The sequence below is a fragment of the Cygnus atratus genome, chromosome 2, assembly GCF_013377495.2.
Source record: "Cygnus atratus isolate AKBS03 ecotype Queensland, Australia chromosome 2, CAtr_DNAZoo_HiC_assembly, whole genome shotgun sequence".
NCBI lineage: Eukaryota > Metazoa > Chordata > Aves > Anseriformes > Anatidae > Cygnus > Cygnus atratus.
In genome coordinates this window covers 104,146,676-104,290,854 of record NC_066363.1, presented here as the reverse complement: position 1 = coordinate 104,290,854, position 144,179 = coordinate 104,146,676, and positions in this window count along the sequence as shown.

The following is a 144,179-nucleotide window of genomic DNA, read 5'->3' as shown; positions in this document are numbered from 1 at the left end:
CTTGCAGGGATCTCTAAAGAGGACATCCTGACCAATGTAAGACCAAATTTTTTATGCATCAATCAAAGGATAAAAGTTCCTTTTCTATTACATAAGTGTCTGAGCAATTAGACAACAGGATTTTCTATTCAGCTTGTCTTTGCCTCTTCAAGATAGATGCTGCAATTGCAAGTGGAAGCATATTGGAAGTACAGAGGCTTTTTATTTTTTATATTATTGTTGTTGTTATTATTATTATTATTATTATTATTATTATTTTCTCCTGCAGAAAGACTGAAACATGTCATTACTTTACTGGGAAAGACCAAAGTATGTCAATGCCTTCCTGAAACCACTGGTGACAGTCAGGACAGAAGTGTTTCTTTCCATCTATTACATTGTCGAAGACTGTCATCAAATATGTGGTCCTGGTTAGCAGATAGCTATAGAGGGGAAAATGAAGCCCACATGTTCATGAAAGCAAGGTGCACAGGGCAAAGATTTTTCTGCATGTCCATTGTTTATGCGCCTAGCCTTCAAGTAAGCAGCATTCATGTTCTCTTCTTGGGCTTCAACAGTTATTTAGCACTTCTCATACTTAAATGCCTCAGGTCTTTATCACATAGATCATGCAACATTTTAAACCAGAGCAAGAGACAATCTGAATAAGGACTTCCATGTGGATTATAATTGCTCTTAAATATGCTATTGAGTACTGAGGCGTTTGGACTCAGTTGAAGTAAACAACAGAATATCACCATGGAAATTACCACCTAAGATACAGTAGGTTCTGAGTCAGTATCTTTGTTTATAAATTTAATCTATTACTCATCATAACAAAAGACGTGAAGGGATAGTTTGCAGTAGAGAAATATAGTCCCTGAGAAAAGAAAAATAAGACGAGCTATGTCCAAATAATATGCCTATCAATGTCATTTGCATAAGCAAGATATCTTGCCCAGAAGCACCCCGTATCCAGAACTCATTCAAAGTAAGTTACACTAGTAAAAACTTGGAAATAATCATAGGGATCATATAATAAAAGAGAAAATTAAAGCTTCCAGGTTTCTCTGTGTAGAGAAAACTTTTTTTTTCTTTTTTTTTTCTTTTTTTTTTCCTAGTCACTCATAAGTGGAATCCTCAAAGGAGCCTCAACCTGAAGACAGAAAGGCTGCTCTTAACTTTTTGCAAAAACAAGTTTTATTTGTTAAAGCACAAGCCTTCTCATTTACAGTTTAATCATTCATGAGAAGCCTTGAAGAGTAAATCTTGCAGTTATTGACAAGTAGCATCCTCAGACCTCTGGAGGCTTTTAATTAGATGTCTGCTTTTGTGAAAGATGATCAGGTTTCCCAAGGACTGCTTTAGAACAGTCTCCTGGTTTTGGTAACCTTTAATATTTGTTAACCTGGGAATAAATCAGGAAAGTATTCTCTCAGAAAATTGTTTTTAAATATGAAAAGTCAACCTTGATTTTTCTTATACTTTCAAGAATTCTAATACTTTTCACCTTAAGTGTCAGCTCATATTTTTTCTAACTTTTAGAACCAGCAAATCATAGAATAATTTATTTTGGAAGAGACCTCTGGAGATCATCTGGTCCAATTTCCTGCTCAAAACAGATCTAATTATAGTAGGTTGCTCAGGAACATGTCAGGTTTTGAATATCTCATAATGAAAATACCCTAGGCCTTTGTTCCAGTGGCTGACCATCCTCATTGTGAGAAAAGTTTCCTTCTACATAATCAGAATTTTCCCTCTTTCAGTTTGTGTTTGTTGCCTCTTATACAGTCCCTGTGGACTTCCAAGGAGTCTCTGTTTTCTCTACAGTACCTGAAAACAACTGTAAGGACCCTGAATTTTCTAATAAGCTTTAATTGCCATAAAGACCTCACCTAGAATGTCCACTCATAATCCCAATTTGTGTATTTACAGCCATCAGGAAGTTTTCCAACTTTTTATCACTTCTCAAAGATGACAGAAATTTACAGTGACACCAGCCACCTCCCTCAGCAACCTTGGAGGCAGCCTGTTTGGTCCTGTGGACATGTGTATGTCCAGCTTCCTCAGGTAGTTCCTCCTCTATATTCTTTCAGCATGGGTCCTGTTTCAGTCTCCTAGACAGTCATAAAGCACAGGGACCTGAGATGTCTGAGGGCAGACCATACCAGGAAAAACTGAGACAAAGAAAACATTGAGAACCCAGCCCTTTCCATGTCCTTTGTAATCAGACACCCTATCCCTCTGATCAGTGGGCTCAGTTTTCCTTGGACTTCTTTTTGCTGCCAAAGAACTTACAGCCGCATTTCTTTGCTTTCCTTCACATCTCTCCTAACTTCAGATTTTCCTGAGTTTTGGCTTTCCTACCTCCATCTGTGCGCATTCAAGCATTGTCACTAAATTCTTCCCTGCTTCCACCTTCTGCACGTCTTTTTCCATCTAAGTTCTGTCAGTAGTTTCTGGCTCATCCAATCTGGATTGTGCTGTACCTGCTTGACTCTCTGCACATCAGAATGTACAGGTTTTTATCAGTTTACCTTTGAAGATCAATCAACTCTCCGAGGCTTCTTTGCCCTTCATGCACCAGGGTGCAATGTAAAAATATCCATTTGATTCTAATGAAAATGTATAGAGAGTTTTTTGTTATTCATAACAGTTTTAGGAATAAAGTAACACATACAATGCTTCCTATGCTGCTAATTTACAAAGCCTCCTGATGTTTATAGGGATTGAAAAATTTGTGGTGTTGTTAATTCCATATTCAAAGTATCAGTTCCATACAGACCAAGAAAGCCTTATCTAACATTCAGCTCAGAGGCAGTCTTTCCACTGATTCTAAAAGCCTGTAGTCAATGAACCTTGGACAGAGAGTGATGATTTTCTTTTGCTGAAAAATTCAAGGTTTAGAATGTTCTTGGGGTATTTTTGTTTTGTGTTGTGAAGAAAACAAAGACTTTGGATTATTCTGCAAACAAAATCTTTTTTATATAATAGAGCACATTCTGCTTGGGAACAGACCACTCACTGAGTCCATGTAGGTATGCTTGTATGCTTTTTTTTTTTTTTCTTCTTCTCTGAGTCAGGGTTAATTATCTTAGTCTCGTAACATGTTGTGTTTTGGATGTGTGACTAAAACAATGTTGATAACATATCAACATTTTAGTCATTGCTGAGCAGTGCTTACACAGTGTCAAGGCCTTTTCTGTTTCCTCACACTACCCCACCAACAAGGAGGCTGGGGGTGCACAAGAAGCTGGGAGGGGACACAGCCATGACAGCTGATCTAAACTGACCAAAAGGATATTTCATACCATATGACATGGTGAACAGCAATAAAAGCTTACAAGAACTCTGCTCTATTTCTCACTAATGCAGGTATGCTATATTTTGATTGAGTGAAGTTCTGGCTGGCATTTAAGAGTTACCTAAACTGATAGTATTTAGCAAATGTCTAATGAAAGGAAAAGAAAGGGAAAGTCTACATTTCTTGTTTCTTTTTTTATTTCTTTAATTCTACTGAAAATATTGTGTTATGAATACGGGACTGAAATACATTTTTACATTGATTAAATCAAGAGTTTTCTTCCCTGCTAGCAACTATTCATGAGCCATATCTACCTCTGAAAATTTCAAATGGATTTTTTTGAAAAAATATTTGAGAAAAAAAATTTTTAATAAGTGAGAAAAAATTGTGAGAGAAAAGTGAAAAATATTGTGGCAGAAACTGACGGAAAAATGCTTCCAAAAAAGTTGGTCCAAGCCCACCCTTCTTTTACAGCCAGAATAGTTATTTATTTTAAATAAATGGCTAACATGCAAGGACCAGGGCCTTAGTTAATCTCAGAGCAATTTGATTTAAAGGAGTTTCAGTCATTATTAATCTATAGTGCTTTCAAACTTAGAAGTGAAAGTTGTTTCCTAGGTCAGTGAAGTGTCCAAAATTCAGTTTGAGAAAGACCAGAGAACAGAAAAAATGAAACCTCTATCTACATGTTTTTAGGGTATGCTGATTCTTAGACATCTGGATTTTTTATACATGATGTTAAAAATTTGTTTCATAAAATTTAATTGAAAATTAGAAACATTTAAAGTCAAGGGAAACAATAAATGCCTTTACTATTAAAATCTATTGAAAGACACCTGTATTCAAAATGTGAAAGTGCAGTAGTTCCCATTCTCTCATAGCGGAAAAAATCATAACAAATTATAGAGATGAGAACTGCTCTTCAAAAGCACCAAAATACATTAGAAGCCTTGCATATAGAAACTTATTATGAAAAAATGCCTTACATTTCCCTCTTAGAGTAAGGCTGCCAGAGTAACCATCCAGGAGAAATAGGGAAGAGAGAAATGCTTTTCCTGTGCTTACAGTATATGGTCTTCACTTGATTTATTTTGAACAAGCAAAAATACTAAACTAGAATATTCCATTAATGCACATGTAAACACATTTGCTCTATTGGAAATATATATGTATTTTGAACTAGAAATCTTTCAGCGAACTGTTTCATACCCTGCCTGCATATGAAACCAAGTGCAAACCCTCACATTTTTAATTTTATCATCTTCTCACATTTTCCTCAGGGTATGTCAGCTAATTATATGATGCTACATTTGAAAGATACTTCTTTGAGCATATGTCCCCTTTTAAGATAAGAGATAATAAAGATTTGTCTGTTTACAATAGAACTATGAAAACTGGTCTAAAATTTCTGATTGCTCTGATTCATTGTAGTGTTGGGTGTTATTTTCTGTAGTGTCAGAGGAAGAGCTCAACAGCAAATTATTATGCTTCCTTTGATTTTATCAGCTGCTATGGAAATGGAAACAGTCAGCTCACTCTTTGAAGGTGTTTCTTTTACAACAACTGCAGCTACAACCACAACTGCAATTACAGCAATGCTGCAGAACACAGCTCAGAGAAGAACATCAAGGACTCCACTGAAAAGAGAAGATACTGGCAGGGGCATCAGTTGCATCACAAACTGCCATGTAACTGAAGAATAACAGGAGGATAAAGGGAACACACAGCTCTAAAGCTGGGATTAAAAACATGAGCACGAACTAAAAAAAAAATAAAACCTGACCCCCTAGACATAACTAGATGTGATGACATGTACATATGCCAACCAAGAACAGAAAATGAAAGGGAAATTTCTTTCATTGAGGAATACTTTTGAAAAAGAACTGTTCAAAATGTATTGATGAATAGCCCTGTCTACCACCCCCCAAGATCTGAATATAACTTTGTTGTTATAGAAGTATTCATTAACAAAATCCTACATAGCTTTGTTTAAATATTTAGATATGGTGTATACCCAGGCATTGCAGTTCCTCTTTACAATTCAGCCATTCCTCATTCCAAGCAAAAAGATATGTTAAAAAGAGAAAAAACCCCGCATCAAAACATTTATTTATTTATTTATTTATTTATTTATATTGCCTAGCTTCCTAATTTTTCCTCAGTTAGTTTTTCTTTAAAGTCACTGAACTGCAAGCCTTCCAGGGCAGAGACTGGAGAACATCATGATTACAAAATGCTAAAATGTCTAGGTGTATTCATTGGATCTTTAAACTCTTGCAAAAGAAATTTCTTTTCCACGCAATAGATACATATTTAATATTTAATAACAGAGAAAAGAAATTTCCAGTCATAGTTTTTTGTTTTGTTTTGTTTTTGTTTTTGAATTTCTCAGCCTATTGGTAATAGAAGTAAGTATTGATCATGAAAGCATATGATTTCTTCTTACTCCTTCTTCTCAAGAGAGAAAAAAAAGAGGACTTATTCATCTTATTTAAGAGAAAAGAAAATTAAGCCCAAATGTTAGGTGAAGTCTGTATGTTGTTGTCTCACCTAGCTAGAAGTCAGGGGGAAAAAGTACAGCAGACAGCAGAAACTTTATGAAATTAATATTTTCTTTGTTGACTGCAGTACTTGTGTTTACTTGGGTACAAACTACAGTCTTCATTTTTACTGTAACTAAAGATAACTGTCAGCTATGAGTCCAAAGGCTCCAATATTTTGAAGATCAGGTTGCTCATTGACAGAATTGTGAAGTTTTTGCAAAACAAAATGCTTTTTTTTCCCCACTCTCCATCTTCAAAGAGTTCACATAACATGTATTATATTTCATGCATGTGCTGTAAGGGTAGATGCAACAACTTTCAAATGACAGACGACCCTCAATAGTGGTTTTAAAAAATATTCATAGTTTTCTCCATATATCATCAAATGTACTTCAGGCTCCCAAACTTCTTTATTTCTGTTTTAAACCCTATCTCAAGAAGAAACTCTATGGTTCTGTTTTAGGTTGTTGGATGAGTATTTATTTTACATATGAAGAACACTGAAGTCTAACTTCATTGGCACTCATGGAGAGCTGATGCTTTAAAAATTGGGAGTAGAAAAGAATTACAGGTTAGGTGGATTTGCACATGCTAGTTGGTCATCCTAAGCCCCCTTCATTCTGTTGACTTTCCTGTTAAATGTTCTGTGATTTGTGGAAGATTGACAGCTGTTGGAGTCTAAACTCTTCCTAGAGATTGGCTGTTATTACCAACAAGAGATGACAACTTCCCAGTACTTAGAGAATTAATTCCATGTCTTTATTTTCTAAAGGAAAGTGTCCTGCCATATGTCAGTTTCTTCTCCTTCAGGACTTGAAGTTTCATTATTTTGATGTTTTTCCATTACATCGTCTTTAATAAAACCAAACCAACCCAAACAACTGCCTCATCCTGAATCTACTACCAAACAACTTAATGCTGCTTTTCCTAACTATTGGTAAGCATCAAGAGGATGTCAGTTTCAAGCTCTACTCAGAAAATTACCCTTCTAAGGTCTATGAAAAACAAGTACACGATGATCTTTATTCATTTTATCCTTTTATTTCTAGTTTGCCTATTATTTTGAAAGTCAGTTGCAAACCAGTCTGATGTTCCGCTCTCAATATTTAATATCCCTGTAGACAGCAATATCTAAGAATATCTTCAGTATGGGTGCATGTGGCAATCTTGACTTCCCTCCAAAACAAATCCTCATTTAAACAACAACAACAACAAAATGCTGATTTCCTGAAAAACACACTGAAAAAAATAACCAAAGTGATAAGATGACCTGGAATGCACTGAACTGGGGTTCATGATGCATTCATAAGAGCAGCTTGAACTTTCAAACCTTTTGATGTTTGCTCAGGAGAAGTAACTCAAACCACACATTTAAAAAAGTTGCAAATAACTTATTACCCAAGGGGATGTATTTGTTAGCTTCTGAGGGCAGGGCTTCAGGGAATAATTAAATATCCAAAAATTAAAAAAAAAGGGAGGAAAAAAAAAACAAAGAAAAAAAACACCATGAAAACTGTTCCCAGGGCTGAAAGTCTTGCAGATAGGTGATGAAGGCAGAGAATATTAACTACTTATACTCTCATGGTCAGGGAGGAAAGACCATTTGTTTTAGTGAACTAATTTTTAAAATTCTTATTGTCTACAGATCTGAGGCATGTGTACAAGCATGTATGTCCAAATAACAGGTAGCTTGGCAGTCTGAAAACTTCACATAGCACCAGAAGGCTGAAATGCATTACTGTGGGCAAGAAATTTGGAATCCAGCTTCTCAAACCTCAGTTGTCAAGATATGACAGAGAAGCTTACCCTAATTCCTACAGGTGCAGCTAGCTCCAGCCCTTATCTGTGTGCTTCAATGAAGGAATTTAACAGAATCCAGCTCCACCCTGATTCCAGTGTGCTGTGGCTCTATGTGGCCTCACTTCATATTAAATGGAGAGATCGTGTTGCAGGTTTATTACATTTGTTATATTCACAGGTAAGTCATTGAGACTGCTTGATATGCATAGCTTCCTTTTGCTGATGAGAAGCTAATGTTTTTTACTCCTTTTTATGTACTCTTCTGTATGTACTCCTTTGTTGTTTTTAACTTTAATCTCCATTCAAAATTGAAGAAAAAAATCATTGCAAACCTGATCCTAAAAATATGGAATTACTGAGGTTGAAAGAGTCCAATATGCAGGAGTATTTGAATATTTAAGTGTCTTCTTGGTCAGGTACAAATGAAAAAGAAAGAATATATAAAGTCAATTTTAAAGTATTTCCATGCTGTTAACAAGAATTATACAATAATTTTGTTATACCCATACTGAATATTAATGCAGTGAAACTGCTTAGCTTGTACAACATTAAAAAATCAAAACAAACAAACAAACAAACAACCAGGAATGTCAGGGAAGCACTGAAGATATGGGGTGAGAACTGCATGGGTGCTTGGAGAGAGAGAGAATTTAATGGAAAACTTTTTAAGAGAAAAAAGAAATCATTGAAGTTGTGGAGCTATCTAAAGAAAGAATTTAGTTTAGTAGGACATGTAAGAATGAAAAAAGTTGAATACAGAACTTCATTCATTCAAGTCTGTAGGACATTGTCTCTAGACTTCAACACAGGCTGAATCAGGACTGCAAAGGCCTGTATGAATAGGAGAGTGGTGAAACTTAGACTCTGAGTAGATTTATTGTATTATTATTTGAAACAAAATGTGAGCTGCCCTTCCTAGGCAAATATTTAGACATTTCCATTTCCCTAGAAGCCTATTATTATAATATTTTCTTGCTCCATAAAGAAAGTATTTGAACTCAAAAATATGAATGCTGCTGTAAAATAATGAGAAAGCTAACCAATTTCAAACTGAGAAAGTGTTAACTATGAAGAATTCTGTAGACCCTTATATATTCCAGCACTTTTATGTGTGTGGTAATTCTATCAGAAGTACATCATATCATTATTTCAGATACTTGATATATTTTCATTTAAATTACTTATTTGGAAATGAAAGCAAGCCAGATGGGCTATTGTAGAGTATAGTTAGGTTAAAAACCACTCACTTGACAGCATATTTTTTACAATAGGCTGTAGTACCTGGACATGAATGGTCTAGCTGAAGCATCTAGGAAGAGTATAAAATAACTTGCTAATGCTTCTTGGTTGATGCTGGAACATCTTTTATTGGGTTTTTGAAGAAAAGGGGAATATCCAGGGTAAAGGAAGAGGGTATTCAAGAGCTCAAAAGAAAAAGATCTTTTTGAAGAAACTGAATTTAGGATAATGAATAATTCATCATAATTATTCATGACCTTGTGTCTACAGCTTTGGCTTTTGTGTGTGAATGCATGGAAATATTGAAAGTGTCACTTAGACTGAGGTGCTTTCAAGACTGCCTGAGGATGCTGACTCCCCTCTTCTACTGACATCATCTTTAGTTGCTTTAGCAGATGATTTATCACCAAAATAACTTTTCAGTAGATCTGGGGGATGGTTTGAGGAGAAAAAGAAGTACACATTTAAAATACATTGCACACTCACACAATGACAAATCAAATTCCTGCAAGCATGTGTGTCCATTTCTTCAGGTCTTTAGGTGGAAACAAGAATGATATTCAGCTTTCCTTCAAGCAGAGTCAGGAGCTTAGCAATCTTGGTGCCTGTCCTGGTTTCATCTGAGTAGAGTTAATTTTCTTCGTAGTGCCAGGTATGTGCCATATTTTGGATTTAGGAGGAAAATAATGCTGATAACACACAGATGACTTAGTTGTTGCTGACCAGTGCTTGCACTAAGTAAAGGACTTTTCAGCTCCTCACACTGCCCTGACAGCAAGGAGGCTGGGGGTGCACAAGAAGCTTGGAGGGGACAGAACGAGGACAGCTGACCCAAACTGGCCAAAGGGATATTCCACACCATGTGGCATCATGTGGAACAATAAAACTGGGAGGCTTGGCTGGGGGGAAAACTGCTGCTCAGGGAGTGGCTGGGCATCGGTTGGTGGGTGGTTAGCAATTGCACTGTGCATCACTTGTTTTACACATATATATAATATATTTATAATTATTATCGTTATTATTTTTTCCACTTCTGTTTCCATCCTATTAAACTCTCTTTAGCACAATCCATTAGTTTTTACTTTTTTTCCTTTTGATTCTCTCCTCCATCCCACTCGGGTGGAGGGAGCAAATGAACGACTGTGTGGTGCTTAGCTGCCTGCCAGGTTAAACCACATCAGTGCCATTTTTGGAAGCAAGTTTTGTGGTCAGTAGCCTGAAAAAGTGATACTGGATTGCAGGACAGCTCTATTTTTGTTTCCAAATTAAAAGAAAAATAGCTATCATTGCGCTATTTTAAGAATAAAAAAGTTGAATCCATGAACTTTGGAAAAAAAGAACTTGAAACTGAAGCTACCAAATTGCATTAGAACAAGAGGAATTTTACAATTTCCTATGGAACTTGAGTTCTGGATCTCAGGCAGTCCACTTTTCTGTTAGTGATGTCTGTGCTGTTCTGAGGATGTAAATAGGCTCACTTTTAAAGAAGGCAGATGTTTTGTTTTATTGTTTTTCTTCAGTAGGTCTAGGCAGTATCATTTACCTACTATTTCAAGTACAGGTCAGTGCAGAAGAGCAGTTGGCTTTTTTTTTTTTTTTTTTTTCTCCTGGAAGTGGACAGAAAGAGTAACACCTTGCACTGAAACTAAGTAATGTTTTTTATTCATGTTCGATACAGTCAACCTCTACACAGTTGAATCTGGAAAGAAATAGATGCCACAGGGATTTCTTCTGCCACCACCAATCTTTTCACCACTGGAGAAACATCCCCTCTGGAGATGCTCACTGCAGCAGGGGCGGGTGGCCTGCCCACCTGTCTGCTGCCCTTCCACCACTGAGGATCTGTCCCACCATGAACACCACTCGGAAAAAAAACAAAAAAAATCAAAAACAAAAAAGCCATGTCTAAGAACAAAGTATCAGCATTACCTTGTAATGATTTTGCACTTTATTTCTTGCTCATGTCTCTGGCCTGTAGAAACCTGAATGTTGCTGTTCAAGCAGTGTTCTGAAAAAAACAGGATTGTAAATCTGTGATTCTACAGATGCCTGCACTTTGGCAAAGCGTAAGGGACACTGATGTCAGCACATATGTCTATGTGGTGCTTATTGAAGGCCATAGTCTGAGACTTTGATCATAGTTCTTTTTTTTTTTTTTTTTTTTTTTAAGCTGCACAGCTGTTAAACCTGCACGTAATTCTGCAGAATTATACTAGTGGTTGGACTTTAAAAAGAGATGGAAAAATCAAAAATACGTTTGCAAGATTTTTTTAACTCCCTTCTCCCAGCACCTATGTTTCTGTCATGAAACACAATAAATGAATGGAAATGCATAGTAAAAAATAAATAGAAATGCATAGTAACAGAGATGCATTTTACTAGCAGGAACTGCAGATGAACTTATGTTCATTTTTCTTATACCTTTTTTCCTTTTTTTCATATTTGATGATACATTTATTCTGTATTTTCTGTAGTCTGATCACAAAGGGATGAAGAGCACTTAGGTGCTAGAACACAAATTTTACCTCCACCAGATAAACTTCAGCTATCTTTCCGGTGTTTTCATATCACCGTTAAAATGTTGCATTTCATTTTACTGGAGATGCTATTACCTATGCGTTTGAACTGCCTTCTATTATACCTGGGAAAACAGAATGTTTTCTCTGGACATCTTCATCTATGATTTTTAAAAATCTCTTCTGCTCAGGCCTCCTCAGACTGTACAGGATTCAGTGTAAGTTATGCAGGGTAGTCTCAGAAAAACAGGACAAAGGCAGAAATTACCACTAGGGGCACTTCTAAGTAAGGTGAAATGAACATCAGTTTCTAAAGAAATTCCCTACTGCAAGAGGCATGAAAATGATAATGAATATACTCATGAAAACAATAAGAAAGACAGAAATTGAGAACTGGAAAACAAAATATCTGAGAAGGTAGCAGCATCATAGCTTTACTTTTCCTTCAGCTGCATGTCCCATTCCACCTCACCAAGGAAGTGCAGTGAGTAAAGTACCAGTAGTACCAGTGAGAAAAGCAAACAGTTATTTCTGAGAAAAATAACTGTAGTCAGGCATGTGGTTATGAGAAGTGCCCTGAGCAGAGCAATGGAAGCTAGCACCACCGAGCTCTTGCATGGGGAAGACATCATATAATTCTTCCCCTGATCTCACCAGAAAGTGCTTTAAAACTTGCTACTGCTGCTAGAGGGCTGTCCTGGATTCTCCAAGGCTAGAAGCAATGCCACTCCCAACCTTGGTGTTTTCCTGAGCAGACCGCAGCAGGTCTTCTTGGGACAGTGGTGATCTTCAGCTTAAGTAATGCTTTCACTTGGTGGTGGGAGCCCACCAGACTGTTTTCACTTGTAGCTAATAATTGTACATACTGTCTTCATTTTGGAAATTGGAAAAGTTTCACACTGTCTTATAAAATATGCTTTCTCTGTGCACCTTCCAATCTGAATTATGGGGGAATGAGTCAGGCAGGTGTGCGGCAGCCTGCTGCGCTCCTGCATACTTCCTCCCACCCCAGGAATTGCTTCACTTCCTATAAACATTTTGAAGTTATTGTTTCTGACATCCAATGATAAAATATTTATTTTCAGTAGAAAAGCTCAGAAGTGTTTCTGCAGAACTCCTGCACTAGTAACTACCTCACTGCAGCAATACATTTCTTGAGCTGAACTCAGTCACCAAATATTGACCATCCTTATGTTCTCTTGGCCCTAGTTCCAGCTGGATTAATATTTCCTTATTTTATTGATGCATCTTGAAGACATAGGTGAGGTGTGCAGTCAACCAGTAAATTAAAATAAACAATGACTGGGACAGAAAACAGCTGTATTTGTTTGTTTATCTGATAAGAGACAAACTTTTTCTCCCCAACATAAGCTTTCTTTTAAAAAATGATGCTGCTGGCTTGCTGAATTTCTTGCCATTTTTTATTTCTATTTTCTGTTGGTAATTATTCCCCAGCTTATTGCTATTTCCAACAGCCTTAATTTCCATCAAGAATTCCTTCTAATCAAACAATTTCAAGATAAACATAGAGTGACCATATTTTATTTTATTATTATTTTTTTTCTGCTAGCCTGACATAAAAAATAAAGGCTGAAACACTGATAGACCAAAACCTCTTCAAAGAGAATAAGACATCAAGCCAGAAGGGCTTCCAAGAAAGCAGATACATAACTATGATTCTTGATAAAAACGTGAAGGAAAAAATCCTTAATAGAAAGGTAGAAACATTGATCCATTGCCTCCTTTCAGTGCTACTGTCCAAAATGAAGCAAAGATCCCATTTTTTACTATGTTATATAAGTGTTAAAATGAGGGGGCTGAAAAAATAAGTGGGCTGCATTGGACTGATCAGTGCGATGAGGTACAACATGCAGGCAGGGAGGGAGGCCACCCTGAACTGGAGGCATGGAACAGTAGTTTCCATGTCTTTTTCTACTTTATATGACAGCTCTGTAACAGAGCACAGTGGTCTTACGCCACTGGAAACGAACTAACCAAAGCTGTTAGTCATCAAAAAATCTGAAAGCGAAAGAAATGAAACAAAATTTCAGGTAAAATATAGTGCTTAAGACAGCAAAGCAACATGGATGAGATATCTGCAAAGCATTTGCAGAGGCATCCAAATAGGATATATACTTCATAGGGGAATAGATCAAAGGAAAATTCAGGACTCAGGAGGTCTCCACTCCAACCTCCTGCTCACAGCAGGGCCAGCTCTGAGGCCAGACCTGGTTGCTCAGGGCTTTGTCTAGTTAGGTCTTGAAAACTGCCACAGATAGGGATTACACAATCTTCCCAGACAACACGTGACAATGAATGTCTGTCCTCATGATGAAAAAGGTTTTCCTGATGTCCAGTCTGAACCTCACTTGTTTCAATTTATGCCGGCTGTCTCTCATCCTCCTACCATGCACTACTGTAAAGGGCCTGGCTCCAACAGTAAACCTCCTCATAGGTGCTAGGTGGAGGGGTTACTTTTGGGTCCTCCTGAAGCTGATCCTTCTGAAGGCTGAAGAAGTCCCTGAAAAAAAAAAATGCTCCCTCCCTGAAAAAACCAATGCTCGAGCCTCTCTGCCCCAATTACATCTTGGTAGTCCTTTGCTGTACTTATTCCAGTTTGCTGAAGTCTTTCTTATATTGCAGGGTGGGGCAAAACTGCATATAAAATAAAAATACAATCCAATGAGTGCTGAGTCGGTGGGGATAAGCCCTTCCATGAGATCTGCTGGCCATGCTCCTGTTCATGCAGCTGAGGGTGCTGTTGGCCACCTTTGCTGTGAAGATGCATGGCTGGCTTAGGCTCAGCTTGCTGCTCACTGGGGCCTTTCCCAGAGGTCTGTCCTTGGCCAGCAGGTCTGCCTCCAGTCTCTTTGCAGAGACTCCTCCATCCTGGGGCGGCACTTGGCACTTCTCCTTGGTCAATTTCACATGGTCGCTGTTGGTTCATTCCTCCTGCCTGCCTAGGTGTCTCTGAGTGGCAGCTCTGCCACTGAACATGTTTGACTGCTCCCCCTGCACCTCGCTGCCATTTGGTGCCATCAACAGTGTTGATGACAGTGTGCTCCATTACCTTCTCCATGTCCTTAACAAAGATGTTAAACAGGAGAGGTCCCAGAGCAGACACCTGTGGTACTCCACTTATTACTGAGCACTACCAATTAACCTCTACTCTCTGAAACCAATTATCCAGCCAGTTTTTTACCCACCTGGTAAAACCACCACCCATCCAGACCATAATGTCCCAATCTGTATGCAAGACAGTTATGGGAGACAGTGTTAGAGCCATGCTAAAAGGCAAAGTAAAAGGCATTCACTGCTCTTCCCCTCATCTACAATTCCAGTCATTTCCTCAGAGGAAGTGATCAGCTTGGAAAAGTAAGATTTGCCCTTGTCAACCTCTGTTCTCTATTCCCAGTCACCCTCTTTTCTTTCACATGCACAAGATGTGCTACAGGAGGATTCATTCCACAATTTTGCCAAGGAACAAAGAGAGACTGAACAGCCTGTAGTTCCCTTGACTGATGGTGTCTTTTTTTTTTTTTTATGATGGTCACAATGAATTTCCAATAACTTTCCTTTCTCTAGCAGTCAGAGACTATACTATAACTATACTTAAACAACACTTAAAGAGTAACGAGGTCATTAGAGTAACGAGGCCATTCAACAAAATATTTAGGGCTAAGCTAGATTGTTTTTTTTTTAAACTGGTTCATCTTGGTCTTAGAACATACTCTAGAATATAAAGTAAAAACCAAAAATGAAAACAAAAAATCTGTAGCATCAAGCTTTAATCACTTCTAAGCACAATCCATTTTCCTCTTCAGTAGCACCTACTCTGATGTATGCCACAACTTACATTTCACTCATTTTTTTTATCTGTTAATTTCCTTGCCAACCAGTCATTTGCTAGCTCATTCATCTTCCTGTTTTGAAAACATCATTTCTATTCATCAAGTTGCTCAGCTTAATATAATCAAGTATAGCTATAATTGGAATGAACACTGTTTATAACCAGGGAGGAGGAAATTACCATAAACTGTCAGCCAGATGAATCTGAACAGAATCATGTGAAGGTTGGATGCAGTGAAACTCTTGCCACTGTTATGAAAAACTTCTGTTCAGAATCTGCTGTCCATCACAGGGCTGAGGAAAGTTTCTTTGTATTTGTTTCCTAAGAGGATTCTGGTAGCTTCACTTTTGACCATAATACTATTTCTTATTACTGATTCCTTCTCTCTTTCTTTCTTAACAAGTACAATTTAGTGCTTGTTAAAAACAGTTTAGAACTTGATAAGTACAGTACTTATACAGAATAAGAACTTACATATGTAGTGCTGGATGTTTATTGAAGCTGTTTTGCATTGTTGTGTTGTGGCAGCATTGGAAGCCTGAACTGAGCCAAGTGCTCCATTGGGGACATATGTTTAAATGATGAATCCTGCTTCATAGAACTTCCTATCTTCTATTATATTCTATAGGTAATGCAACTTACAGTATTCCTCAGTAAGCTATAAAAAAACAATACTGTAAACAGGTAAATAAGATTTTAATAGCATCTCATCTCATGAACATTATTGTCATTTCTGCTTTCTTGTAAAAAGCATGTGAATAAAATGAAGTACCTAATTTCTTGTAAAAATAACTGTACTTTTTGAAAAATATGAAAAATTAAAATATAATTTGAATCGAATATGTAACATCAGAGTAATTGAACTGAGTAATTTGAATTGAATATGTAACATCAGGTCTTTTAATGGCAAATGAGGACGTGGCACATATATGGATACAAGAATTTATTTTTAACTTAAATGAAATATTAGCAATCTAATCAAAGGGCAACAAATAGCTGTTATCAGTCCATCAGTATGAATAAATGCAAAAAATCCACTTCATTATTAATATCCTTAGAACGGTTGTGCAGGAAAGTTTACTATAATCTCTCCCTTTCCTCTGGTGTGAATGGTCACCCTTCTTGTGTGCTTCCAGAATGGGAGAACGACAGTTCCTGTCCCTTCAGAAGGAATGGGGAAGGTTTACAACAAGTTGTCAGTATCTGAGATCTTTGCAAGGAGGAATATGATGTTCATGCCAGTGTTTCTTCCTCCCCAGTCTTGGGTCTGCTTGGGGCTATTTCTGTATGTTTTTTTCTCACAGACTAGCTCCCCTCAAGGGCTGCTGTTTGTCACCCACTGGCTCCCCTCTCAGTTGGGCCAATGCTGTGCTGGGGAACAGAGGATGACGTTAAACAAGAGCGCTCACAGGCACTGCTCCTCTCAGCTGCTGCTAAACCCAGCTGAGCCTGAACGAACCCTGCACTGCCAGCACACTACATGGTCTGCAGCTTGTTACTAGAGAAGGTAAAAATCATGTTTACTTGGTTTCATACAGACACAAAAATCCTCTGTTTAGTTTTCATAATTCAGAACAGATAAACATGAGTTGAGATGATACTAATTTTTTTCATAAGACCATAAACGATATTATCATAATATACATATTATTATTATTATTATTTTCCCCACAAAGAACCCCTGAACTAATGTCTGTAACTTTTGTTATTTTCAAGAAGAAACCTTTCGCCTAAAGATGATTTGCAGGTACGCCTTCTGTCTTTAGATACTATTTAAGCACTTAGCTCTATATTTTTCAGTTAAGCATGATGACTAATACAAAATTAGTGGACAGGTAGTGTGCAGTTTTCGAGGCTGGGCAAGAGAAAATACAACCAAGAGTTGTATTTTCTCTCACATCATTAAATCAGTGAATTCCTGTTCTCAGAAATCCAAATATGTTTTAATGTTCCCAGAAAATTGTCAGAAGGAAGAGTACAATAACTAGCAAGTGAATTTTATAGTTTTAATGAACTATTATGAGGGTATCTCTTTATGTTAGAGAAAAACAATTTATTTTTTTATTTTTTATTTTTTTTTCCTTGGGGCTGTACTAGCCAGGTATTTCATTTACTATGGCTGAAGAAGTTTCTGGTTCTTCACACATCTCGTCTCAATGCGTTGTTTGCTCCCTTGGAGAGCTTGCCATTCATGCAGATGAACATACGGACAGAAGTTCTTGTTCTCTGCTTCTTCACATTCACCAGTATTCCCTCTGTATATGAAATAAACAAGCTTTACAAAAGAGAGTCAGTTGTGGAGAGAATATTTTCAGCATGTAATGTGCCACAGTAATTTTGACAGCTTCTGTGCATTCTTCCCATGAAGGAAGCTAGTAAGTGAGGTTTATGTTATAATGACAGTGACTGCCCCCTGCTGCTCTAGAGATGGCGAAAATCATTCAAAATTCCCTACAGAAAGGTTGGTAATATTTTAGACGAACGCAAAAAAAGTCAGAAAGTTCAGGTATAGGCAGAGGGAGATAAAGTCATTTATTAGAGTGTTCTTTGCTTCCTTAAATCACTGGAAATCATAGAATCATAGAAGGGCTTGGGTTAGAAGGCACCTTAAAATTCACCTAGTTCCAACCTCCTGCCATGGGCAGGGATGCCACCCACTAGATCAGGTTGCCCAGGGCCTCATCCAACCTGGCCTTGAACACTTCCAGGGATGTGGAATCCACAACCTCTCTGGGCAATCTGTTCCAGTGCCTCACCCACCCTCTGAGTAAAGGATTTCCTACTAACATCTAATGTAGTCTCCCCTCTTTCATTTTGAAACTGTTCCCCGTTCTCCTATTGCTACCTGCCTGTGTAAAAAGCCTCCCTCCATCTTTTTTATAAGCCTTCTTTAGGTACTGAAAGGCTGCAAAGAGGTTTCCCTGAAGCTTTCTGTTCTCAAGGCTGAACACCCCCCAGCTCTCTCAGCCTTTCTTCATAGGAGAGGTGCTCCAGCCCCTTGATCATCTTTGTGTCCCTCCTCTGGACCTGCTCTAACAGGTCCACATCTTTCTTGTGCTGGGGGTCCCAGACCTGGATGCAGTACTCCAGGTGGGGCCTCACTAAGGCAGAGTAGAGGGGGACAGTCACCTCCCTTGACATCTTGTTCATGCCTCTTGATGCAGCCCAGGATGCAGTTGGCCTTCTGGGCTGCAAGTGCACACTGCCAGCTCATGTCAAGCTTTTCATCCACCAGAACCCCCAAGTCCTTCTCCACAGGGCTGCTCTCATTGAGTTCTTCTCTCAGTTTGTACTCAGGTTTGGGATTGCCCTGACAAAGTTGCAGCACCTTGTACTTGTCCTTGTTGAAACTCATTAGGTTCTCATGGGGCCACTTCTCCAGTTTGTCCAGGTCCCTTTGAATGACATTCCTTCCTTCTATTGTAACAACCACACCACTCAGCTTGGTGTCGTCTGCAAACTTGCTGAGGGTGCTTGGTCCCAAGATGAACCCCTGAGGGACACCACTCATCACCAAACTCCACCTGGACACAGAGCCATTGACAGCAACTCTCTCGCTGTGGCCGTTCAGCCAATTCCTGACCCACTGAATAGTCCACCCTTCAAATCCATCTCTTTCCAGTTTAGAGATCAGGATGCCATGTGGGACCATGTCAAAGGCCTCGAAGAAGTCCAAGTAGATGACATCAGTTGGTCTTCCCTTGTTGACTGATGCAGTCACTCCATCATAGAAAGCCACCAAATTGGTCGGGCACGATTCACTTGGTGAAGCCATGCTGGTTGTCTTGGATTACCTCCTTGTCTTGCATGCGCCTTGACATTGCTTCCAGGAGGACCTCTTCCATGATCTTGCCAGGCACAGAGGTGAGGCTCACTGGTCTCTTGTTCCCTGGGTCTTCCTTACCCTTTTTAAAAATTGGAGTGATGTTTCCCTTTTTCCGGTCACCAGGGACTTCACCTGACTGCCAGGACTTTTCAATGGATGGAGAGAGGCTTGGCAACTGCATCAGCCAGTTCCCTCAGGACCCTGGGATGCATGTGTGGAGAATGCTCAGGCTTGTTAATGTCACTGATGAGCACCAGCCTTGGGCAAATGGGAACTGAGGAGCTTTCTCCTGCTTATTGCAAATAAACTTCGTGGATGGAGGTCTGCAAGCTTGGTTTGAGAGGCTGCCAAAGGAGGCAGTCCTGTGGTGGTGAAACAGCCCTGTTTTGGAGTCAGAAAAGAATCTTGAAGGCCATGGTGCCCAGAGTGAAATCTTCTGCTTGATTGTTTGTAAAATGAATATTAAAGATAACACTGCTGAATATGATAATGAGCTTAATGAAGTACATGCTAAACATATATGACTACAGTACCCAACTCTTCATCCTAATCATGCTAAACGTCAGCCCGGGGAAGGGTGTGTGTGGGGGGTGTAGGGTGGGTAACATATATAGGGTTAGGATATAAAAGGGGAGCTAGTGTTAGGACTTAGTGTTAGGAAAAAAGTGTTAGTGTTAGAAAAAAAAAAAAAAAAAAGAAAGGAAGAGTTGGGGCAGAAAGAAGAGATTGGGAACCTAGAAGAGGCAGTCAACAGGCTGTGCTCCTTTCTCCTCCACCAAAGCAGGGACACCTTCTTGGTAAGCTCTGCACCTTCAACTTTGGTGAGGAATACCTGGGACAGCATTTTGTTAGCACTATTATCATATATTAGCACTATTGCTTTAAGTGTATTTATCAACTGCAATTCTGACTCTGTTATATGTGTCATCTTATTAAATATTTTCAACTTTGTGAAACTGTCTCAGTAAAAGTCCTTAGCAGGGCCCAAAACAGGCAAACATTGGCCTACAAATATATACAACTTTGCAAAACTGTCTCAGTGAATGTCCTTTGCAGGGCTCTGAAACAGGCAAATGTTGGATTCTGATAAGTCCCCTTTAACGTGACAGCATGTCATCGGGCCCCATAGACTTGTAGCTGTTCAGTTTCATCAGGTGGTCTCGAACCTGCTCTTTGCTTACAGTGGGAGAGACTTTGTTCTCTCAGCCCCTTCCTAGAGGTTCAGGGACTCGAGAGACATGTTAAGCCTGACTGCTGACTGGCAGTAAACTGAGGTAAAGAAATTGTTGAGTACCTCAGCCTTCTCCATGTCTGTTGTTACCAGTTCACGCTTCTCATCCCTCAGAGGGGTACACTCTCCTTGGCCTTTCTTTTCTAAGCAATGTACCTATATGTTGGCCATCTAACTCATAGGCTTTAGCCATTCTTGGGAATATTTCCAGTAATTCCACTCACCAACATGATCAGTTGTGGTAAGATCAAACAACTTTGCTTGTTATTCTTTGCAATCCTTGCCAAGCTCTCTTCCATCTGTGCCTTGGCTTTCCTGATCCCATCCCTGCACATCCTGACAGCATCCCTGTACTCTTCCCAGGCCACATGTCCCTTCTTCTAATGCCTGTGCTCTTTCTTCTTGCACCTCAGTTTGACTAGCAGGTTCTTGCTCAGCCGTGTTGGTTTCCTGCCTTCCCTGCTTGATTTCTTACATATGGGGATGGAGAGTTCTCACCCTCCAAGATAAGTGTTGTTAAAAGGTTTCCAGCTCTTTTCAGCTCCTTTTTGCCTAAGAACAGTGTCCCAAGGGATCTCATCCACTAGGTCTTTAAACAGCAGGAAATTCTCTCTTGTAAAATTCAGGGCTCTGACTTTGCTCTTTGCCAGGCCCATACTCCTTGAGATAACAATCTCAACCAGAGTGTGGTTGCTGTAACCCAGACTGCCTCCAATCTTCACCTTTTTAATGAACTCGTCTGCTTTGGTGAGCATGAGGTCCAGTAATGCTTCTCCTCTGGTTGGTTTGTCTAATACCTGGACCAGGAATTTATCCTTGATGCACTCCAGGAGTCTCTTGGATTGCTTATAGCCTGCTGTGTAGCTTTCCCAGCAGACATCCAGGTGGTTGAAATGCCCCATCCAGACGAGAGCCTGCAAGTGTGATGCTTCTTGCAGCTAAAGCAGGAAGGCCTTGATCAGATGGCCTGTATTAGTCCCCAACCACAAGGTGTCCCTTATTGGTCTGGTCCTTAATTTTTAACCACAAATTCCCAGCCTGTTCATGTCTGTTTTTCAGAGGCAGTTCTTCACAATCTAACCATATCTTAACATAGAGTGCAACATCCCCACCCCTCCTTCCCTGTCTGTCTCTTCTGAAAAGCTTGTAGCCCTCAACTGCAGTGTTCCAGTTGTGATTCATCCCACTGCATTTCTGTGATAACAATTACGTCATAGTTTTCTAATTACACCATGTTTTCTAGTTCCTCCTGCTTGTTTCCCATGCTGCATGCATATGTGTAGAGGTACTTCAGCTGGGCTATCGGCCACATCACCTTTTTAGAGGAGCTCTCTCTCTAATTCCTTTGGGACAATTTACGGGTAATTTTCTGTTGCTTCTTAAAGTGTTGATGTTCTCTTGTTCTTCTCTGTCACTCAGAGGTACATCCACTTCCCCTGCTGAATCTAGCTCAAAGCCCTGCTAATAAGTCCAGCCAGCTTACTGCCCAGAACAATCTTGCCCAACCTGCTCAGGCGTGCCCCATCTGGTGCCAAATAGCCTGGTCTCTCAAAGGTGCGTCCCAGACTGTAGAACTCCAAACCCTGAGCCTGGCACCAGTCATGCAACCAATCATTCACCTGATCCACTCGTCTCCTTTTTTTTTGGGTCTCAGTCTTCAACTGTGACGATAAAGAACAATACCTGCACTCCTGATCCCTTCAACATCTTTCTGAGGGACATAAAGTTCTTTGCGATATTTCAGTCTCCTCATTGCAGCCTCATTTGACTCTACATGAAAGAGTAGGAATGCGTGGTAGTCCTCACATTCCTGACTTTACCAGCCTTGGTAACCTCTTCATGATATTGTGAATGTGGGCCCCAGCAGGCAGCAATCCTCTCTAGAGAAACTGTCCAGATGGCAACTGGGTGCTTCAGTGCTTTCAGCAAGGAATCTCCAATGCCTTTTTTCATGGCACTGGTTCTAATGCATGTGGTAGGCTGGTCCAATTTTGCATGGTAGTCCTTTGCTGGGTCTTGACTATTGCTCACACACTCTTTCCAGCTCTAGAGCGTCGTATCTGTTGCGTAAGGGTACTTCAGGAGCAAGGTGGCTACTCCTCCTTTTGCTCCAAGCAGAGAAAAGGGTCCAGCCTCCCTTGCCTTGACAGTCAGTCAAGCCTGTCAACTCAGGGCTGGAAGTTAGCTTACCTTCTCCTTGCAAGGACTTAAGGCAGGGCTGTTGCTCAGACTGTGTCAGCACACAGTACCATGCATCGATCTCTCACTGGAATTCCTGGATACTTCTTTGCCTGGTGAGCTCCCCTTGCAACATGGCAACTTGCTTGAAAAGTTTGTCCAATGGGACACACGTGCACCCATGCCTTCAGGCCTTAGGGGGCCTTCCAGATTCTGGAGTTCCCTGCAACTGAGGGTCTGGGCAGCGCTTTTGGTCCTCGGGAGATCTCTTTGGGTGTGTCTGCATGGGGAGGTTGTATCCCCTCTGAGCTTCAGCCTCAGCCCAGCTGTGGGTGGACACCATTTTTATTTCATTAGGAGGCTGCTTCCTGTTGCTCCCAGAATAGAAGAAAGTGGCCTGCCTTCCACCCTCCTTTATGAACTGCTGCACAAACTGCCACACCAGGCCCTGGCTGGTGCGCCAAGGCTTCTTTGCTCACCCTGATCACCAGGCTCCTGGTCATTTGTGCTCCCCACGGGCTGCCTTCGTGTATGTCGGGGTGGCTGCCACTGCTCCTGGCCATGCCCAAGCCTCCTCAGCTGCTCTTGTAAGGGCTGCCAGATCTTTGGCAGCTCTCTCCCCTCCCTGGGGTTGCCTTGATGCACGAACCATTCTGAACACCGTGATCTCCTGCTCTGCTGTGGAACATGCCTGCACTGGAGCTGATTATGTTGGTGACTGGAATCAATGGAAATACTCCTAAGAATGGCTAAGGCCTATGAGTTAGACGGTTAGATGGCCAACATTTTCCTAAGTAACTCTATTTTTTTTTTTGCTTGTAGGTATCCATATCCAAATCCTTGATCTAGACTGAAAGCGTAAAACCTCTCACACGACTCCTTTCTTTTAGTAATGACAAAACTATATCTCCAGTCCCAAATAAAGCAAGATAAGCAGCCCTACCATTTTTTGAGTTTGATCACTGCCCCTAGAAGCATTGAAGTCCTCTACTTTGGACAGTGATTCAGGCCTCCTAGGCATGTAGAATGGTCAGAAATGGCCACAGCATATGTACAACATCTCAGTCAGAAATGCGAAGTAAATTCAGCATATCAAATAAACGTCTGGTAGTCACAGAATGGTCTATTATGTATTGAAAAAAATAGTTAAATACAAACATTTAAAATACAATTGGGTTTATCAAAAGCCCTTTCTGAAACTCCCCAAACCTGCACAGCATGATGAAATTAAATCTGTTTCAACAAACACAAGGTCTGTGCAAGGGATCCTTTCTTGCTAGTATTTTGTTAGCAGTAATATTCATAATGCAAATTCGTCTCTGTCACTGTTGAGACTGCAGTTACAGCTTATGCTCAATGTGTAGCAGGGATTACAATAATATGAAAAGACTTGAAAGAACATGCTGAGAAGAACTTTAAAAAATGTTAAAGTAAACTAGAATAAGCAAAAATACTAGTGTTAGGCTCATAGTGGTTTTTATATCTTTTTCCTCATATCCCCAGCTTTCTCTCAAGGGCTGCTCTTTGTCACCTGCTGACTCCCTGTTTCAGACAGACATTTTACCTACATGGCATTCATAAGGCTTAAGCTGAAACAGGTGGGGCAACAGTCACCTCAGCAGTAGACAAATATATAAAAATTCTCAGGCTCTGAGAAAGAGATCCTCTGAGACTCTCTGAGATCCTGCTCTGTCAGGTCTATGCAAAGCCATGGCCTTTTACTTGTATTTGCTATGTCACAGTTTTTATGCTCAGTAAACACCATTGCCTTCTTAGGAAAGGAAAAATATGCAGCTAAAATAGAATGGGTTCAAAACTAAATTATCTGAAATTTGACAGTGCCTCTCTGTTAGCTACTGAATGGGTAGGGGCCAGTTGGTCTAGAGATGAGAAATAGTGTTGAGCTTATTTCAGTTCTGGTGTTTAGATGAAACAGAAGAAATATATTTGGTATTTTCTTGGTTGCTGTAGAAAAGATATCCAATGGAATTTCCTTGAGAGTGAGGAAGTGCAATATACAAGCTTACCAAATTCCTTGTCCTTGTTTTAATCACAAACAGCGGACATTAAGAGGTTAGTATAATTCCAGAATGAGTCAAAACTTAGACAACAAACATAAAGTGCTAGAAGAAAATTTACCTTATGACAAGGCACAGCTGAAGACAAAATGATAGGAAAAAAGAAGCATTATATTCTATATTTTATGAAAGGTCAAATGCTACAGAATTTCAGGAAAAAACAATTATACAAACAGATCTCATCTTAGGCTTCTCACTAAGCAAAATTTACTGCACTGTATTGTACAGCTTGTAGGAAGCAGTTTATCCAATGGAGACATGAGAGAAAATGCAACTGTCAGTCATGAGAAGAACATTTTCTGATTAATATATTTCAGTTCACATCCTAATATTTGTACAACTCCAGAGTATACCAAACAGTGCTATAAAATCAGGATTTCTGTGGAAAGCAAAATTTTTTCATAGATACCAAGTAAAAAACAGCTTCCACATACAGGAAATTTATTTCAGTTGTTTGTAACAGCTGTTCTTTTGTTTTCCTCTAAAGGTACTGCACAGTGCCAGAGGATGCAGATAAGTCAGACGTCGCGTAGTAATTTCTGTATGTAAATATGCGCTGTTTATATCTCTATCAGGGTTGTTAGAAGTCAGAGTTCACAACAGGTCTCAGGAAAGTAAGTTTTTAATGTTACTGAAATGCAATGAGTTTGGAGCCCTTAATTCTCATACGCACCTGAGCTGACAGTTTTTAGTCTCCTATGGAGAGAAGCAGATACTGCACTCGGCCAACTGTATATGTCTTCAAATCTTTTTTTGGCAGTTTAATCTCCTCTCGCTGTACAAGCTGTATTAAAAATTCCTTAAGATTTTCCTCATGGCTTCAATATCTTCTTGCTGCCAAGGCTTTTCACTTCTTGGTCTTTTCTACACTCTCACCTTCATTTTTCTCTTGTTTCACAGCTAACCTTTAGGCTGCTCCCAAGTGACTAAGCTCTAAGGCAGTATCTTCCCCCTCACTAATGATAACCTCATGCTTCCTGTTATGCCTGTGAGAATGACACAATTCATCAAGCAGCTTCACACTTCTGAAATCACTGATGGTTTGCTGCTTATCTACTTCAAATAGAGACATGCCTCTACCATGTGACCTTCTCATCTCTGGCTTGGTTTGAAGATCTTCATTTCTGTCCTGTGCCTCGAGGCATAGGTAAGACACAGAGGCTGGGATTCAGGAGCCTCCACATGGGTGTCTGATGCCATTTGTGATTCCATGTCTACCAACTTCCACCATAAGATAGCTGTGATCTCATGTGGTGCTGTGTTGTATCTCCAGTCAGATATCTTGAACACAAGAAAGTATATTAAATGGTGCTAAGTACTAATATATCAGCACCTGGATCATTCCTGCAGCTAGGGAACTTTTCTAGCCATATAATAAAAATGTTCTTTGATTCATACTTAGCTCTGTGGCAGGTGGAGGCAAAATGGTACTCTTGATTACACGAGAACTGGACCAGTGCTTCCTGACTTGAAACAATGTTGGTATGAAAAAAGCCCAGCACTGTCTATCTATAACCTTTGATAGAATAGATTAGATTATCTGAATCCTTAAGAGGTGTCTTCCTCTGTATCTCAAGGGTCTCTTTGGGTAATGAGTCACAATTCAAAGAGTCTCATGAAAATGTTAAACCCTGCATTTTTACTCTCTGAGGTTTCTTATTAAGTGTGCCAAAATCTGTTCTCATTCTGTTAGATGAGATCCTATATATATCCTGTAGGATCCTGTATGTCTCGTATACAGAATACACCCTGCCATGAGGAGGCAGAGGTGACTGCTGCTTTAAAATTGAAGCGCGTTATCCCTGTGTAGGTGCTGCTGGATGTTTTTCAAGAATGGGACCCACAGTCATTTGCCTCCTACCAGTGAGCCAAATTTGCTTTTTTTTTTTTTCTTCACAGTTTTTCAGGCTGAGGTTCGTAAACCTTCTTGGATTGCTTTGCTCAAGAATAGCTGTTAGACACGGACAACACAGATTACAGTATTTGTGTTGGATTCAGTAGGTCTATGCCACCAGAAGCATGCATACTCTTGTTAGTATTCTCAATGCTGTTTGTTTTCAGGCACTTACTAATATATACAATGTCTCCAAACACATCTCAAATTCTGTGTTTTTTTTTTTTTTAATTTTTATTCATAATTATTTTATTATTATTTTATTAGATAACGGTCATTCACCACCCTTCAGTTTAATTTATATGATGCAGTAGGTAGGCCTGCTGTGAAATCTAGGTATCCAGCTCTTCTAAGCTATAGCTCATACACATTATACAGCCAAAATCCAATTCTTCTAGGTCAGATTCGTCCACAAGGTACATTCTTTCCTCTGAAAGTCCATATTTTCCCTTCTCTTACCATAAGTATTTTTAAATGACACACCTACTGCATGCCATGAATGTCCTCAAGCAGGAACGCCATGTCTAAGGAATTTTCCCTGTCTCAGAGCCTTTTTTTTGTTTTGTTCATCATCTACCTCCTTTACGTTTCTTTATGGACCTTGGATTACCTGTTTTGATTTCCTCTAGGTCTTCCTAGGATCTTGTAATCCCTGTGCTGGTTGATGTAAGCCTGCCTGTTACAACATTTTTTTTTTTTAATATTTTTTTTGACAAGCTTTAAATAGAACTTTCCTTATAGAATATGTATTTTTTTGCCCCCCTTACAGAATATGTATTTTTTTTTCACATTGATGAAAATCAATAAGCAGTTCTGACACAAAAGGTTTGTGCAGGCAGTCTGAGAAGGGCACAGGATATACTCATCAGTATGAAGACAATACGGATGTTACAAAAATTACTGACCATATTGACCAACTACTGGACTTGCATTAATTCTGCAATTTATCCTGCTACAAACAAATCATTATAAAATAGGAACGTGATAACATGTATGCTGTTTACTGTTCAAAATATAGCCCTGGAAACATCTAATTGATAATCTAGGTTGTCTTCAGCAGAATAATTCATACTGGAAAAGCTGTGGATGTGCTTAATTGTATCTGACACCAGGCTTTAGCTGCTTTTCTTAGAATTACAAAGAAAGACAAGATCACGCCCTCTGCTTTTTGAATTACTATTTTTTTTAATTACTATTTTTTGAATTATTATTTTTGAATTACTGGTTACTAGTGGTATCTAATTGCTGATGTGTTCACAACCAGCAAAACTAACTGAAAATATAATATAAGCACAGTTATGACATAAGCCAGCAATGTGACCTTGCTGCAAAGGTCAGTTGTACTGTTGGCTGTTGGCTGTTGGCCATAGTGCTGCTAGGAGGTAAAAAGAGGTGATCCTTCCCCTTGATTTAGCACTGGTGAGGCCACACCTGGAGTGCTGTGTCCAGTTTTTGGCTCCCTGGTATGAGAGTGACACGGACTGGAGAATGGCCAATGAAAGACTTCAAAGATGATGATGGGACTGGAGCATCTCTCCCACGAGAAAAGTCTGAGAGAGTTGGGATTGTTTAGCTTGGAAAACAGGAGGCTCACGGGGAATCTCAAATATGTCTATAAATACCCCAAGGGAGGATGCAAAGAGTACAGTGCCAGGCTCTTTTCAGTGGTGCCCAGTGCCAGGACAAGAAGCAAAGGGCACAAACTTGAAACACGGGTTGTTTGCTCTGAACATTAGGAAACGCTTATTTACAGTATGGGTGGCAGAGCACTGGCACAGGTCTTTCCCCTTGGAGATATTGAAAAGTCATTTGGACATAGTCTTGGGCAACCTGCTGTAGGTGACCCTGCTCAAGCAAGGAAGTTACACACGATGACCTTCACAGTTCCTTCCAACCTCAACCATTCTGTGATTCTTTGATTCTGTTATTTTCACTATGAGCGTATTGATCAAATTTAGTTCAGATTTATTTGCTATAATTTCACATAATTGCAATGAACTTGAACGCTGAACATTTCTTTATAAAAGGTGAATAGTTTCTTCAGATTTAAATGTACCACGCTGCTGTTTTACGATTTTCAAAGAAATTTATAGCTTGCTTCTTAATCAATATGAAAATATAGCAAAAGAGAAAAAAAAATGTTAAGAAAGATGACCCCTCTTCCGTATATTTTTAAGTGGCTGATAACTTATTCCACTCTTTCACATATTCTTTTCAGCATGTTTGGACATTATTCTGCTTCATATTGATTTTTTTTTTGTATCTTTTATTTAGAAGTTGTCTTTACAAAGTTGTAACAATACTACTCTTTTCTATATGTTACGATTTTCTTACCTTACTGATCTTTTAAAATGTATTCTACATGCTTGGCTGACCATTTTTCTAAGCAATCACAGAAAATGGGAAGATTGTTGGATAAAAGGAAACTCAGAGTTCGGACAGGTTTTCATGAAGACCTAAAGCACTGAAATCTAGAACCTTTATTTTTCCCCAATGTCAATACGAAATTTGTAATATAGTTTTTTTAAAAGACCTTCTCAAGAAAAACAGATTTTCTTTAATTATTCCTTCTCCTAGAAAAAGGACTGCTCGTGAAAGATAGATTATCAATTGAACATTAATCTAGTATCTAAGCAAGCACTGATCTAGAGAACTTTGTTTTAATCCAATTTAATTTTGCACTTTTATTTAGATTCATTGCCAGCCATTAATTTACCTAGTATATATTTACATCCTTCAGATCTGAACTCTTTCTAAAGTACTTCAGATCAAATTGGTAAGCCAGATTCATGTGCTACTTCCCATCAAATTGAGAAAATAATAGACAACATGAAGGAAAGCTTTTATCCATTGTACTGAATGTGCCTGTCTTTCCTTTTCATTTCTAGATGTGTATCCGCTGAATTCAGTGAGAACACTGAATTTGGTGTATGTGCTCTTGATTTAAATTGGTGTGAAGGAAGGAGGCAATTTAAAGAAGTGCAAAAAAAAAACAACAACAAAAAAACAAAGCAATACATGTCATTCATAAGGAGCTGAAGGTTTCATTCTCTGCTTTGAATACTAGATATAGAATTTGTGTTTAAAAAAAAAAAAAAGCTTGCTTCATGAAGATCTCAAAGATGCTAAGATTTATCACTTTCTACTTTCCTAAACGTTAGTGCTCTCACTTCTGTTTGATATTCTGTCTTCTTTGAGAGGACTGCAGTTATTAAAATAGAAAAGACAATCAAGTTCAGTTCTAGAGTCTAGTTTCTGAAGTCAAATGAATTGCATAGATTTACCCCAGTCAAGTCTCTAGCCTGTGCTAATTTCCTAGACTGGTATTAAGATAGTTTGGTATTTTCAAGCAGACTTTAAAATGTGACTAGTTCTCCATACTAAAAAAATTAAAACTGCATTTAAAATAATCAGTCTGACTCATTTGACTCATGTCTTTTTAAATGACACTACTATATACCTCCAAATGGACACATTATGAAACATTTATTTGATGGGACTTGTAGTATGAATTTCATTCTTCCAAAGCCCTATCTTCGTTTTTTTATGAACTTTTAAAATGTTTTAAGTCAGAACAAGAAAATACTTTTAAAATCAACATTTTGGTTTGGCAGTCATCGGTGTGTACATGGTTTAGAGCTTGAAATTCAGAAGGGATAGTCTTTTTCCCCTCCCGTGGTAATCCATCTGCATTTTCCTGAGCTCTCACAAATGCCAGTAAGTATACTAGTAAATTAAAATGCCCAGAAAAGTTTCTGGGTATTCCAGCATGATCCGTTGAACATATTCTGGGTATTCCAGCATATACCATTGAACAGTGACAATGTTCTATGCTGCACTCGTGGCCTATACCATCTACTCCCAAAGGAATTGCGAACACAGGCAATTGAAAAGTGGGATTGTAATTAGATCACTTTTTAAGCAGTGTAATATTTTTACTGTGACCATATTTGTTTATCAGTTTAAGACACAACTAAAGTGAATTACATTGAAAATACACACTTAATATATGCTGATGTTTATATATTTTAAACCCTCGTTGAATCATTTAAAGGCATATGTACCAGGCATAACCAGAGGAAGAGGAGAAAAAACATTGTAAAATGGAGAATGCATAGACTATCATTATTTTATTAAGTTTATATCAAAACTGACTGCCGTTTTAAACTAAACATATTGGTAAATAATCCATTCATGGTACAGTCTTTATCTAACTAGTCTCACAATCTCTTTCACTCCTAGTTAGTATGAGAATTACTACTGTCTATAGATCAGCCTAGTTATCCATGCACTTTCGGATTTTACTTGACAGTAGAAGATAGGCTTTTCAAGGACACTTTGCATCTCACAGTGATAGAATATAAGAATACAGAATATTAGACTGAAGTCAGACATCTGGAGCAGGTAGATCCATTTCTTTGCTATTGAAGGTAACCTTTTATTTTTTGTGACCTATGTAGCACCGTCTTAAAGCTTGTTAGGTACTTTCATCCTCACTATGCCTTCTGGAAGGCTACTCAGCTCAGAAGTGGCAGCCCTGTATAAATACAATGATACAATGACAGGTTACTTACCCAGTACCCTGAGCTGGTGGAAGGGGATGGGGAGCAGGATGTGGCCCTCACTATAAACGAGGAAATGGTTGGCGACCTGCTACAGCACTTGGATGTATGCAAATTGATGGGGCCGGATGGGATCCACCCGAGGGTACTGAGAGAACTGGCGGAGGAGCTGGCCAAGCCTCTTTCCATCATTTATTGGCAGTCCTGGCTATCAGGAGAGGTCCCAGTCGACTGGCGGCTAGCAAATGTGACGCCCATCTACAAGAAGGGCCAGAGGGTAGACCCGCGGAACTATAGGCCTGTTAGTTTGACCTCAGTGCCAGGGAAGCTCATGGAGCAGATTATCTTGAGCGTCATCACGCGGCACTTACAGGGCAACCAGGCGATCAGGCCCAGTCAGCATGGGTTTATGAAAGGCAGGTCCTACTTGACGAACCTGATCTCCTTCTATGACAAAGTGACATGCTTAGTGGATGAGGGAAAGGCTGTGGATGTGGTCTACCTTGACTTCAGTAAGGCTTTTGACACTGTTTCCCACAACATTCTCCTCAAGAAACTGGCTGCTCATGGCTTGGACTGCCGTACGCTTCGTTGGGTTAAAAACTGGCTGGATAGCCGGGCCCAAAGAGTTGTGGTGAATGGAGTCAAATCCAGTTGGAGGCCAGTCACTAGTGGAGTCCCCCAGGGCTCAGTACTGGGGCCAGTCCTCTTTAATATCTTTATCGATGATCTGGATGAGGGGATTGAGTGCACCCTCAGTAAGTTTGCAGATGACACCATGTTAGGTGCGTGTGTCGATCTGCTCGAGGGTAGGAAGGCTCTGCAGGAGGATCTGGATAGGCTGGAGCGATGGGCTGAGGCCAACTCTATGAAGTTCAACAAGGCCAAGCGCCAGGTCCTGCACCTGGGGCGCAACAACCTCAAGCAGAGCTACAGGCTGGGAGATGAGTGGTTGGAAAGCTGCCTGGCAGAGAAGGACCTGGGAGTACTGGTTGATAGTCGGCTGAATATGAGCCAGCAGTGTGCTCAGGTGGCCAAGAAGGCCAACAGCATCCTGGCTTGTATAAGAAGCAGCGTGGCCAGCAGGTCAAGGGAAGTGATTGTCGCCCTGTACTCGGCTCTGGTGAGGCCGCACCTTGAGTACTGTGTTCAGTTTTGGGCCCCTCGCTACAAGAAGGACATGGACGTGCTCGAGCGAGTCCAGAGAAGGGTGACAAGGCTGGTGAGGGGTCTGGAGAACAAGTCTTATGAGGAGCGGCTGAGGGAGCTGGGATTGTTTAGCCTGGAGAAGAGGAGGCTCAGGGGCAACCTTATTGCTCTCTACAGGTACCTTAAAGGAGGCTGTGGCGAGGTGGGGGTTGGTCTATTCTCCCACGTGCCTGGTGACAGGATGAGGGGGAATGGGCTAAAGTTGTGCCAGGGGAGGTTTAGGTTGGATATTAGGAAGAACTTCTTTACCGAAAGGGTTGTTAGGCATTGGAATGGGCTGCCCAGGGAAGTAGTTGACTCACCATCCCTGGAGGTCTTTAAGAGAGGTTTAGATGCAGTCCTTAGTGATATGGTTTAGTGGAGGACTTGTTAGTGTTAGGTCAGAGGTTGGACTAGGTGATCTTGGAGGTCTCTTCCAACCTAGACGATTCTGTGATTCTGCGATTCTGTTTATACTGTCTTGCTCCTATAATAGAATTATCCGTAGTGTAAACAAGTCTCTTTCTCTTTGGTAAATTCTTTTTGCTAGTTGGAAAAAGCTTCTCATAATCTCCAACCATTTAGGTTTCCTCTTAATTCTCTTTATCTGATGATTTGGTTTTGTTTATCAGAAATGAAAATATGAAATGAATATGAACATATTTTTGTCATTTCCCCCTGAAAATTTTATATTCATTAAGATACCTTAGTATAATACTATCCATGTAGGTTTTTTAATAGGTAATATGCCCATTTTCTATCTAACTCAATGGCAGATTCTACTGTAGGGGTCTTTCCCCAACCTAACACATTTCACTCCTTGTTATGAAGTCCTCCAAGAGACAAGCTGTTTTTCCAGTTTTATAACTGTGTGATGTAGTCTTCCTGTAGAATTTATGCAGAGATGCGACAGGTATGACAACAGAATTTGTCATTCAAACGTTTCACAAATATCTGTTACGTCACAACTTTTCAACCGCCAGAAATTGCAGATAACACATATGACCTTATGGTGTCCTCTATTGTCCTTGCAAACCTTTAGTTTTCATTTTCTTGTTGCTATTGTGTATTAAAATTCTTAGCCTGTGCCAAAATCTGGTATCAGCCTATTCTAATTCAGGTGACATTTCCTGTCTAAATTTAATTGCACACACAGACAAAGAGTAAATTAAGGGAAGCACAGGGATGCTGGCAAGGTAGAAAATCATTACTTTCCCTGAAGCTAGCCTAGCTTCAGTGTCAGTGGGATCAAATGGAAGCTGTATAATTTCAATTGTATGTACCCATGATCTCTTTCAAATGTCAGTTTTTAGTCAAAATTTTGGAAGAGAATAAAAAAATAATGTTTGTTTTGGAAAGGAAGAGAAAAATAAAAGACTACATTTGCTTAATTTAATGGAAATATTGCTCATCAATCCAAAGAACAAGACATTAGCAAGTGAAGAAGAAAAGTTAAGCAACAGAAAATATTATGAATTCTAAAAAAAAAAAAAAATGTATTGTAAAGAATTGTATTATCTGAGTATTCTGAGTATAGACTCTATATTAGTGATTTTTATCCACATGAGAATTCTGCTGGATCTATATGGTACCATGAATTTATTTTAAAGCAGTTTTAACTTAAATCATGCTATTGATTTAATTTTAAATCCTCATAATATTCATTTTGACCCCCTTTTGACACAGATTAAATCTGTGCTTCTGGTGAATATATGCTGTGTTCTCCTTGTGTATCACAGCTGTACAGAACTTAAATTCAAAAGCAAATTTTATATTTAATGTTATTTCAATCATGAAACTCTGAACAGAATTAAGCTTAAAAACTCTTTTTTCCCCTTTTGGTATTGTTTTAAATATATAGTGTTTATGTATCAGTGAGTGAATGCTGTCTTACAAAACATGATTGCTTTTGGGGATTTTATTGTCTTTGAAAGACTTTTAATCATTTTTTTTTTATTTTTTTATTTTTTTTAAATTAAGGCTGAAATGCATTGATTCAGGATGATGCTCTAGTGTAGGAACTGTATTATGGATAGCTTGTTCTCAACCATCATTTCTAGTACAGGCTTGTACATTAGGCTATATTCCACTGTGAAGTATTTTGGCCAATGACTGTTGTCTCTACAGAGATATATTCTGACATGCAAAGTTGACAAAAAGAGAAGTTGATTGAAAAGTACCTGAACTATATTTATGGTATCAATGGAACAATATTTCCCAATGACAATATTTTGGGTTTTGGGTAATTAGCCATGGAATAATTTAACTTTTATTTGAAAGGAGAGCCTATTGCCTGGGCAATTCTGGCTGATAATTTTCATTGCCCACAGACAAGGTTAATTTGGGCTACACTGAAGCCCATTCACAGAATCACAGAATAGTTGAGGTTGGAAGGGATCTCTGGAGATCATCATCTTGTCTAACACCCATGCCAAGCAGGGTCACCTAGTGTACTTTGCACATCACATCCAGGCGGGTTTTGAATATCACCAAAGAAGGAGACTCCATAGCCTCTCTGGGCAACCAGTTCCAGTGCTCTGTCACCCTTACAGTAAAGAAATGTTGTCTCATATTCAGCTGGAACTTCCTGTGTTTCAGTTTGTGCCTGTTGCCTCTTGTTGCTGGGCACCACTGAAAAAAGTCTGGCCCCATCCTCTTGACACCCTCCCTTCAGGTATTTGTACACATTGATAAGATGCCTTCTCAGTCTTCTCTTCCCCAAGCTAAACAGGCCCATCTCTCTCCACCTCTCCTCATATGAGAGATGCTCCAGTCTTCATAGCTCTCCTCTGGACTTGCTCCTGTAGCTCCATGTCCCTCTTGTATGGGTAGCCCGGAACCAAACCCAGTACTCCAGGTGTGGCCTCACCAGGGCTGAGTAGAGGGGGAGGATCATCTCCTTTGACCTGCTGGCAACACTCTTCTGAACGCACCCCAGGATACCATTGGCCTTCTTGGCCACCAGGGCATATTGCTGGCTCATGGTCAGCCTGCTGTCCACCAGGACTCCCAGGCTCTTCTCTGCAGCGTTGCTTTCCAGCAGGTCAGCTCCCAATCTGTACATTCCTCTTCCTTAAGCCCTTCCTTTGTATCAGAATTCCTTCTATTAACCCAAATATTTACCTTCTCCTCTTGACTTTTATTTCTTACCCATTCAGATTTTCACAACTTCCATGTAACTTGATTGGGTTTATAAAATGATTTACATAGAGGCTTCCAATTCAGTTCCCCCATCCTTTAAATTTCCATGGATGTCTTCCTTACCTTTTTTAGTCATTTATACTTATATGCAAAAAATTATTGTGCTCTCCCTTATCAGTCATCCTTGGGCTGTGTTTATATTTCTCATCATAGCTAACATCTTTACCTCTGATTTTGATCAAGGAGAGCACCAAACAGCTCAATTAGCTACTGTACACCCAGCAGTAAATGTTAAAAAATATCCAAATAAACCAAATCAGTCTAATAATTTGTTCTGATTGCCATACTCGTGTTTTGCTTGTTTCTTTCATTTGTGAAAATGTCTTCCTAAAATGGAGTATGAAATGGAATATGAGGCAGCCTGCTCTAAGATATGACACTATTCTACTTCAAATATTTTCTCTCCATGACTAGATCGAAATGTGTTTCATCTTTGCAGTATGCTTCTCTTGGTTCTATTGATCTTCTGTACTCTGTCCATTCATAAGTAATTTAAAACTCTCCGTCCTCTAATGTTAAATGTCATTCACCCTGTGCTCATCTCTCTGCACTCTCATACACTCTGAAGTGAAAGAATGACTCATGGGTATGTTCTTGACAGGTTTCAAGTGAGCAGGGACAACTTGAAGTGTCAGCAAGACATCTGAATGGGAGCTGAAGGACCTACAAGAGGCTCAGGTGCCAAAGTCCCTCTTCCTGGGACTCTGTACTTCAAAGGCTTCTTCCCTTTCCTCTCTGTTGAGCCTTCAGCTTCTCACTTCTGCTGCACTGCTGAAATGCTTCAGTCCTTCCAAAGGTCACCAAGATCTCCCATCACAGAACTCCACTCCTCTCAAACTTTTTCTCCTCCACTATCACTAATGTTCTTTTCGTCATACTTCTGAGATACACCTCTCTGCCCCAATTTGCCAGCATCACTATGTGAATTTAACCTACCAACAAGAATGCGAGTGCTTTTGTCTTCCAATGAATGCTTGAAAGAAGGGTTAGGCAAACCAGGACTGTAAAGCTCTATAACTCTTAGAGAGGCCATGTTGGGCAAAAGAGTTGTCTTTCTTATTTATAAATGTTGCCTTATGTTTATAGGATTTTTAAGTTCAACTTTTCAATGTAATAGGAAATGTTTAGGCATTTCATTAAAATCAATGACTGCTTTTATATTTCATGGTTCGGTCTAAGTTAGTTCCTTGCCCTTCCATGCAGCAGATAACTAACTGTAGTGGAAGAGGACAGAACAGAGGTGTATTGCAGGTATTGAAAAAAGTCCTGTAAGTGTATTTTTAGGCATAAAACAGTGCTTTTAATTCAGGTGTTTCCCTGTGCAGCATGTTTCACCAAAGAACACACAAGATTTTATATGCAAATCAGCTTTCAAACAAACAAACAAACAAATACAAAAACACAAAACAGTGGGAAATGTTAATATACTGGCACTACTAAAAAGTGACATTAATCCCTTCAGAAAATTAACTTCATTTTGTTATTTACACAAAATTCAAGCATAACCTGCTGATAATTTGTGAGGTGAATAGTGTTCCACCTCATATATATATATATATATTTAAAGCGAATATTTCAGTAGGTAAGAAGATTTTCAATATGATTAAGGATACATCATCTTCAGGTGATGTTCAGACTAATTCTAAAAGAACTAAACATACAGAAAACCTGGCTGCACAGCTATTCCACAGAATTCTTTCAAATATTCAAAGATTAAATCTTTCAGGATTGATAAACATATAAGTGGTGCTCTTACACCAGGAAATCACATTGATCATCCCATGTAGACAGAATGCCAAGATTACAGCTGTTTTTTAAACCCTTATCACAAGCAGAAAGACATACTGAAACAGTGGAAAACATGTGGCCAAAGTTGTTACCCCCTTTTAGACTGAAAAAATTTCTTTCACTGATAAAATGAAGTAAAGCAATAGAAATTCTGGGTTTCCAGTGCAAATGCATTAAAATAGATAAATAAATAAATAAATAAAGGTAAAAAGTGGATCGGCTTTGTCAGATGTTTCCAAGATAAGGTTTAAATTGAGTTGCATTCTGCTGAACCATGAAGTAGACATGAATTTTCAGGAATTTGTTTAGAAACTACAGTATAACACTAAGATTTTATTTGTAGTAGATGAAATATCACACAAATGCAATATAAAATTAATTACTCAAGACTTGCCTCCTTTTAGTTCTTAAACTCTCTTTCTTTTATTTTTTTTGGTAGTAGTGCATTCATTTTCATTTTATTCTGTGAACTTTTCATTCCCTTTTCTCTGCCCAAGATATCATTTCTCATAAATTTACTAAAGCCCACAGAGAGTTGGCTTTATAATAGTTAATATATACATATATTTTAAGGTACAGAATTATCACAGTTTGAATAAGTTTGGCTAATTGCAAGATCTTGTCATTTTAACTTCAAATTCCCAAACTGATTTATTTTCAAAAAATATAGATCAAAGGTATGCATAACCCAGTCATAATAGTATTTCCTATAATAATAAAAATGAAAGCAAGAAAAAGAATTATGTAGAATATTACTAGCATTACTCAACGGCTTAAAATTGAGCTGATACTTGGAAGGAACTTTAAGTAAAGAATTGTTCTCGATTGCAAATTGTTTCTCTAGACTCCAAGAGTGAACTGTTCATTGTTAAATGAACAATTTAAGCCATAAAAATTAGTAGATACCAACAATGAGGAAAGAAAAAAAAAAGATTTAAAGAAGTCTATAGAAATCGAGATAAAAATACATAGATGTGTTAAATTAAAATTTTGCTTAAAATAAATGAAAATTTAGACATGCAATTAAATAATTACAGAAAAAGATACCAGCTAAACACTAAAATCCAACACAGAACAAATAATGACATATCTCAACAGTTGGTAGAAACATGAGTAAAGCTCTTTAGTTGTTGGTGTAACTCTAATTTCTGCCATCTCAGGTTCTTCCTTGTTTGTACTGAAACATGCTGAAAACTTTTCCTATATACGTAGTATTGTTTTTCTTTTTTTTTTTTTTCTCCCTTCATAGAAGATTTTATTATAGGCATAGGCTTTGTTAATTTCAGAGAGTAATTTTGAATTATAATGGTGTGACAACGGACTATTTCAAAATATAAATAATTTCACTACAATCTCTGTTGAGTGCAGGCAAAATATACATTTATAGTTCACTTCTGCCCTCTTGTGGAAATAAATATAAGCAGACGGGCAATGTAAAATCCAAATCATGAACTTGCTAGTTAAAACTCAATTCTGAAACCTCCGTTCATCAGTTAAAAAGCAGTATTTCTGGAGCTGGATCCTATTCATCATCATCATCATCATCAACAACAACAACAAAAAAAGGAGTTACTGTCCTATATTAACAGTTTTGCTCCTGGTGCGTTATTAAAAGTTACTGTCTTTAAGCAATCTCCCATGGCACTTTCCACTGTAATACTTAACTCTCCAGACTGTCAAGGAATACTTCAACTCTGTAACATAAAGCATATTTTAAGAGGGATTATATATATCACCACCAACAGATCTTTGAAAAATGAGTTCTGCAGCTGCAATGATGTTTTCAGCAGCTCAAGCAAGGGTCTACAAATGAAGCTAAGAAAATCAGATGCAAAGTTCTCAGAAAAGCCAGGTAACAAATCAAAAAAAATGAGATAACACAATTAAATATAGCCATATATCTAAACATGTCACCTTTGTATTGTATACCTGTGGCAAGGCACATTCTGAAAATGTCACAACATTTTTCAGACTTCCTTTACAACATTACTTACTTTTTCAGGAGTATGAAGGAATATTTAAAATCTTAGGTTATGAAAATATTGATCTTGCTCATGCTTGCTCTTGCTTTCTTGCTCATACACCCCCTCCTGGTAATGTGCCAAGGTCTTTGTAATTAGGATAGAGCTGCATATCTAGGTCTCAGTCTATTGTGCCTTTTCACATCACATTGAATGCAATAGAGAGCCTGAAAGTTGTCTCTTCTATTAGCCGTCTAGGGAGATGGCTAACAAAAGGTGATGTGCTTTGCTGAATGTCTCTACTCTTTATCTATGTAAGTTTGGACATTGCACATTAAGATGCCACCATACACCTAAGTTTTCTTGTGATTCCTCTTTTCAGAGGGTGTACTCTTAATTTCTGGAACTGCTACTCTGACAAAGATATATGAGATATGGTATGGAATATCCCCTTGGTTGGTTTAGGTTATCTGCCCTGATGATGTCCCCTCTTGACCTCTTGCCCACCCTCAACCTACTGACTCTGGGGGGAGTTGGAGAGAGTCTTGATGTTCTGCCAGCACTGCTCAGCAATAGACAAAACATCGGTGTGATACCAATGCTGTTCTAGCTACAAGTGCAGAGTACAGCACTATATGAGCTTCTGAAGGGAATGTTAACTACATTCCAGCCAGACCCAGCACAGGTCCACGTACTGGTCTTTCCTAAAACCTCGTATAGTTTTCTTGGTAATTTATTCACATTGTTCAAAGAAACTGGGTAGAGGAGGGTTTGTGTTTACTTAAGTCCCATCCTCAGCCTTCAAGATAGGGCTTAATGGTACATGAACTTTGGGATACCCTTTGGCATGGGATGAATTTATTGTCACTTAGTTTCTATTTTCCATTACTCATCAAAAGAGGTAATGGAGGATCAGAGGTTTGGTACTGGGATTTCATGTATCTTCCCTAGCTCCCAGAGTCATCTCCCCTGGAAGTAACATTACGAAGAGGATTTTGGCGCTTATACCAGGTCCCATTTAAATACATTAACTCTGCTAGGAACACGCTCTGCTTCTGTAGCTGCAGAGTACAGCAAAGGACTTTGCTTGTTGCCCCAGGGGTCTAAAGTTCTGGTAGTCAGACCTGCACATATATCACTGCATCAGGTTCAGTCTAGAAGAGGAATTAATGGGCAACAGAAATGGAAATGCATGCCACTATTTTAGATAGACAGACTACCCGTAGACTGAAATTGGCCTAATATTACACCATTTGAAAGTCAAAGAGACTGTCCTTTGTTGAGGTTTAGGTTTGCTGCTGTTCAAAGTAATAAACGTTTTTGCTTTGAAAATCAGTTCCTCTATGCTGCAGCTTTATGTTATGTCTTCTGTTAATAAAAGAAATTTTTCAGTAACTGATTCTGATTACAAGTACCCCACTGTCATTCATTATTTTTTATTTATGTAAATGTTCAGAAAATATTTGTTTTTCAGGGAAAAATTAATGCAACTACTTTGAGAACAGACAATTTTTTTGATGAAAGATTAATTGGGAGTGCTTGAGAAGAATGAACTAAAGTACAAAAAACCTGCCTTGTGAAAACAGCTGATAAAGCTCTATCTAAATATACTTAAGAGAAGGATAAAGCCAGCTTGGCCACTGTCCCCAGGTATGTATATGGGAACAGATTTTATTTGGCAGGTGGCTATTTAATGTTGTAATGAAATTCTATAGAGAGAAGCTGAAAATAGAGTTAAGGGATATTCAGTTTAGAATAGATTTCTAACAGATAAAGCAACAGAAGTTAACATTTTATCTCAGGACACTGTGGATTGTAACATCTAATCTTCCCCAGATGAATCTGACCAGGTGTTTCCATAACACTAATTGAGAATTAGTGGAAATCTAAGACTTCTGCAGAGAATTTTATGCTTTCTCATTGCTTTTGTATACCTTCTCAGTTAGTGTCCTCCAGGAATATTAGGAAACGAAATACTTTGCTCTGCCTGGTAATCCCCTTTATGCAGCATTAATTTTTATTTCAGATTGCTATGTTACTAATACTTAAACACAAAGGTATTACTGTGATGGTGGACTGACTGTGTTGGATGTCATTGGATGCAGAATTTTCACTGACTATGGCCACATCTCCAGGCCAAATTACCATTACCCGTTTTTGCAATGACCAGTGAATACTGGGAGTGCTCACTGTGGCCTGTTCTTTCCTATACTTAAGGATAAATAATTATGTTTCTTCCCTCTGGTAGCTCTTACTGAGAGCCACAGCTCTCATTCTTACACAAAGGGCAATTTTCTCCTTATAAATGATAGCATAGATTTTATAATTTGCTGATAAGGACTAGCAAGACCAATGAAAACAGCATTTGATGTAGTTTCTAGAATGTCAAGGCTCAAGATTATTATATGATATTTGATGAAATCTGTAAGAAGTAGGATGCCCTCTTCATACTCACTGAACAGTAGTATACCACTGGAGACTTAGAAGTCATGAACTTTGTAAACTTAATCATCCTGTAGCAATTTATTAGGAGGTACCATATGAAGTTATTGCAGTACAAGTATAACTACTACATCAGCCTATTTTGATCACTGTGTTAAATATATATATATATATATGTAATACTTAGGTTTAAAACGACCATATGTCCTCCAAGAACTAAGAGTTATCATTTCTTTCTGAAACTGAATGAAGGAGAGGAGACATTTTCACATATTACCAGACTTCGATTTATCCATGATAGCCTCTGACTGTACCACTGGGCATAGCAGTGATGACCTCAAAAAGGTGTTTCTTGTGATCTTTGGAGATATATGCAGTCATCTTCCAGGCTGGATGAAACTTAGTATTTTTGGATGGGCGATGCGGAACTGAAAATAAAGAACATTTCTGGTAAAGCAGAAAGAGAAAACCAACCAACAAACAAAAAACAATTTCATCCCTTATCCTTATTTTGTAACCAAATATTGATGGATGAACATGTATGTATGTAATATTCTGAACAATGATTTTATCAACAGATGAAGAATATCTGAGGAAATCTCTTATTACAGTGATGCTGTGACTATTCTCAAACAGTCAAAATATAAATCACCACTTGATGTCACCATTGGTCTGTACCTGTGCAAGAAATCTTTCTGAACATCACAAAGAAATTAAAAGTTCAATTGAAATATTAAGAGAGTTGTCTCAAAATAATTCCTTTTGAAGTTAAGTAATCACCCTCTATTTGTTGGTTCTATTCTAATACTGGAAGAGCAGGTTCATTGAATTTGAAGCACCATCAAGACCCTATAAGTAGTCATTTGAAAGGGTGCTTTGTATGCATAAAATTGCTCTTTTTTAATGAGTAAATTTACAGTAACCAACTGAGTAAATCTGGTCATTACAGTCTGACATAAATATTAATAACATTAAATTGCAAAATGAGTATTAAAGGAAAAGACAAGCAAAAGAGAGTGCCTCTGGAAACAAGAAACTAAGACCTATAGGGTTAATAATCATACAAGTAAGTTATTTGTAACATCTCCAGAAAATGTTGGGATTCTCTTTCTCAATTTAGACACAAAGAAAAATATCATCTTTTCAGATATCCAGGGCTTCTAACAAGGATGATGAGGCTTATTTAGGGTAAGTTAATTCTGATCAACCCTTCATTTGGTTAGGAGTTTGAAAAGGAATTCAGTACCTCAGGGTGTGGTGTAATTTTTATGGAACTTCACCTTTTATAAAACCTTCCTTGCCATTATAAAGCTAGTTTTTGTCAGTAGCTGCCAAACTGTGAAACTAGAATTATGTCTAAACTATGTGGAACATATGAACTGCGAAATCCTTAATCTGGACAACATTCTAGGGAATGAGGAAACCATTGTGTACAAACAACCAAGTATCACTCAGAGGGGTTGAGCTTTCCAGCAGCTTGAAAACCCAGCATGCAATCTACAGCTCTCCTTGTGCATGAGTTTTACCAGTTCTTTACATATATATGCTTATGAATTCTCTTATTGATAATTTTCATGAACTTCTACACTGGTTAATTATTTTAACTATAATCTACGAATAGTGTCAGGTACCAAGCATTAGTTGAACCATGTGTTCTGTTAATATAATACATTTTTATTACTGTATTGGGATGGTTAGCAGGCTTCACTTTCTCCTCTATACAGTACTGAACATGGCTTGTATGGACCTCTTGATATACTAGACTTCCCTCCAGTCCATCTTCTATCTCCTCATTTGTCACAGTCTCTTGCTTCCCATTTCTTCATTTGTACAGTTGCAGTCACCACACTGATATTTTTTCTGATGATCTAGATAGCAATGACTTTGCTCACACACCAGAAAAATATTTTCCAAACAATTCTAGCACTGCGTGCCTGCTAAATATGAGAAATTTGCTCAGAAGTAGCAGGAAATTGGAAGCACCCAGGAATTACCAGTATTTGTCCTTTTGCAATGTTGAACAAATAAGCTAATTCTGCCTAATTTGAAAGTCCTTTCAACATAGTAGTTTCAAAATTTCAGGTCAGAGTTTCTCACTTGGCTCTCATTTCAGTAAAGAGAGGCTAAACAATTAAAATGGACAAGGAGCAGTGAGAATAAATTTAATGAGAAGGCAAAAATAGAAAAAAATAAGTGCAGAGTAAAAGCAAATTCAGAGACAATTTGAAAATAGATTTCATAGAAAAATTAAAGATACAGTATAATACATACAAATATCATACAATACATGGGACATACATAAACTATCCAACTGGGAAAAAAGTTATGTTTTTTTAATCCCAAGTTAAAATACCATTTGTCTGTACATGGGCCTGTCTTTAATAAAAGAAATACATGATACTTCCGAAACAAAGAAAAAAGAACCACTATTTTCGTTATATAATCTAATATAACTTATGCATTAAAATAATATTATTACTGTGCTCTAAGTAGCTTTATGAACTCAGAAAAAAAAAAAGACATGTTTGAAACCCATCAAACTCCATACCTTTACATATTTTCTTTTTCCTCCATTTTTACCATTTGGCATTATGGTGCAGCATAGCAGAACAAGCCCAGTAATTTACATATATAAATCTGGAGTTTGGAGAGCAGTACCACAGAGGTGTTATATGCTCACTTTTTTAACGTTAATATCCTTTCACTATATAAAAGAAATATATACATGGATAAAAATGTATATTTTTATAATTTAGGATTACTTGCCTTTAGTGTATGACTCCTTTCTTTCCTTCTTTCCTTCCTTCTTTCTTTCTTTCTTTCTTTCTTTTTCTTTTTCTTTCATTCTTTCTTTTCATTCTTTCGTTCTTTCTTTCCTTTTTTTCTTTTCCTTCCTTCCTTCCTTCCTTCCTTCCTTCCTTCCTTCCTTCCTTCCGCCCTGCCCCTCCCTCTCCCTCTCCCTCTCCCTCTCCCTCTCCCTCTCCCTCTCCCTCTCCCTCTCCCTTTCCCTTTCCCTTTCCCTTTCCTTTTTTCTCTTTTTCCTTTTTTTTTAGTTTTCTTTTTCTTTCTTTTTCTTTTTCTTTTTCTTTTTTTCTTTTTCTTTCTTTTTCTTTTCTTTTTCTTTTTCTTTTTCTTTTTCTTTTTCTTTTTCTTTTTCTTTTTCTTTTTCTTTTTCTTTTTCTTTTTCTTTTTTTTTTCTTTTTCTTTTTCTTTTTCTTTTTCTTTTTCTTTCTTTTTCTTTTTCTTTTTCTATTTTTCTTTCTTTTTCTTTTTCTTTTTTTTTCTTTTTTCTTTTTCTTTTTCTTTTTCTTTTTCTTTTTCTTTTTCTTTTTCTTTTTCTTTTTCTTTTTCTTTTTCTTTTTCTTTTTCTTTTTCTTTTTCTTTTTCTTTTTCTTTTTCTTTTTCTTTTTTTTTTCTTTTTCTTTTTCTTTTTCTTTTTCTTTTTCTTTTTCTTTTTCTTTTTCTTTTTCTTTTTCTTTTTCTTTTTCTTTCTTTTTTCTTTTTCTTTTTCTTTTTTTCTTTTTCTTTTTCTTTTTCTTCTTCTTTCTTTTTCTTTTCTTTTCTTTTTTTCTTTTTCTTTTTCTTTTTTTCTTTTTCTTTTTCTTTTTCTTTTTCTTTTTCTTTTTCTTTTTCTTTTTCTTTTTCTTTTTCTTTTTCTTTTCTTTTCCTTTTCCTTTTCCTTTTCCTTTTCCTTTTCCTTTTCCTTTTCCTTTTCCTTTTCCTTTTAGAGGGGTCAGCCAGACAGAAATGTATGCCTTTTTGTCTGTGCAACAACATTGCAGAGTGGAGAATCTGAACATTTATGACTCTTGAGGAAAATAATTCTTCAACAGTGAATAGGAAGCATGAAGAACAATATGAGCTTTGAACTAGGATTTTCCATCATTGTCTGCTTCAGTAAATATGTCATTTTGAATTAGAGACTGAGATGAGCATCCTCAGGAACAGGTGCTTTTCACTGGGGATGAATCCTGTGCCTCAGGGCAGGTTCCAAAGGGTTTATGCCCCAAGTGTTGGGAGCACATAGCTCTAAAACTGTCACCCCAAAAATCATACACATTATGAATGCAATACCACTCTATTTGCACTCTGAGTTGGCTGAAAGGTGCATAATGCCCTTCAGGTCCTCCAAGGCCACACAGATATTAACTCACCTAATATAACAATAGGTAGACAGAAGAGGAGGTAGGGAAATAGTTTACTTCTTTCAGTGTCCTATTACAATACAAAGATATATATGTGGTAGATTTTATTTACCACAGATGCTTCCAAATGGATTCAATATTTTCCACTTTCACAGATCTCCTTGAATTTAGTTCCTACTACAGGGCAAGGTACTCAACCATAACAGAATCATTATCATAGGGATGGACAGCCATTCAGATTATCCTTTTTCTAGCTGTTATCATTGTATTCATTTCCAAATGAAAATTCTGATGGAACCATTAAAATGAAGAGTGAAACCAAATGAATTGCACTACTTATTCTGTTAATATTTACATGAATCTCACAGAGAACCTGTTTTGACATGGTAAATATTTATCTGCTTTCTGTGAAGAGTCAAACCCCCAAAATTTTATTCAATAAATGTTTTGGAAAAGCCAGTGTTAGTTCCTAGATAGGAAAGATAAACTGTTTTCTGGATGATTTCAAAATTTTGAAATCTAATCTCATTCTAGCAGAGAACATAGAATGACCCAGCTCTTCTGTGTGAACCTTCCACTCACAGCAGACCTGTATGTATTCTTGGAAAGAAATCAAACCACAGAAATGTTTGAATTTGTCCTTGTGAGGGACCGCCAAGACAGCAGTAAGTTACAGAACACTAAGGATATGCACACAGCAAGCGAAAGGCAGAAAGTCCATGTGCCTAAATGCTATCTGTGTCTCTTGAGAAGAAGTAAGTGATGGGATAACCCTGGCAAATCTCAGGCCATGTGCCAGCATGAGTGGAATGACTATGTTATGTGATATACCTTGTTCTTCATGGCCCTATTGATTAATACATGCTACAAGAGTAGTGCTGGTTACTGGAAATATAGATCATTTTGTGAAATGCCAAGTCAAGCAGGTAGAGCATAAAAGTTGCAGATTGCTGCTATAGGCTCAGATCATTTCTTGAAATCCCAAGACAAACAAATGATATGTTGGCTGCAGGCTTGACTGACACAGCGCATCTTACTATGTATTTAATAACAGAATTGGATTGGCAACTAATCTGACATAAAATGAAAATGCCAGAGGGCAGGAATTTCAAAAGAATTCTAGATTCTACTCCCTAGTGAGAAAAACTATAAAATTTTATTCTGAACAAAGCCTATGAATGAATACACAAAGAAACAAATCCACTATTGTCAGTCCATCCCTTTGTTCTTACAAAATATTCTTAGTTCTTCTGGACATATTAGAAAGATCCATACAAGATGGTTATTAACAGCAACCACAATTACCTTGTTCAGAACATTTTACCAGCCCTGTGTGAACACCTTTAATGTGTATAGGTATGAGAAAGGATATTTGACAGAAGTTGGCTGAAAGCAAGAAAAGACATGATTACCATACAGCTGCCAGTAAGAACACTAATGATAAGTGAAAATGAAAAACTCAGCTTCTGTGGAACCTTGCAACAAGACATTTTCCATATAGTTCAAAACACAAGTGAAGGCTTTAAATGTTCTGGATAGACTTGATCAATAAATCCAGCCTAAAAAGAATCTGATATCTGATAGTCACGTAGTCTGTCAGGAACGCCAACAGCAAAATGAAAAAAAACATTGATTTGTTTGTCACCAGGCTTTGCCAGCTAGAAAAATTTTCTGAGCCTTAGATGCACACAGATGACATTATAAAGGCACCAAATAAATGAAACGTGCATTTCAGCTGGGGACAATTTCTGTGAACAAGAAACGTCAGAGAATACTCCATGTACAACATGGGACACAATGCCATTTGTCTTTTTGTTTCTATTAAAAATCCATTAGAAAATAAGAGGAATAAGACGATGTAAATCATTTGTGGCTGGATACAGGTCTTTCTGAAGTGATGAAAATATTTTCACTGATTTTAAGAAGGGTTACATTCAGCCTTTAATAGAGATTTTAATTACTGACAAAGACTTCTGTCTTATCAGAATCCCTTTAGCTGTACCTTTACATGAGCATCCCCAAGTGAACATAGCGAGTATCAAAGCAATTTTTCTATTAGGTGGAGACAGTTTTTACTGTGCTAACTCTTCATTAGAAAGGACTCTGTGGGTTATAGAATCATTGAATCATTAAAGTTGGAAAAGATCTCCAATACCATCTGGTCCAAAAATACTCCTAACGCAAATATCACCCACTAAACCATGTCCCTAAGCACCACGTCCAAACTTTGCTTAAACACCCCCAGGGACGGTGACTCCACCACTTCCCTGGGCAACACATTCCAGTGCCTGACTACTCTTTCTGAGAAGAAATGTCTCCTAATTTCCAAATTGAACCTCCCCTGGCAAAACTTGAGGACATTCCTTCTAGTCCTATAGCTAGTTCTCTGTGAGAAGAAGCTGACCCCCAGCTCCCCACACCTTCCTTTCAAGTAGCTGTAGACAGCAATAAGGTCTCCCCTGAGCCTCCTCTTCTCCAGATTAAACAACCCCAGTTCCCACAGCCACTCCTCATAACACTCGTGTTCCAGGCCCTTCACCAGCCTTGTAGCCCTTCTCTGGACATGCTCAAGGGCCTCGATGTCCTTCTTGTAGGGAGGGGCCCAAAACTGAACACAGTACTCGAGGTACAACCTCACCAGAGCAGAGTACGCTCAACATTTTAAAGAAAACAGTGAATCGTTATTAGAGGTTGTTGTTCATTTAGATCTCAAATTCTGTATTTACAATGCTTTAAGTAGTTTTACATTAACCTATGATAATTTTTCTTTCTCTGTCATGATATTGCCAAATTTACATTCTTCATAAAGGAGCACTTTATGAGCAATAGTTCTGCATCTAGGATAATCTGAAAGCATGGTTTCCTAACACGTGGCACTTTCTTTATGAGTTCAGTCAGTCACAACCATACAATGTGTTTATCCATTCAGGTCAAAGCCAATAAACCTTATTTGCAGAAAAATTTCAGAGGCGCGTCTGAGATGTCACTGGTTCCCTTCTGAAATTCATCCACACATTTAATGTTATGTGATCTTGGCCTTGAATCTAATCTCTGCAAAGCAACCTATCAGCAGTATTATTAGTAATGTAGTAATCACATAAGTGTTCTGGGAAAGTGTTGTTCCTGACTACTCATTAGCAAGGATAGTCTTTTTGGTAGCAGAAATGAAAGGGAATAGTGTTAGAGGCATGAATATGACAACTGATGAAGAAAAGGACTCTGATATTGGCTATTATAGAATGGTTTGTGTTGGAAGGGACCTTAAAGGTCACTAATTCCAACCCCATTTCCATGGGCAGGGACACCTTCCATCAGACCAGGTTGCCCAAAGCCCCATCCTACCTAGTCTTAAACACTTCCAAGGATGGCGCATCCACAACTGACCTGGGCAACCAATTCCAGTGCCTCACCACTCTCACAGTAAACAATATTTTCCTAATATCTAATCTAAAGCTACCTTTTCGTTTTTAGTTTAATACCATTACCCCTTGTCCTATCACTACACCCCTTTACAAAGAGTCCCTCTCCAGCTTTCCTGTAGGCCCCCTTTAGATACTTGAAGGCAGCTATAAGGTCTCTCTGGAGCCTTCTCTTCTCCAGGCTGAACAACCCCAACTCCATCAGCCTGACTTCATAGGAGAGGTGATCCAGCCCTTTTATTATCTTTGTGGCCCTTCTCTGGACTCATTCTAATAGGTTCATGTCCTTCTTGTGCTGTGGGCCCCAGAGCTGAATGCAGTACTCCAGGTAGGTTCTCACAACTGCAGAGTAGAGGGGGAGAATCACCTCCCTTGACATTCTAGCCACACTTCTTTTGATGCAGCCCAGGATACAGTTGGCTTCCTGGGCTGCAAGCACACATTGCTGGCTCATATCAAGCTTCTTGTCAACCAATACCCCCAGGTCCTTCTCCTCAGAGCTGCTCTCAACCCATTCTCTGCATGGCCTGTATTTGTGCTGTATTTGTGCTTGTGTCCCAGATGCAGGACCTTGCACTTAGCCTTGTTGAACTTCATTAGGTTTGCACAGGCCCACTTCTCAAGCCTGTCAAGATCTCTCTGGATGGCATCTTTTCCCTCCTGTATGTTGACCACACAATGCAGCTTGGTGTCATTGGACAAACTTGCTGAGGGTGCACTCAATCCCACTGTCCATGTCACTGACAAAGATGTTAAACAGAGCTGGTCCCAATACCAACCCTGAGGAACACCTCTTGTTACTCATCTCCACGTGAAAATTGAGCCATTGACCACAACACTTTGAGTGTGACCATCCAGCCAATTCCTTAACATCCAAATGGTGCATCCATCCAATCCATGTCTTTCCAATTTAGAGACAAGGATATCATGGTGGACAATGTCAAATGCTTTGCACAAATACAGGTAGACAATCTCAGGTGCTCTTTCCTTACTTGTAGGGGAATGTATGTTAATGCTGTAACCCTGTTGTAGAGGGCCACCAGACTTGTCAGGCACGGTTTTCCCTTAGTGAAGCCATGTTGGCTCTTACCAATCACCTTCTTATCTTCTCTGTGCCTTAGCATAGTTTCCAGAAGGATCTGCGCTACGATCTTGCCAGGCACAGAGGTGAGACTGACTGGCCTGTAGTGCCCTGGGTCTTCCTTTTTTTCTCTTTTAAAAATGGGGGTTAAGTTTCCCCTCTTCCAGTCAGTGGGAACTTTACGGGACCGCCACGACTTCTCAGATATGATGGATGGTGGTTTAGCAACTACATCCACCATTTTCCTCAGGCCTGTGGATGTATCTCATCAGGTCCCATGGACTTGTGCACCTTTAGGTTCCTTAGATGGTCTTGAACCTGATCTCTTACAGTGGGGAGTTCATCATTCTCACAGCCCCTGTCTTTGCCTTCTGGGGCCTGGGCTATGTGGCTGTAGCTCTTGTTGGTGAAGACTGAGGCAAAAAAGTCATTGAGTACCTCAGCCTTTTCCATATCCCAGGTAACCAGGTCTCCCATTTCCTCCCAGAGAGGGCTCACAGTTTCCCTAGTCTTCCTTTTATATACCTACAGAAGCCTTTCTTGTTGCCCTTGATGTCCCTGGACAAATTTAATTCTAACAGGGCTTTGGGTTCCCTAATCTGAACCCTGGCTGCTCAGACAGTGTCTCTGTATCCCTCCCAGGCTATCTGTCCTTGCTTCCACCCTCTGTAGGCCTTATTTTTCTGCTTGAGTTTGGCCAGGAGCTACTTGTTCATCCATGCATGCTTCCTGGTGTTTTTGCCCAACCTCCTCTTTGTTGGGATGCATTACTCCTGAGTTTGGAGGAGGTGACCCCTGAATATTAACCAGCTTTCTTGGACCCCTCTTCTTTCAAGGGCTTTGTCCCTTGATAATCTACCAAACAGTTCCCTGAAGAGGGCAAAGTCTGCTCTCTTGAAGTCCAAGGTAGAGAGCTTGCTGTGCTCCTTCCTCACTGCCCTCTGGATCCTAAACTTCATGATTTCATGATAACTGCAGCCAATGGTGCCCTCGAGTTTCACATTCTCCACCAGTCCCTCGTTGTTGGTGAGAACGAGGTCCAGCACAGAACCTCTCTTCATTGGCTCCTCCATCACTTGGAGAAGGATGTTACCATCAATGCATTCCTGGAACCTCCTGGATTGCCTATGCCCTTCCGTGCTGTCCCTCCAACAGATATTGGGGACATTGAAGACCCCAACAGTCTTGTGAACGTGATGCTGCTTCTCTCTGTCCTGATCTGCTTGGTCTTCTTGATCAAGTGGCCTGTAGCAGACCTCCACTATAATGTCACCTGTCCTGCCTTCCCTTTAATCCTGACTCATCATCTCTCTGTCAGCTCCTCATCCATCCCCAGGCAGAGCTCTATGCAATCCAGCTGCTCATTGATAAGGACAATGTGAAGGAACATCTCTTTCATGGGAATGGCAATAGTTCTGGGTATTCCTGTTGCTCTTGATGACCTCTAGCTCTTCCCAGTAGGTCTTTCATTTAGCTTTTGCTTAGGCATGAACTATGTAGGAATAAAATATATTTTCCTTTGGATTAGACTGCTGTAAGTGTTAGTGGAAGAAAAATGCACAAGAGAGAGGATGTGAGTTTTCTGTCCCTTACAAATAGCAAGTCTTCAGGAGCGGAATCATTTAATGTTTTGAACATCAAAGGGTAAGGATATTGCAACTGATGACAGGAAAATAAATAGCGTTGTGAATAAGAGCAGAGTCTGTAGGAGCACTTATGGTTAAGGAGCTCAGCTTATAACTGTCATAAGTTATAAGCTGCTAATGAACAAGAAGATCAGTCTGCCCTATTGTGTAGCAAGGTACATGGTAGGAAAGATATCCTGCATCTCTGTCCTTTTACTCTTTTTTTTTTCTTTTTTCTTTTATTAACTTCAGAAAAAATATCCCAGAGGATAAATATGCTTAAAAATTAATTACTGTTTTATAAGTAAATACAGAAAACCCTTTTCTAAGTTAAATATTAGCTTTAAAGCATCATGAAACAGACAATGTGGATTGTGGATTTCCCTCCTGATTCATTATATCCAGCTACTTTTTAAGTATTGTAGTATAGTGCTTCTCTCTCTGAATCTTAATAGTGTTTGATTACAATTCTTAACAGTTCTACTTTATGGAAGTGCTTTTGTAGAGGTTGATTTTTATCAACAGCAGTAGAAACTAGTGTATCTGCTAAACTGAACTTCTGAGTAAAATAGACTGAGACCTAAAGACAGAATATTTCTATCACTTCCATGCTCCCTGTCAAGCAAGAGCACTATCTTTGATGTCAGCTAAAAGACTTCACAACACACGCAATAATCTTCAGTGTCCCTGGATTAACCATTTCAGTCATTAATTACCTTTCAAGGTAATATTCCTCCTATCCCTAATTTCAGGCCTAATATCAGCTTTGCACATTTGAAACTCCTTTCTTCTCGGTTTGCAAGATACTTTCTATCATATCAGTTCCTTGTGTTGACTTTTGCAGGCCCTGATCAAGTCATCTCTAATCTTCCTGTTATAGCTGAGGTGATCGGCTCTGGGGCAGATGTGTTCTGCAGTGGAGCAGGGGATCGCTGCGTGCAGGGGGTTTCCTGCATCGCGGCCACTTGAGGCAGCTGAGGGAGCCACCAGGACCCAGCAGCCCTCACTAGGGCAGCTGAGGAGGCTTGGGCAGAGCCAGGAGTATCTGTTCCCCCTCCTTCATGTACAAAGGCAGCCCCTGGGGAGTGTGAGTGACCAGGAGCATGGTGAATAGGGCAGGCAAACAGGGTGTGGCACGTCAGTCAGGGAGTGGAGCCGCAGTTTGTGCAGCAGTGCACACAGGGAGGGAGCTGAAGGTTGGCCACCTTGATCAGGGAGCGATGGTATTCACCTGGCACAAGGCCATGGCCTCTCAGAGCTCAGCACCCACCACAGCCGATGTAGCCTCTCAGACAGAGCTCCGGGAAAACACCCTGCCACCCAGGTGTCAGGCTGCTGGGTGCGTCGGCACTCGTATGCCACTACAAGATGGCAGTACAGAGCACAGCTGTAGGAGGTGTGCCCAGGGTGAAGAACTGCTTTGCCTAGTGGCGGAGCTTCGGGAGGTGGTGGGCAGTCTGAAGAGTATCAAGGAAACAGAGAAGGAGATTGACTGGTGAGGTAGTGCTCTACCACCCATGAGACAGGCTTCTCAGCCACCCACTACACAAGAAACCAAGGTTCCCCTACCCCCTTGCCACTAGGCAGAGGGAGGGGACCTAAGAGACAGGGGGGAGTGCAAGTGGGTTCCTGCTTGGTGCAGCAGATGAACTCCCCTGCTGCCCACCTCACCTTCCCAGGTGCCCCTACACAGGAATGAGTCTCTGGAACTGGACTGGCAGGCAAACGACGATGTGGACAAAGGTCCATCCACACTGGGGGAGTTGCCCAGGGCAAGTCAGCCTATGCCCCGCATCACAACAATCTCCACCAAGAAAAAAAGAAGGGTTATTGTCATAGGGGACTCCCTTCTGAAAGGAATGGAGGGCCCTATTTGCTGTCCAGGCCCAACCCATAGTGAAGTCTGCTGTCTCCCTGGGGCCAGGGTAAGAGATGTTACTTGGAAAGTCAGTCTCCTGGTACTGTTTATTACCCTTTATTGGTTTTTCATGTTGGCAGTAATGAGGTAGCAAAGAGAAGTCCAAGAGTGATCAAAAGGGACTATACAGCTTTGGGGTGATTGGTTGAAGGATCAGGTGCACAAGTAGTGTTTTCCTCCATCCTTCCAGTAGTGGAGATCAATACTGAAAGGAACAGGCAGATCCAGCAGATCAATACATGGATCTGAAGCTGGTACCACCAAGGTAATTTTGGGTTTCTTGATCATGGGAAGTTTTATATGACACCAGGCCTACTGGCTCTTGATGGGAAGTACCTTTCTCAGAGGGAGAAAAGGGATTTTGCCCAGGAATTAGCAGGGCTGATTGATAGGGCTTTAAACTAGGTTTGAAAGGTGAAAGGGACAAAACCGGGCCTGCCAGCGATAAGCTGTGGGACTGCGTGCCAAGAATTGAGGGACTGTATGTTAGTAAGACCCTTCAGTCCACCCCATGACGGGCTGGGTTCAGCGAAGCACATCTGAAATGTTTCTATACAAACACATGCAGCATGAGAAACAAACAAGAGGATATAGCAGCTTTGGCCTAGTCCCAGAGGTACAACATCACTGGCATAATCAAAACCTGGTGGGAAAAGGCCTGTGACTGGTGAATTATGATGGATGGCTACGGGCTCTTGAGAAGGGATAGGCAGGGCAGGCAAGGCAAGGGGCTGGCGCTCTATGTAACGGAGGCACTGGACTGTACAGAGCTTGCAGTTGCTAACAACATGGTTGAGAGCCTCTGGATAAGGATTAAGGGACAAGCAAATAAAGGGGATATCATTGTGGGAGTATTCTATAGACCACCCTGCCAGGATGATGACACTGATGAACTATTCTTTAAGGAACTGAGAGAGACTTCTAGATCAGCTGCCCTTGTCCTTATGGAGAATTTCAACCTGCCAGATGTCAACTGGGAATATCACATAGCTGATACAAACAGGTCCAGGAGATTCCTGAAACACCTTGATGATAACTTCCTGGTACAGGTACTAAGAGAGCCGACAAGGAAAGGTGCACTTATGGAATTGTTGCTTGTAAACAGGGAAGGTCCTGTGGGTGAAATGGTGATAGGTGGCTGCCTTGGCCATAGTGACCATGAGGTAGTTGAATTCAAAATCTTTGGTGATAGGAGGAAAACTGTGTCCTGGTTTCAGCTAGGATAGAGTTAATTTTCCTCCTAGTAGCTGACAGGGTGCTATGTTTTGGATTAGGATGAGAAGAGTGTTGATAACATGCTGATGTTTTAATTGTTGCAGAGCAGTGCTTACACCAAGCCAAGGACTTTTCGGCTTCTTGCTCTGTCCTGCCAGCAGTCAGGCTAGGGGTGCAGCAGGAGCTGGGAGGGGACAGACCCAGGACAGCTGACCCAAACTGGCCAAAGGGGTATTCCATACCATCTGACGTCATGCTGAACAATATATATAGGGGTGGCTAGCCAGGGTGGGGGGACTGGCTGCTTGGGGATAGACTGGGCATCGATCAGCGGATGGTGAGCAATTGCATTTTGCGTCACTTGTTTTGGAGACATTATTATTAGTAGTACTATTATCATTATTATTATTATTATTATTTTCTTTTATTTTCTGTCCTAATAAGCTGTCTCTATCTCAACCCACAGGCTTCATTTTCCTGATTCTCTCCCCTATCCCAGAGAGGGAGGGGGGAGGGTGAGTGAATGGCTGTGTGGTGCTTAGCTGCTGGCCAGTTTTAAACCACAAAAAACTGCCACCAGAACTTCAACCAACCCTGGATTTGGGGAGAGCAGACTTCAGACTGCTCAGAGAACTAGTTAGTGAGGTTTCCCTGGGGAAATGCTTTTAAAGACACTGGAGTCCATCAGTGCTGGTCGTTTTTTAAGTATGACCTCTTAAGAGCGCAGGAAGAGGCAATTCCAAAATGTCAGAAGTCAAGCATGGGGGGGGGATGGGGAGGGCAGGGCAGAAGAATGGCCTGGATAAGCAGGGATCTTCTTCAAGAGATTAGTTGAAAAAAGAAAATCTATGGTCGCTGGAAGCAAGGTGTGGCAACATGGGAGGACTACAGGGACGCTGCTTCCCTTTGTAAAGAAAGAAAATTCATGCAGCCAAGGCTCAATTAGAGTTGAAGCTGGCCAGTAGTGTGGGGGATAATAAAAGGATTTTTAAAAGTATGTTAACAGGAAAAGAAGGACCAGAGCAAACATTGGTTTGATACTTGATGAAGATGGTCACCTAACAAACAGGGACATAGAAAAAGCAGAGATGTTAAACGAATTTTTCATTTTCATCTTCAACACCAGTGACGGGTTCTGGGACCCCAGCTGCCCTGAGTTGGAGGACTGTGACTGTGGAAACGATAAACTCCCAGTCAATCCTGAACTTGTGTGGGATTTGCTGCTCCACCTGGATGCATATAAGTCCATTGGGCCTGATGGGATTCGTCCCAGGATACTCAGAGAACTGGCTGATGTCATTGCAGAACCTCTCTCAATTATTTTCCAATGGTCTTGGGAATCTGGAGAGGTCCCAGTTGACTGGAAGCTGGCAAATGTGGTCCCAATTTTCAAGAAGTGCAAGAAAGAAGATTCTGGCAATTATAGGCCTGTCAGTCTCACTTCAGTGCCTGGTAAAATTATGGACAAGATTATTCTGGGAGTTATTGAAAAACAACTGAAGGACAATGCAGACATTGGTAACAGCCACCATGGGTTCACATGGCGAAGGTCATGTTTAACAGACTTAATTTTATTTTATGACAAGATCACCCATCTAGTTGATCAAAGGAAGCCAGTTGATTTAATCTTTCTGCATTTCAATAAATCTTTCAATACTGTCTTTCACAGTATCCTTCTGGACAAAATGACCAGAATGCAGTTAGATAAAAGCATAATAAGATAGATGGGTAAACAATTGGCTGATGGGTCAGGTCCAAAGGGTTCTTGTAAATGGGGTTACACTGGGATTACAACCTGTCACTAGGGGGGTCCCTCAGGGCTCCGTTTTAGGACCACTCCTCTTCAATGTTTTCATAAACAATTTGGATGTAGGACTCGAAGTTTTTTTGAGCAAGTTTGCGAATGATACCAAATTGGGTGGAGCTGTTGACTGTCAAGTGTGGCGAGGCCTTGCAAAGATATCTACACAAATTAGAGAGCTGGGCAATAACCAACAATACAATATGGAGTTTAACAAGAGTAGGCATGGGATTCTGCACCTGGGAAGGGGCAACCCTGGCTATATGTACAGACTTGGGGATGAGATGCTGGAGATCAGTCCTGCAGAACTGGTGCAGTTTTGGGTGCCACAGTATTAGAAAGACATAATGCTGCTAGAGAGTGTCCAAAGGAGGGCTACAAAGATGGTGAAGGTTCTGGAGGGCAAGATGTATGAGGAGTGGCTGAGGTCACTTGGTTTGTTCAGCCTGGAGAAGAGAAGACTGAGGGGAAAACTCATTGTGGTCTAGAGCTTTCTCATGAAGGGAGAGGAATGGCAGGCGCTGATCTCTTCTCTGTGGTGACCAGCGATAGGACCTGAGGAAATGGCTTGAAGGTTCAGGGGTGTTCAGGTTGGGTATCAGTAAAAGGTTCTTCACCGCCTGACCAGAGGGTGGTCAGGAACTGCCACCCAGGCTACCCAGGACAGTGGTCATGGCACTGAGCCTGCCAGAGTTCAAGAAGCATTTGGACTATGCTCTCAGACACATGGTCTGATTTTCTGGGTGGTCCTTTGGGGACCCAGAAGTTGGACTCTATGATCCTTGTGGGTCCCTTCCAACTCGGGATATTCTATGATTCTCTGATTCTATACACATGTGCTAGAATCTCTAATCTAAAGGTAAGTCCTTCAGGATCTCATACATATTGCAACTTTTTTTATACCTTTTTGTCAAGATTGATAGAATGACGACAGCAGGCTGTGACCATATATCCTATTAATGACCTTATTCATGTCCTCTGTATTACATCCATGAAGTATACGTAATGTGTCCATATGTCCTTTTGTTTGAATGTCATCACTACAAATCATTAATATTAAACATACACTTATGTAATTATGGAAGCCAGATGCCCAATTTTCACGTGATTGTTATTAAATGCCTCTAAAATTAACCATGAATTTAAAACTTGTTTGTTTCTGTGATCATGAAAACCTGAAATTGATACTTGAAATTCTGAGTATTGAAATTATTTTGTTTTGGTTTTAGTTAAGCAGCATTTTAAAAGTGTCTGTTATATGGTTACTTATGTTAAGATTATGCTTCAAATCCTAAAGTTTAATTTCTTTTTAAAATCGAGTGTGTTACAGTGATGACATAGAAAAGGATGAAGTTGAATAACTAACTTTATTCTTCTTCATTGTGTGGAAAAATGAGTGGACAAATTATGAATTCTAAAATAAATAAACGAACAGCACTTATTGTATAATTCTTGCAAGAAATGGTATGACACCAAGAGCAGCAATTAGAAAGAGATGATGTAGAAGACGTGTCAAGATGAGTGGACCGTGCTCATTTGGAAGAATAAAATATGTTATAGAAAAAAAGGAACCCAGCAAAGCACTATAGGAACTTATTAAGGGAAAATTGCCAGAGGGATCTAAATAATGAGGAGAGGTAAAATTCAATACTAGTATAGTGCATGGTCTTGTTACACTTTGTCTTTCAGATTCTTTGGAAACCAGTGATTATATTTTCTGGAAGCAGATCAATCACCCCCAAGGCAACCTATTGTACATGAAGAAAACTATTCACTGAGCAGCTGCAGCAGGAATATAGACTACCATTTTCTGTGCTAATCATTTTAATTGGACTATATATTTTCCTCAATATTGTATTCCCTCTCTTACTTTACATTGCATTTACATTTTATTCATTATTTCTCAAACATCATTAGTGGGAAACAATTTTTTTTGACAATGTGATAAGGCATAACTTCATAGATAATATGTCCATTTTGTTTTCTTGAGGATTATAAGTGGGTCAGCTCTGTGAACCAGCAAGCTTGCTAAAGCAAGCTTTTCTATGGCTAGGCTACGTTTTCCTTAGTCCCTGAAATATCCAGATCTCATCTGCACAGACAGGAATGCTGAACAGCAGCTGATGAGTTGGGAGTGTTCCATGTTGCCCACTTCTGTCTTTTGTATTTCAGCAAGCAGCCCGTGAGCAAGTGATACTGAAATTGAAAAATTCTTTATAATTCCACAGTCAAGGTCATCTTAAGGAAAACAATTACAGCTCTGAGGTAATTAATGCTGAAAAAAAATCAATACATTTTCTCTGGGAGTTGGGGAAACCCTTTGTCCTCTTCAGTTTGCAGATGATCAGATTTAGGATCTGGACTTCTAGCCCATAACTCACCACAGTCAAACAACTACATTTTTAGCCTGGTGAGCTATGTTAAATTCCTGTAATCTTTCATCATAATTGGGTTCTCATTAGAAAATGATGCTATATTTGGTTTAACTGAAAATAATATTTAGATATGGCTGTAGTGAGAACAGAAATTGTGTAAAATTTGTCATTCTTGTTTAACTGCCTTATGGTTCTGTGCTATATCATGTAATTCTAAAACAGTTTAATTGAAAGTCACCCTACTGCTAGTTTTCTTGCTCTGCCTATTTCATCTCTTTATGCTGAAGAGATAAAGAAAGAAAAACTATCTAAATTTTAAGCAGATTATGCATTTCTTCAGATCCATTGAAATTCAGATGAAGCCTTCTAATTCACATTAATTGCATTGATTAAAACACTTAGAAGGATCACAAATTATTAGCTACATATACCAGACTACTCAAAATATTTCTAAGTAATGCAGATCAGCACATCTTGTCAAAATGTCAAGAAAAATACTGAAACTAATGTACTGAAAACAATTCTTACAAAAAAATCTTACATAATAAATCACTTCTAGTCTACAATAAAATCATTAACCACTGCTTTGTTCCTCTGCTCTGAAGTGCAAATCAGTCATAATGCTGACTTATTTTAAGTTAGTTTGCATATAAAGTGGAAAAAAATATTAGTGACAGTCGATTGAGAATGAAAATAAACTCCTATCTATATCATTACTCATTTGAGAGAATGCATATATGTTGCAAGACTACATAAAACCAAGCAGATATATCTGTCTAGGAATGAGTCCTTATGATGTGCTTCTTATTTCTTGTACATACTAAAATATAAGCTTTGCAAACCTCTCTGCTTTAAGATAATCTTGAAAATATGCGATTCCTTCACTAAGATAAAACATAGCTTTCGTTTAGCCTGACAATGTTGGCTTGGGAATATGGAATATAAGTTTCAGTAAGAATGCACTGGTTTCACTATAAAATAAGGTTTCTTTGGTATCAGCCCTGGAGAAACATATTGGTTTGAGCTAAAATGTATTGCCATGCTTTCACTAAAACATACAGACATTATAAAACTGTATATTGGTTTCAGTAAAAATGTATTCTTTCCAATGGATTCATGAGGCTTTCAGCAAGAATGTATTGATTTCATTAAAATGTGCTGCTTGAGATAAACAAAAATTCAGTTAAAATGCATTGGTTTCTGTTAAAGCTCATTGACTGAAGTGAAGAACATTGCACACTGGTTTTGGGCAGCCTTAGGGTATTTTTTATACAGTGGGTAGAGAAGTACATATCAATAATTGTGAAGGTAATTGAAAACAAAGTCTATTTTGGAATATATCTAAAGAAGTAAATATGCTAAATAAATTAGATTTTTATATCTCTATCTTATTTGCATCTGTTGCTAAGTACAGAGATAAATATTCAGACAGAAAAAGTATGACACCACTCTAATGAATACCCTTCTAATCAGGTGTGGGGTATAGGCTGCAATGTTTTTTAAGAGGTTTGGTAATCATTTATTATCATACAACCAGTGTTTGAACAGTTTGCTTTAAAACAAGTTCAGCATTTTCCTGCTTCATTGAAAACATACTCTTTCTCCCTTTTCAACATTGCCAGTAGTGCTAGGAGAGAAGCATTCAATGACAGTGGCATTTATATATATTAAGAAGCTCTCCTGTTGCCAGTATACTAAATTAGTAACAATATATTTGATAGCTCTGACACATTTTTTTGGGAATGGTTGTATTTTCCAGTACTTTTGAGATAAGTTTTCATCTCGCTTCCGCTCATTTTGTACAGAAGCGTATAAAGTGTATCCCATTGGCTGAATGAAACTATGAAATATGCCTGAATATAGCTGATTAACCTTTGTTACATGGAGGAGACTGTGTCCAGCTTTGGAGCATTTCCCTACACTGATGAGAATTTATATGCAAAATGCGTATTTGTATACTTGAAATATAAATAATATGAATAAAGTTTCAGCTACTCAGAATTACTTCTGTAATTCAACAGAAGAGTGTAGGAATTGGCTATATAGCCAGACAACTAGTCTGTCTTGCCTGAGTCCTGCCTGTAATAGTGGACAGTTACAAATGCCTGGATACTACTACTAGTAAAACACACTCACACAGTTCACAGACAGGACACATTCTGATGATGAAGTCCTTTTTTTTTTTTTTAATTTTATTTTATCTTTGCATTTCTTTGTGGAATTTCCCCATCATTTTGTCCAAATTCTGCAGTAAAAGCTGCATTCACAGTACCCAGTGGCAAGGATTTCTGCAGCTGATCTCCACAAGTACAAAGAAATCTCTCTCTCTTTTTTTTTTTTTTTTTGATGTTGGCTCAAACTCTTTGCTTGTTGTTTTCACATGGTACTCCTGTGCTCTGTACTGGAAAAAATGAATAATCATTATCTTTTTTCCTGCTACTCACAGTTTTATAGACCCATGCCACGTATGGTCTCAGCTGTCTTTCTTCCAGAAAGAAGAATCCTGTTACATTTAGACATTCCTTATATTACGGAAGCTGTTCTATACCTCTGATTTTCCTTATTGATCTGTACTTTTTGGTTCTTGTATATCCTTTTTAGTCATGTGAGGATGAGAACTGCACATAGCACCCAAAATGCATTGCCTGCAGGGGACCGTTGCCATGTTGGAGCAGTTTGCTCCTGACGGATGAACCCTGTGGTACGGACCCATGTTGGAGCAGTTCTTGAAGAGCTGCTGCCTGTGGGAAGCCCACGCAGGATCAGTTTAGGAACGATGGCATCCCATGGGAGGAACCTCATGCTGGAGCAGGGGCAGAGAGTGACCATGAAGGAGCAGCGGAGACAAAGTGCTAGAGACTGACTGCAGCCCCCATTCCCCGTTCCCCTGCACTGATTGGGAAGAGGATGTAGAAGAGGGTGGAAGGGGGGGAGAAGGGTTTTTAGTCTGCTTTTAGCTCTCAGTGCTCTAGTCTGTTGGTTATAGGCAACAAATTATATTAATTTCCCTTCACTAAGTCTGTTTTGCCCATGTTGGTAACTGTTGAGTGATCTCCCTGTCCTTATTTCAACCCTTGAGCCTTTTTCCATTGTATTTTCTCCCCCTCTCCCTTTGAGGAGGCGGAGTGAAAGAGTGGATGTAGTAGAGTTTAGCTGCCCATAATGGTGAAACAACCACAGACACCACAGACACCATTGCAAACATCTAGATTTTAGGTATCTCCTTTCATCTCTCCTCATGGAGCCAGATAAATAAAATCTCATGCTGTGGTGAAAATGTTCCGGCTGCCTATCTGAAAGATAATAGATTTTTTCCTGTTCAAATCTGCTGCATCAGTGTATTGCAACTGATTGTTTCACCAGTTAATTCAGTTTATCAATACTTTTACATATTGCTCTGATGTCAAGGGTCAGTAACTTACTCTGTAAGAAAGACTGTTCTTCCAGCCATCTCAAAAGAATGAGTCAATATTTGCTGCTTTTAATTCCCGGGACGCTGGTTTGGTACAAAGCTTTTGGAGACTGGGAAGTGCAATATATAGCTTGTGAGAGGAAAACATTACATACCCAGATGATGCCAGAAGAGATTTCCCTAATGTTGGATCACATGGCATCCATGAAGACGGACTGAATTGACTGAATTGACAATATGAACATTTGTAGTAGTAGAGCAAAAGCAATGCCCGGAAAGGGCAATGCTGATGGCTGTAATTTCAGTCTCCATTTCTGACTGTCACAGGACAAATGACTTGCTATGCCATCAGCTATGCAGGGATCATCTGCACATAAGCTGTTCACATTGCAAGTTTCACAAAAGCTTAATTGCTCTCAGTTTTGACCTGCACAATTCTATGCTTCAGACTCCTTGTGGTTATTTAATTAATTGTTTTTCTTGATCCAAACAATTGTAATCTAATTACTTGTCACTAAGTATCAGGCTACATCTTGGCTCAGTACCAAGGCATACCTTCCACTTTGTTAAAGAAAGTTAAAGCTTACACTAGAACCTGCATTTTTTCCCAATGAATAAAAGAAGACCCTTTGGTGTGCTGTATAGCAATGGAGAACTGAACTAGAATTAAATGACTGATGTACAGAAATATGCACAAGATGCTTTTCCCATAAATACTACTTTTGCCAGACCAATTAGATCTCATTCAAAAATCTAAAAATAATATTCAGTCTACTTTGCTGATCAACTCAGGATGTACATTTATTAGGCTACCAGATCTACTTTTCATTTATGAAAGTGTTTCAGTATCTTCTTTCAAGTATATTTACAATTCTGCTTTGCCCTAGGGTACCCTTTTGCTACCGCTTTGCTGTTTTCCTAAGAAAAGCTACATGTCCTTATACATTTTGTACTCTCATGCTTGTTGTAGAAGGGTATATGACACCAGGTGAACATGAGGACCTCCAAAATTTTTTGTATGGGTGGTGTTCTTATAATTAGCATAGCAGTGCCAGTGCTTGATACTAACTCTCTTTAGACATCTTTGAAGATAATATTTCTATTTTACTGAGGTGATATTACTAGCATCTGTAAAATGATACTCTAAAGCTGGTGGGAACAGTGGCTTCCAAAATAAGTTCAGGTAAACCAAGTTGTAACAAAAGCTACTTTAGTCTTTAAAATATATATATTTTTCACCTTTATTTAATTGAGTGTATTTTATATTGTTAGCAAAAAGCTATACAGCATACATGACTCTCAACATCTCTTACTTTTCTAAACCGTCTTTTTTTCCAGCTTCTCTTATTCAGTTATTACATTTGTTCAATTATTTCTTTTCTCTGCAGATTCCCATTTCCTCCATGCTTTTAATGATTATTATTGAATATCCCTATTCCTAAAAGGCCCCTTTGTTGGGGTACTGAAAGCTGAAAGTGCTGTTCAAGGAAAATTTTATAGTTATATGTCACTTCCTATCCTTTCTTTGTATGTCGTAGTGTATAATTTCTAAAACACCCCACTGAGCTGCCCTCCAGCTGTTTTTATTTTCTTCTTTTTTTTTTTTTTTGCCTCTTGGAGATTACACAACTATTTAAAAACTGCCAAACTAGTTTGTTCAGCAGCAGTCATAGGATTGAATGGGCTTCATATTTTAAGTAGATCCCATGCTTCCACCTGTATAGCATCTATGTGTACTTGTTGAAGGACTTTCATAAAAAAATACAGAAGAGGTATCATTTTGGTTGCTAAATTTCAATTTCCAGTCACTTCCTCAAAGTTGTATGCTCTTCAGATCGTCTTCATCAACAAATCTAGAGCTATAAAAATTTCTAAGTAATGAAACAATGTACAAGTAAGGCAAAAACATGCATTTTACTTTATTTTATTTTATTTTATTATTTTATTTTAATTTTATTTAATTTTATTTAATTTTATTTATTTTATTTTTTTAAAACTGACTCTGGAAAATATACTTCATGAATCACAGTTAATCTTGTCAAGATCTGTGCCCTGAGACATGCTGAAGGAAATAACATTCCATGTGGCCATCAAGACAGCAAGTATATCAAATTGCCTTTTACTATTTATGCTAGGCTACAGGAAGGAAGGGCTTCTTGTCCCTTGATCTAGGCACAGTTGCATCACCAGCTAAAGAAGAGGGTTTGATCTTGTGGCACACTCTCAGGATGGGTCAACTTCATAGTGTGTGTTTTCTTCTCTCTTACTCCTCTTCTGTATGAAGCTTTCATATGAATGCTGCTGTGCACAAAGATGCTGTGGTAGAAGTTTATAGATGAAGTGTAGTACAGAATTTCCTTGTCTAGCTAATTCTTATCAAGGAAAAATAAGAACACAAAAACAAAAAAGTACTTTCTTTTTAATTGTTAAAATATTCCCCAGAGGGGGAACTTCTAAGGGCAGCACCCCACAGTGGAGAAGAAAAACAAATCAAACCAAAACCTCACTGGGACATTAGGTGTCTTCAGCCTTGAAGGAAACATGATGTCCAATTGTAAAGCACTGGGGAAAGAATTAAGCAACAGCCATGTTGCATAGCAGTAGCACAGTAAGTGGGAAAAATTTGTTTGTCAGAGAAGAGCTTTGAATGCTAATGGCAGATACTGAGAGATAGGATCTGTATGAGAGAAATGGAATAATAATGATAGTAATAATACATTTAATAATCATAATCATAATGTCTACAAGGTCTTAAAAATATAAACAACAAAAAAAAAACCTCTATAAAGTGAGCTGTAGTGAAGAATGATTATCTATGTTTATTGAATGATCAGCATTCTTTTTTCTTTTTCTTTCTTTCTCTTTCTTTCCCTTTCTTCCTTCCTTCCTTCCTTCCTTCCTTTCTTTTCTTTCTTTCTTTCTTTCTTTCTTTCTTTCTTTCTTTCTTTCTTTCTTTCTTTCTTTCTCTTTCTTTCTTTCTTTCTTTCTTTCTTTCTTTCTTTCTTTCTTTCTTTCTTTCTTTCTTTTTCTTTCTCCATCTTTCTTTCTTTCTTTCTTTCTTTCTTTCTTTCTTTTTATTTCTTTCTCTTTTTCTTCCTTCCTTCCTTCCTTCCTTCCTTCTTTCCTTCCTTCCTTCCTTCCTTCCTTCCTTCCTTCCTTCCTCATTTTTTCTTTTATGTAAAGCACTCTACATTTATTTCTCCCCGTCTGCAGTTAAACTTTTCCCTGTCTGGAGTCTTTGGACAGCTTTTATCTAAAGAAGTAAAAATGAATAACCCTTTCCCTGCTAAGGGGATTCCTATGCTGAAGTGAATCATTAACCATAATATGCTGTTACTCATTTCACATCTGGATGTCTTAAATAGAGAATGAATGAAATCATGTTTCCACATCAGCTTCTCCTTATATTTACATTTTAGTGCTGCCAAAGTATGAACACTGAGTATATTTACAGTCTCTGTTATACACTAACTGAATGACATATACTTGCCTCAGAAAAAATAGTTTGGATTACAATTCTACACTCTTAAATAACTCTTTTACAAGCCTCTAGACAGTGTTTCAAATTCTAGCAATTCATCTCAAAGAACAATTGTGTACTTGGATAAACTGTGGTAGACGACTGGTCTCTGTAGTATTAATGCAAAAAGGGCATAAACAGGTTAAGAATTCCAGATAGTATTTATTGGAAAGCAAATCTTGTTTTCTTTTAACTGAAAGAGAAGAAGTTGTATGGTCCTTTTTTTTTTTTTAAAAAAAATATATATTTTTAATTTTTTTAATGCTCGTTTAGTGATTGGTGCTTCTCATGAAATAATAAGCTATAATGTATATGGCATGATGTTTCATCCAAAACACTACTCACACTCTCATAGTAAGAACAGCATATTTAATAAACCTGGAAGTAAGGAATCCACTGCTTATGGATCTTCTTCCTTCAAACATATAACCATTCGGATTTACAAAAGTCTCTGAAATCATTTGCAGTCTCATTTATCTTTCTCCAGATACTCATTAATTTTTGGATGTGAATAAACAGAGAGATTTTATCTACATTCCTATGTTTTGAGGAGAGACCAGAGTTGTGAGATGCTGTTAAATATCTTAAAAGGATTGCTTTTTTGAAATACAGAAAACCTACTCCTTGAATACCTACCCATATAGGAGTGGTATGTTAGATAGCCAAAAATATTCACTTTTCTATTTAATGTCAGAGCAATTTCTTTTTGTGTTGCACGGAAAATAATGACTATTTGAGAACTACTAGAGTAGGAATGAAAAAAAAGACATATAGATATTTATTTGACTTTTTTTTTTAAATTTGTAATAAGGACTTTTCATATATATTTAATTTTGTACTAGGGGAAATTTAAAAAAAAAATGATAAAAGATCATGGTAAAACGGTTTATCTACAACACCTTTTTTTTCTACTCCAAAATACTTTATTAACATTTTTCTGATCAGTCCTAAACAAGTCATTCATCTTACACCAAATAATATCTGGTAGATTTAATGAAGTGGATTCTTTGTGGGTATTAGAAAGGCTCAGCAATGACCTTTATTCTTAGGGCTGTTATATGGCTGCATAAAATTGAGTCTCTTCTCAACTGCTGTTTTTATAGTTAGAGTGGCCATAAAGAAAGGGAACAAGGCTTTAAACAAAGTCGTGCTCTGCCCTGTACGCTGTCAAGTGACTTGTGTTGATTTCTGTTGTATATTACGCAGCCCTAGTGCCACCGTGCTGTATGATTTGGACCCGGTTTCTCTGATGGCCTTATGAAATAGGAACTCTCATATTTAATGCATTTTGCACCTTGCAACATTTTCTCATCTATGTACTTCTATAGATTTCAACCATATAGAAATCTTCACCAGCAGCCATCTCAGAATAATGTGTTGGGGCCCATAGTCTATATAATCCGAGTAGCAATAAGTAATTCTGAATTCAAGCATTATGGAAGAACGTCTAGCATTTCTGAGCCTTGTTGTTCGATTGTTTATCAAAAACATTTTATTTTATTAGTTATCAAACAACAAAAAAAAGCACACCAATAAAAGGGCAAAAAGTCCCATAAAACCTTTGATTGGATCCTACTGCTGGTTTTACAATAATTTATACTGACCTTACACTAACACACAAAGTGTATTAAAATATTAGCGTGGGATTAGGTGGTACAAAAAAGAGGTCATGTTGGGAAAAGAAGAGATGATAGGAGATGTCTACTGAATTATTTTGCTTAATAGCTATGAATTTTAAAAGCCTCAACTGTGAGGTACAGGCATACATGAATGGTCTATTTGTCCATTTTTCCCTTAGGCAAGACAATGACCATGGGAATGGTTGAGGGAATCTTTATAATCTACATCTGAGTATTTTATAAGATTTCTCAACACATTTCTTATGATACAAAAGTAAAATATCCATATACTTTAATTTAAAATGTAGTGTTTTCTAAGTAAGTAAGGAAATGATGCCAACATTTTTCTTTCAAAATGCTTGGCCACATAGGACATTGTGATTCATTATATTTGAATTGTACTGATAAAGGAAAGACAAAAGCCTTAGAAATCCAAGGGAGTCATTTCTTTGTTCTGGTGAACTAACAGTGTCAAGATGCTGAAAGCTGAATAGGTAAAATAAGAATCAACAAATAATCTTCCTTTTTCTGCTTTTATAAGTCACACTAATGTCTTCTCTGTCAGTGAATTTATTGATAATAATTATCCTAAACCTGCTTAATTACCCATACCTTTCAAAAATTATTCCAACATCTGTTTACTTTCTCAAGCCTCCCCTCCTTCTCAGTGTCATCATGAGAAACTGAACACTGTACTAACCATTTCTCCCTGTCACTCAGATGAAGACCACGTAGAGTAGAAAAGCTCAGACACCGGACTGCAGTGACAATGTTTTATATTCCTGCCTTGGCACCCTGGCATGCAGTCGTGTTCGCTGATCTGCTGCTGCAATTTTGTTTCTTCTTTGCCTACCCAGGGTACCACCAGCTGGAACTAACACAACCAGCTGCTGTGAGCAGCTCTGCTTTTGAATACATGATGTACTAAGAAAATAAATGAAGTGACACTCTCAACTTTTTCATCTATATAAACCAGAACATGAAACCACAGCTATATTGATACATTTACCTGTTATAACATTCAAGCTCTGCTGCCCTTCATCAGTCTCTGAACAATCTATTTCCATGACTGTTCAAAAGGTTGGGAACTGGGATGGATTCAGTGGTTTAAAATACTTATTAAGATCTAGGAACTCTATTGAAACTGCAGTGCTGCCTAACACTATCCCAGTGTGCTCTACAGACATTTGTATTTTGGTGGGAACCTAACAAGACTGAACTAGTCATATAGTCAAAATTCAATTAACACCCATGTCTTTTCCTGTTTGAAGGGTTAGTCCGTAAGTCCGACAAAAATACCTTTGTAATTAAAATTACGTTAATAAATAAGGTTGCCAAAGACCAGCTTTATGAAACTTGGCAAATGTAGAATTAGAACTGCCTGGATGAGTTCATTTTAGCCTGCAAACACTGACATAATAATTTCACAGGTATACTGGTTTTTGTATAGGACCCTATTTCAGCAGGGAATAAATGAGGGAGGTCATAGGCAGATTGGTTACATAATTGTCTTTAGTGAATGGGCTGCTTTTTTCAGCACATTCTGAGACTTTTCTGAGATCTCCGTAGCATGTGCCTTTTGGTTGTCTTCATAGTGATAGGCGGTTACTTCACTTTCTCTCTGAATGGGTTTGACCTAAAAGTACAGCACATCCCAAGCACCATCCAGGAAAATTGACTACAAAATGGCTTGCTCTATATCTGACCTGATGTACAACACTAAACTTAACGTGCTATTGTGTCCTGATTTCTTCTACTCCTACCACTTTTTTCCAAATGTTTAATATCCTTATATCCTTGTTATCATTGTCACTCCTTTTTATCATTCTGTCACCATTCAATTTTGCACCTTTTGTACCTGTTCTTTTTTTTTTTATTACTTCTGCCCTTTTAAAGTTTTTTCTTTTTTTTTTTCTTTTTTTTTTTTTTTCTGTCCATTGCCCTTATATCAGCCTTATGATCTTATTTGAGTGCTTTTCACTATGACTTATGTTTAGAGAACAAGGGAGAAAGCAACCCAACAATTCCCTCCTGCATTTGTGTTGCTCCTGGAAGCTGCAGAGATTCGTCTGCTGGAGAAGCTCTGATCAGTTCTCATTTTCCCCAGGCAGGAAACTCTGAAAGGCTTTGAAGAAACAATTAGTCGGGTTAACCTCTGAGAGCTGTAGGAAGAAACTTATTTGAGGTAAGCAAAACCTTCTAAAAATGCAACTTCCAAAGTGGTGAGTTTGTGGTAATTTTTCAGATAATATTTTTCAGGATGATATGTATGTCTGAATGGATTGCAGTGCTGGGCTGTCCGAATCTGCAGCCTAAATGTGGATGTACTGGCACTTGTCTCTCTTTATTTTCTTTAATGTGAGTAAAACATATTTTGCTTGTGATTCTTTCTGAGAAATAGCCAAGTTGCTTAAGCCAAAAACCTGCTTTAATCTACTTTCAAAATCAATTAAAAATGTGTCCTCAGGCAAATACATGGCATGGAAAATCTCTGCCTCAAGGAATTAAAGTTTAGCAGAGCTATAATCAATGAGAAAATGGATTCAAAAATAGTGTATCTGATGGAGTCTTGACAGGAGACATAAAATCATTTCTGTCTATGACATTACAGAACTCTGTCAGAGAGACAAAGTTAGTATTGATATAAAAGGTCTGATTGCAGTTTCTGTTACCTGCAGTGAATACAGCTCTCTCTTGCTTAATGTTTATTTTGCATGTTCAGCCATACGTGGGAACTAAACCCACTGCCCTCTACAAAGTGTGCCCATATAAACCCTATTGAAAAACTTTTGCATAGTAAGAACTTTAAATGTCAACATTTTATCTTACAGGTTAAAGAGGTGATTGGTGACGCCAACATAGTTTCACTAAGGGCAGATCATGCCTGACAAATCTGGTGGCCCTCTGCAATGGGGTTACAGCATTGGTGGTTAGGGGGAGAACACCTGACATTGTCTACCTGGACATGTGCAAAGCATTGGACACTGTTCCCCATGATATCCTTATCTCTAAATTGGAGAGACATGGATTTGATGGATGGCCCCATTGGTGGCTGCACTTAAAGAGCTGCAGTCAATGGCTCAATATCCAGGTGGAGATGAGCAATGAGCGGTGTTCCTCAGGGGTCAGTATTGGGACCGGCACTGTTTAACATCCTTGTCAGCAACATGGACAATGAAATTGAGTGAACCCTCAGCAAGTATGTCCAACAACATGAAGCTGCATGGTGAGGTCAACAAACAGGAGGGAAGAGATGCCATTTGGAGGGACCTGGACTGGCTAGAGAGGTGAACTGGTTGCTTGGAGCAGCTGTGAATGCACCATCCTTGGAAGTGTTTAAGGGGTTGGATGGGGCTTTGAGCAACTTGGTCTGGTGGAAAGTGTCCCTGCCCATGGCATGGGGGTTGGAATTAGATGATCTTTAAGGTCCCTTCCAGCCCAATCCATTCTATGATTCCATAGGTTCTTGATTTCATCCATTTTATGTATACAAATTAAGAATAATGCAGAAAACACTTGGCCAAAGTACACTTCTCCCCACGTTGATGTTTAAAAACCAGTCTTTGCCACCAATCAGTGTATTACCTCTGAGCTGTTGCCTAAGGCTTGTCTTGGAGGTCGCTAACGTGCCTGTGTGATGTGTACATGAGGACATATCCTCCCTCTACTGACCAATACGTCAATCAGCTTCTAAGGTTTTAAAAATCTGAGGCAAGTTTTAACTACCTCAACTATTCACAGACGTGGAAAAAAAAAAGTTGGAGATGAATAGAAACATTTTGGATTTTTTTTTAAGAGGAGAAAAACTTTTGCCTATCTGTTATCACCAGCACCTTTAACTTTGTACTTTTTCCACATATAATGTTATTCTCATGCAGCTTGCATGAGGTTCGGTCTTTTCAGGAATTCCAGGTGGATATTGCTGTTGAAGTTGTCAGTAGCTTGAATGGTTATTGCCATTTCCAGTGATGGAAACTACAGCCTTTTACCAAGCCATAAACAACAAAATCTACTTCTGTAAACTGCTTCTGCTGCAGCAGTTTCAGAGTTCAAGAGAAGTAATGGATCCATTCAGGAGCATATTTTTATCTGCATGTTATTTACGTACTTTACCTTGCTCTTCAGTGAAAACTGTGGAGTAAGCATACAACCTGCATGATTTTATACAGGGGATGTTATTTCCATGGTTATTTCCCTTAACAAGCTAGCCTCTGTTTCACCATATACAACATATATTCTTTAGGTGATTTTTTATTCAGGTAATGAAATCTTTGGTCTTCCATTTTTTGGAGCTACTGGCATTGATCTATATCAGTAACCTAATTGCTGGTAGAGCAGAGCTTGACTACTGGCAGTATATAATAACCCATCTCCTCACACAATTTTGACATATGCTAGCTAGCACCCTCCATGGCAGTGGAGGTATGGCTCTGGGAATAGCTGGTCAGGGATCATTCCCTGTAGACAGTAATATATTTGGGGACAAGAAAGTCTGGCTGCCTAGACAAGTACCATTTGCCATTGAGGCTGGAGAACAGGTCATGCTTTGGTTTGCTGTGGTAGAGATTGCTGTGACAGAATGCCAGATTGCTTTAACTTGATTATGAAGAGAAGTATCAAAATTTCTGTTAGAAGCTGACAGATTCAGAAGAAAATAAATATTCTTTCATGCTTGCCATGGTACAGAATTTGGTTCAGATCCCAAGAAATGCAAAAACATAAAAGTGACTATTGCTTTAGGCTAATGGTCCAGCTACCCCCCGCTATGCCTCAGTAACTGACAGTAAAAATGTAAGAAAGAGTAAAGAATCAGGGAGAGCACATATTTCCCTGTGTATTCCCCTAGCATTCAGCAATGTGTGACTGAGGGACTGTCTGAGCCAGAACTGGGTGGTCAAACATGACTGTCCTTCAATCACACATCCCCAGTCACGTACCAAGGTCACTACCTGGTTTAAATAGAATGTACTAAAAAAGTAAAATCATAAAATCTTCTAAAGTGTCTTCCAAAAGGAAACAAACAAACTAAAAAAAAAAAGGAGTAGAAGAATTTTTGACCTCTTAATAAGTGAATTGGTACACTGACATTTAGTGCACCTCAATGTGCCTGATATAATTAGAGGAGATCACCATAATCTTCTGGACCCCTCTATAAGGCTTAGACCACAGGTATTCTCCTTGTCATTTGTATAACTCCCTCTGCTACATTTGGAGACAGGATATCCATTTCTGCACTACCTGCATTTTTATTACACACCAGCTAACACAAACAACTTCATTCAAAGTTAAGCAGGCTTGGAGCCATAGCTTTTTCTTTTAATAATCCTGACACAAACTATAGGTACTCAGGCCTCCTTTTTTTCTGTTGGATTTAACCCATCTTTTGTTGTTTAGGCTATGTGATCTATGGAGCAAATGAGAGGATACTTCTTATTTACATGAAAAAGCTGTCTGATACATCACAAAGATGAATAATTTATATCACAGGAACAGAGAAAACAGCATTTCACAGGTTTTTTTTCCATACAAAATGTCAGATGAATTCCAAATGGACCCAACAATTTGTGTCAGTTTGAGACTAAATTCATCACCAGAAGGGGGAAAAGAAGGAAGGAGAAGTCTCAGTATTGTTGCAATTGTAGCTTATTGAAGGAAAAGGATTATGATCCAGCTATTTTTTTTTCTATATTGATTTCAATAGAGAAATAAAGTAAAACTACCGAAATCAGTGCAAAGAAATAATTATAATACACATTCAAACAGCATCAGTACTGCAAATAAGGCAGTATTTAGTATATATATTTTTTCCCACACTCAATTTAAATCCATTTAGAGGAAGGCTATGAGGTTATTATTGTCTTGTTTCATAATCACACATTAAAAGTCCTACAGCTGAAGAAATATGATTGAATACTATCATTATTATGATTGTGGCCTCATGTTGCCAATTTATTTACACATAACCTCATGGAAGATGGCTTTAAGGCTCATAATAGATCACCAAGTAGGTTTAGTATGCAATGGACAGCTACTCAATACCTATCTGAAATTGAAGCAGTAGAAATAACACCTCCAGGAAAGAGGAGCCCCATACATTGTTAATGCATCAGGAAGGGTGCGGACAACAACCAGAGGAAATCCTGTCCCACTGAATACCACGGCCCCCCCGCACCCTGCAGAGCACTGCAAACAGGTGGTCTCACCTCCATCTCTAGCAGTACAGGTTGTGTTTTGGGCCTGGTATTGCATTAATCTGCTGAGTGCAGGGAGTCCAAGACAGCCTGGCAGGCTTTAAGTTGGTGATTTTATATATTTATATTAAATGACCCTCTCTTTCTTTCTGCCTCTTCTTTTTCTTCCTTTTCATCCATTAGAAGGACCTGGAAAGGTTGGATCAATGGGCAGAGGCCAATGGGATGAGGTTCAATATGGCTAAATGCCAGGTCTTGCACTTTGTTCACAACAGTCCCATGCAGTGCTACAGGCTTGGGGCAGAGCGGCTGGAAAGCTGTGCAGAGGAAAAGGATCTGGTGGTGCTGCTTGATGTTCGCCTGAACATGAGCTGGCAGTGTGCCCAGGTGGCCAAGAAGGCCAACGGCATCCTGGCGTGTATCAGGCATAGTGCAGCCAGCAGGACCAGGGAGGTGATCATTCACCTGTACTCTGCTCTGGTGAGGCCGCACCTCAAGTACTGTGTTCAGCTTTGGGTGCCTCACTAAAAGAAAGACGTCGAGGCCCTGAAGCATGTCCAGAGAAGGGCAACGAAGCTGGTGAAGGGCCTGGAACACAAGTCCTATGAGGAGTGGCTGAGGGCACTGGGGTTGTTTAGTCTGGAGAAGAGGAAGCTCAAGACGTTATTGCTCTCTATAGGTACCTGAAAGGAAGGTGTGGGGAGCTGGGGGTCACCCTCTTCACACAGTTAACTAGTTATAGGACTAGAAGGGATGTCCTCAAGTTGTGCCAGGGGAGGTTTAGGTTAGAAATTAGGAGACATTTCTTCTCAGAAAGAGTAGTCAGGCATTGGAATGGGTTTCCCAGGGAAGTGGTGGAGTCACTGTCCCTGGGGGTGTTCAAGGAAAGGTTGGACGTGGTGCTTGGGGACATGGTTTAGTGGGTGACATTGGTAGTAGGGGGATGGTTGGACCAGATGATCTTGGAGGTCTTTTACAACCTTAATGATTCTATGACTCAGTTGTATTTTATTGCAACAGTTCTTCCCACTTACTTCATATCAGATTACTTAAATGTAAGCTATGTGTCTTGAACATGTCACAAAACTGATCCAGTAAGGTATTGAATAATGAAGTCAGCCACTCACTTTCTTAGCTTTCTGTGTATGGTATGATACATTCCTTTGCAAAGTAAGAATGCTGTTTAATATTTAATTGATGTCAACTTGTAAATAATGGGAAAGCATTGCCAAGGAAAACTTGGGAATTTGGGAAAAATAGCCTGTGAAAATTCTGAAAATACTCAGGTTCTTCTTGGAAATATTTAAATATTTTGATATATAACAGTAGCTCTGATGCACAAATGTAACATACTGAAAAAAAACCCCAAATTCATATGAAATTACATAAAGTACAAAAAAAAATATTACACCAATCACTGAATTTCTTTGTTTGTCATGACATTTAAAATACTTATTTGGTTTAGCAATTTCTGTCAGAAATTAACAGCATGTAGAAAATCACTAAAATGATTTTTTTTTTCTACTGTTCATCGATAGAGAGCGCTATTAGATAGCTACAGCTCACAAAACACTGTAAAGTCAAACAGACACTGGAACACCGTATGCAGCCAGCGGTACAGCAGTGTGGATAATGTCAAAGTCAACTTCAAAATTAGAGAAAAAGTAAGATTAGGCTTTGCATCATATTTTAAAGCAGTATAAATACTTTTTTTTTCTTTCTTTTTTTTTTTTTCCACAAGATGCTATAGGCATAACATTAGCAATTATGAATTCAGAGACCCAAGCACCGTCTGTTCATATACTCTTCCACTGAGGGAAGAGATAAAAGCTGTTCACAAATAGCTGCTTAGAACAAATCCGTTGCATGCGATGAAGCTGTATGCTTGTCCGTATCAAGATGTTATCTGAAGATTAATAAGACTGAGTGAAATTAATTAAATTATAGTGGCAAAGGGAATTAAGTGAAAATATGAAATGTGTGGTGCACAGTAGTCATTACTGCACATATCTTGTGCTCCTTGGTGCTTAATTGAAGGAGTTGAGGGAGTATTTGCCACCATTTTTCCTACAGTTTTCTTATGAAGAATGGTAAGAATGTTTGGGTTAGGCAAGTCAATTAGAAATGCAAGTTCTCATGGACACAAACAACCAAACTTGTTATTAGGGTTTGGCAACTGAACTACATCCAGTCACCTTCATGCAAATGATTTGGTCCTGATATTTTATAAACTTTTCCTATTATACACACATTTTGCTTAAGTCAAATACCAGATAGCAGCTTCTCCTCTCCTTTTCTAATAGTACATCACAAATATGTTTGTGCATTCATACAGGATACATAGGCACATGACTCTGTTCTCTCTATTTAAAGAACTTTCTCATTTTAAAAAGCAGAACTGACATCACTAATCAGGCTGAGGCTTTTAGATACCTCTCATCACTGTCATTGATGAACTACCAGAATGATACAATGTGGAATTAATGTTTGAGTGAGTGGGAATAAGCGATAGCCAATCTCCAGAGTCTAGCTTGATTTAGATCATCCTGAATGGTATTCTACAAACACCACATACAAAAATTGACCTTATGAGAAATTCTTTCTGAAGAGCTAAATACAATTAAGTAAACAATTAACATTTTCAACCTTTCAATCTCTCTCCTGTGTTCTTAAGCATTTTATGCAATATGATTAGACAGATGTGCAAACTGAGAATATCCAAAAAATTGAGGAAAAAAGATTAATCACTTGATTTAATCGTTGTTTAAATCAAAGAAAAATCTTGCAGCATCTGGAGTGCTGTATGATCAAGATCTCCCAAATAAACAGGAGCTTCAGATAACAAAATGTTAAAAGAAGGTTAGGATTTTTTTTTTTTTCCTCTTGACTCATTTCCCAGCTGCTTACTGCAAAGTTTCTTGTGCCTCCTTTGAGCTATCTTTTATTAGGCACTGTCAGATAAAGTAGGACAGTGCAATCTATTAGCATATTGGTCCAACGCAGTATGGCACCAACTGCATTCTGATGTTAATTTTAAACATTTTCAGTCTTTAGCACTTTGGGGCTAGCTCTCAGTCCCAAGTCTGTCTTGCCAGGAAAAGAATGATCCATCTGCTCGGCACACATCTCTGGCTGACATCTGCCTGACAGGGCTTACGGCACAGGACAGAACCTGATCACATTCATGATCTTGGCATTTGAACAGCATACTCAGTGCCTCTGTTTTTCAGCTACAAGCGGACAGCACATAATGGATCTGTTTGTATATGCTAGGCACTCAGATCCGGATTCATGCCTACTCAGGTCATTGGTGGTGAAATGAAGATACCAGCATAGCTTGACCCCAGATGCCATTCAAAAGTCTCTGGTGGTAATATGGCAAAATCTGTGAGGGAAGCAGTCAGAGCATGTAGGTTAATCTATGTGAAACTGTGCTGCAGACAGTGGAACTATCATTATGAAATCCTCTGCAGACATTTCAAAGGGATTTTTTCCATACTTTGTACACAATGCACCACTTGTTTAATTCACATAAAGGAACTTCCTGTATGTACATTTGAAAAGCCTTTTACAATTGCCTGGGCTATAGAAAAAAATAAAAAATAAAAAAAGCTGTCTTTTGTCATCCAGGCATAGTATTTTTACAGCATGCAGAAGGAAATGACTCTGCCAGAAGGGTATGGTCCCATGACCTGTGTCACACAATGGTGTGCTTGTGGAAGCACTTTATATGGCAGCAAATTTCAAAGCCGATTCTGTGAAAAGCTGATTATTATCTTGAAAAATTTCAGTAAACACCTTCACTTAAATCTAGGGATTTCATCCCATTCTGCCCACAAACAAGGAGCAGATCCCTCCGAACGGACCTGCTCTAACTGCATCCCTCAGGCTCATCTTCCAGTGACCAGTACAAGATGCCTACTACAAAGGTGAAAGATTGCTACCTTTCAGTCACCAATTTGCTCAGTTCTGCAGAAGTGTAAATCAGCTGTACAAGGGTGGTTGACAGAGTATCAGCAGCCTGGGCTTTATAATTTTCCATGCAGTTGAGCCAGACTGCCTCCTTGACCTTGCATTTCTGTCCTCCTCCTCTCCCTGCAGAGCACACGGTTCTTCACTGTCCCTGCCTGCAATCTTGCCACTGTTGGTGCCAGAGCCTTCCCAACTGCTGCTTCTGCCATCTGGAACAGCTTTCCTGTATCTCATTGCTTCATTGCTCCTCTGTCTCTGTTCAAATCTCTGTCCTTTCTCCCTCATCTATTACTTCATCATTTTTCTTTTTCCCTCTGCTGTTATTTATTTTTTTAACTCTGCAATGCCACTTGGGCTCCAGCTTGCATAAAAATGTGCTAAAATAAAATAAAAAAATGGTTGATAGTGCTTGATATTCCTTGTGACTATTTTAGAATATGAAATGAAAAAAGGGAATGGGAAATAGAGGTTAGGTTGCAAATAGAGTAACAGTAAAAACAAATTCCACAACAATAGCACTCCTTTTAAAAGGATTTCTCTTATTCGAGGGACAGCTTCTCTTAGAAGAGCCAGAAATAGGGAAGACCAAGCATTCTGAACCTCTGTGGTGTGCTGAATGTCCCTCTCTACTTTGCCTGGTTCAGGTAACTTGTGCTATCACATTGTTCTCCCTTATCCCAGGCCAATGCTCTGAGAAGCAGGCTAACTGACATTTATGTGCCCCAGCTACTTTTCCTTGCCAGGATTCAAGATTCCTGAACCTGACCCAGCATGAAGGAGAAAGAAAGCTTCCGAATTCACAGTCCCTTATATTCTAAATACCACTAAAACTGTGCAGAAAGCATTCTTACGGAGTTCCTTTCCTGCATTAAAATGCATAAAACAATATTCTGAGGAAGTAGATTTTGATTATATATAAGCCTGTCTGCAACAAATATAAAGATGCATTTTTTTTTCTTTTCTTTTTCCCCCACAAATCCCATACCAGAGTGTGTTAAACCCATGTACGGAGTATATGGTTCATTTTCTGCCCAAGGAAATTCCAAGTTTTGGGCTTCTCACTCAGGCAGTCAAGAGATTTGTTGGAGGAAAGGCTTAGAAACAGTTTACAAAACTGTGCATGGCACTGAAAACAAGATGACTCACTACTATTATAATATCTAGATATGGGGTGCCATGAAATACACAGGCAACTCACAAGGTTCTCACCATACAGGGGCAGGTATACTTTGCAGTACACATTGTGGTTCTGCCTCCCTGATTGGTGATGTGCCTCTGACCCAAGGACCTGCATGTTCATACAAACTTCTGGATGAAAGTCTGGTGCATACTCTGGTCCCACCCAGCCAGAGAGTTGATTTACCAGATTTTACATTTTAATCTCTCTCTCTCTTTTTTTTTTTCTCCAGTTTTCACAATAAGAAAATTCCTAATTTTCAGAAATTATTTCTGATCTCACATTCATTATGGATATGCAGTATATTTAATTAGCAAAAATATTTATCAAAGTCATGACAACCCCAGTGATCTAGTCTGGATTCAGTTACAACAGACAAAAGTGGTTTGCTTTTTGGCAAGTAAAGTATTTTTAAAAAGTTCTGATACTTAAAAAGCAGTCACCCACTTATGACTGCATTTTTTTTTTTTTTTATCAGATATGCATGGTGCCTGGGTTGCTATCACAATCAGAAACATAAATCTAGCATTTGATGCTAATATTTGCTCTTAAAATGACCACACAAAAATACCCATTGATATTTTGCACTGATCTTTAGAAAATGCATGCATGTGGTTACAAAAATTGTACAAATGAATTAGATTTCTTTTTTTAAAATGTCACCATACACATGCTAAAACAGATGCTAAATTCTAACTTTGAGACAAGATATGCTTTAAATGCCATGTAGCTAAGCTAGTTACACCAAGCTAATGAAAAAATCCACTAATGTGGAAAATAAAAATTAAAGTTAAACTTCTCACATAATTGAAAAGCAACAATATTTTTATTGGTCCTGTACAACCTTTATTTAGTTCATTTTGGCAGTATACTGTAGAATGAAGAAAAATGGAATCAGTTTGTACTTAAAGTAGCAGAACATTGCTGACTTCACTAGTGATGATGTAACAGCAAGTAACTATGGTGTAAGAAAGGGATCTCTAATGCAGACACATTGTTACTCTAAGCAGAAGCTGGTATGAGTCACAGTGAACATGTCAGGATTGCATATTTAAGTTGGTATGCAGGGCTCAAGCAGCGAAGAAACAAGAAGACCACTTCTGCTATGCTGAGAGATATCTGGGAGGAAGCCAAGAAGAAAACTGCAGGCTGCTAAAATGAGACTTGCAGAGGACACAGAGAGTGCAGAAAACAAGGAGGGAAAAGAAAAGATCATTATTCACAGGTAGCTGAGTGAACAGATAAGACATAATAATATCTCAGGTGATTTGGTGTTACATGCTAACATAGGTCAGCCTGAATTTGATGGTGACACGTCAAATATATCATACACAACAGTCACTAGCAATGGAGCATGACTTTCTGTCTTTCACTGCAGTGTCTTAATGATGTGTATATATTTAAATAGTCAGACATTTCTTAAACATACGTGACCATCTATCTCATATACATTTGATTATACATTGATGTGAAACAACTGGCTAGGTATCATTCAGCAGTGTGCCATATTCACTGACTCACTGCTGCATAGCAGCATTTACAAATCTATGAAATTAGTGCAAAATTTTAACAAAGCTATGCAAAGTAATATATAGTGAAGAAAATGAGCTTGTCTAATACTACCTTACTCAATCTCAGTGCTTAGGAAATAAAGGGTTTTTAAAGAATTAAGCCCAAATCTCTCTAAGTGCAGGTAATTGTGTTTGGGGGGAGGGTGTCAAAAGAGCACACAGCAGTCTCTGCAGTTACTTTTTCTTTGAATGTTTTTTGCTGATGGTCCACCTACACCACTCTCTGCAGGGCTGAACTTGCTCCTGGAGTCTACTTTCCTACCAATTGAACTAGTTTTCTGAAAGGGCCCCAGAATGAATTATGAGGCTCTATCATCTATCATTTCATAGCTTTAGAGTTTTCTAGATTTCAAGGGAACAGTTAGCTTAAAAGAGATAACCAGACCTACAGAGATGGCAATGAAAAGACAGGAGCATTCAGGAGTCAATTTCATTTCAAAGTCTGTAAGCAGACATGGACCAGTCACTTTATCAAATTGTATTTTTCTGAAGATTATACCTTGTTCTGTTTTCAAATTTAATTGACCTGATTTTTTTTTCTTGTTTAAAAAAATAAATGTTTCTGATCTGTTAGATAAATATGGAGTTGTATTCTATTTTTATTGTTATTAGATTGGATGTCTAATAAGTTTCCTGTTCAGATCCTTCACAAATAAGCAAGTAGCAAAACCTATTCATTTCTTTGATGGCAACAAAATTCTTCAGTCTAATTAGAGAGATACAGATTCAATATGAAGAATGAAATGGAAGATAACCTCAAATCTCATTTTATTTCATTACAGAGGTGTAATTTGCCAACATGAAATAGAGATTTAAAAGAACAAAAGGTTTTCACTACAAACATTCAGTATAAATGAGATAGTTATCTAACTCTACAGACAAGTTGGTCTTATACCATAATTGTGACCTTCAACACCATCCATCTGCTACAGTGTAAATTAGAAACCATCAACCAAAGGATTCAACTTTCCACTGACGAGATCATTTAGATGTCTTCAGCTCTAAGTATTTCTTCTGCAGTCCATGGTTCTGTCTAATTAACTGGCATCAAGGAAAAAATTCACAGGTATGGTAGATGCTTCTTTAATATGTCTGTTGCTGCACTATGACAGCTCATTACAAAATTGTGGGATTGTAAAACCTTGATGAATGGGAAGAAGTCAATAAAACTAGATGGAACCAGTGGCATGAAGGCAGAAATGTGGGTGCTTAGCATACATAGAAGGTGCTAGGTGGCATTTCTGAAACCAAATACAGAATTTTGAGTTTTGAGGAATCTCAAGACAAAGTCTTTCATTACTTTGGAAAAAGATTAGCAGATGTGCATTACCTTGTATAGGTACTTGTTCAAAGTCAGTTAGGATATGAATCATCTCCATATTGGCGATGTTTATGGACAGCAATGGGACTGTGCATATTCAATCATGATAAATATTTCTACCTCCCCCACATTTCATTTCTTCTCAGGAAGACCTCATTTCTTCTCATTTCTTCTCAAGTACCTCACCACAACATAGTAGTGTAATGTGATATGTAGATGCAACCTGATATTTAGATGTAGTCTGAGCTCTGAAAAAGGTATTTACATTGTACTAGGACGTTTTGTCCCCAGACAAGCCTTGCTGAGAACCGTTAAACAACAATCGCTTTTGCAGATTTGATCCCTAAAAGTTCAAAGATTTAGCAAAAGAAAGCTGTGAGGAAAGTTCCTAAACTCAAAACTTTCTTGGTATTCTCTTGCACATCTCCATATACACAGATTAATGGTACACTGCTTTAAATAATATTTACTTACATTGCTAAGGTGTCCTGAGATACACCGAGGCCTCTGGACAGAAATTCTCAAAACAGAAATCCAGATAGCTGTTTTAATGGGCCACAAAGACATGTGCAAACCTTTCTTGGAGCATTTTGTCCTTTAAATAAAGAAAGCAAACAAAACCCCAATTAAGCCTGTTTTTAAAAGGCTCATTCTCGGTAAGTAAAGAAACATTACTACGCAAAGCAAGTGACAGTAATCACAGCATTGCAACAGAAGCATCCAGAGCTATTGTGGAACACACTGAAAAGGAAAAACAAAACAAACAAACAAAAAAACCCAGCATATTGGGAAAGGTTGTTTTAGCAGAACAGATGCCCATTTGTTCAATAAATTGCCTTGTTTTGTATGTTTGTTTGTTTTAAAAGAGAATCTAAATTTCTGAGAGATAGTTACATTTAAAAAAATGCTCATCTTGGCTAATACAGGAAATGTTCCCATTACATAGTTCCAGAGTAATAATATGCTTCCATATATGAAATTCACAATGTAATAAAGTTAATGTAAGCTTTAAACAGATGATTTTGAGTACTGAGACAATGCTGAGGAGAAGTTCTGTCTTGTCAAACATTTGTCTGAGTTTAAGTAGTTAGCTGCTCCACTAATTCCATAGTAATGTATAGAGAATTTCCTTTTCTTAGATGTATAGATGTATGTGACCAGCTATTCATTTACTGAAGTGCATCTATAGTTACTAGATTCATTTACTGAAGTGCATATAGAGAAACAGGTTATTTGTTTTGGAATCTCAATTAAAAAAACACTATTATTTTAATGTGTGTTTTACTTGAGTGAAACTAGCTGATATTTGATATTCTGTAGGGAAAAGCTGGCAAGTAAAGACAATAGAGCTTGATTGTCAGTCATTCTTGGCACACTTCTTTGGAAAAAAAAAAAAACAAACAAAAAAAGAAGAACAAAACAAAAAAACACCAGAACACCAGTCTATGGAACTTAATCCATTTTTGTGATTTAGTTATTACATCAGATTATAAATCAGAATTAATGTGAGCAACATACTTAATATCACTGCTTATAAATATGAAGTGGCAATTTAGATTTAAAATGTTCTTGGTAGGCTAGATCTGTGAATGCCTCTTTAGCTCACATTCAGTGATTTGGATTACAGGATATAATCAGCACTTTAATCATTTATTGCAATTACTCAATAATGAAAAAAGGCATGAAGAGGGAAAGGGTGCATTATCAACCTAAATTAAGTAAAAGAAGTAATATAATTTAATTGACCCACTAACTTTTTATTTTCCACTAAGATAAATACATTTTTTATTAATTCTTTGTGCTAAAACTTATCAGTACGACTTTCATTCTTACTATTTAATGTCATTGTTTGCTAAAGATGTGCAAAATGACACTTTTAGTATAGCAACAGTTAACTATCTAACTATTAACACTATTAATACATATATATAAAGCTATATATATATATATATTCATATATATATATATATATATTCCCTCTCCTGCATGGTGTATTTTGTTGGTATGAATGTAAAATTCACAGTAAATTAAATACTGTAGTTAGAATTGTACCCAAAACTTCATAACTGGTTTGAAATGGAGCATCAAAGTCACCATTGGTCCACAGCTTGTCTTTTCATAGAATCATAGAACAGCATAGAATTGAAGGGACCTTAAAGATCACCTAGTTCCAACCCCCCTGCCATGAGCAGGGATGTCACCCCCTAGACTAGATTGCCACGTCCAATTCATGGCCATGTCCAGCCTGGCCTTGAACAATTCCAGAGATGGGTCATCCACAGCTTCTCTGGTCAACCTGTTCCAGTACCTCGCCACCCTCTGAGTGAAGAATTTCCTCTTAACATCTAATCTAAATCTCCCCTCTTTCAGTCTAAAATCATTCACTCTTGTTCTACCATAATCTGCCCAAGAAAAAATTTGCTCTTCATCTTTTTCATAAGCCACCTTTAAGTATTGAAAAGCTGCAATGAGATCTCCCTGGAACCTTCTCTTCAGGCTGAACAGACCCAGCTTTCTCAGCCTTTTCTTTCCACATCCTTCTTGTGCTGGGGGCCCCAGACCTGGGTGCAGGACTCCAAGTGGGGCCTCATAAGGGCAGAGCAGAGGGGGACTATCACCTCCCTTGACATCTTGTTCACACCTGTTGATGCAGCACTGCTGGCTCATGTCAAACTTTTTAACCACCAGAACCCCCAAGTCTTTCTCTGCAGGGATTCTCTCAATGAGTTCTTCTCTCATTTTGTACTCCTGTCTGAGATTGCCCTGACAAAGGAGCAGCACCTTCTACTTGACCTGACTCGATCCCACTGTCTATGTCGTTGATAAAGGTATCAAACAGCACCGGTCCCTGGACAGACTCCTGAGGGACACCACTCGTCACCAGCCTCCACTTGGACATAGAGCTATGGACTGCAACTCTCTGGGTGCAGCCTTCAAGCCAATTCCTTATCCACTGAATGGCCCACCCTTCAAATCCATATTTCTCCAATTTAGAAATCAGGATGTTGTGTCGGACTGTGTCAAAGGCCTTCCAGAAGTCCAAGTAGATGACATTGGTCAGTCTTCTTTTGTCAACTGATGCAGCCACTCCATCACAGAAGGCCACCAGATGGGTCAGGCGTGATTTGCCCTTGGTGAAGCCATGCTGTCTGTCCCAGATCACCTCCTTGTCCTTCATGTGACTCAACACTGCTTCCAGGAGGATCTCTTCCATGATCTTGCCCCGTACAGAGGTGAAGCTCACCAGTCTGTAGTTCCCTGGGTCCTCCTTTTACAGCAATACAGAGCCACATTAAACTTCCACAGATTATTGCTAATGAACAATTCCATTTTGTTGCCATACCTTCTGAATACTAAATTCCAGTTCTTTGAGGTCTGAAAATATTGCCAAAAAAGAAAGAAATCTTTGGAATATAATGTTTATGTAGAAGATATAAGAAATAGATTTGGATTTCTGAACCACAAAGAGGTTCAGAAATTAGGAAGAATTTAGGATCTTGGTTTTAATTGGCCTAATATAAAACTTGGGCTTATAAAATTTTGAATCTCTCCAAATATCTATGGGGATTAGTGTCTAATTTACAAATATTTCCACCTCAGTAAACAGGGATGTGCATAAGTTGATGTGCTTAATATGAGAGCCTCATTTTAGAAACTGCCAGCTAATGAAAACCACTGAGTAGTACCATTGAATAAGATAAAGTCTGTGAAAAAGGCTTTACTCAAAATATAGCAACTCCTTCACCATTTTGGATAGCAAACTAATTAGACACTTCCATATGCAATAGTATAAATTTAACCTGAACCTGAAACTAGGCACAAGCGACATCTGTGTTAATTATATTCTGACAATTATTCAGTTAGTAAACAGGAGAAAACAAAATAGTTAAGAAAAGGCATGATAAGAATTTCATTTGGTGAAAGTCAAAGCAAATAAAATATTTTAAATCAGATGCAAGTTTATAATATGTATTGCAAATATGTCATTTGATATAGATAAAGTAATTTTAATGTCATAATTGGATAATCAGATTATCAAACGTCAGATGGAAAAAAAAACTAGAAAGATTCTAAGTGTGGTTGATTACATAGCTGATTTACTTCACCAAATTATTTTTACTTCCTGTTTTCTTATTATTGTATTTTAATGATAGTGTAAAAATAAATAAATGGTAGAGAATTCACATTTTTTCTATTAGTATAAATTTCATGCTCACTGATAAACAAGACTGAACCTATGACCTTTTGTCACCTAATTTCAGAAGACTGGGCAACACTGTATATTTATTTCCAAACAACCAAACTCCACTACCCAATCAATCAGCTATCCAACCCAGATAATACAATACACATCTTACATTTTGAACCATGTCATAACATAAATAGGAAATCAACGTATTTTTGGAACTTTTACAACATATTTGAAAAGCTAGACATGCTAATAGGGAGGACTTATGTCAACACAACAAAAAGTTTCTCTGTTCATGGTTTCAGAGTTTGATAAAACTTCACTTTTGAGAAACTCTAGATAATGTTTTAAGGAAAAGTCTTAGTTAGCACTAATAGCAGCAATACACATTTAGCAATACACTCATTATAGAGATGGTGTAGTCATTGTAGAGCTGGCATGTAGGAGCCATGAAAGGACAGAGAATATTCCATGAATATGAAATCTTCAGAGAATTCAGCTGCCAAATGTGGTTGTTATGTACTGTAAATAAACAGTGATCTGAAGGCTTGTAACCTGTCCAAACCTGGGTGAACTTTTATGCAGTGAATTACTTGCCAAACATGAAGTCTGTCAAAGCATGGAGGTCTTGGAGTTCTTCAACGTAAATGGTTGCAATCATTCTTTTAAAAAATTGATCAATATGCAATGTTTGACTCGTATATTAGTCTCAGCACTATTTAAACTGTTTCAACTTAAAAGCAAAACAAACAATAAAAAGAAGCAAAAATCAGTCTCACACTGACATCCACTCCTGAAAATTCATCCAAAGCAACTAAACCCTTTCAGAAATGTCAGACAACTCCATCTTTAAGTGGTCCTCAAATAAGTGACTATAAAACTGATTTGGTTATGGGGTTCCTTGCTGAGTACAGTAGCAGCTGTAGCTATGTAGCTACAGCTGTGCTTCTGTTGAATCTATGACTTTCCCATGCCTTTTTCATGGAGTTTTAAACTACATTAACATTTTCATCAGATAGAAAACTACTTATAATTTCAATCCCTTGTCATACTTAGTAAATGCCTCTGAATTACTGGAACTGCAATGTCCATTATTAAGCTCAGAGAAGACTTTTTTTTTTTTTTTTTTTGGATGAGTCATTGACTCCCACTAACTGGAGACTAGTAAGCCTTACAGACTTAAAAAAATCTACATGGAACAAGAATTAGATAAATAAGGCCTTGCAAACCATTTATTTAACACTTTTCTCTGATGACAACAACACAAGGTAAAAATTCCATTGTTGGACCTGGTGGAAACTGATGCAAAGCAGGAGCAGGTGTCTGCCAAGGTTTTGCCTTGGTATATATAATGCACTGGGGTGCTCAGAGAGACTCTGGTGCCTAACAGCTTGTTGGCTCTGCTGAGACTGGGAGGAAAATGGCTGAGAACCACAGTAGGACACATTTGGAAATAAATGTTTTGCACAGCCTGAGAACATGATAAGAATTTTGGAGTCGTGTGTATTTCCAAGTAAAATCTAATTTTCTTTGAATGAGTGTGCTCTTTGAGAAATGGGCCCTCATTTATGCAAATTGGTTTTAAATGAGAATATTTAACGAAAGGATTTGATTCTTGTATAATGAAAGCTGTTACAAATGTGCACCTAGGCAGCACAGGCAGCCTTACTGCCTATTCAAGCACTTATTCTAGGGTTTCTTTTTTACTCTTTGACAAAGTTTATACATGCTCCTAATAAGAATGAAAAATAGTTAGATGAAGGATATTTTCAACTCAACTATTCTTCTGCTACCTTTATAAATCTAAGAAGGGGTTACTGGACTGACAGGTGGCAGCATGGCCCAGTGGATGTTAAATTGCTTAGATATATTTTGGGCTTTTCAAGTTTTAAAAGAAAGAAAAGGTTCCAACCTTTCTTTGTGTATATGTCACTCAGAAATGGTTGGTTGTAAAAGTTCTGACCTTGTTCTGCACCTAATACTCCAAGGGACCTATTGCATAGGGCATATTTGAATAGATTTGGTTAAGAAAATACAAAAATTAAATTTTGAATCTCTTAATATTCAATTATGCTCAAACTATACTGAAGGAAATTTCAAGGAGGTTGTAAGTTCTTTTGGCATGCTAATGTAACAGCTGTGAAAGCATGAATTAACAGCTACAATGGAGAGCTGCTGGCAGGTACTGATTTGTAAGCTGATCCGAACTCTTGAAGGTAATTGAGGAGTGACTTAGAAATGACTTCACACTGAAAGTAGAAGGACCTTTTTCTATGTATAATTCTGTCCTTTCTCAGAACAGTATTTTGGGTTAGAAACTGCTGCTGCCAAAAGAATCGTTTTTCTAAAAATATTTCCAAGCCATTCCTGACTGTGCAGCTGCATGAATGCTTTCTGGTGGCCAAAGGGAGGGGAGGCGCAGATATTGGAAAAAGTGCCTGAAGATGGAGATGAATCCTTCATTGACAGTTTGGGTTGGCTTCTGCTACTTTAAAGTTATTGTGAAAGTAAATAGTGTTTAGGGATTTTGTCAATTGCTCTCTGTTTAGCACCACTGAACATCTTGTCATAAGAACTTAGGCTATACTTGAGAGCTAGCCCAAAATAACTTTTTATTTTGCCACAGAATCACTGAGTGGCTGATGTTGGAAGAGACCTCAGGCAGTTGTCTGGTCCAGACCCTCTGCTCAAACTGGGCCACCCAGAGCCACTTGCCCAGAACCATGTCCAGATGGTTTTTGAATATCTCCAAAGAGGGAGACTCCACAGCCTCTCTGGGCAACCTGTTCCAGTGTTCCATCACTCTCACAGGAACAAAGTATTTTGTGATGTTCAGAGGGAACCTCCTGTATTTCAGTTTGTGTTCATTGGTTCTTGTCTTGTCACTGAGCACCACTGAAAAGAGCCTGGCTCTGTCCTCTTTGCATAATCCCTTCACATATTTATTTATTTGTATTTGTTGTATTGAACCATCTTCCTGGGTATTTGTCTTGCTACACCATCTTTGGTGTCACAGTCAAAGCTGAACCCTGTGACTCTCTCTGCTGTTCTGGTCTTGGAGTACCCCTGGGACATGATGACAGACTTCTAACAGCCTTGCTGTTTTTACCACAAAGTTGTTTTAGCATGAGTACAGACTGTTCTCTTTTACTACTTGCTGTCCTGAAATTGAAAACACCTGAGTGACAGTGCTGGAACTGAGATGAATATGTGATTAAAGAGGGCAGAGATCCCTGGAAGATGCTCTTGACTGATCATCATCAATCTTGAATTAGTGGAGCTCTTTAAAAGTATTTTTAAATCCCAAAAATCCAAAGCAGAATAAAGCGAGGGACAGTGTACCTCAATTTGGTTTGACATGCTGCTTTTTCTGAACCAAGGAGCTATACAGAGGAAAATAAATAATCTTGGAATCAGTTTGTTCCATATCATAGATATGAGGAAAGATATTGAGGCCTAGAAGCTACTAGAGAAACCATTTCACACAATCTTGGCCATCAAATCCTTCAGCTCACTAGACAAATACAATTTTCAGAGGTACATATCTTTTTCCTACTCCTTCTTACTCTGTTCAAGCCAACAGTGGAAATCTCTCTGATTTACCTGGGAAGACAGTCCAGTCTTCACTGTGTTCTTTCTAAAATTCTCAAACTCACCTTTCTAGAAATTGCAATGTGAAGAAAATAATAGGAAAAAGCTTTTTTTTTTTTCTTTTTTTTTTTTTCTTTAGTGACAGCACAGCTACTTCACTAATCCTGACTTCCCTTCATTGAATCCAGAAAGTCATTCCTTGCCTCTAGCTTGTCTTCTTGATGATCTACAGAAAACTTCAGATTATCACAGTCAAAAATGAATCCTGGTAGCATATTCTATGATTCTCTTTAAAGCTCTCCTTATCTGCCACAGCTGACAATATCCTTCCTTCCTAGTTTCTGGTAACCATCCTGTTTCAGTTCTTTTCCTTTTGTCCTGGTTTCAGGTAGGACAGAGTTAATTTTCCTCCTAGTAGCTGGCAGGGTGCTATGTTTTGGATTAGGATGAGAAGAGCGCTGATAACATGCTGATGTTTTAATTGTTGTAGAGCAATGCGTACACCAAGCCAAGGACTTTTCAGCTTCTCGCTCTGTCCTGCTAGCGAGCAGGCTAGGGGTGCAGCAGGAGCTGGGAGGGGACAGACCCAGGACAGCTGACCCAAACTGGCCAAAGGGGTATTCCATACCATCTGACGTCATGCTGAACAATATATAGGGGTGGCTAGCCGGGGTGGGGGGGCCGGCTGCTCGGGGATAGGCTGGGCATCGGTCAACGGGTGGTGAGCAATTGCATTGTGCATCACTTATTTTGTACACATTATTACTATTATTATTACTATTATTATTATTATTGTTATTAATTTTCCTGTCTTAATAAACTGTCTTTATCTCAACCCACAGGCTTCACTTTCCCGTTTCTCTCCCCCATCCCGGAGAGGGAGGGGGGAGGGTGAGCGAACGGCTGTGTGGTGTTTGGCTGCCAGCCGGGCTAAACCACAACACCTTTCTACCTTTGTACTCAACATGTGATATCTTCTCCTTCATTCCATTCTCAATTTTCACTTAGTCCATTGCTTGTTAACTTCATTACCTCTCTTGCTCTGCTTTCTATATCTTAGAAGTGCACTTTCTATCTGATGCTGCAACCTTGGATAAAAGCAGGAATGAGGTAAGCAGCTGAGCTGTTGTATACCTTCACTAAATCATCCATGTACTTTGTTTTCCTTTCTTGAGATCTCAGGAGGGTATGAACTGGAGATGAAGTGCCACCCAGACTTCCATGGCAACCTTTAATAACTTTAATTGCTTTTACTTTTGTTTTGCATTGGATGTTGGAGGCCTGTGCTAGTTTTTTAAGCAGCAGAAGAAAGATGGTTTTTTTTTTTTTTTTTTTGCCTAACTAATACAATCCAGTGCAAGAAATTGAAGTAGAAACAATGATTTATGCCAAGCTTTAAACTCTCAAAAACATGGGTTTACAATGAAAGCACTAACAGATGCTTAGTGGTAAAAAGCAGAGGAGTGGTTGCCATGGCATCAGATGACAGGGAAGGTAGCTCACTTTTTAAACTCTCTGGCAGCGTGCATTTAGAAACAACAAGTGGACAGCGACGCTGACAGCCATTTGTCTCTGCACAGCACTTTGAAGGGCTGCATAGAGACTACTGCTGGGTCTCAGCACTTCTTCACTGGAAATTGGGATTGCCAGGTGCTCAGTAACAAGGGGAGCCAGGCTGTGGTATGGAGGTAAATGGAGAAAAAATGTTTGGATTTCTCACAGTTTACTTATTTAGAGACTTTGTCCCTTTAAAGAGATGTATTTATAAGGTATGTGGGAAACATAGGCTCTGGCTCCTCTCTGGAATCAGGCAGAGCAGTAACTCAAAATCTGTGTGCTCTTTCTCAGCTTTGTGCCCTTTCCCCAGGGCTTGAGAGTCAGCCTCTCCCAACACTGCTGTAGCATGAAATGTATTTCCAAAATTTTATCTGTTTTATATTTTCTCCTCCTGTTTTGGAATGTATCCCCATTGGACAACCAAAATAATTCACGTGGGAAACTTACTATGAGGTGCTGAAGTTATTAAAAGCAAGTGTGGGTTTTATGCAGCAAGAAGTTTTGATATACCAAGATATGGAAGTTTCATTAGATCCAGATAGGAGAAAAGGTCAGTTGTTACTCACTCAGCTACTGGGGCTGGAAATGGAAAACTTTTAACCACAGCCTTTGTTGTAACTTTTTCTCATTTCTTCTTTTGGGCGGTGTAGATAAATGGAGATATTAAGAAAACAAAAGAACTATAGAAGATCTTTGATTCAAGAGAAGCTTCTCAAATCTGCTTCATCATTGCTGGTGCATTTCCCAAAAGACTCAGACTTTGCAGGCCAACATTCCCACAGTGTTCCAGCCAGGAATTATTCTCAGCGCTCAATAAAAAGCCTGAAATTTCATACCTGAAAAATAGGTCTCCTAGTGAGGCGAATATGACCAGAATACAAACTTCAAAATGCATGAGTATTGGATGATACTGTGTTGGAAATCTGTATCTCAGAACCCATAAAAATTCTATTTCTGTAAAGCTGAAATAAGTTGACTTTACACAGAAAATACTTATTGGTACAACTATACTTTTTTTTTTTTGGGGGGGGGGAGGAGGGGAGAGGGAGGGCAGCTCAGAAGAATTCTGCCATTTTCTACAAGCTCAGGGAATGTTCTAAAAATTATAAAGACATTCTAAACAATTAAATCTTTTTATCTGCCTAAAGATGCCAATTCATATTTGCTTATCAATTAAAAAAATAAAAATAAAAATAAAAAGAAAAAATGTACAGAATTTCATATAATTTCTATAAAACCCAACTCGTTTCACTTAATTGCATTCTATATAGGAGTTTTATTAAATACCAGTAACAGAGTTACAATGTGGAAAATAGATCCCTCTTTTGTTAGAACCAATATTCAACCCAGGTATTGGCCTCTGATATAGAATATTCAACAGTAATCTTATTTTCCCATATTAATTTTTTCTTCATAGTGATTCCAGTGTTGGCCTGCAATTTCTGTTTTAATTAGTTTCTTGGCATGTATGAAGGTAAAACTTCCTTAATTTTACGCAAGATTTTTCTCCACGCTTCTCCCCAAATCTTTTTTTTCCTGTGCCTAGTTTTAAATTCTTATGCTCAACCATGGCTTTTTCTTATAGTCAGCAGCTGGCAAAATCTGTGTTTATGATCATAATATTTCAAATTGTCTTTATGTTTTCTTCTTTTTATCCACACAGACAGTGTAAAGATTTTGGACCTGCTCACATTCTGTAGGGGTCTTGATGGAAGTTCCTTAGACTTATGTATAAACTTAGCGCCAAATATAAGAGCAAATAATAAAAAATCATGAAGATGAGAAGCCAACAGGTTGCAAACAAACAACTATAGCATTGTTCCAGCTCACCAGAAAGACTGCTACTATTGGCAAATCCATTTGAGTGACAGAAAAACATCATCTTCCAACAGTCAGCAGTCAAAACATTTGTTCGAAAACCCAATAAAATATTTGAGTTCACAAGCCACCATTTTTAAAGATCCTTCATATATGTCTACCACAAGCAAATAAAACAAAACAGAAACATTTACTATATTTTATATTTCCAATTTTAATTATTTTTAGAGATATATGTCTACCACAAGCAAATAAAACAAAACAGAAACATTTACTATATTTTATATTTCCAATTTTAATTATTTTTAGAGATATATGTCTACCACAAGCAAATAAAACAAAACAAAACAAAACAAAAAACATTTACTATATTTTATATTTCCAATTTTCATTCTTTTTATCTCACCCTTTCTCCCATAAAATCTAACAATGTCCATGGAAGAATGAAACTCCCTAAGCAGAGGGAGTGTATCAGCTCTTACAGGAAAGAATACAAAATAAAATGATGAAATAATGTGATGTATATGAAAAGGAAGCTCATAATTTTATTTTTATTATATTCTTTCTCTTTTCTTACATTAATGTATCACCACTAGAATTACAACAGAACATGTTCAGTCCAATTCTTCATGTATCAGATTGCATATTTGTGCATAAGATTTTATGACTGGAATGTCAGACTGTCAGTTTTGGGAGACTGAGGATGTGTGTTTTTATCCATGAAGAAAAGTGGTTTTGTTTATTTTATTATTTTATTTTATTTTATTTTATTTTATTTTATTTTATTTTATTTTATTATTTTATTTTATTATTTATTTTATTTTATTATTTTATTATTTTATTAATTATTTTATTTTATTTTATTTTATTATTTTATTTTATTTTATTTTATTTTAATTTTATTTTATTTTCTGATAATGTAGTGGTTTTATGTTATACTGGAGTGACATACACTTTATTTACAAGTGCGTAATCCCACCCCCCCCATCCCCTCCCCATCTTCCCCTCCATGTCCAGCATTAATAACACATTTTCAGAAGAACACATCCAAGAGCTGCTCAAATAATCCTTCAAAACTTATGCCTGCCAGGGGAACCTGTGAATCTGTAGAGGGAGAGCAAAGAAAACGATCAGATTGCAGAATTGTTGGCTGGGGTAAAAACTGGGGTTTTCTTATCAAATTCCAGGCGCCTGAGACCAGAAGGAAAGTCTGGAGTAAGGAAGACACCCTCAGTGGAGGCAGACTAGTCTAGGGAGCATTTAAATTGGACATACATAAATCCATGGTGGCGCACAGAAGTGCTGAGAGAGCTGGCTGATGAGGGGCAATTCCTGATTATTTTTGAAAGGTAAAGGTAATTGGGAAAGGTTCCTGAAGACTGGCAGTAAGCAAATGTCTCTCCTATCTTCAAGAAGGGCAAGAGGAAGGATGTGGGGGAAAGACAGGCCAGTCAGCCTCATGTCCATACTTGAGAAAGTGGTGGAGATCCTCCTAGAAATCATTTCCAAACACTTGATGGGGAGAAGGTGATTGGGAGTAGTCAGAATGGACTTACAAAGGGGAAGTCATGCTTAACCAACCTGATAGCCTTCTACTGTGAGGCGACTAGGTTGATAGATAAGGGGAGATCACTGAATGTTGTTTACCCTGATTTTACAAAGGCTTTTGACTCTGTCTTAGATAATAGACAAGCTGACAAAGCACAGGTTAGATAAGTGGACAAAGAGGTGGACTGAACACTGGCTGAATGACTGAGGCCCTGAGGGTTGTGATCAGTGGCACAAGGTCCAGCTGGTGACTGTTGACTGCCACTGTACCCCTGGAGAAGATACTGCGGGGAAAACTGTTTATCATTAAGAACTTGGATGAAGGAACAGTGTGCACCCTCAGCATATTCACAGGGGATACAAAACTGGGAGGAATAGTTGGCACATCCGAGGGTTGCACTGCCATATAGAGAGACCTGAAGAATTGATGTCAGAAGAATTGCATGAAGTTCAACAACCTGAAGCTCAAAGTTCTGCACCTGGAGAAACCTAATGCACTAATACATGTTGATGGACACCCAGCTGGAAAGCAGCTCTTCAGGAAAGGATCTTGGAGCCCTGGTGGACAACAAGTTGAACATGAGCAATGCACCTTCACTGAAAGCAGTGTGAGGCCACAGCAGGGCCAAGCTCCAGCTTGCCACACTCCTGCCCTGCCTAGCCATGGTCCTTGCCCAGCCAGGACTACCCACAGAACCACCTCCCAGCCTGGCGTCAGCCCATCACAGGGAGGCACTGGGGCTGGGACGGCCCCAGTGCCCCCAGCTGCCCTGCTCCTGGTGGGATGGCTGCCAGGACCTGCCCTGATGGACCTAGAGGAGCCCCCACCATACCCAGCCCCAGGGAGTTACTTGCAATTGTGAGGCCTTGAGGCTTTCCCCTATCTGCTGTATATGTTAGCTTGTTGCAAAATGAAATTATATTTTTGAAATAATTTCTTCTTTATGTTAGCTCATATTCATGTCTTTTGTCTTTCAGGTGTGTATAATAAGTTAGATTGATTATTTGATTTGTAATTTTCCTTGTAATTGAAATGAACTAGTGTGTAATGCCTGTTCTCTTTTTCTCCCTTTCTAAACACTGACACCGCATTTGACACTGCTCGGTTTCCCAGTGCCAGTTCTTAAAGACAGCGGTAATGGTTCTGAGGTTACCTCATTATTATTATTATTATTTTTAAGTATTTAGGAGTGAATTTTGTTGGACATAGTTGGCTAGAAAACATTTAACTTTGTATTTTCTAACCTGTTTTTTCTTTTACTGTATTTTATTTTATATATATATATTTGCTGTTAATTACATTCAAGTGGTTTTTTTTTTTTTAATGAAGACTGTTACTAAAAGTTATAAAACATTTGACCTCTGTCATCATTTTTGATCTTTGTGTCATCTGTCAAAGGTTTTTCATCTTTTCTGAGTCACAGTGGATCATCACCACTCAGAAAGAAAAGGAGAAAAGTCTCTTAAAAACAAATACAGGATCTCACAACCAGGCATTATAGACCAAGGGGCTGCATGTGAATTGCTGTTTCATAAAAGGATATATGCTATTACTTACTTTTAGCGTCTTCTCTGCTATTGGTACTTTGTCTTCCCTTTTCTGTGTCTACCTCTTGAAGACGATGGATACCAATGCTGGATGGATAAAGGATGGATACCTTTTGCTCAGTATCTTCTGATTCACACAGAAAATCGCTAGCAACCCATAAGATACATAAAGCCCTTTACAAACCAGTTTAGTATTCAGCTATGTTGAATACTTTGACAGAACAACAATCTAAAATTAAGTCAAAGTTTGATGCACAATTACTTTTTTGTGATTAATTATATGAAGAACTCCATAAAGCTCTAACCACCACAAAGAGAAGGATGGTACCATGAAAGCAAGGAGCAATGTTAGTGCAATGAATAAGAAGGATTCCCTAAGAAAACAGAACAATCTCAGATAATTTATTATATAAAAGAGTAGTATGAAGATGAAATAACATCCCCATTTTAAAGTGAAATTAAGATCTCTTTCAATGATTTGAGATTCAAGTATAATCCTAGGATTGTAAATGAGTCTTTTTAACTTATGGAAGCTGCCTAGAATTTTGCATAAATAAAACAAGTAAAAAGATATTCAATTATTTTAAAGCTTTGGAGATTATTTTTACCAAGTAAAGCAAAATCACATATATTTCATAAGATGCTATGGCTGAATAGTAAAAACTCTCATTAACATTCTCTATTTCAAAGTCTTATGTGTTTGTAAAGTAAGCAATTAAAACATGTTTAAATAACTTTAATGTTAGGACAGAAACCAGTGAAATCAAAGGATTTCAAAGTCAAAGCAAACCCTTTCTTTCATTTTTTTCCCTTTCTTCTTTTAAATACAACCTTAGCTCATTAAAGTGATTAATACAAACCAGGCATATGGCATAAATTGTGACTCATAGCCTTCTCATTTCAATGGAAAGATATGCATTGGCTTCAGTAAATTTAGGGTCAGAGCGTGTATACCATATAAACTTTCTGAAGACATATTTCATTGTATACACCAAGCTTATTCTCAGAGATTTTCTGTCACTGTGTGGGTGTGGATTTATAAGGATAATTATAAGATAATTATAAGATAATTATAAGGCATTTCCATTACCTCTGGCTAGTCCTGAGTGCACTTGCATATCACATGGAGTAGTGTAGCGTTCTATATTTAGTTTGGGGTTGTATCTGCTACAGGTTCCCTAAGAGCATTAGCTCACGTAACACTTACCCAACATTTTTAAGAATAGCATATTCTTAACATATGGTGGTTCATGATACGGTTCATGAATGGTTCATTAAACCATATCTTTTTCTTCAGGAAGAAATTGGTGTTTCCATCAGAGAAGTTGTTGAAGAATTCTAAGAAATAAGTTTGATTCTGTCTGTCAAAGGAACAGATATGTCAATATGTGTTTTTTTGTGAGCCAAAGTGAAGAAATTAAAGGAGCATATAGGAAGACAAAAAGGTGTTAGACAAGAAATGTGACATATGAATAAGAAATTATCTATAGCTGGTTCATGGTAAGTCACTCTCCTCTTTTTTTTTTTTTAATTTTTATTTTTTTCCTGTCATGTTAAACACCTTACTATCAAAAGCTGAAGTGACACCATTTATTTTTGAGGACTTGAAAAGTTTGCCTTGTTCAAAATTCATCTGCCTAACATGTTTCCTGCCTGCATTCTGCCCAAATTACTATACAGTTTCCCTCTGGTCTGATAGTTATTTGTTGATTATCTTTTCTTTGTTAAAATCTCATGTGAAGAAGACTGACTCTTTTCATTTAAGTATTTTTTTTTTTGCATTAAAATATTGGTCTTGTTTTGAGATGCAGTCTTGTTGTGGACATCTGGTGTGTACTGTATGTCATGCTTCTCTAAATTAAAACTCTCTTGCCTAAATGTTCTTTCAATAAAAGTTTTCCTCTTTCTCTTTTCCTTTCCTTTCCTTTCCTTTCCTTTCCTTTCCTTTCCTTTCCTTTCCTTTCCTTTCCTTTCCTTTCCTTTCCTTTCCTTTCCTTTCCTTTCCTTTCCTTTCCTTTCCTTTCCTTTCCTTTCCTTTCCTTTCCTTTCCTTTCCTTTCCTTTCCTTTCCTTTCCTTTCCTTTCCTTCTTTTTTTTTTTTTTCCCCAAGAAAGAAATAGATCCATGACATTAAAATATATATATTTTGGAAAGTTTTTAAATTAATGTTTCCGGATAGACATTTCATTTGCTGAAGATTTACAGGGACATTATAAAACCATAATTGTGTAATAATTAGACAGTATTATATACTAAATAAATATCAACTGATTATTAAAAGCATTCATTGTATAATAGTGGTTAATCCTCTTGAATGTGTTTTTAATAATAGTTTTATATTTAATGTAGGAGGAATGAGTTATTAAAAGTAAATTTTATGTGTTTTATATTCTCCACATTTGGCGTTAGGCCATTAGCACTAATGGGATTTGAATGGTATTGAGTTCAGGATAGCCCCCAAGTACAAATGTAGGAACCTTAATTAAGTTTTTATTAAAATCTTCAATTAAATGTGATGCTAGATTATTAAGATATTTTTGCATATTGTTTAATGTCAGTTACTTATTAAACATTTTCTCAGGCTTTGGAAAATGGTCTCAGAGCAAACTGATAGCTAAAATTTATTTGAAAAACGTTGATGATCAATTCCCTCATCTTGTGGGCAAAATTGGGTTTTAATGGAAATTTTCTAGCTAGCTATGATGCTGAACTGGAACAGAACCTAATGAATAGGTTAGCAAGTAACAAGCTTAACTTGCAGAGGGGAAGTTTCACATTAAAAATAATGAAAAACTTTCTGACCTCAGATAGAATAAAGTATTGAAGTGACATAGACTACCATGGGCCTTTCTGCAGCAAAAAGCCTACTTTTTGCGGAGTGTTTGTAATAGCTGGCTAACAAACAGTGGAACTGTGAACTACTGAGGTCTAAATTGGTAAATCAGACTGATTTGTACTGATGCCACTGCATGAGTTACCATCTCACTGTTTCTGTCTTGTGTTTTATACAATGTCAGTCATACTGATTTTTCTTACTGAGGGGGAGAATTAGTACAGAGGAGAATTAGTATTATTAAACTCTTCAAAAGAGTGAATTTAGACTGCATAACTCAGAGATAAACCATCTTCTTTATGATTCTGTATGAGATGTCCAAACTGAGGGGGATCGGGTGTGCAGAGGCAAATGTCACTCTCCCCTCTATTCCAGATCACATCAGAGGCCTTGGGAGGGAAAATAAATTCAACTACTACACTCTGTTGCTCAGACCAGTTAAGTCAGAATAACAGGTACTATATTATTGTGCTACTAAACAAAACAAACAAACAACAACCACCTTCTTGAATTAAGAGGAAAGCAAACTGGTGATGGTTTACAGTATTATTTCTCTGAACATATTCCTATTTCACATCACTTTGACTGAGGCTGTACCAGAAATCTCAAGTTAGCTTTGCATCAATGTGTCAAGATAAGGCGGTTAAACCCTATGAAAGCCTTTCCCCACTGAGTTCAGAAAATGTTCCTTTGGTATATCTTTCATATTTTTCCTAAACAAATATGTTTTTAAAATCAATGTTAATACTAATATGAATTGTCTTTTTAATGTTATGTTAAGCACACACTCTTTATTTTCCTTAACTGAGAGACCTTCAGAACATCATTACTTTTCACAAATTACAAAGATGTTCAGCAGCCAAATCTATTTATCTTTTTATGCCACACTCATTAACATGTATCTGAGTTTCTCTGAAGCAGTTTGCAAACAGTGGACCCTACTGAGATTGAGTTTAACTCATGCTGTATAACGAATGACTCAGCTCAGAAAGGCAGTAGTCCCCATAGCTACATGGGCAAAAGAGGCTACTGCACTGAAAATTCCTTTCTCTTTTCCCAGTGTCAATCACTGTGCAAAGGAAGCATTTCAGCTGCTTTGCACAGTGCAATAATGAACTGTTATGATATTTTGTCTATCCTAGTTTCTAGGAGACTTGCAAGCATGTGGCAGAGAATTCAGCTTTAGCTCTGCTTCTGTACATGCCTTTAAATTTTCCATGTGAATAAGTAGGAATGTCTCTTGCTACAGCATTTAAAATTGCCCTTTTGAGAATTCACACACTTTGAAAATGGTAGCATATTCCAGCCTAGGGACAAGTGTGTGCCTGCAGCCTAGATGTCAGAGAGGACAGTGGTTATGAAAATAGCTGCAGTCTAGTGCTGCAGGGGAAGGCTGTAGGTACTGTCTCAGTTGCAAGTGAAGTTTGCAGACAGATTTTGTGAAATTAAGAAAGTCAAACTAGACTCCATCTTAAGGGCCAAGATGTCCTGCTGTTTTAGACAAGAAAAATCACACAAAAATGAAAAAAAACTCTCAACCACCGATTCCCTAATGAGATAGTTAGTAGACTGTGCTGATGGATTATGACCATAAAATATGAAATGGCACTGTGGTTTGAATTAGAATATACAGAAAGCCCATATTATTTTCCAGAAAAATACAGTCATTTTATGAACATTGTTGTTAAGGGATGGTCTTTATTTTTAAATTATGGAAATGTGTGCCTATGTTAGCAAGTAGTAGAGGTAGGAATTGACTATAAACTAGCTATAAAAAGATGTAATGCATAAATTAGTCATATTTCTGAGACAAATGGTGATACATACATGTCCCCACCTGTGCTGCTCTGGCAGGCACAATGCTTCTTCAGAAAGAATCACTTTTTCCTCTTATGGATCAGACAAGATAGCAAAGGATTCAGGAAAAGACTTAGAGTTTTAGAAAAAGTGTCTGGCAAACAGAACTCTAGAGATCAGCTTGTCCATAAAGCTGTCCCCAAAGTATTAATTTCTATGACAGATATTTGTCTAAAGTGAACTTAAATACTCCATAATATCCCAGGCTTCACTGTCCTGTTTATTAGACTTTTTTTTTTTCTCACCCACATCTTCCTTCCTGAAAATTAAGTCCATTACTTCTTATTCTATTCAGCACCGACATGGAAGAAAGATTAATGCCCCCTCTTCTCAAATACCTGTGTCTGAAAACCATTAACATGCTCTCCCTTAAATATTCCCTCTTTTAGGCCAAACAATCCTGAAATTTAGGCCAAACAATCCAGATTATAGATTTTTTTTTCTTTTTAAAAAAATATTATTAATAATAATATTCTAGATTATTTTGATCTTCTGGACTCTCTAGAAGGTTTGTACCTTTGTCAAGGTGAAGTGCCTTAAACTGGACTAAATAACCTAGCTGAGGACTTGCCAAAACATGATTTAGATAACTTGCAGCCTAAATATCTTTCTGGTATTATTATTTTTTCTTTCTTTTTTTTTTTTTCTTTTTTTGAAAAAGCAGGACAGACATTGTTGAGTCATGTTCTGTGAGTTTTCTATACTTATTGGTAGACTGGAAAGTGTGACTCAAAGACGAAATGATATCATCACATCAGAAACCCACATGAAATCTGAAAAATGGAACTAATCAGTTTTGTTGTTCCATCTCTTAACATATATCCACATATCCCTATTGTGGATATATATCCATATATTCACTATACCCCTAAACAGATTCATATCTTAGTAGCATACCTGTTGAAATGATTATTTTCAATAAAAATGAATAGAGTGAAAGGAATTCAACAGCCATACTGAGACAAAGTGATAGAGTTTGACTGGTTGGAACATGCTTCTTTCCTGTAGGATTTGAAATAATTCTCAGTACTATTGTACCCTTTGGGGAAAAAAATGGACCCCTGCATTTTAAGTGAAAAGAATAAATTAAAGATAGCTATCAGTCCAATTTTAAGCTAAATATCCCAATGGGGTAAAAATGTGATGAAGAAAATTAAACTCTATAGGGAAATTACAGCAGAATATTAATAAAGGGAAGGGGAGAATTAATAATGAAGAAAAGTATTTTAAGTGAGATATTTATTCTGTGGTATTCACTTATGTTTTCCCTATTGATCACATCTTTTAGCTCTACCATGTCATGCATTAGGTAAAAACAGGGCTTGGGACATACTATTACTACTTGCAACATCTGGTCCCTAACACGTTCTTCTTTGATCAACAGTATGTCATGTGTTATAGTGAAGCAGATTGTATAGTTCATCCTTACTGAACCTTCACCCTCAGGACATCATGTGAAATGCAAACTCCATCTGCCTCAGTGAAACCAAAAATAATCTGAAATGTAGAAATTTACTATGGTCATGACACAAATTAGTATTAAAACAAGACTTAGAAATAAACTCTTACTGCTTTAGAAAAGGCAGATCAAGCTACTTTTTTTTTTAATTTTTTTATTTTTTTAGGTGGTGGTCTGATGCTTCTGTTCCATTTTGCCTCACTTTTTCCCCTATTTTTTTGTAAATTCAGTTTTCAGTGAAGTGCACCTCCCAGGGAGGTGGTGGAGTCACCATCCCTGGAGGTCTTTAAAAGACGTTTAGATGTAGAGCTTAGCGATATGGTTTAGTGGAGTACTTAGTGTTAGGTTGGAGGTTGGACTCGATGATCTTGAGGTCTCTTCCAACCTAGAAATCTGTGTCTGTGTCTGTGTCTGTGTGTCTGTGCATGAGTCATAGCACAACCTGGAGCCAAGCATAACATGCAGCAGGTACTGTGCAATCTTGTTCTGTGATCAGCAAACTTTGTTGAGAAAGATGGCACCTCAATCCACAGGTTCCAAAATGGGAAGGCCAATTTCCTCTCTCCTTTCTCTGCTCAGAATTAATTCAGAGATTTTTATTTCAGAGCTACAGAGGAAATCAAGAGAGATGTGCAGCCTAAGAGAAAGGTGTAAGTGGAAATCCCGATGCCTCTTTATGTCTTGTGTCAGGCAGAGGTGTGTGTGTTCCTCCACAAGTCCTATGGAGCATCTTTCATTCAGGCACAAGCTGGAGAGAAAAAAGCCCGGGGCTTCTCCCTTCCCTGCTGTCCCATTGCTGACACCACTCACATGTCTAGTGGGGCACAGCAGTTCCTCCTGCTCCTCTCAGTCTGGTGTGTTGGGTCAGCGTGCCAGGGAGGAATAACACCGAGAAAGAGAAACAGATGGAAGCTAATGCTTCACTTCCCTGCAAAATGTCCAGCTAAACTGATCTGGCTTATTTTGTGTATTGGTATGTTAAAAACACTGGCTTGTAAAGCACTGGGAAACACAGAAACAAATTACCATGGCACTGAAAGTTTATCAGTGGACCTGCATCATTTACCAGTTTGAATGCAGTCAACCCGTGTCTATTCTTGGTAATTTCACTTAAATTAGTGTATAATGAAATGGGATAAGATCATGCACATCAATAATATGGGGAAGCCAGCTGACATGATAACATGATTACATGTCTGGGCACATATTTATGTTATTCAGCACAGTAAAATGCAGTGCTAAACTGTTTGGCACTGAGCTTGTAGTCTATTGTATACTGAACTGGTGCTTACTAAAGCCCATTGAATTCTTCCTGTTAGATGCATGAGTTGTCAGAAAGTTATCTGCTTTTCCCACACTGTCATGAGCTGAAACCTGTTGGATTTCCAGTTCTTTTCATGACTCTCCTTAATACACATGCTTATGTGAAATCAACCATTTCCACCATGTATGTGAGGTCTAATTTGCCCTCAGATGTTAGCACACTTTCTCAGGCAAGTCTGTGGGAACTGCTGGTAGGGGGAAGGAAGCACAGACTTACAAGATATGTAATGCTGCCTAAACTCAGGTGGACAAAAACTTCTGCCAACTGTGAGGGTTCCTCTGGAATTTTGGCTCCTGTGAAGGCCCCGAGCTAAAACTGTACTTTTCTAGAAGGAGTAGATTCTATTCACCTAAATATGACTCAGTTATGAATTATTTCAGTAACTGAAAAGAAAGTGATTAAAAAACTTCAAGGGAGAGCTTATGAATTTAAATGCTTTGCAAAACAGTCCCATTAGAGAAAAGAAAGGTGATAAAAGATGATACAAGGTCCATTTCAGAGCATTTTAATACAAGACTAATGCAACCTTTTTCACTTGAGACTTTACTAATCAATAGCTACATGAGCAGTAAATGCTGACTATGTTTCATGAAAAGCTTATAAATATTTACACTTCTGAAGCCCAAACATAATTTCACCTTGTATTCTATATGGTCTACTTTAAATATGTTAAAGGAAATAATACAGTACTTGCATACTTCAAAAAGCTTAAATTAAGGTAGACAAAATGATAAAAAAAATGACTATTTAAGATTTCAGAAACTTCCTTAGACCTCTAAGTGGGATTAAATTGTTTCTTTAGCACAGTTCTGGGTTCCATGGTGTTGCATACATTTCCACAGAGCTGTGTAAGGAAGAAAAAGGCAATATTTTGTTCTGAACTCAAGCAGCTACAGTGCCAAGAAAGTTAATCCACAATTTTGCTATATACTGTTCACTTTAAATATGTTGAAAAATTTCTTGCTTGCTTCTGATGTTTGAACTAGTGCTAACAGTAATAGCTGAAAAGCAATCATTTGAATGATCAAATTCTGAATTAAAAAAATATCATGTCAGACTTAAGTGATAGCTTATGCCCATTAAACTGACATGGAGCTGCTAATAATTCTAATCAATTTCTCATTACTATATTTATCAACGGAACAGTAATGAGAACACTTTTGTCCTCTACTCAGGTATAGTAAATTAAGTTAAACAACAGATGTTGAACAGATGTTCTCATTATTTTAGTGACTTGATTTCTGGTTAGTCCCCAAGTTGTTTTACATTACTAAGTGTTGCATCACTCTTTCTGTGACAGATGAAGTATCTGAAAGCATCAACACTCAAAATCTCATTAACAGACCAGTTTTATAAAATTTCAATATGGTAAATTGACACATCTCTTTTTTTTAAAAAGGCAATTAATATGCCAATTAATATGACAACGTACAATTATCTCTTTTTAATAATAACAAAAAATATCTGAAAAAGAAATTCAGCAATGCAAGCTTTAATTGTGGTAATACTGTTGAAAGTAACAATGAGTTGCAATTACAAAATCATAGATTGAATCAGCAATTCTTTTAATCTGGGACTGTCCCAGACCTTGTACAGTCCTGAACATTTCCAGGGATAAAAGACTGTAAAGGTAAATCTCCTCTCAATATCTGCAATTCCAAAGTAAGCCATAGCTTTCAGAGACAGCTGCTCTTAACTGCCCAGAGCTAAACAAAGCCAGAACATAAATGAAATTGTTACAGTTCCCTGAGAGTTTTCTCAGTTGCCTTTACCTCTTTCAGCCTCAGATCATCTGTGCCAATAATCTTCCATTTCTCCCTCTGGCCTGTGGCTGCTTTACGAGCGTTAAAAGCAAATGGAGGGTTTGCAACCACTATTTCAAGCTGGGGTTAAGTGCTCCCCTTGGTTTCTCTTTCTAGTTTCCTTGCTGAATTATTACCACATTTTCTATTCAGAATGTAAATACTTAGATTATATGAACCGGAAAAGATAGAACAAAAAATAAACCATATTTATGTTACAAATATCATACAAAAAGATCTCTGAAATTAAGCTGAATTTAGCCCCAAATACAAGTGTACACTTAGGAATGAACTTTTGTTTCCCTCTAATATTAAAGGAAACGTAGCTCCAAAGAAACCAAGAAATATGCATGATCTACACCACCATCTGAGCTATTTTGAACAAACAGCTAAGAGAATGGACTAACACATGACAGGATCAGGTGAATGAATGGTCCTACTTGCTGCAACAGTGCTAAAGTAGTTACTCATTTATGTGAAATTCAGGAAAGCACAGTGGATGTAACCATGGTTGCAGAATGTTAAAACCCAACACTGCTGTATCTTGCAGGAGACAGGTACTTTTTCTGACACCAAACTGCTGTGTCACAGACAGACAATTGAAGCATGACTTAAGAGAGCAAGTTCATTAACCTTTTTAGAGAAAAACAAAACAACTGACTTCAACGGATGTTAACATCCAGTAGACTATCAAAAAGATTGAGGACACAAACCAGAGAAAGATTTATTCCACCTGACACGTGGATTAAATACGTTATTTGGCAGCAGCCGTATCCAGACAAAGAGTTGAAGTAATGTCAGAAATTCTGGCAAATATCACTGCATGGAAAATTGTCATTTTAGCACCTGGCATTCCCTAGTCTCAGCTAAGGAAATGTACATTACCAGGCCGTCCATCAATGGCACAGCAAAAACAATTCAAGCAGAAAACATTCAGACTTTCTTTTTTGACAAAAGAACACCCCATGATAAGTTAAAACAAAAGCAGATGTTGTTTTTAAGTGGATGTACCAATTTTCTTGATGTTTTCATGCTGTCACATGCTGTCACTCTGGTTTAATTTCACCACACTTACCAAGAATATTAGCAGAGGAAACAAAACAAGAAATGAAACAACAGGGATAAGAAGTAAAAGAGAAGGACGTGATGCTTTGAAAGCTCAACAACCAGAAAGTGTATGGTAAAGACTGTTCACAGAGTTTTCAATAAAGTGGCTTTCTCTAAGAAAGTATGTGTCAGTGAACAATTTGCTATGCCTTAGGTACCATTTTGGGAGAGGGAATTCCAGTGTGATTACCGCTCTCCTGCTCAGCCAAAGGCTAAAATGATTGATGTTTTTTGTCCAGTTTTCTTTTTGTATTGGTTATAATTATTGTGCTTACCCTTTGACTGAGGGCATGAAAAGGCTAAAGCTGTTCTACTAAATCAGACAGGAACAGGTGAATTAAGACCAAGGAAACCAGAAATTTTTCCCTCCTCACTCATGGGCACATCTATCTACATTAGCCAAGTGGGTGTGTAAAAAAGGAAGAGAGCAGAAGAACTTATCCTCCCATGTGTACTTCCTGCATATATATTTTTCAGTATCTCTATTTCAAAACCAGGATCCAGACTTAACTGCAAGCTAGCGAGACTTCCAGAATAAAAACCAGCCTGGAGCAGCAGGCTGAGGATGGAAAATGCCTCCCTTCTGAGAAATGAATGTCCCAAAGAATGGGGGAGACCAGCCCACAGGATTCTGCCTGTTCATGGAGCCTGTATCTCTGTTGCTGTCTCATCTGTCTCTTGGCTGCCTGGAGAGTTGGCATAACAACTCCACAGAGGCTGCAGCATCCTGCTGGGTTGTTTTTAAGTATGCCACAAACTGTTGCGGAGCAAGCAGAAAGACTGTGCTGGCTTGAAGATCACATAAACTAATTTTAGAACCATCTTGGAAGGGAAGGAAGACGTTTACAACAACAAGGTCATGTTGTTATACTACTTCAGTGTTGATGCATTATAAACATATCTCACTATTATTTTTAAATAAAATAAAACCTTATTTGGCAGTGACTGGGGACATGTTAGAAAAGAAGACTGCAAGAGAGTTTTTAGTGAAACCTGGAAATTCTGGATTGGGAGAGCTGGCTTTCTATTGTAGGGAAGAAACAAATACAAAACACAAAAACTGTGTCACGTCAGTAGTAAATAAATGTGTACTGGGTTCCCTTTGGTTCTTCGCTTTCCTCTTGCTACAAGCTTTGATTCTAAGCAGTCAGTCAAGGAAAAAAAAAACAAAACACAAAAAACCACCACCACCACCACCTATGACACCCTAGATACATCTAGATATTTATTTCCTTTCCTTTCCCATCATCCTTTCACAGGGCAAATGAATGGTTACATGGCCCTATGAGTTTAAATTAAAAGGCTTTATCACCGTATAAAGAGTGGTGGAGATATAAGAGCTTCCCCTTCAAAATATGTAATGTCTCTAAGGTACCTATATTTCATTGATTGACTGCTCAAAGATAATTAATCCACTTGTGTATCTTGCATGCCTGTTTATTTTTCCAAAATTTATTTATGAAAATATTCAGAATGAATTTTAGAACAGAGCAAAACACAAAATACCTTTTTTGTTGTTGTCGCTGTTGTTGTTGACTACTTCATTATTTATATTTACATTTACTTGAAATATTTTATTTAATTTTAAGAAAAAAAAAAGTTTGGTACTTTATTGGCAGGAATTTTAGTTCTACAGAACATCAGTTCAGAAGAATAGCATTTCTGCACATTTCACAAACCTAATCTCAAATATATAAGATTTATTGTTAATCTCGTAATGACTTGTGACAGCGCATGTCAAATGTGAACCATATGTCAGATGTTCTAAATTCTTAGACTGCCCAGAAAATTGTGAAAGGATGATTGCTCAAGTATTTCTTCAGAAACAAAAAGAAAATAAAGCTTAATTGCTTAGAGCTTGCACTGAAGCCTACACAGCCTGAACATCATTGTTCTGTATTCTCATCTCCTGTGGTCTGGACAAGGAAAGAGTTTACTGTCCGTGGTTGTCATGACATAAATTTGGCTCTGTGCAAACTGAATATTTTCACAGGCTACTGTGCTGAGAGTGTGAGCAGAAAGGTTGTGAAGGTAATAAAATACTGAATCTCCATTCATGTTACACCTTGGTACTGACTGCTTTATGATCATATATTGTACAACATAATTAACTGCTCTTACACCTCTTTTAGTGTTTTATTCTCTATTGCTTCATTTATTCTTTGAAAATATTTTTAAATAAAATTTTATCATTTTATAATCAAATGATTCATTCTCATGTATCTAGCTTGACGAACCTGATCTTCTGCTTGACGAACCTGATCTCCTTCTATGACAAAGTGACGCGCTTGGTGGATGAGGGAAGGGCTGTGGATGTGGTTTACCTTGACCTCAGTAAGGCTTTTGACACCGTTCCCCACAACATTCTCCTCAAGAAACTGGCTGCTCGGGGCTTGGACTGGCGTACGCCTCGCTGGGTTAGAAACTGGCTGGATAGCCGGGCCCAGAGAGTTGTGGTGAATGGAGTCAAATCTGGTTGGAGGCTGGTCACAAGTGGTGTCCCCCAGGGCTCGGTACTGGGGCCGGTCTTCTTTAATATCTTTATCGATGATCTGGATGAGGGCGTCCAGTGCACCCTCAGTAAGTTTGCAGATGACACCAAGCTAAGTGCGTGTGTCGATCTGCTCGAGGGAAGGAAGGCTCTGCAGGAGGATCTGGATAGGCTGGAGCGATGGGCTGAGGTCAACTGTATGAAGTTCAACAAGGCCAAGTGCCGGGTCCTGCACCTGGGGCGCAACAACCCCAAGCAGAGCTACAGGCTGGGAGATGAGTGGCTGGAAAGCTGCCTGGCAGAGAAGGACCTGGGAGTATTGGTTGATAGTCGGCTGAATATGAGCCAGCAGTGTGCTCAGGTGGCCAAGAAGGCCAACAGCATCCTGGCCTGTATAAGAAGCAGTGTGGCCAGCAGGTCTAGGGAAGTGATTGTGCCCCTGTACTCGGCTCTGGTGAGGCCGCACCTTGAGTACTGTGTTCAGTTTTGGGCCCCTCGCTACAGGAAGGACATGGACGTGCTCGAGCGAGTCCAGAGAAGGGCGACCAAGCTGGTGAGGGGTCTGGAGAACAAGTCTTACGAGGAGCGGCTGAGGGAGCTGGGCTTGTTCAGCCTGGAGAAGAGGAGGCTCAGGGGCGACCTTATCGCTCTCTACAGCTACCTTAAAGGAGGCTGTAGTGAGGTGGGGGTTGGTCTGTTCTCCCACGTGCCTGGTGACAGGACGAGGGGGAATGGGCGAAAGTTGCGACAGGGGAGTTTTAGGTTGGATGTTAGGAAGTACTTCTTTACCGAAAGGGTTATTAAGCATTGGAACGGGCTGCCCAGGGAGGTGGTGGAGTCACCATCCCTGGAGGTCTTTAAAAGACGTTTAGATGTAGAGCTTAGCGATATGGTTTAGTGGAGTACTTAGTGTTAGGTCGGAGGTTGGACTCGATGATCTTGAGGTCTCTTCCAACCTAGAAATCTGTGTCCGTGTCTGTGTGTCTGTGAAAAAAGTCTTGCAAATACTTTTTAAATTAACAGTACTTAGTTGATGGTTGCATGACGCTTTGCTGAAAACATAAATGGGGTGATTATTCCTATTACCAATGGACTAATACTGAGATTCTTTCTTGAAAGCACTGAGAAATCTGACTCCAGATTTTTTCCCAATGATTAGGAATATAAAGCAGAAGTTAACTGATCAAAGAGATGATTTTTTTTTTTAACTTGGCCCAACCAGCTCCCAGCATACACACAACTAAGGACTGAAGAGTAGATATAGGACAACTTACATTGAGCATGGATGCTTTTAAACAGAGATAAGTACATCAACATCTGAATTCAGCTGTGTTTGGTGCAGAACATCAGATGAAAAATCTGGTCTCTTCAGTATGTTTGGTTGTTAAAATTTATGCTTGTTAATTCATGTCTGATGAGAAATTGGGACTTTCAGAATATTGGCAGGCCAACAGGGATGTTCTCTTTGAGTTACGCCTCTTAGGATTTGCAGTCTGAAACCCACTTTTAATCCTCATATTTATTTATTTTTTAATACTGGATATCATAAGTGCCGCAAGTTTTCTTTTAAGACGTAATTAGTGCAGTGAAAGGCCCTTAATAAACTATCTTATTAATTGTTTACATTTCTCAAAGAGGATGTAGAAAATTGAGACAAGTCATCTTCTCTGACTGATGACATTCAAACCCATAACTCCTCGGGAAGGATGGAGATTCCAATCTGGTAGCTGTTTAGTGTGTGGATAAGACCAGCTTCTCCTGTTTTACTTTACTGCGTTCAGCTCTGGGGACCTCAGCACAAAAAAGAGATGGACCCATTAGAATGAGTCCAGAGGAGGGACATGAAGATGATCAGAGGGCTGGAGCACCTCTCCTATCAAGTCTCCTATGAAGAGCGGAGGGAGTTGGGGTTGTTCAGCCTGGAGAAGAGAAGGTTCAGGGGAGACCTTATAGTGGCCTTCCAGTAGCTAGCTAAAGGGGGCCTACAGGAAAGCTGGGGAGGGACTCTTTCTCAGAGAGTGTAGTGATAGGAGAAAGTGTAATGGTTTAAACGAAAAAAAAAGGTAGATTTAGATTAGATATTAGGAAGAAATTCTTTACTGTGAGGGTGGTGAGGCACTGGAACAGGTTGCCCCAAGAAGTGGTGGCTGGAAGTGTTCAAGACCAGGCTGGATGGGAGCCTCGGGCAACCTGGTCTAGTGTGTGGCATCCCTGCTCATGGTAGGAGGGTTGGAACTAGGTGGTCTTAAAGGTCCTGTCCAACCCAAGCCATTCTATGATTCTATTATTCTATGACTTGTGCATTTGCACACTAATAATACAGAGTCTTCTGGGTGAGGAAGGTGAGCAAATGATGGAAAAACATCAATAAATCTAAACCTGTTTAACTAGTTTTCAGCAATTCACAAGGGAGAGAAGAGACCTGGTTTAAGAGAAAAACCAGAAAACTTAACCTACCTATCCTGTACTATGGCACTAACTTATGAGGAAAAATTGCAGTGCCACCTGTGCCTTTTTTGTTTTGTATGTGATGTCTAGTCTGATAAGCCTGTGGTAACATTTTCAGAATAGGCTCATCACATCAAGCAGATGCCTAAGCAGAAGAGCAGTACTTCATCTGTGAATCTTGAAATACGGAGTGTGAGACGTGTTCTGAGTTACCCAGCGCAGACACAGCTGAAGTGTGGCAGAGTTAAAGGGGTGTCGGAGGTGCCTGGGCAGCTCGATTGCGTCTCTGTAATGAGTCTGCCCTGACTGTGATCATGATACAGAGTTAGGTCTTGATCATGATCTTAGATTGAACTTAAGCTACTCTGCATATGTTTAAGAAGTCTGGCTCTTTGGAGCTCCTATGTGGTGCATTTGCAGTAGCTTTTATGTTGCTAGCAGAGATCTGCTGAATTCTGGCTGCAGGGCCCTTCTTGAACTGGGAGTCCATGATTTATGGCTGCAGTGATTTGAAACACTTCTGGGCGCAACTCTAGGTAGCCTGATAACTTTTAATGGTAAATATCTATCACACGTAGGTGTCTCGAGAGCAGGTAGTAGCTAAGCAGTTTCTTTTTTTTTTGAGCAGGGTTGCAAATTTTGCTTGGAGCAACTGAATGTATTTCTTGGATCTGTCTTTAAGTTCTTCTCAGCTAAGTTTGGTATTTTATATTGTAAGATGCTTTAAGGGGAGCTTAGATATTCTATCAGCTAACACAGATGAACCTCGTGCTATTATTCTGGTAAAGCTATTGAAATGACAGCAGAACTGTGGGTGGCTAAATTGTGAGTCAAGAGGTATATTTGTTATCATCATCGGACATTTTATCCAGAAGATTCCTTGTCTTTAAAAATATTTTCCACGTTGCCTTGCTTAATACAGAGAAAGTTTTAATGGTACTGAATTGACAAATGAAATTCAACAAGAATGAGAAAATTAAATCCTTTCTATCAAGGATGTGATCACTTCAAGCTTTAAAGATAAAAAAGTTTAATGTTCTAATCACAGGAAAATGGCTTAAAAGTTCATATGGAATGCTGTATATGCAAAGCTTTTGATTGTCTGTTCTACACAAAATAATCTCTATCCTGGTTAAACTGATTATGGGCTGTATTTCTCAGCTGCCTAAGCTGTGAGTTTTTTTGCAGTCTTTTAAGATCCTTCTGTTGTCTTGAGATGGGTGGGATTCTTAATTCTTAATAAAAAAAAAAAGTCTTTGCATTTTTTTGTCTATTGTCATTCCAGCTTGTCTAAATCCTCATAATTAGACATTATTACATTGGTTAATTTTATATATATGTTTCACAGATTGCCATTGCAAACTGTCTATATTACACTAATTATTTTAAGCAATCTATTATTAGTGTCACATTGCCTGGCTACCTCACATAGTGATGGCTCTATTTTAATGTTTATTCTGTCTGTAAGCAAAACAGAAAGGAAGTATTGTCTCCCTGATTATCCTGAAGTGAGATGCAGAGAGATTAAATGACCTCCCAAGACTGACAGGCAGTTGTCATGTCAGCCTAATTTCCATCGCTGAATAAAATCCTCACTCTTTAATGTTTCTCTGAGCATTGAAAGCAGGAGGAAGAATGACTCATATATATATATATATCTAATCTCTTGTCCCTCACAAAAGAAAACCTTGCCAATATATTTTAAACAGAAGGGACTATCTCTAAAATGTGGAGTTGCATTTAGGGCAGTAAATCATGTCATCTTCTCCAGGGGTAGACTCCAACATATGATCTTTACTTCTTTAGGAGTTCAGTTCAAGACTGACATTTTTGGTGAGATTTGCTCATGGTGGCTAGAAAAAATCAGCAGCTCAACCTGCACTGCTTGTGTATGAATATAAGTTGAAACAGAACAGCCCAATGAAGTATTTATTAGTCAAAAGGAGTAGGTTATGATGTTTTATGCCTATGACAGTTACCTGCATGAATATTTCATTAATGCATTTTTACAGCTATCACAGAGATTATAGGTATCTGTTGATTAGACTTCCTGCAACACAGTGATTATGTTTCTAAAGCATCAAGGATATCTTATGCCTGTGGTGGGCAATCACTATTTCTGATTTTTATCAGCTTTCAAGAGTAATCAAGTGACAGTTACCGAGTACTGTAGCTGCCTTGCTGACTCAGAGTTGCCTTCTATGTATTTTAATTATGCTATGATCCCACTCGCTTCCTGGGGTGCCAAAAAACCTTTTACTGAGTTTTCAATGCCTGTTTTATTAGGTATGTCAGTTCAGTTTAAGTAGTCAGACACAAATACCTTTCACTTACATGCACACCAACAGGTAGTAAAAGCCTTAATGAGCATAGATTTTAAGCTACAGTCAGTAATGAGTGTAGAGTGCAAGAGAGAGCATAAAACTTTGCAGTAGTTAAGATTATTTTTACTCTGGGAATGTTTTAATTTCAGAAGTTCAAAAAAGCTTTTAAATTGACTCTTTTTTTTGGTCTGGATTTAACTTTAATGTAGTGCGTTACATTTTTAAGTGGGTATAGAGGGTGTGGGCAGAAATGACATCTGAAGATGAAAATAAAATGTAAATACCAATTATTTCATTTTTATACTAGTCATAAAAATATAGCATAGCAGATGCTTCCATGACATCTTTTAAAAGTTGGGTGTTTATTGTGTGCATATGTTCAACATCGAATATAATTCATTTTCCTCTGTTCATCTCAAATTAAGGGAAAAGTCAAGCATCAGCAATTCAACAGACAATGACAACAACAACAAGACCTATGAAATGTGACGAAATGCAGAATGAGATGAAGCAAGAAAAACAAAAGTGGTAAGTAATAAAGAGATCTGTCAGGTTGAAAAAAAAAACAGGGAAAAGAAAAAAAGCCAGTGGAGGAAAATGAAACACATTGACTCAGGAAATAAATTTTAAAATAAAAGAAGTTCTTAAATGTGGTGCACTCACCTCTGTCATGGTGGGAACAGAGGTCTTAAAGGGTGACAGTGCCTAAGAGAGGTAATGGATAGTTACTTTCCTTTCTGTCAGGAAGGAGTTTTTCATATTTTTTTTTCATATGTTATTAGAATGTTTTGATCCTGAAATGGTGGGATTTGCATAGGAGAGGAAAGTACGTCTGATAAAGCTTTGACATGTAAGCAGAGGAGAAAAACATTTGAGCAGTGCTGCACAATTTGACACGTCCATTACTTATTACTTCTGCATTCAGGAGGCTCATTCCACTCCTGTAAAAGTGACCCTGCAAATGTCACAGAAGCTCTGAAATTCACCTTCAAAAGTGACATGTAAGAGTGGCAGAGAGCTACAAACACAGGCCTTACAACAGCTTTGTACCTTGTCTAAGCTTCATGGTACAGTACCATTCAGAGTTATTGGAACTGGCTTTACAAATCTGTCTGCAAAACTAAAAATGATGCAGGAGGTTCAATGACAGGACACGAAATTTGTACAGCACTACATTGATGAGGTAGTTATTCTACAGATTGCATCTGGAGCTGACCTAGAATCTCTGTACCAGTGCTCTGAACTGTATAATGTCCCAGTTTGTTCTAGCTAGGGGGAACAATTCTAAACTGGTGTTGCATTGTGATCTGGCACTTCCAGTGGCATTAATCTTCCTCTAAGGGCTTGCACAAGTCCTTGGAGACTGGTGTTTCAGGGTGTCAGAAGCATGAGTTCAGGTCTTTCTAGCATAACAACTCTTTGTCTTAATACAGAATTTATTTCACTGCCTTGCTTTTAGGTCCTTGTGAGAATGTCTCAGCTAGTGCCATAAAAAGGGAATGGACCATACGGAATAATGTTATTTAGTGATTTTGATGGATAGCTCACAACAGCCCATTTTGGTTTTTACTGCTCAACAGGAGGAAGGCAGTGATGTGTGGGTGGATGGCAGTCAAGACTGGGCTTATAAGCTTGGGAGACTGCATTATGGTGCAGTAATACTTGAGATAGCTATAGATAGGGTAGTTCAAGTATCAAAGCCACAGTATGTACCAAAGTTCATTTATTTTAGCCACAGCATTGTGGGACCAAGTGTCAGGTACTTTTCTTCACAGGAAAGTGCTGTAGGATATTGTTGACTGAACTCATCTAGGTGGAGCATCATGACTGACCTCCAGATTGGTCTGGGAATCTTTTTGCTGCACTACCATGTAAACATACATTATAACAAGCATAATATTGGCAATGAGACTCGCCAAAAAAATTGGTAGCAGTAACACTGTAGTAGGAAAGATGTATTTCACCTGAGCCAACATTTTACCTGTATGCTTTGCTTGGCTCTCAATCAACAGGCCTCAGCAAAAACATGTGGCACAATTATGCTGTTTGGTAGCTCAGCAAGTGCTAATGACTGAATGGATCTTGAACACAGCATTACCCACACTCCACTTTATGAATTAGGTTGCCCCTTCTGAAATATGCTTGATGGAGCTTGGAGGATGCGGAAAATGTTACTGACACACTTGGGACTTAATCTGTAAAGTCCCAAGGGCTTCAGTCTGCTCTGGGTTGTCAGCCTTGTGACCTTATGTAGCAATAAATGAATGTATGATCATCACAAAGGAAAGGGGTTAATTCATGATATTCAGCAGAGGCCTTGAACAAACACTGTGGTACTAAAGTTCCCCTACTGCATTCACCCTTATTGAGAATTGAGTGTTCAAAATATAGAGATATGAAGGACTTCTGGGCCTGCCTATATTATGAATCATTTATTTCATTCCCTTGGTAAATGTTTTTAAAGTAAGATAAAATACTCTTTTTAAGATGATTTTTTTCTAAGCTGATGTATAATTCCTTTCAGGGTGTAAAGTGCCTTGATATGTTTCCATGACAAGGGACTTTATAAGTTAGATTGAATTATACACAAACACCATACAATTTGCAATAGGGAGGTAGTTTGATCTCTATTTTGCTTACGCTTCACAGTTACATAAATGGAAATGTTTTAAGAAAGCCAACTTCAATATCAGAATTAGGTATTTTGACACATTCTTTTAAGAAATTAAAGCTGTGCTTTTAAAACAATTGTCTCAAAGGTACATTTGGAGGATTTTGACAATTAAAATTGATATGAAAAAGCAGTTAATTTCAAGACTAGCATATGATCATCATATTTTATTTTGTGGAATGTGTTCTTGCTTCTTATCTGGTACCACATCCATTCTTCTAGGATGGGATATCAACAGCAGTCTGGACAGTATGACAGTCAGACTCAGTTCTATTGTGAAAACTGATAAGCCCATTCATGTGTATTTACAACACAACAGCATCTGATCTGATGAGATTAGCTCACTTGGTCAATATACATGGAAGGTACTAGGTTATTTTTTCAAGTCTAATATCTCTACTTTCCTTGGAAACAGGGTCTTCATTCTTTGGTGGAAACTGTTCCCTCAAAAGACAGATTTTACAATTATTCCTGACAATATCATTTTGTAAAAAAAAATCCAAGCCAAAAACCTTCCCTTTACCCATGTAACTAATAATGATTCCTAACGGCTTTTTCATTAGCTTTAAGCTTTCTCCTGGGGTAAACATTCATCAGACTCATTACTTCTGCAGTGGTCCCATTTTGCTGTCACACTCTGCTTTGGAAATGAATTTTAGTTATATTAGTAAGTAGTACTGGGAAAGTGAATGACTGCCTTTTAGGGCAGAAGACAACATTAAAATGTCTTTTCCTATTTTATTATTGGTAATGCAAAGATGAAAAAACAGGAGACTTTCAGTTTTCAAAACAAAGTCTGAAGATCTTAAAATCACCATATTATGGCAATACCATGATTTCACATTTCTCTACTTCTCCACCAAAGTAAATAGCTCATATCATGTTTTTAAGTGATGTCCCCTGAGGTTGTATATCTGAATCCAGAACTATTTGCTGTATGGCTAATTTTTAAGGCAGTAAACAGATAGAATGTCTATCAAAGTTAATGAAAAGAACTGCCAGAGTCTCAGCATTTTTGAAATTTTTGACATTTATATTTAGTTATCTTACTTTTTATATTTAAGTGTTCCCATTTTTGCCTTTCATTTCCTAGTGAAAGAAGGAAGAGGTATTAAAAGAGGAATAACAGATACTGGTATTTCTGAGGAAATTTCTTCATGTATGTTATTGGCCCTATGCAAGCCATACAACACTTTCTCCATTGCAAAGGTAATCCGAAACCACCTCTCAGCAAGCAAATTCATTTCACAATTCCTAAACAGTAAGTGTAATGAGCCACATACATCATCACCTGGTCATTTCTGCACTTATATCTCTTCAGGCAAAGCACACCAATTTATGGCGATAGAGGGTCTTTGCTTTGCAGTGTGTATTCTGACCTTACAGTTAATCAGTCAGCTCTGTAGAGAAATGTCACAGTGCCATTAATAGTCATTCTTCTCTGCCTACAGCTGCTCACCCTTAATATATACACACATGAATCACATTTAGTTTATTCTTTCGCATATAAGTGAAAAGGGGATAAAGGCATGCAGAAAGTTCAGAAAACGTTGCATGGTGGTGTTACAGCAATTATATTTTAGAATCTTATGCTTGAAATTGTAAGTTGATGTGATGATCCTTTATGATGATTCTACCATATATATTTGGTGAGACAAGATAATAATTAAACTATAAAAATCAGCACTTGTTTATTCTTTGCCTGTCTTTGTCTCTTCTGTTTGCCTGAAATTAAGAATTAGTGTTGACTTTAAAAAAAAATGAAACATTTCAGCTGGTCCATTTAGCTTTGTATGGCACAACTTGAGTGTGGGAAAAGAAAAAATACCTACACGTTCTTCTGGAATATTGAATTTGCCACTTGTTCACAAGACTAAGAAATGTGTGCGTGATTGATTCTGCTAACCCATAAGTGGGAAATGGTATCCTTGCTTACTGTAAATGGAGCTTGATTTTACATTCAGATCTTGACACTTTGGACAAAGTCAGTTTAAAGCAATATTCTTTCAGATCCTACCAACCAGATCTCACCTTTGATAGTATGTTCTATATATCTTTCATGCTTAGAGATCTGTGCACGTAAGGTGAACAGGGTAATGGAGTTAAAATTAGCTATGTAGATCTGAAAGAAAAATGTCCTTAACAAATGGTCTAGCCTATTTCCCTTCATTTGAAGAAGCAGCATGTGTTTAGAAGGTCTGATTTTTTTTTTCCAAGATGATGTAAAGTTTCAACTTGTATATGAACATGATGAATTCTTGCTTATGTAATTTAAAATGCAGTAATGATAATTACAGAAGCAAAGAGAATTAGCTTACACTGATTACATATAATCAATAATGTAATTTTGGCATTTTGTGAAGAAATACAAAACAAATGTCACACTGTACTTAGGAACATCATGAAAAAATAAGGTAAGAAAAATAAACAGAAGTACCTAGAAGCAACAGAGGACACATGGTTATAATTTCAATAATTGATTATGAGATTTAAAATGTTCCATTTTAACACACAGAGAACTAGATTTAATTACATCTCTTTCATGGGTAGGCTATGAACTTAAAATAATCCACGTAGTAGCCTCTGATGAAACCTTAAACAAAATAGCTTTTAAAGAAATAGTTAGGAGAATGAAAAATCATTTTAATGAGAATTCGTAAAATTATATATTGAAAGATCAGCTGTGATAAAGTATGACAGCCATGGTAGACACCTAAGATATTGCTAAAGCCAAATTCAGTCATATGGTGTCACACAAGAAATGGAGTGCAGATCAGATTGATCCCTGAGAGATTTTACATGTTGCAAAACCCTTTCTGCTTTGTATAAAACAACCTGTGCTTTCTAGATATCACAAAATTCTGCCTTAGAAGAGTTGCAGGAATGTTGTAGGCTGATATGAGACGGTGTCTGCAAGAATTTCTCTACGAGATTAACAGATTAAGAGATTAAAAATTTTGTCCATTTTGCATATATGTAGGAGCAAGTATACTTGCCCAGAAACTTAATTAATTTGTTCTTATATCATGATCAGGAAGAATAGATTGCCTCCTTCGGTAATCTATTGAGATGTTTATCTATACTTCCAATTGTAGTTTTTCCATCATGGAAATTAATAATTATCTTACTCTTAATGGATATGGAGAAGAAATATATATATATATACGTTTTTAAACACAAACTTCTAAACAACTGAAGAGCTGTACAGTCTCTCTCTCCTTTTTATTTTTATTTACTTATTTATTTATTTTTCTGTATTGAATGATCCAAATAATGTCAGCCTTTCCTTGTTTTTCCAAGCTCTATATCATTTGTGCTTCTCCTACAGCTTTCATAAAGATCTTATGTTGGGTAGACTTCTCAAGCTGAGGCCCCAGCACATTAATTAAAAACAAAAAAACAAAAACAAAAACAAAAACCAACAACAAAACAAAACAAAGAAGTTATATACAATTTATTTCACTATGCTGTCTTTCTGATACATCTCGGCATGACGTTTCCCTTTTATGGTCATGACAGAATCACATGGCTGTTCCTTATTTACTTTGGGATCTACTCTACACCTACGTACTCTTTGTAGGTCTGCAATATTTCTTATAATTCACTTGACTGCCTTTCTACTGGTCCTGTTTGCATGTTACCAAATTTTATCAAATTCCACTGAACACCAAACCATTCCTCCATTCATGAAACTTCATTTCAAATTCTGATTCTGTCATCCAATATACAGGTACATTAGGCTTGATGTTAATCACAAGTTTTATAAACATATTTTGAGTATTTTAAATTGATTATGCCACTAAGAAATAATTACATGCATCACACTGGAGTGGTAGAATTTTGCATATAGTTATAATTTGAATTGAAAGAAAGTTAGAAATTTTTGAGGAAATTGATGATAGCTAAGATTACTTTGTTTTATTATATCTATTCACCCCAAGAGTACCATTTACTTGAAATTATAGGATCTTTTACCTGGCCTGCTCCAAGGAAAAAAATAGTGCATTATATATGATAATTGTATTACTTTAATTCTCTTCATATATTTAAAATTATTCACAAATATATTTTAATTAGTTTTTGAAATATTAGCTGACTAATAGGTCATCAACAATAAATTGCTAGTCATTTACAGGAAATACTTGCATCTGAGACTCAAAGTGTCTTAAGTAGTTTTTATTCAATATGATAAAAGTTGGAATGGATCCTGATCGGAATCCTGTATACATGTCATGTTATTAGCTATTCTGTGTGATCTCACTTGTACAAACAGACAAAAATGAATAAACCTCCACTGAAACAACTTCAGTATTGTCCCCATTTTAATTGAATTTTTATATAAATTGTTTAAAGGAGAGTGATTTATGGGCAACAAGCATTGAATCACATATCTAAAATGTACTGAAGTAGAAAGACAATGATGAAGATATTTTGAGGTTGAAATCAAAGGAGGTTTCACTTTTTTGAGGGCTAATAAAACAGTGTGTGGAGCAAAAATATTCTCAAGAAACCATCTCTTCTTTTTTTCTTTTTCTTTCCTTTTCTTTCTTTTCTTTCCTTCTCCTCTCCGAGTTTACTAGAATGATAATTGACTTTAACAAAGCTTATTAGTTTTTAATCTATCGAGATATATTAAGTTTGGTAGAAGTTGAAGATGAAGCATAATATTTTGTTTTAAATGCCTTCAAATAAAGAATCTGTTGGTTTAGTAAAGTTGAGCTTGAGATGGACAAATACTTGAAGACTGTGGTTCCAGCTTCAGTTCTAAAATATTAATGTTGTTTTTCAAGTTGCATGAAGTTAATGAATACATGAATAGTTACTATCTGCAACAAGGGCAGAAAAAGAGGGAAAAGAAATATGCTTCTGAGTACCACACAGCCTGTTTCCTTATATAGATTTTCCTTAGACTTTCTTCTTGTAACTAAAGAAAGTTTGGGTAAATTTGCCACCTGTATTGGTGAGTTGGTAGTTCCAACATGGTACAAGAAAAAGGAAGGATATACAGTGATATAGATTTTTTGTCTCCTTATTATTAGGGAATTTAATTATTACAGGAATGCTCATGACTACTAATCAGTTTATTAAACTGAACTTCCATTCCATATATGTAGATATATATCATGTGTCTACCTCAGGAAAAAAAAAGTCGTTTTTTTATGTGTTTTATATAGCTTTCCAGAGTATTGGAAGAAAATCAGATACACGAGCAATGGTATCCAGATAAGGCAACTGTAATTTCCACTTATTATGAGAAGCAGAATGATGGAAAATGAGAAAATTGCATGTAAGTTTTATAGTGTTCTTACAAGCTTCTAAAATCTCTTTTTTTTTTTTTTTCTTCCCACTTTCATCCTCTGGCATTTTGTTGATAAAAGTCTGTCTGTATCTGAATGCTCAGATGCTGCATACTTTGGTACAGTACCCAACATATCATATTCTGAGGCATTACTTAGACTGTATGACCATACAATGATATACCATTACAGAATCACAGAATCGTCTAGGTTGGAAGAGACCTCCAAGATCACCTAGTCCAACCTCTTACCTAATACTAACAAGTCCTCCACTAAACCATATCACTAAGCTCAACATCTAAACGTCTTTTAAAGACCTCCAGGGATGGTGACTCAACTACTTCCCTGGGCAGCCCATTCCAATGCCTAACAACCCTTTCAGTAAAGAAGTTCTTCCTAATATCCAACCTAAACCTCCCCTGGCGCAACTTTAGCCCATTCCCCCTTGTCCTGTCACCAGGCACGTGGGAGAACAGACCAACCCCCACCTCACTACAGCCTCCTTTAAGGTACCTGTAGAGAGCGATAAGGTCACCCCTGAGCCTCCTCTTCTCCAGGCTGAACAAGCCCAGCTCCCTCAGCCGCTCCTCGTAAGACTTGTTCTCCAGACCCCTCACCAGCCTTGTCACCCTTCTCTGGACTCTCTCGAGCACCTCCATGTCCTTCTTGTAGCGAGGGGCCCAAAACTGAACACAGTACTCGAGGTGCGGCCTCACCAGAGCCGAGTACAGGGCAACAATCACTTCCCTAGACCTGCTGGCCACGCTGCTTCTTATACAAGCCAGGATGCTGTTGGCCTTCTTGGCCACCTGAGCACACTGCTGGCTCATATTCAGCCGACTATCAAGCAGTACTCCCAGGTCCTTCTCTGCCAGGCAGCTTTCCAAATTTTTTTTATGTCAGCCCTGCGGAAGTCCTAGACAGTGGTTTTACTGGTCCCCTTCCTGGCTTCGCCAAGAATAGAGAACTGAACCATTTCGTGGTCACTCTGCCCAAGACAGCTCCCGACCACCACATCTCCCACCAGTCTGTCACTGTTTGTGAACAGAAGGTCTAGCAGGGCACCTCCCCTAGTAGGCTCACTAACCAGCTGCGTCAGGAAGCTATCTTCCACGCCCTCCAGAAACCTCCTAGACTGCTTCCTCTGGGCTGTGTTGTGCTTCCACGATATGTCTGGGAAGTTGAAGTTCCCCACGAGAACAAGTGCTGACGATTTCGCAACTTCTGCCAGCTGCCTCTAGAACTCCTCATCCGTCTCCTCATTCTGGTTCGGTGATCTATAACAGTCCCCCACCAGGATACTTGCCTTGTTGGCCTTCCTGCTGATCCTAACTCACAGAGACTCAACCTTATCAGTCCCAGCCTCAAGTTCTACAACATCAAAACACTCTCTAATATAGAGAGCCACACCACCACTCCTTCTGTGCTGCCTGTCCCTTCTGAAGAGCCTATAGCCAGACATTGCAGCACTCCAGTCATGAGAGTGGTCCCACCACGTTTCCGTGATGGCAACCAAGTCATAGCCTGCCTGCTGCACCATGGCTTCCAGCTCCTCTTGTTTGTTACCCATGCTGCGTGCATTAGTGTAGACGCACTGCAGTCGGGCTATTGCCTTCTCCCCTGGCCTTGCCATTGTTCCCCCTGGCACACCTCTAACAAGCCTTATTTCAGCCCTGTCCCCCTTCTCACCTAGTTTAAAGCCCTCTCAATGAGCCCTGCCAGCTCCTGGGCGTTTTCCCTGTTTTCCCCTTACAGATAGGGACCCGTCTGCGGCCATCAGGCCGGGTGCCGAGTAAAGCGCCCCACGGTCAAAAAAACACAAAATTTCTGTGTTGGCACCAGCCTCTGAGCCATGTGTTAATCAGGTGGGCTTTCCGCGTCCACTCTGTACCCCTCCCTGCTATTGCAGGGATGGATGAAAACACCACCTGTACTCCCGCTCCATCCACTAACCGCCCCAGTCCCCTAAAGTCCCATTTGATAGCCTTCAGGCTTCTCTCTTCAATATTATTACTGCCAGCCTGGACTATCAAAAGCGGATAGTAGTCAGAGGGGCGAACCAGGTTGGGTAGCTTTCTGGCAACATCCCTGACCCTGGCCCCAGGGAGGCAGCAGACTTCCCTATGGGTAGGGTCAGGCCGACAAATAGGGCCCTCTATCCCCCGGAGAAGGGAGTCGCCTACAACAATTACCCTTCTATCTTTCTTGGTCGAGGCAGTCTTGAGGTGTGGAGTTGACCTCCTCGCCCTAGGTATCCTCCTGGGTAGACTTTCTACCTCATCTTCACCCACCGGTCTCTCAAGCTCTAGGGCCTCAAACCTGTTGCGTACTCACACCTGGGAAGGTGGGGGTGGTGGGGGGGGCATCTCCTGCGAGGTTGAGCAGGGACCTGTCTCCATTCCTCCTTAACTCCTAGGTCCCCTCCCTCTGCCCGACAGGGCAGGGGTTCCACCCCTGTTTGGGGTGTCTCACCCCAGTACCTCTCCTTCAGGCCCTGCAGGGAGTTGCTCCACCAGTCTATCTCCCGCTCACACTCCCTAATAGCCCTCAACCTCTCCACCTCCTTCTTGAGCTCTGACACCAGGCGGACCAGGTCATCCACCTGCTCACACCTCACACACACAATCCCTCTGCCTCCCTCAGATGGCAGCAACAGGCTCAGACACTCCCTGCATCCAGAGACCTGAACTGCCGCATTTTTGAGCAGGCAGTCAGTCTGGGTGGTTACAGACTTTCTAGAGAGAGCGCTCTGCCTAGTGTAGACCATTGCAGCCCAGCTAGCGGTCGACAGCCGTCAGAGAAGTTGTTCGTATGGGCGGGGGGGGAACGTTCTGCCCTCCCTGCTCGCCCTGCCTATGTGAACTGCCGCGCCCCGCCCTTCTGATGCGCCACGCCCCTGGTCGCTCGGGCTCCCTAGGGGCTGCTTTTGAACGGCCGGGGAGGGGGCGCTGCTGGCTCCGCCTACGCCTACGTCAGCCTCCCTCGCGAGGGCTGCCGGGTCCTGGCGGCTCCCTCGAGTGGTCTCAATGCCGGAAAAAAAGCCGTGCCTGTCCTGATCCCCTGCTCAGCTGCAGAACGCGTCTGCCCCGGAGCCGATGGCCTCGGCAATTAGAAGGCTGATAAATGTGTACGGATATTTTAATTTCTCAGGTTCAGAGTTCATCTCCCCTGAAATTTCTTCTAGCTCAGGATTGATGTCAGGAGAATCACAGAAACATCACTGTATGCATATTGAAGCACTGTTTCAATTTGGGATTTTATTTTATTCTATTTTATTTTATTGACCGTGGCCAGTGATGATTTCATGTTCTGAAATGAGGGCTAACTTCCCTTCTAAGTGTTTATGGGGGTCTAAAACACCTTTAGAGGTGCATACTAATGAATGTTCTCAAAAATCTCAGCACTGAAAACCTCTATCTAACATCCCCTGCCAATAAATAAATAGATAGATAGAGAAATAAAACAGCAAAGAATATGGGTGTAAAGTTTATCTGAATAGACAAGACTGTGATAGGATTTGTCCATTTGTTTTTAGACTTCAGTACACAATACTTCGCTCAGTAAGCAACATGAGGGTTGGTTTTAAGTAATCTGCTGCTTGTGTTTGAGAAAATAAAAAAGTGTTGACTGCTGCTATATCACAAAGAATCTGTCTCAAACCTTTGGAGTGGATAGCCAAATAATGTTGTACTGGGCTTATGTGGCAAGGGTTGGGTAGCAGGGTGCTGCAGGGTTGGCCTCTGTGAGCAGAGCCCAGAAGCTGCCCAATGTCAGATCAGAGCCAGCTCCAGCCAGCTCCAAAAGCGACCTGTCACTGAGCCAGAACTGTGTCACTGAGCAACACTGGTTGGGCCTTTGAGAAAGCAGATTTAAGAAAGGAAAAAAACTTGCTGTGAAACAGCAGCTGGGAGAGAGAGGTGAGAACCAGCCCTGCAGACCTCAAGGTCAGTGCAGAAGGAGGGCAGGAGGTGCTCCAGGCACGCAGCAGCAGTTCCCCTGCGGCCTGTGGAGAGGCCCCTGGTGGAGCAGGCTGTCCCCCTGCAGCCCATGGGTCCCACATGGAGCAGATCTCCACGCTGCAGCCCGTGGAGGAGCCCCTGGTGGAGCAGGTGGATGTGGCCTGGACGAGGCTGCGGCCCATGGAGAGCCCCCACAGAAGCAGGCCCCGGGCCGGAGCTGCAGCCCATGGAGAGGAGTCCACGCAGGAGCAGGGGGTGTGGGGGGAGCTGCCCCATGGTACAGACCCATGTGGGAGTAGTTCTTGAAGAGCTGCTGCCTGTGGGCAGCCCCCGCAGGATCAGTTTGGGAAGGATGGCATCCCATGGGAGGGACCCCACGTGGAGCAGGGGCAGAGAGTGACTGTGAAGGAGCGGCAGAGACAAAGCATTGGGGACTGACTGTGGCCCCCATTCCCCCTCCCCCTATGCCGCTGCAAGGTAGAAGGTGGATGAGGGGAAGGTGTTTTTAATTGGCTTTTATTTTCTCACAGTTCTAGTCTGCTAGTTATAGGCAATAAATTATATTAATCTCCTTATGCTAAATCTGTTTTGCCCGTGACAATAATTGTTGAGTGATCTCCCTGTCCTTATCTCAACCCTTGACCTTTTCCATTGTATTTTCTGCCCTTTTTTTTCTTTCAGGAGGGCAAGTGAGAGAGCAGTTGTGGTGGAGTTTAGCTGCATAGAAGGGTAAAAACACCACACGTGTTAATATTGCATTTCCACTAAACTGTAAAGAGCCCCACAAACTCAGAGACATTATTTTATCTAAAACCACTGTTAAGCTTATAAAGGTGATTAATATAGATTACACACTAAAATGCTTAATTTGTATTTTTGTCCTTGTTCTCAGTGAAGATGTTTTCAGAAAACTAATTGATACTAGACCCTTCAGTCTCCACCTTCTAATTATCTAATTAGGCACAGAAATGTAACACAAATCACCAGGCTTTTTTTTTTTTTTCCACATTTATTTATTTGAGCTCTTCTGCCTAAGTAAGGTTATCTTGCTTCCTGAATTTTAATTTATTAAGTGTTTCACCTGAAAGCAATCACCCTTGCAGTCAATTCCCAGAATAAAACATCTGCATTTTCAATTCAGACAGCCTATAAATGAAGAAATACACTAGGGAAACAGAATTATGTTCTCTTTCAGAAGGCAGAGGTGTTTTACTAAGATAGTATTCTGACATCAGTCAACCTGTTCTGCATTATGAATAAGCTTAGTTTTGAACTGGTCTATGGATGTGACAATTAACATATGTTTCCTCAGCTCAGCTCCTAAATTTCTCGTGCTTCAGATCTTCTTTATTAATCCTTTTTCCTATACTAATTGACCTTTACATGGGCTACTTGAGACTTCTAAGTCTTTTGAGTGGTAGCACTAGTGGCCTTCAAGTGTTCCTGAAGCATGAATTTACATGACAGTTGTAGTTTTAGTGCTGTCCAAAAAAGCACATCTTACAATTCTACAAGGATGAACTCAATAAGTTATTCCTACTGAGCCCTTAAGATTGCCTTGCATTTGAATGACTTATTTATGTTTTAAGGTAAAATTGATACACATGGCAAATTCTATCATAACAAAATAATCCATGGAATTAATTTTCTTAATATAATATGCATGAGCAATCTACATTTACATGTTAGATGCATGACTACAATTATCTCTAACTTATTAATCAATTTGCATTTATTTTTTTTATTTTACTTTGTGTGTGGATTGAGAGACAGCAGGCAAACAACAGTACAAACCAAAGTACATATCTGACGAACAGATAATGTCCTAAATATGGAGAAATTTCTAGTTATTATCAATCAACCCTATTTCCAGCATTCCCATTTAAGTGCAGGAGATATTATTTACTTAAGGGAGGACAATTACTTTTCCTTTTACAGTGCAGAAGGCAAACTTCAACTTCTCAAACAAAAGATACCAGCCTATATATCAAAGACCAACTGATCCACAGCAACAGCAGTGACCATGCTGAGGCCTAAGTTCTGCTTTGTGCAAAGTGACTCAACATCCCTAGTTGCTAGCACATGCTGAGCTAGATGCTGCTATTACTGTTGTGCTTATACAGTGAATGAGAAAGGATATATTAAAACACATCATGATGTTAGGACAAAACCAGGGGAGATAACCTCCTACAATCAAATACAATGTCTTACAGCAACACTGCCGATTTTGACTGTTACTTGCTGTAATCTTCATGAAATGATAGGAGCTGTAAATACTCATTTGTTTCAATTGTCTCATTTATCACTACTGTCCTCCACATACTCAGTTATTCAGAAAAATAAAATGTTAGAAATAAAATAGATGTCAGCAAGTTTTTTTTTTTTCTTCCAAAAACATAATTTGTGAAGCCTTACCTAAAGCATTAGAGGAGACAGAATAGGCTTTAGTTGTTCTGGGCTAGATACTATTGATTATTGTTTTACAAAAGAAATGATCTAAATGTTTAGATGAGTGCTTATCTGACCAAGACACTATAATTATAAAATCGTATTTGTTTTGCTGTTCTCACCTAAAGATAGTTTTGAAACTTTGGTAGCAGTGACAGAAGAGTCAGGTTATTGAGTTTAATTTGTATACTTTTCTCTGGAATCTGAAGTCTGGATCTGGAATCTGGATCTGAAGTCATCCATATGGAAGAAGTAGACCCAGCCCACAAAATCAGTTTTGTAGTTAACTACAAAAGCAGTTAAATAATTATTATGTTTCACACTGATTTTTACTGTAGATAACAAATACCAAAGGAAATCTGGAATCAGTGGAACTACTGTTTGAGCTGAATGGAAAGATCACAAGAAGAAAACACATTTGTCTGAGTTTTTTCCTCTTTTTACAGCAGTTTCTGAGTATCTTGCTTAAGCAGAAGTTCACCTGACACACACCCCACCCCGGCTTGGCCTCCGGAGTGGTTATAGGATGAAGTGCTCTGCAACTCCTGTGCATTTAATCAAAGCACCATGTGTATGCCTACATGTGCCTTACTGTCCTCCATGCATTCTTATTCTCACACACACACATACACACACCCTCAGAAGCACCCTTCTTGAAAAAGAAATAATTAGTCAGTTACGATGTTATGAAATTATTAGGCTTCAGTTTTCAAGGTACATAGTGTGGTGTCATATTTTACTAATACCGAGAACAACAATGCTTTAACCTACACAGAGTGATTCTGCATGATGAATGCAAGCCTGAACTTCTCCAGACCTGAATGGTCTGTCTTCCAGTCGCAGCATAGGTAATGCTGAGCAGCAAATTTATTTATTTATTTATTTATTTTTGCATTGCTTGTGTTCACCAACCAGCATTAATCTAATCCCAAATAATAGCTCTATTTTTACAACAGATTTTGAGGATTGCAAATCTGCTGCATTGAAATGAAAGTGAAGCTTTTACAAGTGTTTCCAAGGTGAAAAAAGAAAACAAAAACAAAAACAAAAACAAACAAATCAAAACAAACAAAAATGAAGCAAAGCACAAAGCATAATTAAGTCATCTAGAATGGCTCATCACTGTTACAATATTCTTACAGAATTTGGGTCAGAGTTCATTCTGACTTGTATCTGTGTTCTGAACTGGTGACCTGAGCATAGTGTTTTATTGTTAGTCTCTGAATGCCTATTTATTAACTAATTATACATGAATGATCAATCTTTCATTCACTTAGATTTTAATAAAAAATTGGGAAGTCTTATGGCAAATGTATATGTACTTATCAATATATTTCTGCAATGTGTGAATGTGAAAAATATGACTCAGTGTGTCAGAAGGTTTCATGCTGAAATTGGCATGTTACTCCCTACCATGTTTGAGAAGATATTTTATCCCCCAGTAGACTAATGATTTGTTAAGTCAATTATGGGAGATAACACTTCCTCTGCCAAAAGGACATTAACATTTCTATAATGGAGAGGGCAGTCAATAATCTAAGAGAAGGAAAATGAAAAAGTACTTCCTGAATAAGGTCTAGATCAATAATATTTGCAAGATGGGGACTATGTAATATGACAGAGTCTCTAAGCGCCCCTCTCCACCTTCCCGAAAAGGGAACAAGTACAAAAGCTACTGTGGCTTCTTTCAGGGAAGGCAGTCTGACAATACACAGCATTCAAAGGGATCTGACTACTTAGCTTAGACATGCATCTATAGCTTGCCAGCCAGTTGAGAACAAGAGAGGACAGAATTTTACCTTAGATTAAATGAGGGACATGGAACTACTGTAGTGAGTTCAGAGGAGGGCTACTGGGATGATTAGGGGACAGGAACATCTTTTGTACAAGGTGAGCTGGGCCTGTTTAGCCTGGAAAAGAGAAGACTGAGGGAGACCTCATCAATGTATATAGACATCTGAAGGGAGGGTGTCAAGAGGATGGAGCTGGTCTCTTTTCAGTTGTGCCCAGTGACAGGACGAGAGACAACAGGCACAAACTGAAGCACAGGAGATTCTGGCTGTATATGAGGGGGCACTTTACTGTGAGGGTGATGGAGCACTGGAACAGGTCACCCAGAGAGGTTGTGGAGTCTCCTTCTCTGGAGATATTCAAACGCTGCCTGGATGCCATCGTGCAAAATGTGCTCTAGGTGATCCTGCTTGGCAGGGGGGTTGGACTACAGGATCTTCAGAGGTCCCTTCCAACCTCAGCCATTCTGTGATTCTGTGATTTTTTTTTCTTTTCTGTTATCTGTCTTGATGCATTTTTCAATTGTGTTGTCCACCTACATTTTGTAGATAAATAAGTGTATTTACTTTTACTTTAGCATGGCCTGGAATAGCACTAAAATTATAATAATAGGCTAAGACTTAGAGGTTTTACTTCCAAAGAAGTAGAGATAATTTTAGCTAGAGCTATGGACACATCAGTCAGAGGTAAATACTGAAGATCAATGGCCCAGGATTTTCATAAGAAAACAGGGTGTAACTACATTTATCTGCATAGATATTTAAGAACCAGTATTGCAGTGTTCTGAGGAACCCTCACTGAAGTTAACATGATCAAAATTAGTTTGCCAAAGAAAACAAATATTTCTGAGTTTAAGCCTAGCTTCCATTCTGACAGGGTATAGCAGCAACAAAAGAAGCAGACTGGGAAGGCTTTCCTTGGCACTTGGTTTTAGCCAGAGTAAGTAATCATAGACTACTGCCACTTGTAAACTTGGGAAAAAGATCATACTGGAGATAGATCTGGAAGTATAAAGGAGATAAATGCCAGCATTATTTAAAATTACAGTGAATCTAGGCTGTGAGAGAGTTGTGACTGTAAGTCTGAATGCCCTTTTTATTATGAGGCACTACCAAGGACTGTTTCATCTTTCACAACTATCCTCAAAATGAAACAAACGTTGCTTAAAAGAAATGTTTGGCCTATTTGCCTGTTTGTGCTGAGCTGTGACATACATCCCAGGTTTGTCCATGGCATTATGAGACTCACAGAGAGCTTGAACCTCCTACATGAAATGTCCTTAGACAGAACCAGTGCAGGGGAGATGCAAAATCTAAATGTGCATTAAATTATGTGATATAGTCTTGTGGGACTGAAGATACTGACAGCAGGTATTTCTATGCTACTGCTCTGTTGTGCCCATTGACAGCACTGAAGATTTTACAAAACTGAAATTCCTTGCTTTACCATGCCTGACATATACTCAATATTAGAAAGATGATTAGAGGTCCATCAGATGTCTGGAGAGGAAAGCAGAGCTCTGAGGTCAAAATGTCTTCCCCTTTGCTTTTGTTTTCATATTGTTTTCAGGGTTGGCTTTTCCCTCATTAACAGAGCAACACTTCTGCTTCTCAGAATTCTTTCAGAGCTGTCTTTTCCAATCCGTGAGTTATGTTTTTCTCTCCCATTCCCATCACTTTCCCCAGCAACTAACTGCCATGTCTACAGTAAGAGCAAAGTGGATGGCCTTTGCAGAGTATTCGGATCTGGAGGCAGGCCAGGGAGGTCACTTTAAATCTGGAAGTAACTTCAGTCTGCTTCAGAAGCAAAGCATGCCTTCTCTTCTTCTGGCTAGGATGAGACGATGATGTTATTGTAGTTTTAGCCCCCAAGCATTTACATTTGCTTAATTTCTTTCCTTTACTGATGCTCGGTATAATCTGTTATTAAAAGATACCTTCTTATCCCCCGAAGTCACTGCAGTTTCATGTCAGGTGAAAAGATTCCTGTGTACTTTCTTTGAGATTCAACACATCTTTTAAGATGGTTCAAACATCTAAGATGCCATATTACTATGAAATTTAAACCCTTACACTTGTAACTATGATAGCTTTAGCATTGTGCCTCTTATCTTGATAATACAATTTAACATTAGAACCATTTTTTTTTCTTAACTTTCGACCTACATAAGATTCCCGTGAGCACTGCAGGAACAAAATTTGAAGTACATATGCATACTATCCTGGATGAAAATAGTAAGACGCATGAAAACAAACACACCAGCTTTCTACTGCTTAACCTCTTTGTTTTATTGTTAATACTAGTAATAGTTTCAGAGGCTGTATTACTACGTCACCTAGCATCCTGGTCATACAAAACAGGATCACACAGATCTAGGTGTTGGGCAGACAGCAGAAAGCCAAATTCCTTCTTCACTCCTCTCACCCAAAACCAATATCCCTGTGTTATCCTCATCTATCCTATTTCCCCTTATTAGTTTGGAGACTATATTGCATTAAATATTTGAGAACTCCTGTTTTGGAGATGCCTGTGGAATGAACATTGTGATCATAGAATCATTAAGGTTGGAAAAGACCTTCAAGATAATCTGGTCCAACCATCCCCCTACCACCAATGTCACCCACTAAACCATATCCCTAAGCACCAAGTCCAACCTTTCCTTAGCACCCTCAGGGACGGTAACTCCACCACTTCCCTGGGAAACTCATTCCAATGCCTGACTGCTCTTTCTGAGAAGAAATGTCTCCTAATTTCTAACCTAAACCTCCCCTGGCTCAACTTGAGGCCATTCCTCCTAGACCTATTGCTAGTCATCTGTGTGAAGAGGCTGAGCCCCAGCTCCCCACACCTTCCTTTCAGGTACCTATAGAGAGCAATAAGGTCTCCCCTGAGCCTCCTCTTCTCCAGACTAAACAACCCCAGTTCCCTCAGCTGCTCCTTATAGGAGTTGTGTTCCAGGCACCTCACCAGCTTCGTAGCCCTTCTCTGGACATGCTTCAGGGCCTCAATGTCCTTCTTGTAGGGAGGGGCCCAAAACTGAACACAGTACTTGAGGTGCGGCCTCACCAGAGCAGAGTACAGGTGAATGATCACCTCCCTGGTCCTGCTGGCTACACTATTCCTGATAAAAGCGAGGATGCCGTTGGCCTTCTTGGCCACCTGGGCACACTGCCAGCTCATGTTCAGGCGAACATCAAGCAGCACCACCAGATCCTTTTCCTCTGCACAGCTTTCCAGCCACTCTGCCCCAAGCCTCTAGCGCTGCATGGGGCTGTTGTGACCAAAGTGCAGGACCCGGCACTTAGCCATATTGAACCTCATCCCATTGGCCACTGCCCATCGATCCAACCTGCCCAGGTCTCTCTGCAGGGCCTTCCTACCTTCCAGCAGATCAACACTTCCCCCCAGCATGGTGTCTCCTGCAAACTTACTGAAGGTGCACTCAGTTTCCTCATACAAATCATCAATAAAGACATTAAAGTGGATTGACCCTAACACTGATCCCTGGGGAACACCACTGGTGACTGGTCACCAGCTGGATTTCACTCCTTTCACCACCACTCTCTGGGCTCAGCCATCCAGCCAGTTTGTAACCCAGCAAAGAGTGTGCCTGTCCAAGCCATGGGCTGCCAGCTTCTCCAGGAGAATACTATGGAAGACCATGTCAAAGGCCTTGCTGAAGTCTAGGTAGACTATGTCAACAGGCTTTCCCTCGTCCACCAGGCGGGTCACCTGGTCATAGAAGCAGATGAAGCTGGTCAGGCAGTTCTTGCCTTTCATGAACCCATGCTGACTGGGCCTGATTCCCCAGTTGTCCTGCATATGCTGGGTGATTGCATACAAGATGACCTTTTCCATCACCTTTCCTGGCACCGAGGTCAGGCTGACAGGTCTGTAGTTCCCCAGGTTTTCCTTAAGACCCTTCTTATAGATGGGTGTCACATTAGCAAGTCTCCAGTCATCTGGGATCTCTCTGGATGACCATGACCGCTGATAGATGATGGAAAGCAGCCCAGCAATTACATCCACCAACTCCCTCAGCACCCTTGGGTGGATCCCCTCTGGTCCGATGGACTTGTGACAGTCCAGGTGGAGCAGCAGGTCTCTAACTGTTTCCAGCTGAACTGTAGGGGGTTTCTTCTGCTCCTCATCCGAGACTTCCAGGTCGGGAGGCTGAGTATCCCAAGGATAAGTGGTTTGGCTAGTAAAGACAGATGTAAAGAAGGCATTAAGAACCTCAGCCTTTTCCTTGTCCTCAGTAGTCATGTTCCCCCTGCGTCCAGTAAAGAATGGAGATTCTCCTTAGCACTCCTCTTGCCGTTAATATATTTATAAAAACATTTTTAATTATCCTTAACCATAGTGGCCAGGTTGAGCCTGTACTGGGCTTTGGCCTTCCTGATTTTTTCTCTTCATATCCTGGCAACTTCCTTGTATTCTCCTTGAGTTGCCTGTCCCTTCTCCCACCCATCATAAACTCTCTTTTTCTCCTGAATACACAGGAAAAGTTCCCTGTTCAGCCATGCCGGTCTTCTTCCCCACCAGCTCATCTTATGGCATGCTGGGACAGCCTGCTCCTGTGCCTTTAGGACTTCCTTCTTGAGGAGCGTCCGGCCCCCTCTGCCCTTCAGGACTGACTCCCAAGGGACCCTCCCTACCAGTGTCCTGAACAGTTCAAAGTCTGCCCTCCTGCAGTCCAAGGTAGCAGTGTTACTGACCCCTCTCCTGACTTCACCAGGAATGGAGAACTCTACCGTGTCATGGTCACTCTGCCCAAGACAACTCCCTACCACCACATCTCCCACCAGTCCTTCTCTTTTCATGTTCTTAGGTCTAGCAGGGCACCACCTCTGGCAGGCTCACTGACCAGCTGAGTCAGCAAGCTGTCTTCCACGCACTCCAGGAACCTTCTAGACTGCTTCCTCAGGGCTGTATTGTATTTCCAGCATATATATGCCTGGGAAGTTAAAATCCCCCATAAGAACAAGTGCTGGTGATCGAGTGACTTCTGATAGCTGCTTATAGAACGCCTCATCTGTCTCTTCATCTTGGTTTGGCGGTCTGTAACAGACCCCTGCCAGGATGTCCGCCTTGTTGGCCAATCCCCTGACCCTTATCCACAGGGACTCTATCTTATCATCCCCAACCATGATCTCAACAGCATCGAAACACTCTCTAATATAGAGAGCCACGCCACCGTCCCTCCTTAGTTGCTTGTCCCTTCTGAAGAGCTTGTAGCCATCCATTGCAGCACTCCAGTCATGGGAGAGGTCCCACCACCATGTTTCAGTGACGGTGACTAGGTCATAGCTTGCCTGCCTCACAATGGCTTCCAGCTCCTCCTGTTTGTGATGTTTCTAGCTTAAGAACTCCATGGAGTCTAAACCAGTAATCTATTTACTTCAGTATTGCATCTTTGACTACACCTGTTTCAACTATTTCAGGACATTTCTAGGGGTGACTAACAGACAACTGGGGAGCAATGGAGTCACATGAAATTATGTTCTCACTACTCACAATAATTAAAAAAATAGCTTATAGATTCAGCAGAATGATTTCTATTCCCACCAAATCATTCAAACCACAAGATAAACACTGAGATTGACTTTGAAAGCCTTGCTTTCAATACACATTGTTATGGACCTTATTGATTTGTTTTAGTGTATTTAACACCTTCAACATGAAGCTGTCAGTTCTAAATCAGTCTCTTTCTTTCCTCCAGAATATTGCATAGTTTGTCTGATTTTTCTCTGCATGCTTTGGAGATAATTGTTTGCATTTGCAATGTGTGCAGGCGTAACATCTGCCTCAGAGTGAGTTGCTGTGTTCACTACTCAGTGAAGCAATGAAGCATTTGAAACACAGGAACATCGCTCAGACATCGTTGCTAGTTAATGATTCTTCATGCCCTGAATGTTGCATCTCTTGCATCCCATGTCTATTAATCTTAAAATGACATACCTTACTTTATTAGTAACCTTAAAAAAAAAAAAGAAAAAAAACCTACTGAGAGGAATCTTTCAAGAAAATAAATGTTCAGACAATAAGGTATCTTGATCATTCAAAAAAAAAAAAGAAAAAATATATTTAGATAATTATCCTCTCTGTGTTCTTCTGTAAACAACAGACATGTAACTTGGAGCTAGTCATGGTTAATTGACCTTTGTATACTGAACTCAGAATTATACAAGGTCCTGCTGCTCTCTTTTAACTTCATCTTTTTTTTTTTTTTTTTTTTTAAAGTCCGTCCTGATGTCTGGATTTGTGGCAAGCGTTAGATTAGTAGGGTGAGCAACTTAGCAGATGTGAATAAAAATTCACAATAAATTCAGTGTACAGGGGTCATGAACAAATCTAAAATGGTGAACTAATTAATTTAGACCCAGTCAAGAATCAAGAAAGAGTTTGCAATCTGCTCAAAATGAGGGTGTAAATCAAAAAAAAGTTGCCTCTTGGAAATGGTTGATATATTCTTAAGAGGCTGTTGGGGAACGTTCTAAGGAAAATATTTCAATCCAAATTTTAAACAATATACCTGGACTCATTTTGGCATTTATTCAGTACTCTAGCTAAAACATTACCACTTGTAACTTATTTGTGCTTTCTACAGTCAAGGTTCTTATATAACAAGATATGTTTTAGTGATTAAGCTCTTTGTGTGAAACACTGTGTGATAGTCTTAAAAGAAAAGCTGTGAAGATTTGCAGTAACCTGTATAGAATGGCATGGGAGTTACACTGTAGAGCTTCCCAATAGGATTTGACTAGCTTTTCTTTCTTAGATCCTCAATGCAAACTAAATAGAGTGCTTTGCATTAAATATCACCTTTGAAAAAAAAAAAAAAAAATCATCTTGAAGGCTGCCATCAGTGAAAAAGGAAGAAAGAAAAGGCAGCAGGGAAACTCTAGCACAGTGAACTATCCTTTCACTACAAATGCCTCCAATAGTTAGAGAAAAGTTAGGGTCTTGCTGCTTTTTGAATAGTGCAATACTCTGTTATAATATTTACTTGGAATTAAACATTTTATCTCAGAATAAAACACAAAGCTTCACCTCAGCAAATTTTATAGTAATTTTAAACCTTAGAAAGACATTAAACCATGTAAAAAAGGAAAAATTAGGATTTTAAAAAGCCACTTATCTGTATCACAGAGGATCATAATGAATTCTGAGTGGCAAGACTCAGAAAACTCTTACCAAGCTAAAACCTGAATTTTATGATTTAATTAAAAATACTTTTAAATTACCTTTTTTTTTCTTTTTTTTTTTTTTTTTCCCCCAAGGCCATACAATACTAAAGTACTTAATATTTGTGTTTCAGTATACTAAAACATATTAATAAGTACTAAGGTTGAGGTGTTTTTGTCAAGTTTTTGCAAGTCTATTCTTTGTCTTCAGGTATTTGAACTGGTTTAAAAGTCAAAATGAGCATTTAGAAATGATTCCGTTGTTGTGTTGTTGTTGCTGTTGTTGTCACCATTTTGAACAAAAAGAAAAATAGAAAAAAAGAGTAGTGTATTTTGAAAATACAAGGATCATACATAATTCCCAGAAATATCCTTTCCAAGCCAACAGAAATGTAACATTTTTGGAGGTTCTCCTGGAGTCAGTTAGATTTCATCTTTGTAACAACTGTTGTTGAAGATGGCACTGAGAACACAAGATTACAAGACAAGTGGAACAGAAAATTGCTAAATTACATATTCCTTAAAATATATAAGTGGAAAGCAAATGAGAACATGATTTATCTAGCTTCAGAGAAATGGATTGATTTCTGCATAAAAAACAGCTTCTAGGGCTGTATTTATTTTGTCTTTAGAGATGATTCTTGTTTAACGGTGCTTATTTCAACTGAAGCAAAAGAAAAATGTAATCCATCTTTTTCAAAGATCGTAGAAATTAGTCATTCAGTAAACTTGTCTTTGTATCAGACTATATATGAAGGAAAAAATGTATCTGACCTCAAGAAAAACAAACTTGTTAAGCAACACTGGAAATCTGGCAGATCTGCAGTGACAACAGCATGATATACTGACAATTTAATTTATATATTGAGAATGTGGAACCGACTTATCAGGTACTGCACTACAAAGTGAATATAAAAGTGAGACTTAAATAACACCATAAAAGTTTATCTTAACTAACCATATTTAGGAAGTGTGATAGTGGCCAATAACATATTTATGAAGAATCTACCTTAATCTCACATTTTTATTTCTTCTTATTCAAAAGTTATTTGATGCCAGTATCATCATAGATGGTTTCACTTGGTGTGTTGCATACAACATTGTTAGTTAATGATCCCACTTTCATATGCCTATAATTATACATACATATATATATATGTATATATATGAAGATTTTAGCATGGTTTGTTTCCAGTATATTCATTATCTTCCATCCACTCCTTTAATCAGCATTCTGGCAAAAAGCACTGAATGTTTCTTAACATAGCAGACATTCACCCTACTGAGGATGCAAGGAAGTATATGTTGCATTTTCATTCAGTTTAAATAGGAATGACTTAATATTAAACAATGACAAAGCTGTATTACAAAATGTTTTTGAGTATTACAATATTTTTTTTTCTTTTTATTTATTGCCCGTTAATTATGAGTGCATCGAATCAAGCACTGAACTCTTCTTAAAATGCTGGCATTAGTACTCAGGTTTGCAGAAGGCTTCCCAAATAATCCAGAACAGAAATATGCAAACATATACCACTTGCTGTTTTGGAGATAAAGGTGTAGGAAACCAACCTTCAGAATGTGGCTATTGAAATAGAGTGGGATAGAAAGCATTGTAATAACATTGCCAAAGAGAGTAAGTTCTCAGGGCAAATCACACACAGTTCAAATACTAAATCTTGTTTTGCATTCCAGCAAGCAGAAAAAAGGGAGACGCAACCAAGAAAACAGACATCATCTTAGATTAGTCCAACGTAAGTGAAAGAAAGAAAGCAAGCCGAAAATTGTAGAAGAGTTGATTTCACTACATGTTTATGTTAATAGGGTATTTGACTTTTGAATGCTTCATAAACCTTGTTATGTTCAGTGCTATTTGAGGTAGTAAAACAGCTGGAACTCTGCCAGAAGCTTTAATTGGAATCAGCTTAGCAGGAGCTGACAAGGTTTCCCAGTGTTTAGTTTCAAACTTATTATAAAAATGCAAAATTAAGTGCTATTTATTTTCTATTCCTCTTTGGTGTACACCCATAAAGGTGAGACATAACTACACTAGAAAATGGAATCATTTTTTCTTGTATGCCCCAGGCCAATGTTTTGAAGGGGGCAGTGTGGGCACTGTCACTTATAATTAGACATTTCCTCATGCAGGAGGCTGCAGAGACCCTCCAGAGAACTCTCTGCTTTTGCACATCTTGTTTATTGATTAGGCCAGCATGTCAGATGGCCACCATAACACCTGTGTTAGCTGTATGCGAGTAGGCAATGGGTTTAGAGTGTACTAACAAAGAAATGCCAGGGGAGCAGCCAGAATACTTCCCCTAACGATAACATAGGGGGCTACAGACCAGGACATCTAGCCCTATAGAAGGAAGGAATTATTGTTTTGTGACACTGGCCCTGCAGTCTTGTCTGTACTGGAGGATCTGAGAGACAGAATTCAGTCCCAGGAAGCAACCAGCAGTGTTTGAGCCTTTGAAAATGTTTGAAGCCTTTGATCCAGAACTATTAAAAAAAGAACGTTCATTCATTATCTATAACTACAAATTAATAGTTAAAAAAAATCTTTCTCCCTTCAGATTATCTGCACCATCTCTTGGAATTCTGTACTTGTTAAATGTAGGTCATATAGACATGTAACAAATATAGATAAATGACTTCTACCAAGGCTGTTAAGACAGGAATGAATCCCAGGATAACACTACATTGTCAAGAGGCCAAAAGTAGTCAAGAAAGTCATGTCTGGTAAACATAGCTTACACAATTTTAATAGAAAATCTTCACCTTGAGAAACTTCTAGTTCATGGAAAAATCCCCCTGCTCTCCCTCCGATCTCATGAAATCAATTTAGTAGGCTATTTACCATCACTTACAAACTCCACCACAAACACTACCACTGCATGTAATGCAGTTCCTTCACAGCTTCTATATTTAAATAGATACCTGAAAGTAAGAATAGGAAATAGCAAAAGTCTTTGTTTGCTGTTGGTATTTGGTTTGAAACATCATGGCTGGTCAGCCTAAAGGTACTGACTGAGGCACAACAATTTCTCCAGGGCCAACAGAGTATTTTGATAGCCTTGCTCCCAGCCACAAGCTCGGGTTTTGTAAAGACCTGAATCAGAAGGCTACACCTGTAATCTCAGACCCAGGAATGTTTTTGAGTTCTCTGGCCTGAGGGTCTGAGGGAAAGCCAGAGCATCTGACAACTCATCACTAGCCTCGTGCTGCAGACCAGCAAATATTTTTTTGACAATCCTTGTAAAAGGCCACAGGCTTTGTATTGACCTAACAGTGCAGTGCTTCAGGACTTGTTTGGCTTCCTTTGACCTGAGCTGATTTTTAGCTTATTTTAGGTATCATTGCAATGGTCTACCACTTGGGTTCCTACTGCCTAAAGTTGCCTTAGTTATTTTTTTTCTTTCAGTTGCACAGTACAATCCCTAGCATTAATTAATAGACAGTAATAATAACTAGTGATTCTATGTAGACTGAACTCCCGATGACCCTAGAATAAAAATGTAGTCTAAGAAAGTATAGCACAGCATGATATGATACAGGCTTCAGACATTAAAAAAATATAATTCTCCATGTTCAGTCATTGCTCACTAAAGGGATGCAACCCTTAGAGTCAGTTCTGGTGACTATCAGTTCTGGTGTTAACAAAGAATGGAAAAACAAGCGTAATGTGGAATTCAAAACCAGTGAAGAAAGTACGAGAAAGCATTAGATAATGTAAAAAAATAATGCTGAATGAACCCGAAATTGAACAGAGAAGCATCCACAGTATCATTTTCCTAATCCTCCTGTCAGAGGTCAGCATGCTGAGGAATCATGGTACCTCCATCCCCAGCTCTTCTTGAAGAATCGTGGTACCCAGCAGGGCACTGGAAGGTGAACATAACACCAGAGAAAAGGGAAGTTTGTGTGTAACACCTGTAGCAATGTTATTAATGAGATTTTTCCATAATAATTAGGTAATTTGGACTATGAGCTTCAAAAGTCCAAATTTAGTCCAAATTTAATTGCAACTGGAACAATAACACTTTGTTGTGTTTGATTAAGCTGTTATAACTTTAATTAGAATAACAATAAATTCTTGGCTCAGCATGAAAGCTGTGATCCCTTTTTTTCCCAGAACAAGATTTTGAGTGTAATACTGTGCACCAGATACATGCACCTTGGTTTCTCTGGAAAGGAGCACACGAGTCTGTGGCACAGGGACAATAAGATCTATATCTGAAAACTGATCATATCATATGATTATGTATTGATTATTCCTTTAATGCTAAAGACCATTCATTGTCTATGCCAGCTGCTGCTTACTTCAATCCTGTATTTGCTGAGATTACTAATTTTATGTATTTAGTAGTGTCTTGGGAATCTCATCCTGCAGGAAAGTGATAAAATCTAGTGATTTAAACTCTCTCCTGCCTTAATAAATTACTATATGAACTAGTTGTATTGTAAATGAACTTCAGTCTATGTCTAGAAATATCCGCAGATATCAGCAAAACTGTCATTTGGTAACCTTTAGCTAATGAGACAGTAAAGCAAGGAACAAAATTAGATAAAATGCTTCTACTTCATCCAGATGTAGACTTGACTAAGAAGAAAAATTGCCCCAATATTCTATCATTTCCTGAACTTGTATTCCCAGGTTCCTGAGTAACTACAGTAATTCCACAAAAATGTAAATAAAGAAGGTTGTTTTCTTTTTGTACTCTCTGACAGATGTCTGGATTGACTCTGATGGTAAAAAAAAAAAAAAAAAAAAAAAAAAAAAGTTATAAAAAAGCAAGGCTCACCAGCCGTCTTAGTTTCTCTTATGAGGTTGGTAAATAAGCAGCAATATGAACAGCAATATGGAGCCAGGTTTTGTTTACAGTCTGTTTGTCTTCTTTTGTGCAAAGATTTTTGTCCTCCCCTTGCTAAAGTGTAGCGGAGAGAATAAGTTGGACACAGCTGGGTCAATTGTTTTTTGTTCTAGGGTGCAAATGAAAGCAATCTTCTGTGTTCAGCATGTAGCTGATAAAGTTCTGTATGTTCCACGGCTACAGTGATACTTCAGTCAGGAACACTGTTCTTATCATCAGGTAGAAACAGGAAGGAACACAGGTCACATCAGTAATTATTTCTATGCTATGTCACTTCATTTTCAGAGTCTGCAAAGATAAATGCTATTCATATACATTTTCTCTGCACTATTATGACTTCATTACAATGGCAATGAAATTTCCTTTCCTTAGGTGCCAGAAAGGGCAGCAACAAAGGTAAGAAAGAGTTTATCTGAAGGCCTGAAATCATTCTCCTGTGGAAAGAAACAAAGCTGAACAGTGCTGTCTAACTGAACAGCTGACAAGAGGTTAGAAGATCCAGTCACTACCACTGGACAGCAGGCAAGGTCAAACAACAAGAACTGAATGGAGGGGAAGCAAGCAGAAAACAAACTGTAAAATTAGCTTTGCACAAAGGCAGAGGAATACATCCAAAAATCTTAAAAGGTGCTTCAAAACTAGATGACTAATTCTGAGCTCTGCATGTTTGAAGTTCATATTTGCTTACTTTCCTTAAATAGAGCGGTGAATACACAATACATGTGCCTTCGTAAATCTCTCCTCTCCCTTGCTGTTTTCACAGAGCCAAGTGCTTTAAGTGAAGTATATTTGAATGCTGGTAGAGCATCAGCAGAGGCTATATTGTCCATCTATGCAGTCACTTTTCAAGGAAAAAAAAGTTTGTGAACATGGAATATAATGCATTTCCTTAAGTCGTATCAGTATTTTAGTGCTATGTGTGGTCAGAGAAACAATCTGTAGCCAATAACACAGGCTCAGGTGAGGATCTCAGTGAAGTAGCATTTTTATTTGCAATTGCAATGGTGGGTGTCCTGCAAGCAGGAGCACAAAGCAAAAGTATATCATAACCTTATGTTTCCTATTATCCGATGCTTGATTCCTCCCATTTCCTCACTGGCTAAGTACTACAGGTTCACAAACTACTCAACACTTATTACTATACCATATATGTACAATTTTATTTGACCAACTGTTAATTTCTCCTTTTTTTTTTCTTCTTCTTTTGTGAATGCCCATGATTTTTTGTTTTTACTGATTTTGCACTGCTCATCTTGTTTTTCTTAGCTAACCTCCTTACTTTGGGACAGTGGGACCTTCCCCTTACCTGCTTAACATACTCCCCACTGTTATGCCACTGTTATACCTGCACAGTCACTTTTGAATATGCAAGGTTAGTAGAATTTTCCACTGCAAAAACACATTCTAGTGCAAAAACACAACTTTGTTTCTCACAGTGACTAGCTTGCTTCATTGGAATAGTTTTGAATGCTCTATGTAGACATCTGTTTTGCACAGTACATTCACCTATTAAGGATATATATATATTTTTTTCCCCTCTAGATAGGCGTGATACACAGCATGATCTAATGTGTCCATATCATACAATGCAGTTGAATCAGCTAGGCCATGGAATGATCAAGATTAATTTGTGCATGCATTTTTTCTGATCTGTGGCAGCCACTGCAGAGACTAGAAATAGAAGCACTCAGAAGCTGACTTTAGGAAAGGAAGCAATTGGACAAAGCGTGAAATACTAGGCAGCTTTCTCTTTTAGAGATTGTGTAATAGATGTTACAAGAGAACCTGATGACCAACAGTGTGTATAAACTCTATGTACTTTTTAAAGAATCTACAACTTGGTGTGTGTTCAGTGAGCAGAGGACAGAGAGAGGGGGAAAAAAGCACTGCTTGATCAAGATTAGAGAGATTAGATCTTCCTGAAGACAAATGGGGGTGCTTGTTGAAGGCACTATTGCTTAAAAACAATGCTCAGATGTTTACAGACAGAGATTACAGCTGTTGACAGCCACTTTAATGCCTAAGTCACTAAAAGAGGTGCTGAGGCACTCTCACCATATACTCTGTCTCTATTGATTACACATGCCTCTGTTGAGGCCACCATACCAGGACTAT